The 144,179-nt window shown below is 47.2% G+C and overlaps 1 protein-coding gene, 1 long non-coding RNA gene and 1 pseudogene across 4 annotated transcripts; 2 read left to right on the forward strand and 1 right to left on the reverse strand.

The window, feature by feature from the left end:
• Positions 1–41,186: 41,186 nt before the first annotated feature.
• Positions 41,187–55,048, reverse strand: LOC138274038 (nucleoside diphosphate kinase B-like; annotated as a pseudogene).
• Positions 55,049–55,339: 291 nt separating this feature from the next.
• On the forward strand, positions 55,340–106,951 carry LOC138274039 (uncharacterized). 2 transcript variants are annotated; one of them, XR_011200365.1, is made up of 3 exons: positions 55,390–55,582; positions 73,536–73,612; positions 106,741–106,951. It is a non-coding gene; the product is annotated as an uncharacterized lncRNA (long non-coding RNA). The 2 variants fall into 2 exon arrangements; XR_011200364.1 differs by lacking the exon at positions 73,536–73,612 and having other exon boundaries at positions 55,340–55,582.
• Positions 106,952–127,668: 20,717 nt separating this feature from the next.
• LOC138274037 (nucleoside diphosphate kinase B-like) lies at positions 127,669–141,493 on the forward strand. 2 transcript variants are annotated; one of them, XM_069218929.1, is made up of 5 exons: positions 127,669–127,807; positions 131,802–131,940; positions 132,118–132,219; positions 139,250–139,362; positions 141,246–141,493. In XM_069218929.1, exons 3-5 carry the CDS (start codon positions 132,193–132,195, stop codon positions 141,367–141,369), a joined length of 264 nt encoding a protein of 87 aa, XP_069075030.1. In that variant the 5' UTR covers positions 127,669–127,807; positions 131,802–131,940; positions 132,118–132,192; the 3' UTR covers positions 141,370–141,493. The 2 variants fall into 2 exon arrangements, with proteins under 2 accessions (XP_069075030.1, XP_069075031.1); XM_069218930.1 differs by lacking the exon at positions 132,118–132,219.
• Positions 141,494–144,179: the final 2,686 nt, after the last annotated feature.

A 144,179-nucleotide genomic window follows, 5' to 3' on the forward strand; every position in this document is an offset into this window, starting at 1 on the left:
CACCTACTTCACACACTACACCCGGCCGCTCCTGTGCCACTGAGGGTGTATTTTGTGTGCCTGTTTGTGATCCCCCAGTGCTCTACAAAACTCTCCTGGTCTGCTCCCTGAGGACACAGGTACGTACCTGCTAGTAGACTGGAACCGGAGCACCTCTAATCTCTATAGGTGCCTATGTTATTTGGGTCCTAATTTGACCACTGCACCTGACCGGCCCTGTGTTGCTGGTGCTGGGTGTTTGAGGTCAACTTGAACCCCCAACGGCGGTCTGCCTATGCCCCAGAGACTGAACTTGTAAGTGGTTTACTTACCTGAAAAACTAACCATTACTTACCTCCCACAGGAACTGTTGATTTTTGCAGTGTCCACTTTTAAAATAGCTTAATGCGATTTTTGACAAAACTGTGTACATTACCATTTTAATTCAGAGTTCCATATTTACCTATGCCAAGTACCTTACAATTTATGTACTTAATTGAATTCTGAATCTTGTGGTTCTAAAATAAATTAAGAAAATAAAAACCTATTGGACTGGAGTTAAGTTTTTCAGTGTGTGTTCTCATTTATTGCCTGTGTGTGTACAACAAATGCTTAACACTACCCTCTGATAAGCCTACTGCCTGACCACACTACCACAAAACAGAGCATTAGTATTATCTATTTTTGCCACTATCAACCTCTAAGGGGAATCCTTGGACTCTGTGCACACTATCTCGCACTTTGAGATAGTATATACAGAGCCAGCTTCCTGCAATGGTGGATCAGCAGTAGGGTCTAAGACTTTGCATTTGCTGGACTACTCAGCCAATACCTGATCACACGACATAATTCCATAAATTGTCATTAGAAACTGATTTTGAATTTTTTACTATTTTGCTAAATTTGTAAAGGTTCTGCTTGGGCCAATTGTAAGTCCTTGTTAGCATTTCTTTTTGCGTTTAAAAGTTTGTAAAAGTTAGGATTAAGTACTAGAAGTAGTTTTTAGTTTCTTAAAAAGTAATCACAACTTTTAGAGTCATAACGAGTCAAACAGATGAGATGGTGATGGAACTCAAACTCCTCCCTTCCCTGCATCTAGGGATGTCAGAGTTGAGGTCTCTCTGTAAAATAAAACAGATAAAAACTGGGTCCAACCCTACCAAGGCAAAGCTCCAGGATCTCTTGGCAGAGTTTACAAGGGACCACCCTTCTGATGTGGAGGATCCTCCCTCAGATGGGCAAATTAGTGAACAGGAGGATTAACTTACCCCTCCTGCCCTAATTAGGGAGAACAGGGCTCCTAGAACCCTGTCTCTTCAAATCATAGTCAGATAACCTGTTTTTTCCACAGGGGAGAACAGTACCTCTGTAAGCTTTGAGGGCAGCCTCAATGAAGAGGACATCCTTTTAGCAAGGATGGCAAAGAGATTGGCTTTGAAGAAGCAGCTCCTAGCCATAGAAGGGAAAGAAAAGAAATGGGTTTAACTCCCATAAATGGTGGCAGCAATTTAAATAGGGTCAGGGAGAATGCTGACATCCTAAAAATCCCCAAAGGGATTTAACTAAATATGAAGAAGGTGATGACATCACCAAATGGTTCACAGCTTTGGAGAGGGCTTGTGCAACCAGAAAAGTAAGCAGATTTCACTTGGGAGCTCTCTTCTGGGAAATGTTCACTGGAAAGTGTAGGGATAGACTCCTCACACTCCCTGGTAAGGATGCAGAATCCTATGACCTCATGAAGGCTACCCTGATTGAGGGCTTTGGATTCTCAACTGAGGAGTACAGGATTAGGTTGAGGGGGGCTCACAAATCCTTGAGCCAGACCTGGGTTGATTTTGTTGACTACTCAATCAAAACACTAGATGGTTGGATAACTTGCAGTGGTGTAAGTGATTATGATGGACTTTATAATATATTTATGAAAGAACATCTGTTAAGTAATTGCTTCAATGACAAACTGCATCAACATCTGGTAGAGCTAGGCCCAATGTCTCCCCAAGAATTGGGAAAGAAGGCAGACCACTGGATCAAGACAACAGTGACCAAGACTTCCACAGGGGGGTGACCAAAAGAAAGGGGTCACAAAGCCTCCCCAGGGGAAGGGTGATGAGACCTCCAAGGACAGAAACAAAGATTCTTCTACAGCACCCCAAAAACCTGATCAGGAGTGTGGGCCCCTAGACTCTTCACAGTCCACAAATGGGTATAAGGGTACAAACGTTGATCCCAAGAAGGCCTGGTGTCACAACTGTAGACAGCATGGGCACCAAACTGGAGACAAGGCCTGTCCCAAGAACAGTCCCACAACTACTATTCAGTTAGTACTGGAATAGCCAGTCTCCAGGTGGGATCAACAGTGTGCCCAGAGCAAATCAGGGTCCACACTGAAGCTAATTTAGTCTCAGAGGGTGGGGTGGATTTAGCCACACTTGCTGCCTGGCCACCTAACATGCAAAATTACAGGAAGCAACTCTTGATAATTGGAAATAAGGTAGAAGACCTGAGGGATAGAGGTGTCAGTGTCACCATGGTGACAGACAACCTGGTTTCCCGAAGACAGTACCTGGCTGGACAGACATAACCAGTCACAAATGCTGACAATGAAACTAAAGCCCATCCCGTGGCAATGGTAACTTTAGAATGGGGAGGGGTCACTAGCCTGAAACAGGTGGTAGTCTCCTCTGTAATTCCAGTAGAGTGTCTGCTAGGGAATGATCTGGAGTCCTCAGCATGGGCTGAGGTAGAGCTCAAGACCCATGCAGCCATGCTGGGTATCCCTGAACTGGTGTGTGTCAAGACATGAGCACAATGCAGAGCACAGGGTGATAAAGAAGTGTTGGAGTCTCGAAAAATGGCCTAACCTTACAAGAGGAAAGGAAAGAAGACTGGGGGACCAGCTTCTTCACAGCACAAGAAACAGAACCTCTCTTCTCAGGAAGATGTTCTATCCCCTGAGGGAACTGAGTCCATGGAGCTGGCGCCTTATCAGGTAGAGCTCGTGGGCCCAGGGGGACCCTCAAGGGAACAGCTGTGTCAGGGACAAAAGACTTGTCCCACTCTTGAAGGCCTAAGACAGCAAGCGGCTGAGCATGAAAAAGGTAATGTCAGAGAAATCCACAGGGTCTATTGGGAAGATGGACTCCTTTACACTGAGGCAAGAGATCCCAAACCTGGTGCCACTAGGAGAGTGGCAGTGCCTCAGGAGTTTAGGAAGTTAATTCTGACCTTAGCTCATGATATTCCACTTGCTGGGCATTTGGGACAAACCAAGACTTGGGAAAGGTTAGTTAACCATTTCTATTGGCCCAACATGTCCCAGAAGGTAAAGGAGTTTTGTGTCTCCTGTGCCACCTGTCAAGCCAGTGGTAAGACAGGTGGGCAGCCAAAGGCCCCTCTCATTCCACTTCCAGTGGTGGGGGTCCCCTTTGAAAGATTGGGTGTGGACATAGTGGGTCCACTTGAACCTCCCACAGCCTCAGGGAAGCAATACATACTAGTAGTAGTGGATCATGCTACTAGATATCTTGAAGCAATTCCCCTTAGGTCCACTACTGCCCCTGCAGTTGCTAAAGCACTCATTGGTATCTTTACAAGAGTGGGATTTCCTAAGGAGGTGGTGTCTGACAGGGGTACCAACTTCATGTCAGCATACCTGAAGCACATGTGGAATGAGTGTGGGGTGACTTACAAATTCACCACACCCTACCATCCACAAACCAATGGTCTTGTAGAAAGATTTAACAAGACATTGAAAGGCATGATCATGGGGCTCCCTGAAAAGCTCAAAAGAAGATGGGATGTCCTCTTGCCATGTCTGCTTTTCGCCTACTGAGAGGTGCCACAGAAGGGAGTAGGGTTTTCCCCCTTTGAGCTTATGTTTGGCCATCCTGTAAGGGGACCACTGGCACTTGTAAAAGAAGGCTGGAAGAGACCTCTCCATGAGGCTATGCAAGATGTAGTGGACTATGTACTAGGCCTCCGCTCCAGGATGGCAGAGTACATGGAAAAGGCAAGCAAAAACCTTGAAGCCAGCCAACAACTCCAGAAGCTGTGATATGAGCAAAAGTCTGCAATGGTTCAGTTTCAGCCAGGGCAGAAAGTCTGGCTTCTGGAGCAAGTGGGTCCCAGGGCACTTTAAGACAGATGGAGTGGCCCTTACCCAGTGCTAAAAAAGAAGAGTCAGGTCACTTACTTGGCGGACCCGGGCACTAGCAGGACACCCAAGAGGGCGATCCATGTTAACCGCCTTAAACTCTATAATGATAGGGCAGACTTAGCCATGCTGATGGTTACTGATGAGGATCAGGAAGCAGAGAGTGAACCTCTCCCTGGCCTCCTCTCAACCTACCCTAAAGATGGCTCAGTAGATGGAGTTGCCTACTCAGACACCATCTCTGGCCAACAGCAAGCTGACTGCAGGCACGTCCTCCAGCAGTTTGCTGAGCTCTTTTCTTTGACCCCTGGTCAGATACACCTGTGTACCCATGATGTGGACATAGGAGAAAGTTTACCTGTCAACAATAAAATATTCAGATAGTCTGACCAAGTCAAGGAAAGCATCAAAGTGGAAGTCCACAAGATGTTGGAATTGGGAGTGATAGAGCAGTCTGGCAGTCCCTGGGCTAGCCCAGTGGTCTTGGTCCCCAAACCTCACACCAAGGATGGAAAGAGAGAGATGAGGTTTTGTGTGGACTACAGAGGGCTCAACTCTGTCACCAAGACAGATGCTCACCCCATACCAATGGCAGATGAGTTGAATGATAAATTAGGTGCTGCCAAATTCTGAAGTACCTTTGACTTGACAGTAGGGTACTGGCAAATAAAAATAGCACCTGGAGCAAAAGAAAAGACAGCATTCTCTACACCTGATGGGCATTATCAGTTTACTGTTATGCCCTTTGGCTTGAAGAATGCCCCTGCCACCTTCCAAATGTTGGCAAATCAAGTCCTTCATGGCTTGGAGTCCTTTAGTACAGCATATCTTGAGGATATTACTGTCTTTAGCTCCAACTGGCAGGATCACCTGGTCCACCTGAAGAAGGTTTTGCAGGCCCTGCAAGCAGCAGGCCTCTCTATCAAGGGATCCAAATGTCAGATAGGGCAGGGCAAAGTGGTATACTTGGGACAACTTGTAGGTGGAGGCCAGGTTCAGCCATTACAACCCAAGATCCAGACTATTCTGGACTGGGAAGCTCCAAACCCCTAGACTCAAGTCAGGGAATTCCTTGACTTGACTGGCTACTATAGGAGGATTGTGAAGGGACATCGCTCACATAACTTACCTCCAAGAAAATGGCCAGAAAGGTTAACTGGACCTTGGATTGTGAAAAGGACTTTGACACCCTGAAAGAAGCTATGTGCTCAGCACCAGTTTTGAAAGGTCCAGATTATTCTAAGCAGTTCATTGTGCAGACTGATGCCTCTGAGCATGGGATAGGAGCAGTTCTATCCCAAACCAATGATGATGGCCTTGATCAGCCTGTTGCTTTTATTAGCAGGAGGTTACTCCCCACAGGGAGCAATGTTGAAGTGCCATTGAGAGGGAAGCCTTTGCTGTGGTTTGGTCCCTGAAGAAGTTGAGACCATACCTGCTTGGTACTCATTTCACAGTTCAAACTGACCACAGACCTCTCAGATGGATTATGCAAATGAAAGGAGAGAACCCTAAACTGTTGAGGTGGTCCATATCCCTACAGGGAATTGACTTTTTAGTGGAACACAGACCTGAGACTGCCCATGCCAATGCAGTTGGCCTTTCCAGGTTCTTCCACTTAGAAATTGAAGACTCCCTTTGTCTCCACAATTGGCACAGCCCTGGCAAACAGATATATCCCTTGTAAATGGTACCCCTGGTACCAAGGGCCCTGTGGCCAGGGAAGGTCTCTAAGGGCTGAAGCATGTATTATGCCACCCTGGGGACCCCTCACTAAGCACATGCACACTGCCTCACATTTTGTGTGTGCTGGTGGGGAGAAAAAGACTAAGTCGGCATGGCACTCCTCTCAGAGTGCCATGCCGACAACCCACTGCCTGTGGCAAAAGTAAGTCACCTCTCTAGCAGGCCTTACAGCCCTAAGGCAGGGTGCACTATACCACAGGTGAGGACAGTGTCTAAGCCAATTCTTAGACATTGTAAGTACAGGGTAGCCATAAAGAGTATATGGTCTGGGAGTTTGTCAAACAGGAACTCCACAGTTCCATAATGGCTACACTGAATACTTGGAAGTTTGGTATCAAACTTCTCAGCACAATAAATCCACACTGATGCCAGTGTGGAATTTATTGAGAAATGCATACAGAGGGCATCTTAGATATACCCCCTGTATACTAGTCCAACTACTATTGCTAGGCTGACCAGTTTCTGCCAGCCTGCCACATCCAGACGGGTTTCTGGCCACATGGGGTGAGTGCCTTTGTCACTCTGTGGCCAGGAACAAAGCCTGTACTGGGTGGCAGTGCTTAACACCTCCACCTGCAGGAACTGTAACACCTGGCAGTGAGCCTCAAAGGCTCAAGCCTGGTGTTACAGCGCCCCAGGGCACTCCAGCTAGTGGAGGTGCCCGCCCCCAGACACAGCCCCCACTTTTGGCGGCAAGTCCGGAGGAGTTATGAGAAAAACAAGGAGTCACCCTCCAGCCAACACGGCCCCTAAGGTGTCCTGAGCTGAGGTGACCTCTGCCTTAGGAAATCCTTCATCTTGCTTTGGGGGATTCCCCCAATAGGATTAGGGATGTGCCCCCCTGCCGACAGGGAGGAGGCACAAAAGGGTGTTGCCACCCTCAAGGACAGTAGCCTTTAGCTGCTGTCCCCCAGATCTAAACACACCCCTAAATTGAGTATTTAGGGGCGACCCTGAACCCAGGAAATCAGATTCCTGACGACCTGCCACAAGAAGAAGGACTGCTGACCTGAAAGCCCCCAGAGACGAGGGACACGACAGCTGACTTGGCCCCAGCCCTACCGGCCTCTCTCCAGACTCAAAGAACCTGCACAGCCCCGCATGCAGTAGGACCAGCGACCTCTAAGGACTCAGAGAACTGCCCTGCAACCAAAGGACCAAGAAACTCCCATGGACAGCGGCTCTGTTCAAACAACTACAAAGAAACCATCTTTAAAGGGACTCCAGCCTCACTGCGGAAGCGTGAGTCGCAGACACTCTGCACCGACACTCCCAGCTCGTGTCCAGAAGAAACAACACTGCAGAGAGGACCCCCCAGGCAACTCCCACAACGTGGACACCCTGAGACGACCTCCCTGCATCACCACATCCAGAGGATTCCCCTGACCGCGACTGCCCGGTAACAAAGATCCCGACACCTGAAAGAAGCACTGCACCCGCAGCCCCCAGGCCCAAGAGAAACCAAATACCGGTGCAGGAGTGACCAACAGGCAGCCCTCATACTTGCCCAGTCGGTGGCTGGCCTGAGAAGCCCCCCTGTGCTCTGCCTGCATCGCCAGAATGACCCCCTGGTCTTCTCCATTGATTTCTACCTAAAACCCGACACCTACTTCACACACTGCACCCAGCCGCCCCTGTGCCATTGAGGATGTATTTTGTGTGCCTATTTGTGATACCCCAGTGCTCTACAAAACTTCCCTGGTCTGCTCCCTGAGGATGCAGGTACTTACCTGCTAGCAGACTGGAACCGGAGCACCCTTAATCTTTTGCCTCTGCACCTGATCACCTGATCGGCCATGTGTTGCAAGTGCTGGGTGTTTGGGGTTGACTTGAACCTCCAATGGTGGGCTGCCTAAGCTCTGGAGACTGAACTTGTAGGTGCTTTACTTACCTGAAAAACTAACCACTACATACCTCCCCCAGGAACTGTTGATTTTTGCAGTGTCCGCTTTAAAATAGCTTATTGACGTTTTTGCCAAAACTGTGTACATTACTGTTTTAATTCAGAGTTCCACATTTACCTATGCCAAGTACCTTACAATTTATGAATCTTGTATTTTTAAAATAAATTAAGAAAATCATATTTTTCTATATAAAAACCTATTGTCCTGGATTTAAGTGTGTGAGTGTGTGTTCTCATTTATTGCCTGTGTGTGTGTGTACAACAAATGCTTAACACTACTCTCTGATAAGCCTACTGCTCGACCACACTACCACAAAATAGAGCATTAGTATTATCTAATTTTCCCACGATCAACCTCTAAGGGGAACCCTTGGACTCTGTGCACACTATCTCAACTTCCTACAGTTACTTGATATAGTGCATCAATTCATTAAAACATTTAGTTGATGCTTTATTTTTCCTTTTTTATTTTAAATGTATTTACTGTTTCCAGATAGTAATAATATTTTTATTTCAATCGATTAATTGATTTATTTCTGCTATACATTTGAGATTGTTAATTTATAAATTATATATTTGGATTAGTTAAATGAATAGTATCATCGGTTTTTTCTAATTCTAAAGTTATTTTGGTGTTATTTAATGTAATTATCCATAGATTAAATATATTATGGTTATGGATGTGGGTGGTGTTAATATTATTTCAACTCTGCAATAAATTGTTTATTTTGTTGTTGTTTAATAATTGTGTTTAACATTTGTATCTAATTTAATTAATATGAAAATGTTGAATTGTTTCAAGTTATGAAATTGATTATTTTAACATTTTTATATACTTATTGTCTTATCTTTGTTATGGTTTGAATGGTAAAAGTTTACATGTCTTTAAAGTCCAACACTTGCCCAAATGTGGCTAGGTTTTGAGCAGAAATAACAAATGTGCCTCCACCGCCCTGCCCTTTTTGTTTTTTTATACATTGCGGAATTTAAACATCAATATTTTACTTTCAAATAGATGTTAACCTCTTAGCTGCTGGGCTGCTCCCCCCCCCCACCACCCACCCCACCCCAGTGCTGAGCCCTTTTTTTTTTCAGCTATTTGGGGTAGTTTGCGCTTAGGCCTTCATAACTTTTTGTCCACGTAAGCTATCCATGCCAGATTTGCATCCTTTTTTTCCAACATCCTAGGGATTCTAAAGGTACCCGGAGTTTGTGGTTTCCCCTGGAGGAGACCAAGAAATTAGCCAAAATAGAGCAAACATTTAGTTTTTTTTTTTTTTTTAAATGAAAAAAAGGGCTGCCGAAGAAGGCTTGTGGTTTGTCCCCTGAAAATGGCATCAAAAAAGGGTTTGCGGTGCTAAAATCATCATCTTCCCATCTTTCAGGAAAAGGCAGACTTGAATCAGAGAACCACATTTTTCACACAATTTTGGCATTTTTCTGAGACATACCCCATTTTTACTATTTTTTGTGCTTTCAGCCTCCTTCCATTTAGTGACAGAAATGGGTGTGAAACCAATGCTGGATCCCGGAAAGCTAACTATTTTTGAAAAATAAACAAAATTCTGAATTCAGCAAAGGTTCATTTGTGTAGATCCTACAAGGTTTTCCTACAGAAAATAACAGCTGAAATAAAAAAAATATTGAAATTGAGCTGAAAACAACAGCCATTTTTCTTTATGTTTTACTCTGTAACTTTTTCCTGCGATTTCAGATTTTTGAAAGCAATATACCGTTATGTCTGCTGGACTCTTCTGGTTGCGGGGATATATAGGGCTTGTAGGGTCATCAAGAACCCTAGGTACCCAGAGCCAATAAATGAGCTGCACCCTGCAGTGGGTTTTCAATCTATACTGGGTATACAGCAATTCATTTGCTGAAATATAAAGAGTGAAAAATAGGTATCAAGAAAACCTTTGTATTTCCAAAATGGGCTCAAGATAAGGTGTTGAGGAGCAGTGGTTATTTGCACATCTCTGAATTCTGGGGTGCCCATATTAGCATGTGAATTACAGGGCATTTCTCAAATAGATGTATTTTTTACACACTCTTTTATATTTGGAAGGAAAACATTTAGAGAAAGACAAGGGGCAATAACACTTGTTTTGCTATTCTATGTTCCCCCAAGTCTCCCGATAAAAATGGTACCTCACTTGTGGGGAAATGCCCCAAAACACAACGTGGACGCATCACATTTTCTCAAAGAAAACAGAGGTGTTTTTTGCAAAGTGCCTACCTGTGGATTTTGGCCTCTAGCTCAGCCGGCACCTAGGGAACCCTACCAAACCTGTGCATTTTTGAAAACTGGAGACCTAGGGGAACCCAATATGGGGTGACTTGTGGGGCTCTCACCAGGTTCTGTTACCCAGAATCCTTTGCAAACCTCAAAATTTGACTAAAACAACACTTTTTCATCACATTTAGGTGACAGAGAGTTCTGGAATCTGAGAGGAGCCACAATCTTCCTTCCACCAAGCGTTCCCCCAAGTGTCCCGATAAAAATGATACCTCACTTGTGTGGGTAGGCCTAGTGCCTGCGACAGAAAATGGCCCAAAACACAAAGTGGACATTTCACATTTTCTCAAAGAAAACAGAGGTATTTTTTGCAAACTGCCTACCTATGGATTTTGGCCTCTAGCTCAGCCGGCACCTAGGGAAACCAACCAAACCTGTGCATTTTTTTAAATTAGAGACCTAGGGGAATCCAATATGGGGTGGCTTGTGGGGCTATCACCGGGTTCTGTTTCCCCGAATCCTTTGCAAATCTCAAAATTTGGCTAAAAAAACATTTTTTCCTCACTTTTCGGTGACAAAGAGTTCTGGAACCTGAGAGGAGCCACAAACTTCCTTCCACCAAGCGTTCCCCAAAGTGTCCCGATAAAAATGATACCTCACTTGTGTGGGTAGGCCTAGCGCCTGTGACAGGAAATACCCCAAAACACAACGTGGACACATTCCATTTTTTGACAGAAAACAGAGGTGTTTTTTGCAAAGTGCCTACCTGTGGATTTTGGCCTCTAGCTCAGCCGGCACCTAGGGAAACCTACCAAACCTGTGCATTTTTTAAAACTGGAGACCTAGGGGAATCCAAGATGGGGTGATTTGTGGTGCTCTCACCAGGTTCTGTAATCCAGAATCCTTTGCAAACCTCAAAATTTGGCTAAAAAATCACTTTTTCCTCACATTTCAGTGACAGAGAGTTCTGGAATCTGAGAGGAGCCACAAATTTTCTTCCACCCAGCGTTCCCCCAAGTGTCCCGATAAAAATAGTACCTCACTTGTGTTGGTAGGCCTAGTGCCTGCGACAGGAAATGCCCCAAAACACAAGGTGGACATATCACATTTTCTCAAAGAAAACAGGTGTTTTTTGCAAACTGCCTACCTGTGGATTTTGGACTCTAGCTCAGCCGGCACCTAGGGAAACCTACCAAACCTGTGCATTTTTGGAAACTAGAGACCTAGGGGAATCCAAGATGAGCTAATTTGTGGGGCTCTCACCAGGTTCTGTTACCCAGAATCCTTTGCAAACCTCAAAATTTGGCTAAAAAAACATGTTTTCCTCACATTTTGGTGTCAGAAAGTTCTGGAATCTGAGAGGAGCCACAAATTTCCTTCCACCCAGCTTTCCCCCAAGTCTCCCGATAAAAATGATACCTCACTTGTGAAGGTAGGCCTAGCGCCCGCGACAGGAAATGCCCCAAAACACAACGTGGATACATCCCATTTTTTGACTGAAAACAGAGGTGTTTTTTGCAAAGTTCCTACCTGTGGATTTTGGACTCTAGCTCAGCCGGCACCTAGGGAAACCTACCAAACCTGTGCATTTTTTTAAACTAGAGACCAAGGGGACTCCAAGATGTTTTGACTTGCAGGGCTCTGAGAAGGTTCGGTTATCCAGAATCCTTTGCAAACCTCAAAATGTTGCTAAACAAACACGTTTTCCTCACATTTCGGTGACAGAGAGTTCTGGAACCTGATAGGAGCCACAAATTTCCTTCCACCCAGCGTTTCCCCAAGTGTCCCGATAAAAATGGTACCTCACTTGTGTGGGTAGTCCCTGTGCTCGCGACAGGAAATGCCCCAAAACACAAAGTGGACATATCACATTTTCTCAAAGAAAACAGAGGTGTTTTTTGCAAACTGCCTACCTGTGGATTTTGGCCTCTAGCTCAGCCGGCACTTAGGGAAACCTACCAAACCTGTGCATTTTTTAAAACTAGAGACCTAGGGGAATCCAAGATGGGGTGCTTGTGGGGCTTTCACCAGGTTCTGTTACCCAGAATCCTTTGCAAACCTCAAAATGTGGCTAAAACAACACTTTTTCCTCACATTTCGGTGTCAGAAAGTTCTGGAATCTGAGAGGAGCCACAAATTTCCTTCCACCCCAGCATTCCCCCAAGTGTCCCAATAAAAATAGTACCTCACTTGTGTTGGTAGGCCTAGTGCCTGCAACAGGAAATGCCCCAAAACACAAAGTGGACATATCACATCTTCTCAAAGAAAACAGAGGTGTTTTTTGCAAACTGCCTACCTGTGGATTTTGGCCTCTAGCTCAGCCGGCACTTAGGGAAACCTACCAAACCTGTGCATTTTTGGAAACTAAAGACCTAGGGGAATCTAAGATGAGGTGACTTGTGGGGCTCTCACCAGGTTCTGTTACCCAGAATCCTTTGCAAACCTCAGAATTGGGCTAAAAAAACACTTTTTCCTCACATTTCGGTGTCAGAAAGTTCTGGAATCTGAGAGGAGCCACAAATTCTCTTCTACCCAGCGTTCCCCGAAGTGTCCCGATAAAAATAGTACCTCACTTGTGTTGGTAGGCCTAGTGCCTGCGACAGGAAATGCCCCAAAACACAAAGTGGACATATCACATTTTCTCAAAGAAAACAGAGGTGTTTTTTGCAAACTGCCTACCTGTGGATTTTGGACTCTAGCTCAGCCGGCACCTAGGGAAACCTACCAAACCTGTGCATTTTTGGAAACTAGAGACCTAGGGGAATCCAAGATGAGCTAAGTTGTGGGGCTCTCCAGGTTCTGTTACCCAGAATCCTTTGCAAACCTCAAAATTTGGCTAAAAAAACATGTTTTCCTCACATTTCGGTGTCAGAAAGTTCTGGAATCTGAGAGGAGCCACAAATTTCCTTCCACCCAGCTTTCCCCCAAGTCTCCCGATAAAAATGATACCTCACTTGTGTAGGTAGGCCTAGCGCTCGCAACAGGAAATGCCCCAAAACACAATGTGGACAAATCCCATTTTTTGACAGAAAACAGAGGTGTTTTCTGCAAAGTGCCTACCTGTAGATTTTGGCCTCTAGCTCAGCCGGCACCTAGGGAAACCTACCAAACCTGTGCATTTTTTAAAACTAGAGACCTAGGGGACTCCAAGATGTTTCGACTTGCAGGGCTCTGAGAAGGTTCGGTTATCCAGAATCCTTTGCAAACCTCAAAATTTTGCTAAACAAACACGTTTTCCTCACATTTCGGTGACAGAGAGTTCTGGAACCTGATAGGAGCCACAAATTTCCTTCCACCCAGCGTTTCACCAAGTGTCCCGATAAAAATGGTACCTCACTTGTGTGGGTAGGCCCTGTGCTCGCAACAGGAAATGCCCCAAAACACAAAGTGGACATATCACATTTTCTCAAAGAAAACAGAGGTGTTTTTTGCAAACTGCCTACCTGTGGATTTTGGCCTCTAGCTCAGCCGGCACTTAGGGAAACCTACCAAACCTGTGCATTTTTTAAAACTAGAGACCTAGGGGAATCCAAGATGGGGTGCTTGTGGGGCTTTCACCAGGTTCTGTTACCCAGAATCCTTTGCAAACCTCAAAATTTGGCTAAAACAACACTTTTTCCTCACATTTCGGTGTCAGAAAGTTCTGGAATCTGAGAGGAGCCACAAATTTCCTTCCACCCAGCGTTCCCCCAAGTGTCCCAATAAAAATAGTACCTCACTTGTGTTGGTAGGCCTAGTGCCTGCAACAGGAAATGCCCCAAAACACAAAGTGGACATATCACACTTTCTCAAAGAAAACAGAGGTGTTTTTTGCAAACTGCCTACCTGTGGATTTTGGCCTCTAGCTCAGCCGGCACTTAGGGAAACCTACCAAACCTGTGCATTTTTGGAAACTAGAGACCTAGGGGAATCTAAGATGAGGTGACTTGTGGGGCTCTCACCAGGTTCTGTTACCCAGAATCCTTTGCAAACCTCAGAATTGGGCTAAAAAAAACACTTTTTCCTCACATTTCGGTGTCAGAAAGTTCTGGAATCTGAGAGGAGCCACAAATTTCCTTCCACCCAGCTTTCCCCCAAGTCTCCCGATAAAAATGATACCTCACTTGTGTAGGTAGGCCTAGCGCCCACGACAGGAAATGCCCGAAAACACAATGTGGACAAATCCCATTTTTTGACAGAAAACAGAGGTGTTTTTTGCAAAGTGCCTACCTGTAGATTTTGGCCTCTAGCTCAGCCGGCACCTAGGGAAACCTACCAAACCTGTGCATTTTTTAAAACTAGAGACCTAGGGGACTCCAAGATGTTTCGATTTGCAGAGCTCTGAGAAGGTTCGGTTATCCAGAATCCTTTGCAAACCTCAAAATTTTGCTAAACAAACACGTTTTCCTCACATTTCGGTGACAGAGAGTTCTGGAACCTGATAGGAGCCACAAATTTCCTTCCACCCAGCGTTTCCCCAAGTGTCCCGATAAAAATGGTACCTCACTTGTGTGGGTAGGCCCTGTGCTCGCGACAGGAAATGCCCCAAAACACAAATTGGACATATCACATTTTCTCAAAGAAAACAGAGGTGTTTTTTGCAAACTGCCTACCTGTGGATTTTGGCCTCTAGCTCAGCCGGCACTTAGGGAAACCTACCAAACCTGTGCATTTTTTAAAACTAGAGACCTAGGGGAATCCAAGATGGGGTGCTTGTGGGCTTTCACCAGGTTCTGTTACCCAGAATCCTTTGCAAACCTCAAAATGTGGCTAAAACAACACTTTTTCCTCACATTTCGGTGTCAGAAAGTTCTGGAATCTGAGAGGAGCCACAAATTTCCTTCCACCCAGCGTTCCCCCAAGTGTCCCAATAAAAATAGTACCTCACTTGTGTTGGTAGGCCTAGTGCCTGCAACAGGAAATGCCCCAAAACACAAAGTGGACATATCACATTTTCTCAAAGAAAACAGGTGTTTTTTGCAAACTGCCTACCTGTGGATTTTGGCCTCTAGCTCAGCCGGCACTTAGGGAAACCTACCAAACCTGTGCATTTTTGGAAACTAGAGACCTAGGGGAATCTAAGATGAGGTGACTTGTGGGGCTCTCACCAGGTTCTGTTACCCAGAATCCTTTGCAAACCTCAGAATTGGGCTAAAAAAACACTTTTTCCTCACATTTCGGTGTCAGAAAGTTCTGGAATCTGAAAGGAGCCACAAATTTCCTTCCACCCAGCGTTCCCTCAAGTCTCCTGATAGAAATGGTACCTCACTTGTGTGGGTAGGGCTAGTGCCCGTGACAGGAATGGATCACACAAGGGTCAGTGGTAGTCCTTGCATGAGGGCTACTGTTAACCCTGGAGTGATCCATACCTGAAGCAGGCACACAAGCGGGGTTGTGTTTTTATCAGGGGAAACACTGGGTGGTATTTTGAGGATCCCTGCACATTCCTGTAGTTTCTGTGATAAAAAAAGAAAGGAAAAATAGTGGTTTTAATCAACGCTTCACTTTTGCCGGGTATTCTGGGTAAGAAAACTTTGATAAATCCAAACACGCCACAATTACGTGGGCTGCCTTGGGTGTCTAGTTTTCAGAAATGTTTGTGTTTGGTAGGTTTCCCTATACGGCTGCCGAGCCCAGGACCAAATATTTATGTGATTGTCTTAAAAAACGAGGCTGTTTTGTGGTAGGTAATTTGAATGTCTCCACAATCCGTTTTGGGTACTTCCCTGTTGTGGTCACTTGCCCACTGACTAAAGTGAGGCAGTTTTTCGCTGGAGACTTAGTGGAACTTGTGGATCCCTGCAGATCCCTGGACTTCTGCTCATTGGAATGCAAGGCAAATGTGTTTTTTAAGCACATTTTGTGATTTCAAGGGGAATTTGGGTGAAGGAAAACTGGTGAAAGCCACGCAAGTCCTGCACCCTTGGACTCCCCTGGTACTGGTTTGTTAAAGTTAACCCACCACTCACACTGGTTGGTTTTAGCACCTCCAGAAATTAGGGTTTCAAAGCATGAATACTTATCAAAGTATCTGAATATTGAAACCAAACCTTCTGAAGGTGGGCCATAAAGCCGCGTCCAGGCACCAACCTCTTTATGGTCCATTCACACGCTATTCACGCACAACAAACAAACCCTTTCATATTGCCTGCCACGGGCCCAATCCAACCAATCACTGCACTCACATTAACTTACCGCTGCCAGACAAGGGCCCATCACATTCACACGCCACAGAACGGAATAAGTTTGAATACATTTTACCACCTGTCAAGTAACTGCCTCCTTCCTTAACATTACCAAATGCATGCGTAACAAACTTTTACTAATGACTCCTGTGACAGCCACCTGAGGCTCAGGAAGACATGTTTTTCATGCGCCTTTAACGCACTCTCTGTGCTAAATCCAACTCCTTCCAGTTTGTGGATGCAAGTTGGGGGTGTCTGAGTATGCCGTACAAAGCGATTCCTCGAACTGAGTGAGCATATCTACCTTTGAAACTAAGGGAGACATGCTGGGGATTTCTCATGATGTTCCCTAAAGAGAAGGTCATAGGCTATGAAAAAGGGTAGTGTTTGGGACACAAGGTAGTCCATGAGAACGTAGCATATGTCCCAGCCAACATTATGTGCAGTGATGTGACTGTAATGCACTTATACAGCAAACTGAACATCTACTAAGTTCTGATGGAGGATGAACATGAAAAGCAGGTCAAACACTGACCTATACAAGTCATTCTCCTTCAGTGCTTGGATGGCACCAATGGGTTTGAATCCATAGGTTTAGATGATGTACATCTGTACTACCTTTACTATCTGCCTTCTACCTGTGCAATAACCCTGTGAAGGCACACCTACCATAAGCTTTCCTTACCCAATCATGTCTCTGTTCTCATCAGAGTCCTGGCTAATCCTGTATAATTGCCAAGTGAACCTATACTAGTTTGTGGATGCAAGTTGGGGGTTTCCAAGTATGCCGTACAAAGTGATTCCTCGAACTGAGAGAGCATATCTACCATTGAAAGTAAGGTAGACATGCTGGTGAAGAAAGGTTACTCCGTGACAATGTGACATATGTTCTGTCCACTAGTATATGCAGTAGGGGGAATATAATGCATGTTAATTGAACAGAACACCGACCATGTTCTGACAGTGGATTTAGCTCTCAAGCAGTCCAAAAGGAAGTCCATGATGAAGTAAAATTCTGTGGCTCCTGGCCTAACGAAGCAGTGGCCCATGGACGTTCAGTATCCATGCACTGCCACTGAAAGGATTACCCAACGGCAGCTCAACCTCAGTCGATTTCCCAGAACTTTGCTTTAGTATGATACAACGTGAAGCAAGTAGGAATAAAGAGGCCTGGTTGTGATGGACACTGGGGACAGTAATACCCACTCTCCTGCCGCTTTCCATGCTTCGAGCACACTTTACAGCGACGACATAGACGGTCCTTTTTGGGTGTTTTAGGACTGCGATCAGCAAAGTGTCGCTTCTGCAGCCTTGCCACATTCTCCAGAATATGTGAGGTGGAGGCTGCTGCTGCTTCTGTAACAGCAGTGAGGCTTTCAATTACAGACAACTGGAAGTCAAGGAAAGTCATGAGTCTTCCTGTGGTTGTCTGACGGTAAACAACATACGCATTATATGTTGCCATCTGAATCAGGTGGGTAAACAGTTTCTTGTACCAAGTGCGAGTTTTACGGCACGCATTGTATGGTTGAAGAACCTGGTCGTTCTTGTCCACTCCGTCCATGTACTTATTGTAATCAAGTATACAGATGGGCTTGTGGACTTTGGCCATCTGACCCCAAACCGTGATAATAAAAGTGCTCTCATCATGAATTGTAGTGAGCACGTATACATCACGCCTATCTAAGAACTTGACTGCGAGCAGTTCGTTAGAACGCAATGCAGTACTCTCTGATTTCTGGAGCTTCTTGCAAACAAGCTCCTGCGGGAATCCTTTGCGGTTACAACGAACTGTACCGCAGGCCACAGTGCCAGCTTTGTAGAACTCACTGAACAGCTCTACTCCTGTATAGAAATTGTCCACATAAAGGTTATAACCTTTGTAAAGAAGTGGCTGGACAAGTTCCCATACAATCTTACCTGTGACCCCTAACGTGGGAGGGCAACCTACAAGGTTTAGGGTAGAATCCTTCCCTGTATACACTCTCAAGCTGTATACATAGCCAGAAGAGCTCTCACACAGCATGTACAGCTTTATGCCATAGCGAGCTCTTTTGCTAGCAATGTACTGTCTGAAAAGCAGCCGTCCTTTGTACAGGATCAAGGACTCATCGTCTGCTATATTCTTTCCAGGAGTATAGATCTCTGGAAACCAGGCAGACAAATGTTCCACAACAGGCCGAATTTTGAACAACCTGTCATGGTCCGGATGGTCCCAGGGCAATGCAGTAGAATTGTTATTGAAATGCAGCATGCGCTGCAGTAGCAAAAAATGATCTCTGCTCATGTATGGTGCGAAGATGGGAGTTACCCAAACCGTGCAAGTCGTCCAGTAGGACTGCAAGGTGGGTTTCTGCACTAACCCTATTTTGAGCGTAAGGCCCAAAAATATCTTCAACTCCGCCAGCGGAGTGGGAGTCCACTGGCGTGCCCTACAATGGGGCCCTAGAGTGCCTCCACGCTCCCTCAGAAATTGGTCTGCATGCAAATTTGTTTGCTGCACAATTTTCTGAAGGAAGTCAACATCCAAAAATAGATGGATGTAGTCGACTGGCAAAAAGTTAGCTGTATCAACTTTATATCCAGCGTCACCAGTAAAAGGTGGAATTTGGGGCTGAACTAAACAGGGGGGCTGCCAAGAGAGCACTCTCTCTGTGCTTGCGGCCGCAAGCATGTGCTCTCTGGGTTCGGCTAACCCAATGTTGTCCCGCTGCACAGAATGTGCTTGCAAAGGGACAGCACGGCTGTCGTCATTGTCTCCTTCAGACTCACTGGAAGAGGTGTCATCGGATGGGACTCCGCCGACTGAAAAATCACTCCCAGATTCTGCCCCATTGTCCTCTCCCTCAGATGCTGTCTCAGTATCTGCTGTCTCAGTCTCTGAGCCTACATCAGAACTGTCCTCCATAACCCGAGTTAGGGTTTGGTCAGCAGTCATCCAACGAGACGCCATCTCTGCTACTGGCTAAACCGTCCCTCTAAATTACTAGCCTGTGTAGAAGGCAGATAGTCACAAAATTGTTTGTGGGTATGTTTGTTGTGTATAGTAGGAAATGTCGTCACCTTACCTTCGCTTCTTCTCCAATTCTGCAGATTCTCTGAAAACACTGAAAAAAACAAAAAAGAATGCATTACTTCACCTTACCACATACCCATCATCACAGCCTTCAGCGCTGGTGGCACTCAGTGCGACAGTCATTTTTGGTGCTCTGCCTCCCATTACCTCCTCTTCTAATTCCCTCAGTACCACCCAGCAAAAGTGCCACTCATATCTCCATAGTCCCCCTGGTGTAACATTTGTTTTAAAGCGCAGGTAACGCTTGCCTTTACTAATCCACTCAGCTAAATACATATAAATGTATATCCTTTGCAGCAGGACAATAAACCATCTGCGCTACTTTATGGCAACTGACACTACAGATTAAGACATACATGCATGCATATATATATATATATATATATATATAGGTCAATTTGAACCTCGTGGTGTGCGGTGAGATTCTTGTTCACAAAATATTTTTGAGGTTGCTCTCCTCCTTCACCGAGCACCGGCAGTGGAGTGCGCCGTGCAACAATCTTTTAACCAATTTGTGTTGCATATATATCTATATATATATATGTTTAGAAACAAAGTGGTCGAAGGGTTGCTAGGCGGCGCACTCAACTGTCCGGTGCCCAGTGACAGAGAAGACCAATCTCGAAATTATGTAATGCCGAAAAATTTCACCGCACTCCACGAGGTACAAATAAACGTGTATTTTATTGCAGTGAACAACCAACAGCGCGTTTCGACTCACCAAGGAGTCTTGATCACAGTCCTCGTGGAGTGCGGTGAAATTGTTGGTATTATATTATTTATATATCTTTTATGTATATGTGTGGTTTCCCAGGGGGGCCAATTGTGGCTCCCAGAAAACAACACACACAAAAAAAATATATATTTATATATATATATATATATATATATATATATATATATATATAGAGAGAGAGAGAGAGAGGGAGAGAAAGAAAGGCACTAACTCTACATAACTTTGTTTCATACATGTGTGCTTTCCCTTGGCAAAGCACTCATGTATAAAAAAATAAAATGGCCCCATAGATGGTCACCCTAAGGGCTGACCACCAACAATTTCAATTTTTTTTTAATACAATCTAGTTTTGCACGTTTTTTTTAAATCTGGGGGATGTGATCGCCCTCAAAACAGTTACGTTTAAAAAATAATGCCCCCACAGGGGGCGGTCCTTTTACAAGGGGGCGGACCCCCCCAAAGAAGATCCATGGCCAGGAAACAGTGCCAGGGAGAGTCTCCCCTTTCCATAGATGCCTCCCTGGCATCGGGGGAGGCCGTTTTGGCCTTCTTTTCTCCCACCGGAGTAGAAGAGGACACTTACCTGATCCGCTTCTGCCCCGGTGGGGAAAAAATGTGACGTCAGTGCGCCTCACGGAGTGCTGACGTAACAAAGGGGCGGGAGGGAGACGCAGGAGTTGTTCCGCGTCTCCAACGGGGAAAAAATAAAAATTTAACCCCCTCCCTGTTGTCGGCCACTGGTCGTGACCCGCTCCAGGGAGGTAGTGCGGGCGTCGGCACTGTTGATGTTTAGAAATGTTAATTTCATGCATGATTCAGTAATACATTTTCTAGCTTTCTATGTTTATGATTTCTATTTTTATATTTAATTAAAGAGGAGACTGCATTATTTATTTTTTTCAATTATATATTCAGTATCATCTTTTTTTTTTTAAACAATAACATATCCGTATTCACTTGAATAATTGACACAGCAATTTATTTTTATTTTCATTTCAGTAGTATTTTTTTATAAACATTTCAATACATTCTTATTTATGTAGATTTGTTATTCATGTTATTCATACTGTAAAAAAGCTCAATTTGACCCATTATTTTTCATTTTATTTACATTTTGTATGTATGTGTACAATATAATACATTAATTGTTTCTAATGGAGATAATGTATTTTTCCTCATCTATTCTTTACAGGCTATTGTATTTTGTGGTCTGTCTCTGTTAATGTTTGCTAGCTGATTTTCAAAGATAACGGTTCTTCAGTGCAGTTTGCCAGTGAAGGTAAGAACGTTTTCAGTGTTATTAAAGGGTGTACATGATGGGGCTGTTAGTTCTGTTTGGTTAGGTTAACACAGTTTAACGTTGAAATGGGTTAAGACAAGGAAATATTGTGAGTTGGTATTTTGTAGGCAGTAAACTGGAAAATATATATATATATATATGTGTATAGTATTAGTTATGTATGTACAGTTAAGGGATCTGTCTAGTTGTACATATTTTTTGTGTATTCTTTGTTATGTTTCATGTTTTGGGAGGGTTTTATTTGTTTTGAGGGTGGGTTTGTGGTTTTTTTTTAGGATTTATTTTAATCTTAGACAGATTGTTTTGGGTGGTGCAGATTTTTTTTTATTTCAAGGCAAATAAATCTGGGATTTTTTATACCAACTGTTTCATATATATTCCTTGTTCTTTGCTGGTTGTCCTGTAGTGTTTATTCTATTTTTTAAATACTTTTCATGTTTTATTGGGGTATTGGTGGATTTGATATGGCTTTTCTTTTTTTCTATCAACTTTTTCTGGATTTTTTGGGACATTTTGCTTTTTTGTGGGTTTATGTTTTTGACTTTAGTTTTTGTACTGTGGCTCAAGGACTTCTGCTACTCAAGCATATTTTTTTAATTTATTGTGGAAATATTGGCTGGAATTGATTTAATACACATTTACATTTTGGGCTTGATTAGGAGTTTGGCACCGTCCGCCGAACTTCTGAAGGGCAGGTTGCCACCATACAGCTATGCTGCTGTTCAACATGGCTAAAAATTACTTTGTTGGTGACACGAATGCAGCACTGAGAATGCAAGCTAATGTTGCTTTCAAAACAGGGACGAGACAAAATACATTTTGATCTCATGAGCAATGGCAAAAATGTGTTTTCATCATGCCCTTTTATAGAAGAGGTTCAAATTGTGCAATTCATATTAACTAAATGTGCATGTAAATATATGCTTTACGATGTCATGTATAAGCCACACATTCTTGCCTAGCTGCTTGTCAACTGCAAATCAAGTAATCTCTGAAAGAACATATGCACCTGTTCTATATAGATGCATGCTTTATTGTTTAAACATTCAGTGCTTGATGCCATAAAATAAAGCATCATAGAGCTTTTCATCCCTGACGGGACAGGCGAAGCAATAAGGATGCCGGAAGGGATGGGGTAAGTATCAAAGGAAGAATGGAGGAAGCAACAAGAGAGGGAGCGGGTGTTGGGCAAAAAAAAAAGGACGCCGGAGGGGTTGGGAGAAACGGGGTAAACAGCAATGAAGCATGAGAGACAGGGGCAGGCAACAAGGACAATGGATGCAGTGGGAGGGGTAGAGAGGGCAGGAAACTGGTCGTAGAAATGATGCTGCACTGGGTCCATTTACACAAAACCCTACATACACAGGAAGAGAGCAGGGAAGCAGGAGCTGCTGACCAATGAGAAGCCAGGAAATGAGTTGTTGAAGCCAACCAATAGTAAGTAATGGGCCGGCTCTAAGCCCCAATAAAGTGTTTTCTTTTATTTACAGGAGATTCAGAAGCAAGAGTGCACCATCTCAGGAGAGAGCTAACAAAAAAGGTGGAATAAGCCCCTTGACAGATCCCTATTTTACTACTATCTCCAATCAACTCGGACATGCCATAGCCACACACCTCAAAGACAAAATAATCTTCAACCCATTAGAGGCTAAACTGACAATGGGCCCTCCCTGAGAAAGGAACATCTCTCAAATATACTGAAACCTGGTAAATTTCACAACACTTTCCATGAGTTACACAAGACTCGAAAGTACAATGAAGGACCTTTTGAAGAAAAGGACTGTTGAGAGCACTTATGCTCCAGAACAATGTCTACTTCCTAAATACCTACACAAAAAATAAAATTCCTGCAACAGGCTGTAGCATATGGACAGGGGCTCCCAATATCTGTCTTAGATGCAGAAATCCAGAGGGCACCTTCCACACAGTATAGGATTGATAAGCCATTCAAACATTCTGTAGGGTGGGGGGGCTTCACATCCCCATTGAAGGTATACAGATGGTCAGTCCAACACCAGAGCATTTAGAAGTCACTGCAGAAACTGACCTCCCCTTCATATAGCAGCATGTAAGAGAATTCCAGTTGCCATGTATTTTCTGTGTTGCCACCATACTTCCATGACTCCTAATATTTGGAGGCTCCCTTTCCCTTATTGAAGATTCCTCTACCTAGAAACCAGAGTATGCAACGTACCCAAGGATGGTTATTTAAAAGCAACTGTTCTACTATTTACATTTGTATGCTCTTGAAAACTAACAGATTTAAATCTATCAAGATAATGTGGACAACTGGTTATTGAAGAATACAGCTGGATGCTATTCTTCTAAATGCTGCCTTAACCTCTGTCAGTGAAGCTGCCAAAAACATTCCATTCAATTACTAAGGGCCTCATGATGGGTTTGGCAGTCTTGTGACTGCCAAACTCGATGTGGCGTCGTACTGCAACACTCCTGGCAGTCTGATTGCCAGATTACAACTCTGGAGGTTGGATCACCAGGGGACCGCCAACACCACAAGGTTTGGAGATCCCGACAGGGTGACGGCAGTCAGAGTTGTAATCGGTCATGGCATCACTGAGTTCAGCACCACTGTGCTAACAATGAGTCCATTTTCAGCCAGCCTTTTCATGGCAGGGTCCCGGCTTCATTTAAAGAGGGCTGGTTTTGGAGACTGTTTTTTGAACAATAACTGTTGATTACAGTGGTGGGTTAATCGTTTTAAGTGGCATGGTACACCGGGCAGCAGGTAAATGCAGCTGGCGTTGGTCTGGATACTGTGGTGTGTAATCAGCACAATCAACAAGTGAAGGGGTCTGTCTGGTTTGTACTGGCTCCTCATATGTTTATGCAAAGACAGAAGCACATTTCACCATCAACGGACCTGGTCGGTCCAACTGTGTCCAGTGGGTAGCAGGGAGGCTAGTTGGGGGTGTTGGTTCAGGGGCTGGAGGGAGACAGGGTTGGAAGGGGTGAGGTTTACTTGTGGGCAGAGCAGCAAACAATCAACAAAACAAGTAAAATTAATGGAATAATAAGGAAATACTTCCAGAACAGAAGCAGAGATACTTGGGTAGCTTTCTTTTATGGCACCTCGTCTGTATAATGCGGAGTGGTCTGAGAATAGGTAGCATTAGCAGGACACCACATGGCGGGTCGACTCATAAGCTACAAATTTGTACAATTAACGCCTGTGGTCTCAAAAATAGAGCTAAAAGAGGAAGGGTGGCACTGGGCTTGAGGGTCATGAATCCTGATTTAGTATGTATACAGGGGACCCACATCCCTTGGGACAAACTGGGATTGGTTAAGGATCATTACTTGTCACCCTGGGCTTGCACACGGCAAGGCTTGCCATTTGGAGGGGTGGCTATTCTTGAAAACAAATGTATGTGCTCTGTCGGCCGTAATGCCTTGGATAAGCTTAGCAGATGGGCAATTTTAGAATGTGGAGCTGGTAGAGAATGGCTTATGCAGTGCTCAGTTTATGGCTCCTATGTGGAGGAGCCAGATTTTTTTTTTTTTTTTTTTTTTAAATACAGAATTAGCTTCATGGCCACTGCCTCTCATTTTATGTGGGGATCTTAATATCCATGTAGACATGACAAATGAACAATCTAACAATGCAGGGAGGAAGCCTGTTGTTTATAGAGCACTGCAGCGGTTGATAAATGATCGTGGGCTTATATATGTGTAGCACAGATGCAGGACTCCGGACCTGGGCTTTACGTTCTTCTCCTTTACACATAGCAAGCTGGTACGGCTAGATTATTTTTTTTGTATCTGCAGCATTGGCTGGTCAGGCTATGATAGAGAGATATCCTAGGCCTCTCTCAGACTACAGCTCATTGGTATTGGAAATCTCAATGACTGCCATCACTAAAACCCAGGGGTGTTGGACCTTTGATTAAAAAAAACTCTTGTTGGATACAATGTATTTAGACCATATGTGTAAATTGCTAGCAAACTTCTTGGAAATCAATAGAGGGATGGTCCCGGATGGCTTGGTGTGGGAGGCTTTAAAGGCTGGGTTCAGGGCTTAAACCCTTAGCTTCAACCTGTTTCAACATAAGCAAAGACAAATCAAGTTTCACGGGCTATTTAAGGAATTATCCCCAGCAGAGGATAACTTGACGTGGTCACTGACTAAGAGTTTGGATACTCGGGAGGCCCAGCAAATGATAGCCATAATTAAAATCAAAAGTTGATCAATACTTTAGTAGAGAGGTGGCCACCAAATTTAACCACTATAGGTCAGAGTGCTACAAGCATGGGAAGAATACCGAAAGACTATTAGCAAAGCAGATTAGGCAAAAGGAGGTGGAACGGGGGATACTGGCTGTAATAAATAGGGAAGGGAAGATATTTGAATCCTTGTCTGATATTGTTAGGGTCTTTAGAGATTGGTATGAAACTTTATATGTAAGAACTGGAAACTCCGCTGGATGGGTACGAGGATTTATTTGCAGGCTTGGATAGGGTTAGGATAAATGAAGAGGAAAGGGTCACCCTGGATGCTCCAGTCTCCTTGGAATAAGAATGTAAGGCTATGAACTCCCTAGCTACTGGGAAAGCCACGAGCCCAAATTATCGACCCCTAGAGTTTCTCAAGGTTTTTCTTTGGTGAACTTCGACAAGATATGCTCCCTATCTTTTTACAGGCACAAGTGTGGGAAATTCCACCCCTGTGGCAAATAACAAATATAATAGTTTCTAAGAAGAAAGGTAAATCACCATTTCATCCCAGATCATACAGGGTGATTTCTTTAATAAACTGCAATGGTAACATCTTTTGCCAATGTTTTGGCAAATCAGCTTGGGAAGGTTGTCTCGGCATTGGTATTGCAACAACAACATGCCAGGCTGCAGTACAGTAGATCATGTAGAAGGGTGACTACTTTGATGTTGCAGAGGCCTCAGGATCATCAATGGACTTACCTTTACTAGATGCTGAGAAGGCCTTTGATCGCGTGTTAACTGTAAACAGATAGGCTCTAAAGGGAATTAAGGTTCTGCATGACTTGTTTCAGTAACGCCAACTCCACTCCTTCAGCAATTTTTGGTGCGATTAAGGGTGATTTTTTTTTATTTCTTCAGATCCCAAATTTTATCAACAAAATAATAGGGGAAGCATTTTCAGTAGCTAAAATCCCCTTAGTTGAGGCTGTAAGACAGAGGGACTGAATTGGCCCATTTTAAAACCTTTTGATACATGGCCTACCTGATTATCTGGAAGCGCAAAATACCAAATGGGAAGCTAGACTTAGTTTAGAGGGCCTTTATCTTCAGGAGTCACTAGATTTAGGGAACAAGATGCTGTTAATGGCTGTGTGTAAAGAAATGCCTCCTTGGCATGGTTACCCCCTGACTTTTTGCCTTTGCTGATGCTAAGTTTTGTTTTGAAAGTGTGCTGAGGCCTGCTAACCAGGCCCCAGCACCAGTGTTCTTTCCCTAACCTGTACTTTTGTTTCCACAATTGGCACACCCTGGCATCCAGTTAAGTCCCTTGTAACTGGTACCCCTGGTACCAAGGGCCCTGATGTCAGGGAAGGTCTCTAAGGGCTGCAACATATCTTATGCCACCCTGGGGACCCCTCACTCAGCACAGACACACTGCTTGCCAGCTTGTGTGTGCTAGTGGGGATAAAACGACTAAGTCGACATTTGCACTCCCCTCAGGGTGCCATGCCAACCTCACACTGCCTATAGACTATAGATAGGTCACCCCTCTAGCAGGCCTTACAGCCCTAAGGCAGGGTGCACTATACCATAGGTGAGGGCATAAGTGCATGAGCACTATGCCCCTACAGTGTCTAAGCAAAACCTTAGACATTGTAAGTACAGGGTAGCCATAAGAGTATATGGTCTGGGAGTCTGTCATGCACGAACTCCACAGCACCATAATGGCTACACTGAAAACTGTGAAGTTTGATACCAAACTTCTCAGCACAATAAATGCACAATGATGCCAGGGTACATTTTATTGTAACATACACCCCAGAGGGCACCTTTGAGGTGCCCCCTGAAACCTTAACCGACTATCCGTGTAGGCTGACTGGTTTTAGCAGCCTGCCACACTCCAGACATGTTGCTGGCCACATGGGGAGAGTGCCTTTGTCACTCCGTGGCTAGTAACAAAGCCTGTACTGGGTGGAGGTGCTTCACACCTCCCCCTGCAGGAACTGTAACACCTGGCGGTGAGCCTCAAAGGCTCACCCCCTTTGTTACAGCACCCCAGGGAACTCCAGCTAGTGGAGTTGCCCGCCCCCTCTGGCCACGGCCCCACTTTTGGCGGCAAGGCCGGAGGAGATGATGAGAAAAACAAGGAGGAGTCACTGTCCAGTCAGGACAGCCCCTAAGGTGTCCTGAGCTGAGGTGACGAACTTTTAGAAATCCTCCATCTTGCAGATGGAGGATTCCCCCAATAGGGATAGGGATGTGCCCCCTCCCCTCAGGGAGGAGGCACAAAGAGGGTGTAGCCACCCTCAGGGCTAGTAGCCATTGGCTACTAACCCCCCAGACCTAAACACACCCCTAAATTCAGTATTTAGGGGCTCCCCAGAACCTAGGAACTCAGATTCCTGCAACCTAAGAAGAAGAGGACTGCTGAGCTGAAAAACCCTGCAGAGAAGACGGAGACACCAACTGCTTTGGCCCCAGCTCTACTGGCCTGTCTCCCCACTTCTAAAGACACTGCTCCAGCAACGCTTTCCACAGGGACCAGCGACCTCTGAATCCTCAGAGGACTGCCCTGCATCTAGAAGGACCAAGAACTCCCAAGGACAGCGGCTCTGTTCACCAAAGACTGCAACTTTGCAACAAAGAAGCAACTTTGAAACAACTTGCGTTTCCCGCCGGAAGCTTGAGACTTGACACTCTGCACCCGACTCCCCCGGCTCGACTTGTGGAGAACAACCACTTCAGGGAGGACTCCCCAGCGACTACGAGACCGTGAGTAGCCAAAGTTGACCCCCCTGGCCCCCCACAGCGACACTTGCAGAGGGAATCCCGAGGCTCCCCACGACGCGACTGCCTGCTTCAAAAGACCCGACGCCTGGTAAAGACTCTGCACCCGCAGCCCCCAAGACCTAAAGGATCCGACCTCCAGCGCAAGAGCGACCCCCAGGTGGCCCTCTCCCTTGCCCAGGTGGTGGCTACCCTGAGGAGCCCCCCCCCCTTGCCTGCATCGCTGAAGAGATCCCTTGGTCTCCCATTGCTTTCTATTGAAAATACGGCGCTTGTTTGCACACTGCACCCGGCCGCCCCGTGCCGCTGAAGGTGTACTTTCTGTGTGGACTTGTGTCCCCCCCGGTGCCCTACAAAACCCCCCTGGTCTGCCCTCCCCTCCGAAGACGCGGGTACTTACCTGCTGGCAGACTGGAATCGGGGCACCCCCTTCTCCATTGAAGCCTATGCGTTTTGGGCACCACTTTGACCTCTGCACCTGACCGGCCCTGAGTGGCTGGTGTGGTAACTTTGGGGTTGCCCTGAACCCCCAACGGTGGGCTACCTTGGACCCAAACTTGAACCCTGTAGGTGGTTTACTTACCTGCAAAAACTAACAAACTCTTACTCCCCCCAGAAACTGCTGAAAATTACAGTGTCTAGTTTTAAAATAACTATATGTCATTTATGTGAAAACTGTATATGCTATTTTGCTAATTCAAAGTTCCTAAAGTATCTACCTGCAATACCTTTCATTTGAAGTATTACATGTAAATCTTGAACCTGTGGTTCTTAAAATAAACTAAGCAAATATATTTTTCTATACAAAAACCTTTTGGCCTGGAATTGTCTGAGTGTGTGTTCCTCATTTATTGCTTGTGTGTACAACAAATGCTTAACGCTACTCCTTTGATAAGCCTACTGCTCGACCACACTACCACAAAATAGAGCATTAGAATTATGTCTTTTTGCCACTATCTTACCTCTAAGGGGAACCCTTGGACTCTATGCATACTATTCCTTACTTTGAAATAGTGCATACAGAGCCAACTTCCTACATTGGTGGCAGCAGTGGGATACAAGACTTTGCATTTGCTGGACTACTCAGCCAATACCTGATCACACGACTAAATTCCGAAAATTGTCATTTAAACTGATTTTTACAATTTGAGCTATTTTTCTAAATTTTTAAAAGTCCTGCTAGGGCCTTGTGTTAGTCACTGTTAGCATTTCTTTTAGAGTTTAAAAGTTTTGTAAAAGATTTAATTAAGTTCTAGAGATAGATTTAGATTCTTAAAAAGTATTCCAACTTTTAGAAACAATGTCTAATGCAGAAGAGAATGTGATGAACTCAACATCACCCCTTACCTCCATCTTAGGATGAGAGAATTAAGGTCTCTCTGCAAATTAAAAAATATTAAAGCTGGTTTAAACCCTACCAAATTACAGCTCCAGGAGCTTTTGGCAGAGTTTGCCAAAGACAACCCCTCAGAGGATGACCTCCTAGAGGAAGAAACTAGTGATGTGGATGGAGTCCCACCTCCAGTCCTACTTAGGGAGAACAGGGTCCCTCAAACCCTGACTCCATCTGTGATAGTCAGAGATGCTGGTTCTCTCACAGGAGAGTCCAGCAGCTCTGGAAACATTGAGGACAGCCTCAATGAAGATGACTTCCTGCTAGCCAGGATGGACAAAAGATTGGCTTTAGAGAGACAGCTCCTAGCCATAGAAAGGGAAAGACAAGAGATGGGTTTTGGTCCCATCCATGGTGGCAGCAACATAAATAGGGTCAGAGATTCTCCTGACATGTTGAAAATCCCCAAAGGGATTGTAACTAAATATGAAGATGGTGATAACATCACCAAATGGTTCACAGCTTTTTAGAGGGCTTGTGCAACCAGAAAAGTCAACAGATCTCACTGGGGTGCTGTCCTTTGGGAAATGTTCACTGGAAAGTGTAGGGATAGAGTCCTCACACTCTCTGGAAAAGATGCAGAATCCTATGACCTCATGAAGGCTACCCTGAATGAGGGCTTTGGATTCTCCACTGAGGAGTATAGAATTACGTTCAGGGGGGCTAAAAAATCCTCGAGTCAGACCTGGGTTGATTTTGACGACTACTCAGTGAAAACACTGGATGGTTGGATTCAAGGCAGTGGTGTAAATGATTATGATTGGCTGTACAATTTATTTTTCAAAGAGCACCTGTTAATTATTCAAATGATAAACTGCATCAGCATCTGGTAGACCTAGGACCAATTTCTCCCCAAGAATTGGGAAAGAAGGCGGACCATTGGGTCAAGACTAGGGTGACCAAGACTTCCACAGGGGGTGACCAAAAGAAAGGGGTCACAAAGCCTCCCCAGGGGAAGAGTGTTGAGACATCCAAAGGGAAAAATAGTAGAGAGTCTTCTACAGGCCCCCAAAACCCTGCACAGGAGGGTGGGCCCAGAGCCTCTTCACAATCCAGTTTTGGGTACAAGGGTAAAAACTTTGATCACAAAAAGGCCTGGTGTCGTAGCTGTAATCAGCCTGGACACCAAATTGGAGACAAGGCCTGTCCGAAGAAAGGTTCCACTTCAAACTCTACTCCAGGTAACACTGGAATGGCCAATCTCCAAGTGGGATCAACAGTGGGCCCAGAGCAAATCAGGGGTCACACTGAAGCTACATTAGTCTCGGAGGGTGGGGTGGATTTAGCCACACTGGCTGCCTGGCCCCCTGACATGCAAAAAGACAGGCAGAAGCTCTTAATTAATGGGACAAGTGTAGAAGGCCTGAGGGATACAGGTGCCAGTGTCAACTTGGTGACAGCGAAACTGGTTTCCCCTGGTCAATACCTGGCTGGACAAACTTATCCAGTCACCAACGCTGACAATCAGACTAAAGTACATCCCATAGCTATGGTAACTTTAGAATGGGGAGGGGTCAATGGCCTGAAACAGGTGGTGGTCTCTTCAAATATCCCTGTAGACTGTTTGCTTGGAAATGACCTGGAGTCCTCAGCATGGGCTGAGGTAGAACTGAAAACCCATGCAGCCATGCTGGGTATCCCTGAACTGGTGTGTGTCAAGACAAGGGCACAGTGCAAGGCTCAGGGTGAAAAAGTGGTGTTGGAGCCTGGAAAAAGGACCCAACCCTCCAAGAGGAAAGGAAAGACAACAGGGGAACCAGTTGCAACACAACAAGAAAAAGAGAACCTCTCTTCTCAGGAAGAAATTCTGCCCTCTGAGGGAACTGAGCCTCTGGAGTTAGGACCTTTCAGGTTGAGCTCCTAGGCCCAGGGGGACCCTCAAGGGAGCAGTTGTGTAAGGGGCAAGAAACCTGTCCCTCTCTTGAAGGCCTTAGGCAGCAAGCTGCTGAAGAGTCCAATGGAAAGAAAACAGGAACACATAGGGTCTATTGGGAAGATGGACTCCTTTACACTGAGGCAAGAGATCCCAAACCTGGTGCCACTAGGAGAGTGGTAGTGCCTCAGGAGTTTAGGGAGTCAATTCTGACCTTAGCCCATGATATTGCTCTTGCTGGGCATTTGGGAAAGACCAAGACGTGGGAGAGACTAGTCAACCACTTCTATTGGCCCAACATGTCCCAGAAGGTCAAGGAGTTTTGTGTCTCCTGTACCACCTGTCAAGCCAGTGGTAAGAGAGGTGGGCACCCAAAGGCCCCCCTCATTCCACTTCCAGTGGTGGGGGTCCCCTTTGAAAGAGTGGGTGTGGACATAGTGGGTCCACTTGAACCTCCCACAGCCTCAGGGAACCTGTACATACTAGTAGTAGTGGATCATGCTACTAGATACCCTGAAGCAATTCCCCTTAGGTCGACTACTGCCCCTGCAGTAGCCAAGGCACTCATTGGTATTTTTACCAGAGTGGGTTTTCCGAAGGAGGTGGTGTCTGACAGACTTACTAACTTTATGTCAGCATACCTGAAACACATGTGGAATGAGTGTGGGGTGACTTACAAATTCACGACACCATACCATCCACAAACCAATGGTCTTGTTGAGAGATTCAACAAAACATTGGAAGGCATGATCATGGGGCTCCCTGAAAAACTCAAAAGGAGATGGGATGTCCTCTTGCCATGTCTGCTTTTTGCTTACAGAGAGGTGCCTCAGAAAGGAGTAGGGTTTCCCCCCTTTGAACTTCTGTTTGGCCATCCTGTAAGGGGACCACTAGCTCTTGTGAAAGAAGGCTGGGAGAGACCTCTTCATGAGCCTAAGCAAGATATAGTGGAATATGTACTAGGCCTACGTTCCAGGATGGCAGAGTACATGGAAAAGGCAAGCAAAAACCTTGAGGCCAGCCAACAGCTCCAGACGTTTTGGTATGACCAAAAGGCTGCAATGGTTGAATTTCAACCAGGGCAGAAAGTCTGGGTTTTGGAACCTGTGGCTCCCAGGGGACTTCCAGACAGATGGAGTGGCCCTTACCCAGTGTAGAAAAGAAGAGTCAGGTCACCTACCTGGTGGACCTAGGCACTAGCAGGACCCCCAAGAGGGTGATCCATGTGAACTGCCTCAAGCTCTTCCATGACAGGGCTGATGTGAATCTGTTAATGGTAACAGATGAGGACCAGGAAGCTGAGAGTGAACCTCTCCCTGATCTCCTCTCCACAGACCCTAAAGATGGCTCAGTTGATTGAGTGATCTATTCAGACACCCTCTCTGGCCAACAGCAATCTGACTGTAGGAAGGTCCTACAACAGTTTGCTGAGCTCTTTTCCCTAACCCCTGGTCAGACACACTTGTGTACCCAGGATGTGGACACGGGAGACAGCATGCCCGTCAAAAACAAAATATTCAGACAGTCTGACCAAGTTAAGGAAAGCATCAAGGTGGAAGTCCACAAGATGCTGGAATTGGGAGTCATTGGGCATTCGGACAGCCCCTGGGCTAGCCCAGTGGTCTTAGTCCCCAAACCTCACACCAAAGATGGAAAGAGAGAGATGAGGTTTTGTGTGGACTACAGAGGACTTAATTCTGTCACCAAGACAGATGCCCATCGCATTCAAAGAGCAGATGAACTCATTGACAAATTACGTGCTGCCAAATACTTAAGTACCATTGACTTGACAGCAGGGTACTGGCAAATCAAAATGGCACCAGGAGCAAAAGAAAAGACAGCATTCTCCACACCGGATGGGCATTATCAGTTTACTGTAATACCTTTTAGTTTAAAGAATGCCCCTGCCACCTTCCAAAGGTTGGTGAATCAAGTCCTTGCTGGCTTGGAGTCCTTTAGTGCAGCTTATCTTGACGATATTGCGGTCTTTAGCTCCAGCTGGCAGGATCACCTGGTCCACCTGAAGGTTTTGAAGGCTCTGCAATCAACAGGCCTCTCCATCAAGGCATCCAAATGCCAGATGGGGCAGGGAACTGTGGTTTACCTGGGACACCTTGGAGGTGGAGGCCAAGTTCAGCCACTCCAGCTTAAGATCGACTATTCTGGACTGGGCAGCTCCAAAAACCCAGACTCAAGTCAGGGCATTCCTTGGCCTGTCTGGGTATTACAGGAGGTTTGTGAAGGGATATGGATCCATAGTGACAGCCCTCACAGAACTTACCTCCAACAGAATGCCCAAGAAGGTCAACTGGACTGTAGAATGCCAACATGCCTTTGACACCCTGAAACAAACAATGTGTACAGCACCAGTTCTAAAACCTCCAGATTACTCCAAGCAGTTCATTGTGCAGACAGATGCCTCTGAACATGGGATAGGGGCAGTTTTGTCCCAAACAAATGATGATGGCCTTGACCAGCCTGTTGCTTTCAATAGCAGGAGGTTACTCCCCAGGGAGCAGCGTTGGAGTGCCATTGAGAGGGAGGCATTTGCTGTGGTTTGGTCCCTGAAGAAGCCGAGACCATACCTCTTTGGTACTCACTTTGTTGTTCAAACTGACCACAGACCTCTCAGATGGCTGATGCAAATGAAAGGTGAAAATCTAAAACTGTTGAGGTGGTCCATCTCCCTACAGGGAATGGACTTTATAGTTGAACACAGACCTGGGACTGCCATGCCAATGCAGATGGCCTTTCCAGGTTCTTCCACTTAGAAAATGAAGACTCTTGGTAAAGGTTAGTCTCATCCTCTTTCTTTTGGGGGGGTTTGGGGGGGTTGTGTAAGGAAATGCCTCTTTGGCATGGTTACCCCCTGACTTTTTGCCTTTGCTGATGTTAAGTTCTGTTTTGAAAGTGTGCTGAGGACTGCTAACCAGGCCCCAGCACCAGTGTTCTTTCCCTAACCTGTACTTTTGTTTCCACAATTGGCACACCCTGGCATCCAGGTAAGTCCCATGTAACTGGTACCAAGGGCCCTGATGCCAGGGAAGGTCTCTAAGGACTGCAACATATCTTATGCCACCTTGGGGACCCCTCACTCAGCACAGACACTGCTTGCCAGCTTGTGTGTTCTACTGAGGATAAAACAACTAAGTCGACATGGCACTCCCCTCAGGGTGCCATGCCAACCTCACACTGCCTATGAAGTATAGATAAGTCACCCCTCTAGCAGGCCTTACAGCCCTAAGGCAGGGTGCACTATACCATAGGTGAGGGCATAAGTGCATGAGCACTATGCCCCTACAGTGCCTAAGCAAAACCTTAGACATTGTAAGTGCAGGGTAACCATAAGAGTATATGGTCTGGGAGTCTGTCATGCACTAACTCCACAGCACCATAATGGCTACACTGAAAACTGAAGTTTGGTATCAAACTTCTCAGCACAATAAATGCACACTGATGCCAGTGTACATTTTATTGTAACATACACCCCAGAAGGCACCTTAGAGGTGCCCCCTGAAACCTTAACCGACTACCTGTGTAGGCTGACTGGTTTTAGAAGCCTGCCACACTCCAGAGATGTTGCTGGCCACATGGGGAGAGTGCCTTTGTCACTCTGTGGCTAGTAACAAAGCCTGTACTGGGTGGAGGTGCTTCACACCTCCCCCTGCAGGAACTGTAACACCTGGCGGGGAGCCTCAAAGGCTCACCCCCTTTGTTACAGCACCCCAGGGCACTCCAGCTAGTGGAGCTGCCTGCCCCCTACGGCCACGGCCCTACTTTTGGCGGCAAGGCAGGAGGAGATAAAGAGAAAAACAAGGAGTCGTCACTGGCCAGTCAGACCAGCCCCTAATGCATCCTGAGCTGAGTTGACTGACTTTTAGAAATCCTCCATCTTGCAGATGGAGGATTCCCCCAATAGGGATAGGAATGTGCCCCCGTCCTCTCAGGGAGGAGGCACAAAGAGGGTGTAGCCACCCTCAGGGCTAGTAGCCATTGGCTACTAACCCCCCAGACCTAAACACACCCCTAAATTCAGTATTTAGGAGTTTCCCAGAATCTAGGAACTCAGATTCCTGCAACCTAAGAAGAGGACTGCTAAGCTGAAAAACCCTGCAGAGAAGACGGAGACACCAACTGCTTTGGCCCCAGCTCTACCGGCCTGTCTCCCCACTTCTAAAGACACTGCTCCAGCAATGCTTTCCACAGGGACCAGAGACCTCTGAATTCTCAGAGGACTGCCCTGCATCTAGAAGGACCAAGAACTCCCGAGGACAGCGGCTCTGTTCACCAAAGACTGCAACTTTGCAACAAAGAAGCAACTTGCGTTTCCCGCCAGAAGCGTGAGATTTGCTACTCTGCACCAGACGCCCCCGGCTCGACTTGTGGAGAACAACCACTTCAGGGAGGACTCCCCGGCGACTACGAGACCGTGAGTAGCCAGAGTTGACCCCCCTGAGCCCCCACAGCGACACCTGCAGAGGGAATCCAGAGGCTCCCCCTGACCGCGACTGCCTGCTTCAAAAGACCCGACTCCTGGTAAAGACTCTGCACTCGCAGCCCCCAGGACCTGAAGGATCCGACCTCCAGTACAGGAGCGACCCCCAGGCGGCCCTCTCCCTTGCCCAGGTGGTGGCTACCCAGAGGAGCCCCCCCCCCCCCCCCCTTGCCTGCATCGCTGAAGAGACACCTTGGTCTCCCATTGCTTTCTATTGAAAACCCAACGCTTGTTTGCACACTGCACCTGGCCGCCCCGTGCCGCTGAGGGTGTACTTTTTGTGTGGACTTTTGTCCCCCCCCCCCGTGCCCTACAAAACCCCCTGGTCTGCCATCAGAAGACGCGGGTACTTACCAGCTGGCAGACTGGAACCGGGGCACCCCCATCTCCATTGAAGCCTATGCGTTTTGGGCACCACTTTGACCTCTGCACCTGACCAGCCCTGAGTGGCTGGTGTGGTAACTTTGGGGTTGCCCTGAACCCCCAACGGTGGGCTACCTTGGACCCAAACTTGAACCCCATAGGTGGTTTACCTACCTGCAAAAATTAACAAACTTACTCCCCCCAGGAACTGTTTAAAATTGCACTGTCTAGTTTTAAAATAGCTATATGTCATTTATGTGAAAACTGTATATGCTATTTTGCTAATTCAAAGTTCCTAAAGTACCTACCTGCAATACCTTTCATTTGAAGTATTACATGTAACTCTTGAACCTGTGGTTCTTAAAATAAACTAAGAAAATATATTTTTCTATACAAAAACCTATTGGCCTGGAATTGTCTCCGAGTGTGTGTTCCCCATTTACAGCTTGTGTGTACAAATGCTTAACACTACTCCTTTGATAAGCCTACTGCTCGACCACACTACCACAAAACAGAGCATTAGAATTATCTCTTTTTGCCACTATCTTACCTCTAAGGGGAACCCTTGGACTCTGTGCATACTATTCCTTACTTTGAAATAGTGCATACAGAGCCAACTTCCTACACTGGCTTAAAAAGTCAACACTAAGTCCATATTCCAACTTATACTACACCCTGCCTAAAATGACTAAATGGGGTGGTAGGTCTAGCGGTAACTGCAATCGATGTGGATGGGAGCAGGTCGAGATTGTATGTTCTTTTCATGTCCCAAATTAGATTCTTTGATGCGTGATATTGGGACCTTTATGGGATCTATCATTGGAGGGCAGGTCCAGATCACCCCAGTATTAATGAGTTTGGGGGTGATGGATGGCTCTGAGGACAATGATGCAGTAAAGAGGCATATTTATTATTTGTTGCTATGGTGGTGGCCCAACTCTGCACTTCATCAGAATGCTTAATCCAGAGCCCCAATCATTTTCAATGTGGAGGTCTAGAATTAAAGCAGTATACAAGGTGGAAAACAATTTGTATAATGCAAGGGGTGCAACAAGCAGCTGTGTGAGGTCATGATTTGGTCACCTGTTAATTGGTTGGAAGGTTTGACTAGGCAATGAGATAATCAAGGTGGAAGGCAATAGAGGTAGCTGTCTGGGTGACATACTAGGCAGTCTTAAGATCACATGGGCCCTTTTTGTTTCTTCAGTTAACGTTTATTGTTATACGATGATTTACAGTGATTATGGAGCTGCAATTTATAACACTGTTGAGATTAGCAGCTACTCTGACCATACTACTGTTATGCACCTGCAGTTCACAACTGATCGATGCTTTAGTTCATGTTCTTTGCTACTGATGATTTCCACAGGTCACCTGATGTATTATGGATATGTTATGGTGATTATGCATTTGCACTTTATAGCAATGTTTATAGATATGCTATAAGTAAAACAATGTTGTTATGCATCTGCACTGCAAAATGTATTGGTATTTATAGGCTGAACCTATTGATGGCTGGATATCACTAGGGTATGGCTTGCTCCGCACTTCACTGAAGTATTCACTTGAACTTTTTCCCACTGGCTACGAAACAGGGCTCCCGGTTCTAGTCTAACCCTATGCATTTTAAGAGCTAAAAGAAGACATTGTACTGTAACCTTTGTAATACTTCAACCGATAATTGCTGACCGCTTTTATCTGTTTATCTTGTGCTCATGCTCTATAGACTTGGTTCACAAATTTGTGGAGGGGCTTGTATTTTATTAGCTGCATACGATCTGCAGTGTGCTTTTTTTTCTTTGGGGGTTAAGTAGCATGGTAAAAATCAATAAAAGGAATATTACTTAATCTATGCTGCTTACATGCTGGCAGTTTAGCATAGCATAAAATGGGTTCAGTGGTGTGGTTTTTACTGCACAAATCAATCAACATCCATTCAGGCTGATTTTCGGTAATTATTTACACTTGTGAATTGTATTTTGTTCATTTTGGCCAATTCGCCATTGACCTCAGAGGAAGTAACAGTTGTTTGACCCAACTTTAAGACATGACAGTAAGCTAAAGAATTTAACAACTGTATGGCTTTTGTAAACTGATTAAAATGCTGGAAGACGTCTGGACAATTTAATCCGGTTTTGGAAACACTTAGTTCTGACCAAGGGCACACTGGTGGTATTGTAGTCAGTCACTAAAGCAGCCACCAGAACAAACCGCTGAAAACATAACTGTTCACCAGTTTGTGAGCTTACTTTCACTGGAGTTAAAGTCACAATTTTGGAATTAAGTTTGAGGCTTTAAGGCACAAGGACGTTCAAGTGGTCTTCCTTTTAGAAATACATAGTTGCCAACCCTGCAAAGTGTTGTGTTCAGAAACGGTATTTGCATTATTCCTACAGTTAAAAGCTTTTTGCTTTCCAGTAATTATATATATTTTTTTAAATGACAACGTAATCACTTTCAATAAAACAGTGAAACAAGCCTGTTGGACCTGGCCCTTTTTACGGGGTCCTCCCCCAACTTTTTGCCCGCCTCCTCCCCTTTTTCTGACTTTTTGTTCACTTTAGGGCTCTGGGCACTTTATCACTGCTGACCAGTGTTAAAGTGCATGTGCTTTCCCTTCCAAATTTGATATGACTGCTTACACCTGATTGGCTCATTTAATTTACCTGCAAGCCTCTTGTATACTGGTATACCTTATAGCCAGGACATGTACATTAAATGCTACTAGCTGGCCTGCAGCGCAACTTGCGCCACCCACAAAAGTAGCCTTTCAAACCTGTCTCATGCCTGCCACTGCAGAGCCTGTGTGCAGTTTACCGCCACAGTGGTTCAGAATCTATATTTGTTTGCCAGGAACTCCACTTTTACTACATTGAGGTCATCCCTAAGGAAGCCCCTTGGTAGCCTTATGGGCATGGCGCTGTGTAGGTAAGCGGTAGGACATGTGCCTTTTTGTGTGGTATGTCCTGGTATTTGGTTTCTCACTGCTGCCTCTCATAGGGTAGCATTAGGAATGCCACTGCATATGACTAAGTGGTATTTTCTAATCTTTGAGCATGGGCATATTCGGTCTGGTTGAAATGGCAGTGAGAAATGCTGCTTACTGCGGATTCCATATTAACAGTTTATAAATTCCAATCTTAGAAAGTGGGCATTTTTCTGTGCTTATGACCCTTGTGATTTTACAGCATGACTCCAATCAACAACTGGGGTAGAGTGACAGCTTCACTTGGTGCATACTTTCCAGACAGCCATCACACAGGAGGGGCTAGTTGTAACAGAGGATACATCTGCATACTAAGTGGTCTTCCTGGGTTGGTAGAGGCAGTGCTCACTCACATTTGTATAAGCCGTGTCCTGCCCTGACAAGCTGGTTTACCCCCCTACTGATGTCTGGAGCCAGTGTGGAGGAGAATAGGCATTTCTGGAACTGGTTAGAGCCGGTAGGAAACTTCTACCCACTTCTAGAAGCTGAGCATACTGAGTATAAGTATAGTGGGTTGTGCCCAATGTTTCAAGGCACTGTGTGGGATTTGTAACCAGACGCTGCTGGCTCTGCATACTACAGAGGACTAGTGTAGTGCCAAGAGGGATCCGCTGCCTACTGATTGTTGGGTGGCTAAAGGGACTGCCACTCTGTAAAGTGACACTGTGGTCTGGTATGCTGCTGTTTTCCCATCTCTGGGTGTCCCCAGTGCTCTCCCAGGGGCCAGCCATGATTCCAGAGAGGAGAAGCAGGGGGGAGTTGCGAAGGAGGAGGAGGGACCCCCCCCCCCCCCCCACCCCCCTGCAGAGCACTATCCTTTGCCTGGGGGGGGGGCGGCTCCACAACCCAAGGAAGATGCCACATTTCACTGTTCTTTCATCCTCAGTTTTTGCTACATTCCCCAAACTGATGTAATGTGTTGTTTTTGCCTCACTTGGGTAATGTGAATATTCTCATAATCTGCTTTGTGCGCACAGAGAGGATGTGTTTTATGACATGTGCAAGTGGGAAATTATTCTTTGTGTTTGCACTCATTATCTGACAACTGCTTGCTTAGCAGTTTATTACTGATTTGTCTTTTTGGTCTACTTATGTTTTATGCAATACAGTTTATTTTTTCTAATAACTGGTTGTGAAGTCTCCTTTTGTGGTCTCCTGAACAGATTAGGTCAAAAATTAGTCTCTAGGTCACTAAAGACCCTGGTGCGCATCACTGGCACTGCTACAAAGTAATAGAAGGTGTGGTGGTATCAGCATTTTTAAAATATATTGCAAGGGGGCAGGCAGGGGGGGGGGGAGAACAAGGGCTATTGCATCCAGAGGCTCCAGGACAGCTGCAGTGACATCGGGCTCCTGCCATAGTTCCTGTCAAGAAGGTCTGACCATTCACCCTCCCCCCCCCCCCCGGTAGCAGAGCATCTCATATTGCCAAGTTAGGCGGTCAGTCTCCAAGTCTTCTGCAGCCATGTGTTAAACCCTCCGCGGGGGAAAGACAGGAGTTGCCCTAGTTCAGTTGGAGACTTGTCTTGGTTCCAGAGATCCAAGAAACCAAAAAAATAGGCAGCTGTTGTGTGGTCTCTCGTACGCTAGGGCATCATCCACATAAAGCGAGACGGCACCAGTTGGGGGCCCCACACAGGACCTTCCCCGTAGCAAGGTTTGTAGCGCACATGCTGTTGTCAGTCTTACCATTGCTGACACATTGAAATACCAATAAAGAACTTTAAAAAATAACTGATCACCCTTTTAAACTTCTGTTTACATTGCACCCAACTAAACAAGAACATGCGAGGTCACAAAACACCCATAAAAGCAAAGACGCCCGGCAAAGTGTTTATTACAAATTGCTTCGAGCTGAGAAATACAAGGCAATAAAAAGCTTAAGGTGCTCCCCCAAGGGAATGATCTTTAAACGAAGAGGCAATGATGGGACCCTTTGCCTCAGTTCCCCTCGTTGATCCATTCGTTGGCGCAGCTAGTGTAAGAAATCAGCTCTTCTGGCTTGAACCACAAGTTGATGTCCTTTTTGGCACTTTCCACAGAGTCACTGCCATGGCATATGTTCCTATGGGAGGAAACAGACATTAGAGTGCAAAGAGCAGCACCTACATTTGATGCACACCATTACGACAGTTTGAAGGGTTCACAAAACCGAGGACAGTGCAGATATGAGAAACCTGAAGACTACACATACTGGAAAAAACAGCAAATTGATAGACATGTGGGCTTGGTAAAAACTGCTTTCGATACAAGTAGTTTTAACATCTTGGATGGTTTCGTTCAAGTAACCTGCCTGCATCAGAACAAGATAGGTCCGTGCCCACAATCAGCAATAAAGGGACTAGGAGGCAGAAGAGATTAATGAGCGTGTATTAATTTACCGTCATCCCACACAAAAAGCTTAAGGTTGGACTACTACGGAAAGAGTTGAAATAAGAATGGAAAAAACCACACCACAAATAGATAAGCTTTCATTGTTCACTTAACTGAGATGCGATTTGAACGAGCCGGTTTCAAATCAGCCTCACATGGCAGTCATTTCCATATCAGGCAGTGTTCTAGTTGGGCGGGGGGGGGGGGGGGAGGGGGAACATGGCTGCAAGGCCTCTGCCATGGGAACAGGGGTAATTTGCCTACGTTGTCCCGGAGTCCGTCCGCGCTGCTATGGTTCTGCAAACTGGGCCAAATACACCCTCAGCAAGTGACTGCAATACATACATAATCACAGCCCTCATGACTAATTGAAAAGCACGAGCTTAAAACCCAATCACCAGCTCTAGAACCGACTGTTCCAACTCAGTTTACAAAAAGGTACTTTAATCTATGCACAATACTACAAAGGAACTGATCATACAAACACTGGCAATTCTGTTACAACACCTTAAATCTGTCGTCCAATCTCTATGAAAATGGAGCTGTTGGCAGACTGATAACAGGTGTCTACCTCCCTTCTGGCACTCAGTGGTTAGATCTATCAAGAAGGACCACTGGGGGTGGAGGGGGCAACTTGCTCTCAGCGCACTGGATAGTGATAACAGAAGACCAGAGGCAGGCCTCAGCTCAAAATCTTTTTCACGTTGAAAAAAAAAGCTACTCTTAGCAAAAGAGCCAAGTGAATTTCTAACGGAGCCTCATCTACTTTGCCCCCGCTTTAAAGGCGGGGTCTCCTCCATCCAGCTTCGGGAATATGCTTATCTTAGAGGGAAAAGGCTTGTTAAACATTCAAGTCGACAAAGCCTAAACACTTTACATAAAGCAGGAGATAACAGATGCCCGTTCCCTGTACACATTGTTCCAATCTGCTTACGAGGAGTCTGAAAGGATGGCTGCCACTGAATTATCAAAGTAAATGCCTCTGCAACAAGGAAAACTGAAAAGGAAAAAAGCTGTGTGGGTGCCGGGGGCAGGCGGGTTGGGGTTTAAGGGAGGCCAACCAATCTGGAATCAGAACACACTAGCCAGCAACTGCCAGAAAAGCCCGCGAGTAAGCTGCCTTTAAACAGACTACAATCGACTAAAACCAACACTCCCATAAACGCAGCACTAGCGCAAATAATGCAAGTCTCCATTGCGTGGTCAGTCTCACCTGCAATTCTTTAAAACTACACACTTTGTATTAAGTCAATCGTGTTCTCGTTTGGAGTGTTTTTTTTACTGGCCGTGCACTCTGGGGCCAAGGAGACTTTTCCCAGAAGGGGGGGGGGGGGGGGGGGGGGGGGGGAGGGGGAAGGCGAGTAAATGCATTAATTAGTCCTCTGTACCAGAACTGCACATTTTCTTACAGCGGCAATTAATGACATGAGAGCAATGACAAAAATACAGAGGGAAGCCCTCTTCAGGGAAACCTTTTCATCATGTGTTCATATCCACAGGGAGTGAGTGACTCATTTGATGCCCGCAAAGACGTTCCTCCCTGGGCCACATGCACACCATTTCCATCACGTACCTGCCAACCTGGACGCAGAAGTCTCCCCGGATGGTCCCAGGCCTGGAATCAACAGGGTTGGTCTCTCCCAGCATTACCCTGCCAGTCTTCACCACATTAAATCCTTCCCAGACCTGAAAAAAGTAAGCAGTAACCTTCAAGCAAAAAATAATTGTCACATGGTCAATTAAACACGACCCATCGTGTTTGTCCACTGGAATTCCACTGCACAGAGCTCCTACTGTACATATTCTACCAGTAAATGTATGACATTCACGTGGAGTGAATTCTCAAGTTAAACTACCCAAGCAATCACATGGGAAACATTAAAGCTTGTAAGAACTGCAAAACATTATAAGGGTGATTCTAATACATGGTGCTGCTTTTACTCAACTGAATGCAAGACTGAAGAGATGTCCCCGTATGCGCAAGTATCAAGTACAACAGATCAGCTTGCATGGAGTCTCCATCTTACCTGTGCAGTCAATCCGAGCCCCAGTTCCCATGTTTGTCATGTGCTGAATAGTTGCGGAGCAGCATATGCCTACACAAAGGTAGGCAGAGCAGAAATATACAGGATTTTGATGCCTGTACTTGCTCTTTTGCTGTCCCTCCCAACTAGAGTACGGATAGCACTCCCCCACATACCCCCCTCCTCCCTCCCAAAAGGGAATTAAAACTTGCCAGGGCAAACTTGAAGGAGAAAGTTAGTGGTGATTCAAATAAAGGATCAATGATGCATCTTGCCAGAAAAATCCTTAAAAAATTAATTGTGGTGTAGACTGTGGCTGCTCTACAAGTCTCCAAGCATGATATGCATCTGGAAAGACACTGTTCTCTAGCGGAACGTGCACAGACTGCACTGTGCAAGATGGTAAACAGCCATGGAAGACCTAGTCTGTTCTTTGTGGCCAGATGGATGGCTGTTGACAAGTTAAGATTTGGTCATGTGAAAGGCCAGAGTCTGCTGGTAGTCAAGCCAAGTTACTTTGTCCGGCTTACCGAGGCTATAAAAAAGGTACATACATAAAAGCTTAACAGTTACATAGGCAAAATAGACATAAAAAATGAAATATAAAATGCATTACTATTTAATGAATTTAAAAAATTCAGTGACCCTATGAAAGTCAGCAGCAGCTCATCCTCATCAAAAGAACCCACATCACACCTCAAGAAGCCACACTGACTCCCGATCCAGAAGAGATAGCAGTTAAAGATGCTGACCCACGCACAAAGCCCTGCACAATGAAGAAACAGCATCCATCAGCAAACTCCTGACCTCTGCTTCCTCACCAATACACCCCCCCGATCCGCCAACCGACAGAGGAGGCACTTTCTCGCCTGGCTGCCAAGGCGTTGAGCAGCCTTTTACTGCACCTCAGGACCACCCACTCACCCCAGCAATTCTGGAAATAACTCAAGACCTGGATATTTGAGTGAACAAACCATGCAACAGCCAACATCTCCAGCACCTCAAGACGATTTGATGCACTTTAAATGTTGATTGATTAACTTCTAAGAAAAGATATACGGCTTAAACTCCCTTAAAGTTCCTGCATCTTACGGTTGCAGTTAGAAAGGAGCAAATGCCACAAAATGTCATTAAGAGACTGGAGATGCATCCCAAAGTTTGCTAAAAATCAAGGGTTTTAAAATAGTTTAATAGTGATACAAAAGTAGGGTTTATAGCTTTAAAGAAACAAAATGGCTAAAAGTCTTCTGAGAGCCCATCACAGGGATATGCTGATGTTTGGCACCCCCAGTAGACCAAAGTACTAAGGAAGCTCATTAACATCGACGCAGTATCCACCACCCTGAACCAAAATAGGGATGTGTTCAACTCTCCAGCTACTTTGAGACCAACCAGTTGCTTAATTCAACACAATCTGGATTTCACCCAGGCTACAGCACCAAATGCACACTGGAAGCGCGATACCATTAAAATGACGAGACGCCCATCTGCTGTTCCCAAAACCGGCATTGTTAACACCCAGGTAGTTAAGGTCATACACCGTGCCAAATGAGTGCCCCTTCACCATTAATCTGCAAAGTTTTCTGGTCTGGCCCACATGCCATAATGTGAGACTCCCCAAAGCTGGTGACCAGGTCAAGTAAGCCCCCCTTAAGAGTTAAATGATTCAACCAGCAGAGCTCGAAAAATCCACTTGACCGCTCATCTTTTTTGATCAGGTCGAGCTATTCTCATCCCTTTTGGCAACTTGCCACTGAACAGGTGTTGTGTTCAGTTGAAAAGTGGAGGGGCTATAAAAGATGCCTTTAAATAGTGTTATGTCAAATTTGCTCTGTGTTCACAGAGAGGTCAAAAGTCAGTTTTTCTTACAATTTATTTTCCTTCTGACTGCAGAGTTCCAGGACTTTGAGGTGAACTGTGGGACCGCCTGCTTAAAATGTAAAAATATAAGGATATGGGATGTCAGGTTTTTCCGAACACATTTAAATGTGTAAGTATATTTCAGTAGTTTGGAAGTCCTTTGTTTTGTGCGATTAAAAATATTTCAGTAGGATGAAAATGAACCAGAATACTTTACATGTTGAGGTGCAAAGGATGTTTTCTGAAACAGAATTTTCAGAGATTAATACACTATAGTTTTCAGTAATTAGCAGAGAGGTTATTGGATATTTCTTGGAATGAGCGTGTGTAGATGACAGTATGTTACCACATCATGGTTTAGTAATATATTTATTAAAAACAGAAACACTACTGCCCTGATGGGAATGTTGTTAGTAAACTAAAGTCCTAGGTTATGTGGGCTAGACCTCATGGGTATATGGGCTAGATTCTTGTGATACATGCAGAAAGCTTTAGTCTACTTAAAGACTAGATTGTTTTTGTACTGCAGAAATGCTGAGCTCACATAGGTGCTATCATATGAGATTAAGAACAAGGTGACTAAACTATTTGCCTAGGATCACAATAGGAGACCTGTTTACGGGTCAAGTACATTAATGTTAGGTCGAGTAACATGGTTTTTTGAGCCCTGACCAGTGTACGCAATTCCTTGGGGTCTATGCCCCAAGTACTGCATTGCCTGCATAAAGCAGTACCAGTATAGGGACCCCAAGACCATCACTGGATAGTTTGGTTATGGTGGGGCACAGGTTGTTAATATGACAGGTGGGGTCTGAAATAAACCCTTGGTGTACCCTTAGGGGTAAGAGGAGGGAAGGGGTTAACAGTCAAGACATTTTTCCTGTAGAACCAAACCCTCACTACTAAATTGTGTGATTAACACACAAAATTCACTAATGCGGCTTCAACCCACAAATCCAACTGCCACAGTTTAGGTCGATTGATAGTCAAACGCTATTGACAAATCCGTAACAGCAGCAGCACCTGGCGACAGTATACTTGCCAATAAAGGTTAAAGCACTGCTCCACTGTACCCAGACCCTGGCAGAACCCAAACCGAAAAGGACAAGATTTTGGAATAGTTTGCCCAAGTGTAAGCTATTAAACATCACCCAGGCGATTATTTTGAGAGAGTCACCAATAAGGCCGATATGGAAGGAGGGGAGCATAAACAGGTTATTTGCTAGGTGGTCTTTATCAATGAAACGCCCGCTTACTTAATCCTTCTGGACTTAAGTTATCAAACTTAAGAATCAGCTTAACAGAGTTTGGGTTCTTGAATGTAACCATTTAAGATGCCTGAAGACCTGAACCTCAGTGCCTACACAAACTAAGCATAATTCTACTTTCAACATGTAGACTATACAAACTACTGCAACAGATTGCTTCGACACCAATAGATGTGTGCCCACAGGTAATGTAACCAATGACTTTCAGCAATGCTTATGTGCGAGTAGGTGGCACCATATGGTTCTGCAGCAGTTTGAAAGAGCCACACAAGCACTATCCAATGTGCACCAACAACTATTTCTAGGTTCCTGTGCCCCTAGACTGATCCAGCACTCCACTTCCACCCACATCTTTGACAGACCCCAAGCAGGCTAAAAACGGTCGTCCAAGAAAGTAATTTCCCCAGAAAAAGTCAGGATTCAAGCTGAGCCCCAAACTGCTGGAGACAAATGTGTCATGGACCTAAACGACATGTGCCTCTGGTCCTTGCGCTACATAAACTCAGGCATTAAGTGCAACCTTACGCACCCAAAGACAATCTAGGACCAATAGGCAAAGCTTTAAGTCGCCAGGCTCAAGAGGCTGCATTTGATAGAGGTTCTGCTCTTGATTGCAGTCACGTCTTAGGCCCCGCACAAAGGTAGTCACACTCAAAATCTGCTGGTAGGTTGAAAACATACCATAAGCACAAGAAAGTCAAGCAGGCCTCTATACCTCCACTTAATCTGGCAAGAGACTGCAATATCACGTAAACAATCTGATGTTCTGTCAATCCTTGCAGGCCCCAAATTCCCCAAGCCATCACTGACACAGCAAAAGTTGCTACCTTCAAGTAGGCAGTGAGAACAAATACCTGATCACACCAGCCCTGCAGTATTAAATAACTAAAGCACACCCAGTGGTTATGCGGCCAGACTTTCAGCTTCTTCCTTCAAACCAGCTCTGTCAGACAACAGAAGTCAACTTTGGCTCAAACGTGTTCCAGGATCATAGCCAATGTCTTAACACTAACAAGGAGGGGGAAAACCTGGTCTACCCTTCTTTATAAAGGAGGGCTGTATTTTGACTTGCAAAATGCCAAAGGCCTAGATACCTCAGAGCTTGTCTCACTATCTGGTCTAACAGAAAAAAGTGCACAGAGCAGGATAACACCTAGATTTACAGTTGCCTACTCTGGAAGCCAAAGTCAACTGGACTTGCTAAAATACAAGGCAAACTAAATGTGAGCCACTGCTACTATTTAATGACGCCCTTACTGTCATGGCCACTTGGTTCAAGTCATGTTCAGCAGACCTTTACTTAGACTGTACAAACCAGCTGAGTTTTCTTCTCTTAAGACGCAGAGAAACACCAATCTGAGCAACAGGAAAACAGTTTGGCCTTGAAAGCCTTACTACCAACCACTAAGGGAAGGCTGGCACATATCTTAACAAGCAACATGACTAAAGTGGTACAGCAATATGTATGGTGGTGTAGTACATTGTGCCAGGAGGCTATACATCTGAAGTGGCAAGACAAGCATCTTTTTGGTATTCAGCCACCTATCAGTACCTTAATACCAAAGGGAGATGCCAGCTGTAGACAATGAGTGCAGTCTCCAACCAGAAGTCACACAGGGTATTGATTCTGCAAAGGGGGGTGTCACCTCATCTCTGGACACCTTTGGGGTGCTCCTGGATGGGATGGTCGGTTCTCTGCGTGTTCCCTAATTTTTCCCAGACTTGCTGCCAAAAGTGGGGCTTTGTCCAGGGGGTGGCAACTCCACCAGTTGGAGTTGCCCTGGGGCACTATAACCCATTTTGGAGCTGTGGAGTTCATAATGACAAACTCCCAGACCCTGTACTCAATATGGCCACACTGCACTTACAGTGTCCAAGAATTAACTTAGACACTGTAGGGGTATATGGTTCCTGCAGCTATGCCCTCACCTGTGGTATAGTGCACCCTGCCTTAGGGCTGTAGGGGTGTCTTACCTTTTGCCACAGGCAGTAGTTTGTGGGCATGGCACCCTGAAATGGTGGTCATGTCAACTGCCTTGCCTGTTTCTCCCCACCAGCATACACAAGCTGCAAAGGGAGTGTGCATGTGCTTGGTGAGGGAGCCCTTTTGTACCAGGTATACATTTTACAAAGGGAATACCTGTGTGCAAAGGGTGTGCCAATTCTGAACACAAAGGTACAGATTTTGGGAAAGAACACTGGTGCTGGGACCTGGTTAGCAGGATCCTAGCACACCGTCAATAAAAGTTGGCATCAACACCAGGCGAAAAGTGGGGAGTAGCCATGCCAACAGTGGCACTTTCCTACACATTCATGAAATTCACCTTGAGACCTATCTGACAGGAGGGACTTTAGCCTATTTGGTTCTCAACATGTAAGAGGACCCTCCACCATTGGGTGGTCCCATCCATTCCTAAGATGAGGAATCTTCAGTTTGAAATATCCAGACAATGGTGCTACTTGGTGAATAGTCTAAATGCAGATTCCTCACTGTCCACCCACCTCTACTGAGGTGTCTGCTGATCACCTTAAGGTCCCAAGTTAAGTAGTCGCACCATCACCTGTAAATATATTTTTTCCTTCAAATGTTATATGTGAGGGAATCGAAAAAGATCAAGAAATGATGTCAGCAAGCAGGGGTGGGGCTTATGTGAAGCTCCACAACACTGTATGAAGTCACCATGAAGCCATATAATGCCACCTACTTGTACTCCGGGAGCATTGCTTAAAAAAAAGTCTCTGGACCCAGTATGGTGCTATGGAATATTCTAGAGGAGAAATCTGGCTACAATATTGACTATGAACTAGAAAGAGGTTACCAATGTTAATTACCAATTTATAGAGAGCTAGGGAGGAAACAAAGGGCTAGGACAACATGATGTACAAGTAAAAAGGAGTTCATACTGGTTCAGCTGCAAGACTATTGTGCACTGAAAACCGAGGCAGGCTCATCCAAGAGGATTTACACCAGGTAGTTCCAAGAAACTAGGGCCTGGTTTACTTCAGGGTATAAAACACGGATCTTTTAGGACATACTTTGGTCTTTTCATTCCACATTCTAGGAAGCTGGCTGGAGCTAACTCAAGAATCTTTATTGGTATGAGGAAATTGGAATTCTAGGTCAGCACACAAATGCCATTTAAAAAAAAAAAAAAAAAAAAAAAAAAAAAAAACTTTAAATGGAAGAGTAACTCCATAATTTCAGAGTAGTAGGGATATACACATCATAGACCATTCTACACTCACCATAGGAACAACAGGGCCAGAGCCCATATATTAAACCAAACCGGAGTAGAAAGGGCAATCCTTCAGGTCAATGTAGTGTTCCTTCAGAAGTTCATCGGAAGCCTGCAAGTGGCAAAGAAAGTATTGTTACCTGGGTGATGAGAACTCAACCCTGGTCATGCCAGTGATCTGAGTACAGCAGTTCACACCCAATATCACAGTATATCATTACCCAATTACGGTGTATGCTTAGACCCTATCAATTGTGTACACAAAACGCAAACCAAAGACTCTCACCTGCATAAACTTCATTGCCACCATTCAGTATCCCTTCTGCTCAAAGCGCTTGATTATCTCTCCTACCAGGCCCCGTTGAACGCCATCTGGCTTGATGCAAATGAAGGTACGTTCTGTAATACCGTTACCAGACATGTTCCTAGAAGAAGGCAAGAGGGTGACAGAAAACTTAACATTGTTCATAATAAGGTGTACATCGAAGTAAACAAATTGGGCTCCCTACACAAGTCCGCTTCAAATCTAAACGTAAACTTCACACAAAAACTAAGGTTTAACAAAAATGCATCAGTCCATTTTTTATCGGACCGAGTTACAAAAAAAAAGCACTTAGCAGAAAAAGCAGAAGCTAGCCTATTCAAAATCACAATTTAAACCACAAAACTGGAGATTCTAGAATAAAGTTAGAGCTGCAGATTAAATAACTTCTAAGGTAGTCTGACTTCTCGATCACTGTAAGGCTATCCCATTATTCGGGCACAGCAAGGAGGCTTCTCTGGAGATCAGACTAGGCTCCCTGATTAAGCCAGGTCAGGAGAAAACAGGTCTGTTCTGAGTTGTGAAATACACAAATCCTAAAGAGTGACAAATATGTCTCGTACATTCCTCGAACTACTGTAGGGGATAAAGTACCCCCTTCCACACATGAGTATCGTCTGTCACTGCGGATTACAATGGACAGAGAAAGGAGGCTGAAGAATGAGGCGAATTGCAATATCCTTCTAATGTATTAGAAAGGTTGTTATTCCTTAAAATACATCTTCAAACCATCACCCCTCCCACAAACCACTTACATCACTGGTATCTTGCACTTGTGTATATTACAGACATGGATAAAGCATCACCTGCACTGCAAACGTGTTTGCAAAAATAAAATTCTAATTCAAATCAGATTAAGAATGTTATGACTCAGATTGTGTGGATACATGCAGAGACCTGATTGTTCTGGTCATTCTATACCATGGAAAAACACGGTGCCATAAATACCTTTCTACTGGTCACATTGTTATTCAAAAAAAGATCAGAAGACGGCCAGTTCCTGTTTTCCTTTTTTAAACTTCTGCTGAATGATGTTCCCGATGGCATGCCTTTCACCTTGGCTGCTCGCACCATATTGAGAGGTCAGAATTCAACTGCAATAACTTAGTTGAGCAGATACATTATTTCTTAATTACAGGTGAACGAAAGACTACTCCATTGTCGTACATTATATGGATATTTCAAGTCACCAAGGAGATCCTTGATCATGTAAAACAAGAAAGCAGATGCTGTTCCATTATAAGTTCACATAACTCAAGGTGACATGCAATAGCCTTCTAATGTATTAGAAGATACTTTATTCCTTGCAAGTACGGCCACACCATCACCCTTCCCACAAAATGCTTAAATCCTCAGCGTTGCTCTTCATATGAAAGAACGCCCGTACACGTAATTGCGCTATCTAGTGACAAATAAACACCAAAATGCAGTTATGATATGTTGCTTAAGGATGTTGGAATTCGTTTAATACAAGTCAGATTTTAAAAAAGTTGTAGCTCAGAATGTACAAGCCTGCAGAGATTTTTTCCCTATAATTACACAAAACATTAAAAAAACGTTTCCATAAGTATTCCCTTTCTGCTCATCGACCAGATATAAACAGCAGAAGGAAAAAAACTGTTTCGTATTTGAATCTGCATCTTTATACACCGTTTCCTGAAATTCCCCTGGGCTGCTGAATCTGGCCGGAGACCCTGACATCGGAACTAAAAAGGCCCTTAGTTATTGCACTTTAGGCAACTTCATGCCTTCCTTGCAAGGGACTGAGCTAGAACGTGCCTGCAAGAAACAAATCAGAGATTGGTTTTTATACATGGATTATGTACTCTTCCATGTATTCTAAAAATATCAAACCAACTGAGAACAGAAAACACTGCGGCTAAACGAGAATCAAGACTATGGCAAATAAGTTTCAGGATGAAAAAACCCTCAAAGGCATAACTTAATCCTTTAGGTTCTTCATCCTAGGTGCACTTCCTGAAGAGTAGATTTCCTCGAACCTAGCATTTCAGAAATGTTGCACCGGATCAGACATCCAAAACAAACGTTTCAAGGGCAAATACAAACATTAGTCACACATACATATTAAAATAATAATGGAGAGATGACGTTAGGCAGGACGAAGGCTAAGAAAAGCGTGAGGTTGCACAAGATTAGTAGCTCTGAACAGATGTGGGACTTAACGAGCAGGTACACAAGGAAACTGTTTACAAGCCCAACACAAAGAGCTGATACTCTTTACTCTGATTAATCTCGTTCTGCAGGAGCCATCTATAACCTTCTCATGGGAAATGCTGCCAAGTTACATTTCTAAGTCATCGTGAACCTTTAAGAACTGTTGACCAGCTGATATCTGGGTTCCAACCTCAAGTAGGGATTAAGCAGCCGCAGACAAATAAACCGTTGTGTAAAATGAATGTTTACTGGACCCGTGTTACATGTGCGCTTCTTTATAGTGGAGTCCCACTAAACACCCTACTTTCGGCAAAATGACGACCTTAGTCCATTTATAATAGATAATGTTTCTGGTTCTGGAGAAAATATGACTTCGGGTTAACATGCAGTCATCTTTACTACATCAGATTTTCTATATAAACTCGCCGCACTTGGCTTGTAGATGACATGCTACTGGCCTACTAAAACTGACTACAAAATTCCATCCATTTTGCTCCCAAGAAATGATTTTTTTTATCCAACACTTAACACGCTGCGCTTCCAGGGTATTATTTCACAACTGTGCAAATGGTCATTACCATAGAACTCCGCAAATACACATCAGCGTGCGGGCAGGCTTCCTGACACATCAATCCTTGACAGTAGGTGGCACACCCGTCTGGGAAACACGCCAGTCCGTCGTAATTATTTCCCTTCAAAACGTAGCTATACTTTCTCCGCATGCCACCGATGGCTTCTGCAGGCAGCGAGACTCAATGTTATCTCTGAAGACGAGGGGGTTGGGCGGCCTCGAAGGCAAGGATTACTTCAATGCACTAATCCTGGCTGCCCGATTTCACCCACACAAAACGCTTTATAAACCGTAAACTCTAGCTGAGATTTGATCCCCGGGGAGAGAAGGCACGAAAATCATGTCGCTTGTCCTGCCACCACTACTTCACTTGCAGTCACAGCGGGCCACCGTTACCACAACTTCATAGCCACAGAGCCGTGGAAGCGCAGGGTCGGGCCAGTACACGATACCAGTCTTCAGTGTAACTTAACAGTTTGTCCGCTAGTCAATTATAAGTCCATAGTACACATTTGTGTACTACACAAGCAGTTTATACAATATTCCTAGCTCGAACCTAGAGGCTGAAAATGGCATCAACAACGGTAAATCATTAAGCTGCAGCATGCAGGGCTTCCTAAGAAAGAAAAGTGCTAACGTGAGAAGACCCGATACGAGGATGTCACTCATTCAAACCGGAGCTACAGAAAGACTGGAAGGCACCCCTCCTATAAACCCAACATGTAATCTGTGGGTAGGGCCAGCCTTAAACTGCCATGTTTACTGAAATTATATTTTTACAGAAAAAAAAGTTGATGCAAGACCCTTCTTTCGGATTACTACATAGTAATGCATCTGGACGGCACAAGTAGATAAGATGCATTCAGAAGAAACCCCCATAAAACATTACAAAGTTCCTGAGACTATCCGTTCGTTGCTATGCATAGTGCCATATACATAACCCCTTGTCCCTGTCGGTTTATGCTAGCCTTTTATAAATCGGGAACTCTTACTCACCCCCACTATATACACTCAATAAAAGACGAGCAGTCGATATTTCACCCTTCCCCGCCAAAAAACAAAAAACTTTCTTACTGTAACAAACCTGTTCCAACTCCGATCCACACAAGCTTTCAAACTCTTATTAGGCACGTAAACGTGCCACCAGAACTTAAAAAATAATCCATTATTTTGAGAATAAATCTAGACCACCACCAAAAGAAAAAACTACGTAAACCTTCAACCCACTTCGATTTCTTCCTTAGACTTCTGTCCTTGCTCATTCGATATGACGTCGCATTTAAACCCAAACAGCTGATCATTTAAAATATAACGTAAACTGAAATAAAGTATTTAGACAAAAATCACTATACACACCAACAGGTGGCCAATCACTAATAGCAGTGCGATATATTCCGTAAAAAGCTAGCAGAACAGAGAACCGGTGAATCATCACGGAAATGCGTGCGTTAAACATCTACCACTACTAAAGGCAAAATAGGGCTCCTCAGAAGGAAGCGGGTGCAATGGATAGTGCGAAGCTACAAATCTCCATATATTACAAATACCAAAAATATGGGATAAAAAGTAAGCCTGCAAGTAGCACCGTAGGGCACTCCGCCTACCATTTCGGAACGCGGCAAAGCCCAACCACCTCCCTACCACCCAAGATTAGATAGCCGCAGCCAGCATCATGAAAGATAAGGACAAAAAAAATACATACATCAGGAAGCGGGCTCAGCTATCCGGAAACATGGAGCCAGGTTATGGCCATGCATCCATTTCAACGGGTCATGGTACACAAAGGGAGCGCGGGTTCACGTATAGAGAAGCGGCGACGCTCAGCCAAAGAAGAGTCACCGCCGCACCGTGAAAGTGTTTTACCTTAAAGGGTGGTAGGTACGTGTCCGGCAATTACAATGGAGACTAGGGTGTGCGTGGAGGGAGAGGAGTTGAGGAGGCTCCGAAGAACTGCGGAAAGGAAAGAAGTGTTGCTGGAAACTGGATTCTAAACTCTGTTGTACCTGCTGCAGGAGTGCTAGATTTCCTCCGTTGATGGAAGCAACGGTGGGCGAAGGAGAGCAAAAGTGAGTGTGAGAGGCAACCGGAAGTTATATACTGCCTGTGAGCTGCCGGTGTTCTGCATTTAGCCGCACCCCGTCCGAATCGGGTCGGCTGTGTTATGTGCGCATGCGCACCGGCGATTTTGACAATTTCGCCGTCTGGAACTGCTCCCCTCAACGGGCAGTTCTGTAGCGCATGCGCGCTTTGAATTTTTAACGAGGATGACGCGCATGCGCGTTTTGCATTTTAACGCTCGGCATTGCCAGGGGCACAACGGATTGCGGTCGGAGCAGCAGTACCGCGTTACAGACTCGTCGGAGCGGCGCTACCCCTTCTTTAAGGTCAGTACTCGTGCCGATTATATATTCTATATATATAATCTCGGCTTTCCTCTTTCAGTGACTTTCTTTTGTGTCACTGCCCTTCTACTAGTTACCTGTTCCCGAGCTGCGTCACAGCACCTCATTGGGCCGTTATTTGTGAGCACTAAATAAATGTCAGTTACCGCGATTAGCATTATGAAATGCGAGCCTCTGTTTATGTGGGGCCAGGCGCGCAGGCATGAATGTTACTATGAATAGGGTGACCACCTGTTGGTTATTTCCACGGACTGCCTGTAATTTGGCCTTGCCGCCCGTTGTCCGCAATGAAAGTGTTAAGGGACGGTATTTGTCCATAATTTTAGCCTTTCACCAAAAGGACAACGGAGGCAGGGCCAAATTACAGGCAGATTAGTTTCCCCAACTGGACTGAAAGGCAGGGGGTCTCTTGTGCTCCGAGGGAAGGGAGGGGCAGATAGATAAGACACTGCCTTCTTTGGGCACCTGGTAAATCTGCAAACATAAAGGGGCTTGAAAACCTGCATTGACTTTAACCAAAGGAGTCACTTGAAGTTTTCTAATAGCAAAGATATTTTCTTTCAGAGAGATACTGTAATGGTGTTCCAAGGTGAGCTGCGGAGTGGGTGGTTTTATTAGACTGTTATAAATAATGTTAGTACTAGGTATAAACTATATATTCATCAAATCTGTATTTGAAAAACACTTTTTTTTAAATTTAACTGGAATGTATTTGCACATTTTGTAGCAGCCTATATTATGATGTAATTGTATTTATATAACGTTTACTACCCCCGACGAGGCATCAGTTGCATGTTTAAAACAAGGACTTACACATTCACAGTTCTTTCAGGGACATCCGACCTCATAGTACTAACAGGCATTGGCAAAGCCAATAGGTCTTGTCTACGCAAGAGTTATTGGTTTTGCCAATGTGTTTTGACCAGAGTGGCTGCTGTTTAGCATGGCTATAAGTTAGTGGCATAGTGGCGTGAAGTTCATTTAGAGTACAGTGCAGTGGGGTACTGTGCAGTTGTTTATAGTGCATTTGCGTAGAGTGCAGTGGCATGGGACAAAGTAGAGTGGAGTAGAGTGGTATACAATAGAGTGGCAGAGTGCAGTAGTGTAGAGTGGTGCAGTGGCATAGAGTGCAGAGTAGACTTGTGTGGCAGAGAGTGCAGTGGTAGTGTTGAGTGGTGCAGAGTTGATTATAGTGCTGTAGAGTGCAGTTGCGTAGAGTGGATTGATGTAGAGTGGCATAGAGTGCAGTAGCGTAGAATGCAGTAGTACAGAGTAAATTGCTGTACAGTGGCGGAGAGTGCAATGTTGCAGGGTAGAAGGTAGTGGTGTACAGTGTAGTTTAGAGTGCAGTGGCCTTTGGTAGAGTGGCATACAATAGAGTGGCAGAGAGTGCAGTAATGCAGAGTGGTGCAGTGTCATAGAGTGCAGAGTAGACTCGTTGCAGAGTGCAGTGGCGTAGAGTGGTGCAGAGTATAGTGCCTAGAGTGCAGTGGCATAGGGTGCAGTGATGCAGTGTAGTGGCATAGAGTGCAGTAGTAAAGAATAGTGTGGTGTAGACCTCTGACCTGCTTTAGGTCTAGAGCTCACCCCCCACGTCCGCAGCACCACCCTGCTGTCTCGTGCCCCTGGCCCACGCTGCTGCTAGCGTGTTCGAGGCCCTCCTCCACCCGCAGGCATCCTCCTGCGCCTCATCCCTGGTGTCTAGTGGGCTCTGTTTAAGCTTCACTGGACCCGTGTGCCGCTTTTCGCCGCCCTGTAAGTGTTTTTTCCTTTTGTTTCAGCGCCTTGCCTCCTTGCGCTTCTGCCCCCGATGTGCCCCTTCTGATTGCTGTACCCTGATTGTAATTTTTGCCAGAATTGTATTTTGTGACTGTTTTTGAACTTTTCCTTACTGTTTGTGCCTTGCTTTTTTCCCTGTTTTTTTTGCCCCTTGGGTGCTCCCCCTTGCCGATCCACCCTTGCTGCTGCCTCCCTGCAGCCCCGCCCCCCTCGCGCCCCCATTCGCCGCTCCCTCCCGCCCCCCAGCTGCTCCTCCCTCCCGCCTCCCTTCTTAATGGCTGGCGCAGCACGTCGCGAGTGAGCGACCTCTGACCTGCTTTAGGTCTAGAGCTCGCCCCCCACGTCCGCAGCACCACCCTGCTGTCTCGTGCCCCTGACCCTCGCCCACGCTGCTGCTAGCGTGTTCGAGGCCCTCCTCCACCCGCAGGCATCCTCCTGCGCCTCATCCCTGGTGTCTAGTGGGCTCTGTTTAAGCTTCACTTGACCCGTGTGCCGCTTTTCGCCGTCCTGTAAGTGTTTTTTCCTTTTTTTCAGCGCCTTGCCTCCTTGTGCTTCTGCCCCCGTTGTGCCCCTTCTGATTGCTGTACCCCGATTGTAATTTGTGCCAGAATTGTATTTTGTGACTGTTTGAACTTTTCCTTACTGTTTGTGCCTTGCTTTTTTCCCTGGTTTTTTCGCCCCTTGGGCGCTCCCCCTTGCCGATCTACCCTTGCCGCTGCCTCCCTGCGGCCCCGCCCCCATTCGCCGCTCCCTCTTGCCTCCCAGCTGCTCCTCCCTCCCCCCTCCCTTCTTAATGGCTGGCGCTGCGCGTCGCGAGTGAGCGACCTCTGACCTGCTTTAGGTCTAGAGCTCGCCCCCCACGTCCGCAGCACCACCCTGCTGTCTCGTGCCCCTGACCCCCACCCACGCTGCTACTAGCGTGTTCGAGGCCCTCCTCCACCCGCAGGCATCCTCCTGCGTCTCATCCCTGGTGTCTAGTGGGCTCTGTTTAAGCTTCACTTGACCCGTGTGCCGCTTTTCGCCGTCCTGTAAGTGTTTTTTTCTTTTTTCAGCGCCTTGCCTCCTTGCGCTTCTGCCCCCGTTGTGCCCCTTCTGATTGCTGTACCCCGATTGTAATTTGTGCCAGAATTGTATTTTGTGACTGTTTTTGAACTTATCCTTGCTGTTTGTGCCTTGCTTTTTTCCCTGTTTTTTTCGCCCCTTGCCGATCTACCCTTGCTGCTGCCTCCCGCCCCCCAGCTGCTCCTCCCTTCCTTTCCCCCCTCCCTTCCTAATGGCTGGCGCTGCGCGTCCGCGCCTGGATTGCGCCCAGTGCCCCCCCGGTCCTCACGCCCCCGCATCCCCAGCCTTCGCTACTCGGCCAGCGAACTCCTCGCCCTCAACCCTGGCCCATCCACAGCCTGCTTCCAGGCCACCCCGAAGCACACCAAAGGACCCTTCTCCTGCCGCACCGGCAAGTTCACCTGCAACAGAACAACGGAGCCTACAACAACCAACACCAACCACCTGAACTGCATCCTCCTCAACACACGCTCCGCACGAAAGCACGCCATCCAGCTCTGGGACCTGCTCGACACCACCGCCCCGGACGTAGCCTTCCTAACCGAAACCTGGTGGAACGACTCCTCGGCCCCAGACATCGCCATCGCCATCCCTGACGGTTACAAGAGCACCAGAAGAGACCGCACCAACGGAATTGGTAGAGGGATAGCCATCGCCCACAAATCTACCCTCAAGATCCACACCCACATGGAAGACACCCTCAAGACAGCCAAACACCTTCATTTCCAGATCCACACGGACCCCAACACTACCCTCAGAGGAACCCTCATATACCGTCCTCCAGGACCAAGAGCCCCCTTCAGCGACACCATCTCCGACCTCGCAAGCACCCACGCCCTCGCCTCAACAGACTACATCCTCCTGGGAGACCTCAATTTCCACCTGGAGAACAACAATGACGCCAACACCGCATCTCTGACCACCAACCTCTCCAACCTCGGACTCAGACAACTGGTCAACACACCCACCCACATCGCCGGTCACACCCTTGACCCACTCTTCTCTGCAAGCAACCACATCTCTTTCAGCCACACCTCCGAACTCCACTGGACCGACCACCACTGCGTCCATTTCACCTTCAAGAAAAACACCGAACACCACCGCACCCCACTACCGCCTCACCGCCGCTGGGGAAAAGTCACCATAGAAGAACAACTAACCAGCACCCTCGCCAAAAACCCACCACCCGACCCCACCGACCCGGACTCCGCCGCCATCAACCTCCAACAATGGATCCTCAACTGCGCCAACATCCTAGCACCACTCAAGAGACCCACCGTCAACCAAGAAAAGAAAAAAACAGCCTGGTTCAGACGAACTGATCACCTCCAAACGCAACTGCCAGAAACTAAAGAAAAAATGGATCCTCGAGCGCACCCCCGACAGCCTTGCAACCCTCAAGGAAGCCAACCGCGAACACCACCAACTGATCCGACTCGCCAAACGCTCCCACTTCACAGAAAGCCTTAACAACAACGCACACGACTGCAAGGAACTTTTCTGCATCGTGAAGGAGCTCTCCAACCCCAACGTCAACGACGTCCCACCATCCCAGAAACTCTGCGACGATCTCTCCACCTTCTTCTATCAGAAAATCGCAGCCATCCACAACAGCTTCAACACCTCGCCTCCCCTGACCCCCACCCCCAACAACTCCTCCCACGCCGACCGCCTCACCACCTGGACCCACGTAGATGTCGCCAAAACCCTAAAGACTATGAAGTCCATCCACTCAGGATCTCCCTCTGACCCCTGCCCACATCACGTCTTCAACAAAGCCGACGTCACCATCGCCCCCAACTCCGCAAGATCATCAACCTTTCCTTCAACACCGCTACCTTCCCGGACAGCTGGAAGCACGCAGAAATCCAACCCCTCCTCAAGAAACCTAAGGCTGACCTCAACGATCTCAAAAACTTCCGCCCGATCTCCCTCCTCCCCTTCCCAGCGAAGGTCATCGAGAAGATCGTCAACGCCCAGCTTCACCCACTACCTCGAAGACAACTCCATCCTAGACACCTCCCAATCCGGCTTCAGACGCAACCACAGCACAGAGACTGCACTCCTCGCCGCCACAGATGACATCAGACAACAAATGGACAACGGCGAACTTCAGCCCTCATCCTCCTAGACCTCTCCGCTGCCTTCGACACGGTATGCCACCGCACCCTACTAAATCGTCTCCACGAAGCCGGTATCCAAGACAAAGCCCTCAACTGGATCTCCTTGTTTCTCTCCGGCAGAACACAGAGTCCGACTCTCACCCTTCCGCTCCGAAGCCACCAACCTCATCTGCGGCGTCCCCCAAGGCTCCTCGCTAAGCCCAACGCTGTTCAATGTCTACATGTCCCCCCTCGCACAACTGGCCTGTCAGCACAACCTCAGCATCCTCTCCTACGCCGACGACACCTAGCTCGTCCTCTCCCTGACCAAAGATCCTCACATCGCCAAAGCCAACCTCCACGAGGGACTGAAATCCATCGCCGAGTGGATGAGCAACTGAAACTAAACTCCGACAAGACAGAAGTCCTCATCCTCGGTCGCTCTCCCTCGGCCTGGAACGACTCTTGGTGGCCCACCGCCCTGGGCCCCCCACCCACCCCAGCCAGCCACGCACGAAACCTCGGCTTCATCCTCGACTCCGCTCTCACCATGTCCAAACAGGTCAACGCAGTCTCCTCCTCCTGTTTCAACACCCTCCGCATGCTCCGCAGAATCTTCAAGTGTATTCCAACAGAAACAAGAAAGACGGTGACCCAAGCCCTCGTCAGTAGCAGACTCTACTACGGCAACGCACTCTACACAGGCATCCCAACTAAAGACATCCAACGACTCAAACGCATCCAGAACGCATTCGCCCGCCTGATCCTCGACATACCCCGCCGATGTCACATCTCCCACCACCTGAAGGACCTCCACTGGCTCCCCTTGGACAAGAGGATCACCTTTAAACTCCTCACCCATGCACACAAGGCACTACACGACACTGGACCCACCTACCTGAACACCAGACTCCACTTCTACGTTCCCTCACGCCAACTCCGCTGTGTCAACCTTGCCCTCGCCATCGTCCCCCGAATCCAGCGCAAGACCTCTGGCGGCAGATCCTTCTCCTACCTCGCCGCCAAGACCTGGAACTCACTCCCGACCTCACTACGCCAGACCCAGGACCTCCTCACCTTCAGGAGACTCCTCAAGACATGGCTCTTCGAACGATAGCAGTCTCCCCCCCCCCCCTGCCCCCCCCCCACCCCCACCCCTCCAGCGCCTCGAAACCCTAACGGGTACATAGCGCACTTTATAAATCGAATGATTGATTGATTGATAGAGTGCAGTTTTGTAGTGTCAGTGGAGTGGCACAGAGAACAGTGGCATAGAGTACAGTGGTGCAGAGTAAAGGGCAGCGGCATACAGTGCAGTTGTTTAGAGCGCACTGGCGTAGAGTACAGTGGCATGGGACAGAGCAGTGTCATAGAATACAGTGGAATAGAGTGTATTGGTGCAGAATGTATTAGTACAGAGTAGAGTGGTGTAGAGTATGGTGGCGACCAGTGCAGTGTTTCTCAAAGATTCCAAAATTAAATGGCCATTTTTCAGAGGATCTATACAATCTTGTATTGTCTGACATCTGCCCCATTACTGTTTCTTTCATGGCAAGAAGAGTGACCTTCATTTGTATTCCAGACATTTGAGATAAGTAGGTGAGGTACTGGTTAGTTGAGGTACATCATCATACTTAGTATAACTCACATATAGTATAGCTTCCCTGTTAATATAGTTGATGTACAGTTAGCAGCTGAACTTAATTGTGTATGGGCAGTCAATTTCTTCTTTCAGTTAATTGGTTAGTCCAGTCTACTTGTATTTTGTACGAGCATCTATCCTATCTGCTCAGTTTATATTTTTTTCTGCAGGACATATTGTTACAGTGGTTCAAAAATGAGAATCAAATACAATATCTGTATGTATTTTGCGTTTTGCTTATTGTCAAATGTCCTTCTCTTAAGGTTCACCCCCAAATGTTGGCCTTCCTACTCTTTCTCAGACTTTTTCTTGTTGTCGGGCCTCTGAGCACTTTACCACTACTTACCAGTGCTGAAGTGCATGCGCTCTTGCCTTAAAATATGGTGATGTATGCTTAACACAGTTGGCATATTTCATTTACTTATGAGTCCCTAATAAATTGTACTTACCTATGCCCTTGATTTGTAAATTAAAGGCTACTAGTGCGCCCACAGTAATGATTGCGCATCCCAAGTAGTAGGTCAACATAACTTGCTTATCATTCCAGAGTCTGTGTGTGCAGTTCTAAACTTCCATTTTGATCTGTCAAGTTAAATCTTTCCAGGTTCAAACCTTTATTTTTAAAACATATGTAACCCCTTTAGTGGGCCTGGGACAGATCAAAGGGCAGGGGCAAGTTGGACGTGTATTTTTAATTTTAACCTGTTGTGGTAATACAAAAACTATTACACTTGTCTTTCACCACCGCAAGGCCTAACTTTCACTTAAGCTAACATCAGGGTTACCTTGAAGCAGCCTGTCTAATTTCGAATTGAAAAAAAAAAAATTTGGACTTTGGTGTCTATGGACTCGCAATTCAAAATCACAACTTATGGTCAAGTCTAACATTAATTTGTGTGGCTGAAAATGTCACATTAATAAATTTGCCGTTTTATTTTCTTAAATATTTACTGCCTACTGGCATGTCTACCTGTTTGGGTGGGTGACGCATCATCTCTTGTGCATTCCCTCCAGACAGGCACACGCCAAGGGAGCTCAGGTGTGACTGGATCATAAATATCCTGATGGCCCACCCTGGGCAGGATGAAATGGTGCAGCTGGCACATCTAAATGGGCTGGCTATTCTTTCCACACATGGATGCATAATCCCCCTTAGCGAGTCTGCAACTAGTCACTGCACTTCCTGTCCTATTTGCACTTTCTTCAAAGGCCTCCTTTTTTAAGTCTCCCCCATTTCAGAGGCACCACTGGGCATAATAATTGGACCTTTTTTTTTCCCTTTCACTTGCTGCTTTTCTGTCCTTTTTTCGTTTTTTCCCTCTTGTGTTTACCCGGCAATGCTGGTGTCCCAGCATCCCCACCCGCCCCATGCAAAGCGCTTCTCCCACCTCCTTATCGCTGGACCACCGCCTCCATACCTCTCTTCCTTACTGACGGCCGCCACGCTAGTGCGCCACAGGGAAGCATGTTTGTGCATGGAGGCCACACAGCACCAGGGACCCTGGTTCTCACCCCTTCTGCTGGTTTAACGCAAGCACTCTACGTGCCCTCAACCCCATAAGATCATCAGCATGCCACCAAGCTGACCACATGTACAAACATGGATCATTTTCTTGCTGCGCCTGCTCCAGCATACTCCCAAGTACCACCTCATGATTCCTCACTGCTTCTTAACACATGCTCCCTCGTCAAGCATGCACTACAAGTCTGAGACCTCGACTCAACAGCTCTGGACGTCACCATCTCGCTATGAGTTGGATCACCCCTGCAGCTACCACGGACATTGCCACGCCCATTACGCACAACTACAAAATCATACACAAGGACAGAGCCAACCTTCCTGGAGGTGTCTGCCATAATCTACTAGAACAACCTCCGCCTTTCATCATCTAGTCACATTCTGTCAACGCATGAGCATCTACATTTCCACATCCTGACCAACCGAAACACCTTCCTACGTGGCACCCTCATCTACAGGCCACCTGCACCTCAACCCCAGTCTTTACAGGACATTGTCAACCTCATTGCCTCTCCAAGCACTCACTTCCTCCTGTTACATCCCACTCTGTGATCTCGATTTACAGCTTGATACCCTCAATGACCCCCAATACATCAAACATCCTGTACGACCCCACAATTCTCGGCGTCAAACAACTAGTCATCGTCCCTACCCACAAACCCCTTCACATCCTCTACGCCATTCTCTCAGCAGGGGACAACCTCACCTTCATCCACACCTCCAAACACTGTTGGCTTGACCAAGTGCATCTACTTAACCTACTCACACTGCATGCCACCACATTCCCTAACCCCCTGGCAAACATTGGGGTATAGTCACGGAAGCACAGATCACCAAACGCTGTCAACCACTCCAATGAATCCGCAGGCAAACTAAAGTGCTGACTCTGAATGTGCAGCCAATGTAGCCCCCCTAAGGAAATTGGCATGGAATCTACATAGCAAAACTCCCAAGTGGTTTACGCAAGACCTACATCAATCCAAGCGCGCCTGCAGACGATTGTAATGCAAATGGAGCCTCCGCAAATCCACCAAACCGCACCGCCTGCAAAAATACTGACACAACGTACCACCAGAACATACGAGCCACCCAAAAAGCTGCATTTCAAGCATGCCTCAACACCAGCACTCGCAATATCAAAGAGCTCTTCATCCTTGTCAAAGAGTTCACGAATCGCAGGGCAGAAACCTCATCCATCCCTCCCTCCCAAGACCTCCGCAACGATCTTCCCCACCTTCTTTCACTGTAAGATCTGGGACATCTACAAAGGCTTCAGCATACAGAGCCCGCCTTCACCGCTCAGCACCATGGACCTTTCTCCCCCACCAGATACGAACTGCTGAACCACAATTACTGTAGAGGACTCCCAAAGAATAATGAACTCCATCCACTTGGGAGCACCCTCAGATCCATGCCCTCATCACATCCTCAAGCTTGTCATTCCCATCATTTCACCAGAGCTTTGCTGAACCATCAACCTATCGTTTAAGACTGCCACATTCCCCTCAGACTGTAAACACGCAGAAATCCGCCCGCTACTCAAGAAACCCAAAGCCGGCCCTAGGGAGCTGAAGAATTACTGACCCATGTCTCTGCTCACTTTCCCAGCCAAGGTAACGGAAAAAGCCATCAACTAGGAACTCGTAGAGTTCCTCGAGAGACACCGTATCCTAGAACTTTCCCATTTCTGATCTGGAAGCAATCACAGCACCGAAACTGTACTTTTGGCCACCACCAACAACATACGCATCATACTGCACAGCGTAGGCACTGCCGCACTCAACCTTCTAGACCTCTCTACTGCATTCTAGACAGTCTCCCACTTCAGCCTCTGTGACAGGCTGCTCGACGCTGGCATCTGAGACAAAGCCCTGAGCTGGATCTGGTCCTTCCTCACCAGAGGGTCAGACTACCACCATTCACATCAGAACTTATACACTTGCTGCAGAGTAGCCCAAGGATCCACACACTGCCTGAAGCTTTTTAACCTCTACATGGCTCGCTCGCTAAGATCATCAAACACGAGGTAAAGATAGTCTCCTACGACAATGACACCCAACTGATCCTCTCCATGTCGGACGACTCTGCTCAAGCCAAGATGCATTTTCCCAATGGGAGGAGAGCAGTCTGCCCTTGGATGGACGTCAGCTGCCTCAAGCTCAACTCAGACAAGAAATGCTTGTGATTGCCTACACCCCATTCTGCCTGGAAGGACTCCTGGTGGCCCCCCCCCACTCATGTTAATGCCCCCGCCCACATTAACCAATTGCGTAACCTGGCCTTTACCCTTGGCTTCTCTATCAATAACACAACAAATTAACGCTGTGTCCTCCACAAGCTTACACACCCTCTGTAGGAAAATGCCTCCTTTTTGCAGTCCACAACCCCCACCTACCCCAAACACTTTTATCCTGCTATTGATGCTGACTCTGAGTACTGAAGTGTGTTGAGATCCTGCTAACCAGGCCCCACCACCACCAGTGTTCTTTCAGTTAAAATGTACCATTATTTCCCCAAATTGGGACACCCCTCGCACACAGATAAGTCCCTGGTACCGACCTCCAGGACCAAGAGCCCCCTTCAGTGACACCATTTCCGACCTCGCAAGCGCCCTCGCCTCAATGGGCTACATCCTCCTGGGAGATCTCAGCTTCCACCTGGAAAACAACGACGACGCCAACACCGCATCACTGACCACCAACCTCAGACTCAGACAACTGGTCAACACACCCACCCACATCGCCGGTCACACCCTAGACCCACTCTTCACTGCAAGCAACCACATCTCATTCAGCCACACCTCTGAACTCCACTGGACCGACCACCACTGCGTCCACTTCACATTCAAGAAAAACACCGAACACCACCGCACCCCACTACCGGCACACCGCCGCTGGTGAAAAGTCACCGAAGACCAACTAACCAGCACCCTCGCCAAGAACCCACCGTCCGACGCCACCGACCCGGACTCCGCCGCCATCAACCTCCAACAGTGGATCCTCAACTGTGCCAACACCCTCGCACCACTCAAGAGGCCCACCGTCAACCAAGAAAAGAAAAAAGCAGCCCGGTTCACAGACTAACTGATCATCTCCAAACGCACCTGCCAGAAACTCAAGAAAAAATGGCTTCTCGGGCGCACACCCGACAGCCTCGCAACCCACAAGGAAGCCACCCGCAAGCACCACCAACTTATCCGACTCGCCAAACGCTCCCACTTCACAGAACGCCGAAACAACAACGCACACGACAGCAAGGAACTCTTCTGCATCGTGAAGGAGCTCTCCAAACCCAACGACGTCCCACCATCCCAGAAACTCTGCGACGCACTCTCCACCTTTTTCTACCAGAAAATCGCCGCCATCCACGACAGCCTCAACACCACACCTCCGCCAGACCCCACCTCCAACAACTCCTCCCACGCCGACCGCATCACCACCTGGACCCACGTAGATGACACCGAAACCCGAAAGACCATGACCTCCATCCACTCAGGATCCCCCTCAGACCCCTGCCCACACCACGTCTACAACAAAGCCGACTCCACCATCGCCCCCCAACTTCGTAAGATCATCAACCTATCCTTCAACACCGCAACCTTTCCGGACAGCTGGAAGCACGCCGATATCCAAGCCTTCCTCAAGAAACCCAAGGCCGACCTCAAAAACTTCCGCCCGATCTCCCTTCTCCCCTTCCCAGCGAAGGTCATCGAGAAGATCGTCAACGCACAGCTCACCCACTACCTCGAAGGCAACTCCACCCTAGACCCCTCTAAATCCGGATTCAGATGCAATCACAGCATCGAGACTGCACTCCTTGCCGCCGCAGACGACATCAGACAGCAAATGGACAACGGCGAAACTTCAGCCCTCATCCTCCTAGACCTATCCGCCGCCTTCGATACGGTCTGCCACCGCACCTTACTAACTCGTCTCCACGAAGCCGGAATTCAAGACAAAGCCCTCAACTGGATCTCCTCTTTTCTCTCCGGCAGAACCCAGAGAGTCCGACTCTCACCCTTCCGCTCCGAAGCCACCAACCTCATCTGCGGCGTCCCCCAAGGCTCCTCGCTAAGCCCAACGCTGTTCAACGTATACATGGCACCCCTCGCACAGCTGGCCCGTCAGCATAACCTCACCATCCTCTCCTACGCCGACGACACCCAGCTCATCCTTTCCCTTACTAAAGATCCACACACCGCCAAAGCCAACCTCCACGAGGGACTGAAATCCATTGCCGAATGGATGAGAAACAGCCGCCTGAAATTAAACTCCGATAAGACGGAAGTCCTCATCCTCGGACGCTCACCCTCGGCCTGGGACGACTCCTGGTGGCCCACCGTACTGGGTCCTCCACCTACTCCTGCCAACCACGCACGCAACCTCGGCTTCATCCTCTACTCCGCTCTCACCAAGTCCAAACAGGTCAACGCAGTCTCCTCCTCCTGCTTCAACACCCTCCGCATGCTCTGCAGAATCTACAAGTGGATCCCGACGGAAACCAGAAAAACAGTGACTCAGGCCCTTGTCAGTAGCAGACTTGACTACGGCAACACACTCTAAACAGGCATCCCAGCAAAAGACATCAAACGACTCCAACGCATCCGCCCGCTTGATCCTCGACATACCCCGCCGATGCCACATTTCCCACCACCTGAAGGACCTCCACTGGCTCCCCGTGGACAAGAGGATCACCTTTAGACTCCTCACCCACGCGCACAAAGCACTACACGACGCCGGACCCGCCTACCTGAACAACAGACTCAACTTCTACGTCCCCCTCCTGCCAACTCCGCTCTGCCAACCTCTCCCTCGCTCCCCGAATTCAACGCAAGACCTCTGGCGGCAGATCCTTCTCCTACCTCGCCGCCAAGACCTGGAACTCACTGCCGACCTCCCTGCGCCAGACCCAGGACCTCCTCACCTTCAGGAAACTCCTCAAGACATGGCTCTTCGACCGATAGCACTCAGGGCATCTTAGAAATGCCCCCTGTATTTTACCCAATCCTTCAATGCAAGACTGACTGGTCTGTGCCAGCCTGCCACAGAGGGACTAGTTTCTGACCTCCTGGCGTGAGAGCCTTTGTGCTCTGAGGCCAGAAACCAAGCCTGCACTGGGTGGAGGTGCTTCACACCTCCCCCTGCAGGAACAGTAACACCTAGCAGTGAGCCACAAAGGCTCAGGCTTCGTGTTACACTGCCACAGGGCACTCTGGCTAGTGGAGATGCCCGCCCCCTGGACACAGCCCCAACTTTGGGCGGAAAGTCCGGCGGAGATAATGAGAAAAACAAGGATGTGTCACCCCCTCAGCCAGTTCCACCCCTAAGTTGACCAGAGCTGTAGTGACCCCCTCCCCCTCCTTGGAAAATCCTCCATCTTGTTTTGGAGGATTTACCCAATAAGGATAGGGATGTGCCCCCCTCCCCAAAGAGAGGCACAAGGAGGGTGTAGCCATCCTCAAGGTCAGTAGCCATTGGCTACTGCCCTCCAGCCCTAACACCCTCCTACACTCAGTATTTATGGGCGACCTTGAACCCAGGATTTCAGATTTCCTGAAAACCTAAAGGACTGCTGACCTCAAAACACCAGTGCCAACTCGGGGTACTGCCCTTCAACCCAAAGGACCAAAAAACTCTAGTGGATATGGGCTCTGTCAAACAACAAGGAAGAAACCATCTTTAAAGTGACACCCACCTCACTCCTGAAGCATGAGTCCCCACCACTCTACACCAACGCCCCCAGCTTGTGTCCAGAGAAACCAACACTGCAGCGTGGACCCCCAGGTGACTCCAACGACGTGGCCACCCTGAGACAATCTCCCTGCATCCCCACGTCAAGCCTGCAGAGAGAATCCAGAGGCTCCCCCTCACCGCAACTTCCTGGTAACAGAGATCCCAACGCCTGGAAGAAGCACTGCCCCTGCAGCCCCCAGGCCCAAGAGGAACCAACTACCGCTCCAGAAGTGACCAGCAGGCGTCCCTCATCCTAGCCCAGTCGGTGGCTGGCCCAAGAAGAACCCCATGCCCTGCCTGCATCACCAGAGTGGCCCCTGGGTCCCTCCATTGATTTCTATTCAAAACCTGACACCTACTGTGCACACTGCACCTGGCTGGCCCTGTGCGCCTGTTTGGGACACCGCCCAACCCAGTGCTATACAAAACTCCCCGGGTCTGCTCCCAGAGGACGCAGGTTAGTTACCTGCTAGCAGAGTGGAACCGGAGCACCCCTTTTCTCCATAAGCGCCTATGCTACTTTGACCTCTGCACTTGTTGAGGCGTTAGTCACACAAGCGCAGAACATTTTGATAGCTGCCTGTGGATCTTCCATGGTGTGTACAAGCTTGAACTTTCTGGTGCAGAGCCTGTGGGTGTCTAAAACTGAAACTTTATAACAGAGGGCACAAAAACGCATAGACCTCAGCCAGATTATGTTGTGACTTTAAAGACTCATATTGACTAGCAGGCTGTATGTCACCACACTAGACTGAGGAATAATAGTGGGTAAGAGACAAAGAGCCCACACAAACAGTTGTAGACCACAGTTCTAAGAAAGACTATTATTTTGCCACACTATGTTCTATCTTGCGTGTGATGTTTAATTAAAAGACAAGTATTAAATGGAACATTTGTTGTACACACACGGGCAGTAAATATGAACACACACTCAATGACTTAACCCCAGACCAATAGGTTTTTTATATAGAAAAATATTCTTCTCTTAATTTACTTTAGAACCACAAGATTCTGAATTCAAGTAAGTACATAAATTGTAAGGTACTTGGCATAATATAGAACTTGGAATGAAAAAAGTAAGGTACACAGTTCTGGCAAATATGCAAATAACCTATTTTAAAAGAGGACACTGCAAAATTCAACAGTTCCTGTAGGAGGTAAGTAGAAGTTAATTTAGCAGGTAAGTAAAGCACTTACAAGTTCAGTCTCCAGGGCATAGACAGACGACTGTTGGGGGTTCAAGTCAACCACAAACATCCACTGTGTCCCCCTCCTCCTCATCTCCCTCATCCCTCCCTGTCACGTCTCCACTCACACCTGCATGCACTACATCTTCAGCCACTACGTCCATCACCACACACCGCTCATGTGCACTCACCACACCACTACCAGTCACACATCCCCAGTTTTCTCTCCCAGTGTGTCTGTGATCCCTCCTCCCAAAGTACACAAACGCAGGCACCCACCCACCCAACACCCATCCACCTCAACAGCCTCCAGCCCATGCACCTTCACCCAAATTCAGCAGATGTACACCTCCTACAACCACTACCTCTTCCTCCACTCCCAAACCCCCTCCATCTACCCTTCCCAGTGTGTCTAAAACTTTTCCTGTCAAACCTTGACCTCTTCCCCCTCACCTCCCCCACCCCTTCCGTCCCCTATGGCACGGCTTTCCAGGTCACAACCCAGCACCTCAGCCACCACATCAACGGGAAAAGTGGTGCCAGCAGTAACCGGCTTCTGGAGTGCACCAAGCAGCAGGGCAGCCAGTGTGCCAAGGAGCCAGACCACAGACAGTCCCCCACCTCAGAAACATAAGAAGTTGGCCACAGCCCGGAGGGAGAAGGGCAAAACACCTGCCACCAAGGGCTCTCCCAGGACTACAGTTGGGAGTGTGAAGACAGCTGCGCCACCATCCAAGGTGGGGAAGGGGCACAGAAAGAAAGGGAAGTCACCGCCAACCTGCACGGCGGACAAGACCGCTTCCCAGGACACCGCCACCACCAGCACTTCTTCCCAGGACACCGCCAGCACCGCTTCCCAGAACACCGGCGCTACCATCACCGCGTCCCAGGACACCGCCGCCACCAGCACGCTCACTGAGCCACCCACCAGCACTGCAGGCCAATGAGCGCCGCAAGCACCGCCGCTACTGAGGCTGCCACAATCACTGACAGTGGACACGCCACATATGCCAGTGGCACCACCGCAGATATGGCTGCCATCCTCCGTGGTCAGTCGTACGGAGCTGGTGGTCATTTTCAGGGGACAGCTTCCATGGCCCACCGTGAGTGGAGATTCACATCCACTACCTCTGTCCTTGGCAGGATGAAGCACTCTGGGCACCAAGCCCCCTCCAGAACCAGTGGAGATTCACATCCACTACCTCAGTCCTTGGCAGGATGAAGCACGCTGGGCACAAAGCACCCTCCAGAACCAGTGGAGAAAAGCATCCACTACCTCAGTCCTTGGCAGGATGAAGCACTCTGGGCACAAACCCCCCTCCAGAACCAGTGGAGACTGTTATTCACTTGTGAGACTGTGGCTTTGCACTCCCCAGGATGCAGCAGTGGGCATGGATCCCCCTCATAGATCTGGCTTTGTGCACTCATCCGGCTGAGGTGCCCCCCTTCCCTTCCCCCTGAGGTGCCTGTTGTATTTCGATCTAATGACCCTGCAGTGTTCGCTCCGTTTTGATTGGATATCTTGTGTGGGCCTCGCCCATGCATTTTGGGCCCAGTGGTCCACGGACTATCTATGTGCAGCACATGGACTTTAATTCTTGGTGTATATATTTGTTAATGGTGTGTATATATATTTATGAGTACTGGATTTTTATTGATCAGAATCGTTACAATCATTTCCATTGTCCTTGCATTCTTCCAGGGGCCTTGGGGGGGTGTAACTGTAATGTATCAACATGTATTTATGTGTGTGTGTGTGTGTGTATGTGTGCTGTAGTGGGTGGGGGTGTTGCGTGTGTGTGTCACTCTTTTCCCTCCCCCCTCCCCTGTGTCGTAGGTGCAATACTCACTGTGGTCTTCGCTGCTGGCGTTCGTGCTCCTGGTAGAGGAGCAGGAAGACAATGGCTGGTAGAATATGGAGTTCCGGCTCCATGGCATCCTGGTTCCTCGTATGGTGTGTAGAGGTGAGCATTTTTCCTTCCAAGTTCTTTTTCCGCCGTGTTTTTGTTCGCATTGAATCCGCCCCTGAAAAAGTGGCGGATTGGCCTCTCATGATTCTGTGGGCGATACATTGTCTTCCGCCTGTCTGTTGGTGGTGACCACCATGCTGTTTGTTTGTACCACTGTGGCAGTCAGAGTGTTAAAGTGGCTGTCTATGTTGGCGGTTTCCGCCACGGTTGTGATTACATTTTTTTTACCGCCGGCCTGTTGGCTGTTTTACCGCCGCTTTAACACCGACCCCCAGGGTTGTAATGAGGACCTATAGGTTTGTTGACGATACAATATTCTTTTTTTTCCCGTAATTACTTCTTACATAAGGGTTAACGAGCATCTAACCCTCTCTGTAGCCACACATTTAACTACCATCTATTGAGGCAAGCTGGTTCTCTTTTTCCAAAAGTGTTCACTCTTTCACGTTGGTCTAAATATTGTCCTGACGACTTTTTCTCTACCTCCTCATTCTTACATATATTTGACCCACAGCAGTCATTCATTGTACTAAACAATGCTAAATGGATGATCAGCTTTTTATCTGCTTAATTGCTGTGAAAATTAGGCAAGCTGATGAGAGAAGAGGACCATCTCCAACTATCTTTTTCTTCCTATTAAAAGGTGCAATGCCTTGGCGAAGAAGCAGACTTCTGATGGCTTATGTGCTCCTCCCACCAGAGCGGAGGCAGCTACTGTGGAGAGATATATTCTTATGGTATCCATTTTCAAAAAACGAATGTGTGGGTGCAAATTGTCAATCAGAGGAACACATTATTTACCTTTAACGTATATTCATCCATGTGATTTTATTTTTTTACTATTACGATGTTTAGATTTTCTTCAGTTTATATTTATTTTGTTATTGTAAAGAACAATGGATGCTACAAAGTACAACCAGATTCTGAATTTTATATACGCAGTAATGTGTACCCTGATGATTTCAGTAAAATAATGAAGCATGGATTACGGAGACTTTCCAAAAAAATCACCATTGATGGTAAGTTATTTTTCAAATTACTTTGGAATTAGAAAATTGTTATACATTCATACAATTTACTGTACTTGTTTGAATGAAGCTTCATGAATTGGTGATCCTTTCAATTATATTTATCTACCTACTTATGTGTTAACAAATATTGTTTAGACTGATTCATTTCATTATATTTTATTTTTTTAAATGATTGTGTGTGTGTGTGTGTGTGTGTGTATATATGTGTATATATATATATATATATATATATTACGTGCTTTTAATGTATCTCTCGTGCAACATCTGCAGTAAATAGAAATCGCCCTTTAAACGTTCTCATGTTTCTTTGGCTAATTAGGTGAAAAGGTGTTCTTTGTAGGAAAGGGGAAGAAGGCACAATTTATCGTTGGTGAAGAATTGGCAAAACACATTTTTAATAAGTTACATTCTTCACTAATTGGAGGTCACTCTGGAACTAACAAAACTAAAAAGAGTATTGGCAGCCATTTCTAGTAGCCAAACATGACTGATTGAACAGTGGGTGAGTTATGTGTTGCTAATCTTTCAAAATAAATTCTAGGTAAAACATTTCTTTTCTTTTATGTTTTTATTGAGACATACTTGTAAAGCTATTGTTAGGCAAGTTTTTCATTCCTAATAAAGGTATTTTTGCACACATCAGTCATTTGAGCAATCAGACGCTTTTAAAGGGCGGCTTATCACCCATGGAGGCTCAAATAGCTGTTGCGGACGTGCTGCACACTCTGCGATTTATGTCTTTAGATCCTTTGTGAGCTGGTTCAGTGAGTCTGCATGTCTGAGTTTGAGTGGAAGCGTGTTTGACTGGGCTACAAGGTAAGAAAAGCATCTGCCTTCAGATGTGCTCTTCCTGATTCTGTGGCTGGCAGCAAGGGTCGGTTTGGAGGATAAGATCTGCCTGGTGTTCTTTCCCTAACCGGTACCCACAATTGGCACGGCCCTGGCACACAGTTATGTCCATTGTAAATGGTACACCTGGTACCAAGGGCCTGTTGCCAAGGAAGGTCTCTAAGGGCTGCAGCATGCCATATGACACCCTGGATACCCCTCACTCAGCACAGACACACTGCTTGCCAGCTTGTGTGTGCTGGTTGGGAGAAAATGACTAAGTCGACATGGCACTCCCCTCAGGGTGCCATGCCAACCTCACACTGCCTATGGCATAGATAAGTCACCCCTCTAGCAGGCCTTATAGCCCTAAGGCAGGGTGTACTATGCCACAGGTGAGGGAATAGATGCATGAGCACTATGCCCCTACGGTGTCTTAGCAAAACCTTGGACATTGTAATTGCAGGTTAGCCATAAGAGTATAAGGTCTGGGGGTTTAACAAGCACAAACTCCACAGTTCCATAATGGCTAAACTGAAATATGAGAAGTTTGGTATCCAACTTCTCAGCACAATAAATGCACACTGATGCCAGTGTGGTATTTGTTTTAAAATACACCCAGAGGGCATCTTAGAGAGGGACCCGGAATACCAGTCCGACTACTAGTGCTAGGCTGACCAGTTTCTGCCAGTCTGACACAACCAGATGAGTTTCTGGCAACATGGGGAGAGTACCTTTGTCAATCTGTGGCCAGGAACAAAGACTGTACTGGGTGGATATGCTTCTCACCTCCCCCTGCAGGAACTGTAACACCTGGCGGGGAGCCTCAAAGGCTCATGCCTTTTGTTACAACACCCGGACCCCACGACACACTAACTACCGTCCCGGATGTGACCTACAAGTGTGCCAAGATTGGTGGCACTGTGCCCTCCAGTGGCCCCCCCCCCACTTTAGGCAGCAAGGCTGGAGGAGATGATGAGGGAAACAAGGAGGAGCCACCCACCAGTCAGGACAGCCCCTAAGGTGCCCTGAGGTGACTCTTAACTTTTATAATTCCTCCATCTTGAGATTGGAAGATGCCCCCATCACCTCAGGGTGGAGGCACCAAGAGGGTGTAGCCACCCGCAAGGGCAGTAGCCATTTGCTACTGCCCCAAGACCTAAACACACCCCTAAATTGAGTATTTAGGGGCGACCCTGAACCCAGGAAATCAGATTCCTGCAACCTGCACAAATAAGTTCTGCTGACCTGAAAGCCCCGCAGAGATGACGGAAACACCAACTGACTTGGCTCCAGCCCTACCGGCCTGTCCCCAGACTCAAACTGCACAGCGACGCATCTGTCTGGGAACAGCGACCTCTGAGGACACTGCAACATTTTTGCAAGTTTTAAAAGAACTCTCCCTTCCCGCCGGAAGCGTGAGACTTCTCACTCTGCATCCAATGCCCCCACCTCGAGCTCCAGAAAACAAATACCGCAGAGGGGACTCCCAGGCGACTGCGATAACGTGAGTAACCTGAGTTGAATCTTGTGGTTCTAAAATAAATTTAAATATATTTCTGATGGATACAACTACCTGTGGATTCCTCACCTTGTAAAGCCTGCTTGAGTGTGGACTTGCGTATACCATCGGCAGTGGTTTGTGGTGTGGCACACTGAGAGGTGCAATGTCAAATTTGCCTTTTTCTCAGCACCAGCGCACACAATCTGCAATGGCAATGTGCATGTGCTAGGTGAGTGGTCCCCAGGGTGGCATAAGTCATGCTGCAGCACTTGGGGACTTTCCAGTTAACAGGGCCCTTGGTACCGTGGGTACTTTTTACAAGGGACTTAACTGTGTACTAAGGGTGTGCTGTTGTGTGGACACAATGCTACAGTTTTGGGAAAGCACACTAGTGCTGGGGCCTGGTTAGCAGGATCCCATCACGCTCTGTCAAGTTATCACCAATATCAGACAAAAAGTGGGGGGCAACCATGCCAACAAGGGCACTTTCCTACACAGATTCTCTGACTTTCTTCCATGACACAAAAGGAGTGTGCAACAAGACTGCAAAACCATAGACCTAAGAAGCACGACTGACGTGGTGCCAAGCCTGCTGCGCCTGGCCCTTGAGGAGCATCTGACCTGTCCTTCCACTGCAGGTTCCAAAAATCAGGGAGCGCTGTCCGTGCTTCACAAATCACCAAGAAGAACTCTTTTGGATTACATGAGCTGCTGCCCTGCATCTGCAGGCACCCAAGGAAGAACCATGAGGACCTTGACTGCCAAAAACCCAACACTGGGCAACATCACTGCAGCTGAGCTGCCTAGCCCGAGTTGAAGTGGGCCAGTGGTGTCCCCATGGTCCCCAGGCGTTTCAGACACAGCCTACCCAGGGCTTGCCCTATGTGGACTTCCTGACAGCGTTTGCAGCCTGATTCTGCAGACCCCTAGCAACAGTGAGTGACAAAGACCCCATGTCTCAGGACACCTCTGCACCCGTCTGCCCTGGGCCTAGGAGAAGAGGACCAAGGCTGTCCCCACATCTCTCTGCCTCGTGAGACCTGAGGCCACTTGTTGGCTTGTTCGGACTAAACCCCAAGTCGATGCCTATATACTGTTTCTGCGTGGCTCCTTACAACCACAAGGAACTCCAGCACCAGACCTGATGCGATAAAACACCACTGCACCTGCACCCCACAGCCTGAGGTGAAGTGGATCGGTGGTGTCCCTACGTGCCTAAGGGTCTCAAGGTTCGAAACCCACGTGGGTTCCTCTGATGTGGACTCCCAATCCATCCCTCAAGCAACTTTGTGACCAAACCGGTCCCCATAGACTAACATGGGGCACTTGACGCTGAGCTGTACCCATTCACCCTGCTGCCTGAGGTGAATGGTCCATGTGGCCGAAGTCCAGGAGATTGATCACGTAAGTCGCTTTACTATACCTGTATGCAGTGCTAGTTCTTCCTTCATAGGATAACTTTACCACATCTGAAAAATGCACTGTATCAAGTTTTGCAAGCTGTAAAAATTTATAAATCAAAATATCAGACTTTATATAAAAGTACATGTTATTACTATAAATTGGTGTGATTTCTTTCAGTGTGTGTCTCACTTACTGTAGGAGTCGCTTGACCACACTACCGAAAAAGGAGCATTTTGGATGTAATTTGTTCCTCTGATTGCTTTGACTTTTTGCGCAGTGTACCTCGTTTTGGTTCACTATATATGCTGCTTCCTACAATACTCACATACTCATGCACCCAGTAATACACCCACAGAGGCACTTGTGAACTCACACAGACCTGCTCAGATAATCCCCAAGCACTCACACTCACTGAGGTACTCATGCGCACACTCACAGAGCCACTCCGACTCAGCGACTCGTGCACCAACTGAGTCTCTCAGACCCAAACAGAGACCGGTAACTCCGCTCTGCACAAGTTGCCCTTGCTGCCACCCCTAGAATTGGTAACAATGCAGCCAGAGGGAGATCCTTTTCCTACATCGCAGCACAGACCTGGAACATGCTACCTCGCCAACTCAGTCAGTCCCCCTCACTCTTTATATACTATATCAAAATGACATGCACAGACTCAAGGTGTTCCACAGAGGCTAAAGTAGATACTACAAATGCATTTGTTCTACACACAGACACCATAGAAGAAGCACACACTTAATGACTAAACTACAGACCAGTAGGTTTTTATATAGAAAAATAAATTTTGTTTATTTCTAGAATCACAAGATTCTCTTTGCATGTAATTACATCAATTGATATTATTTCACATATATATCAATAATAATACTTTGAATGGAATTCATATAGCATACAGTTTTTGAATAAATGCCAATAAAGCTATTTTAAATGTTGACACTGCACTTTTCAGGACACATCCTTGGGGAAGAAACTAAAGCACAGTTTTAGAGGTAAGTACTTGACTTAACAGTTTCAGTCTCTGGGGCTTAGGAAGTCCACAGCTGGGGGTTCAAGTGAACCCCAAGCTCCCAGCAACACTGGGCCGTTCGGGTGCAGAGGTCAAATTTGAGCCATTTTAAAGTGGGCTCCTACGGAGACAGGGTGCACTCTGAATCAGATCTCCCAGCAGAAAAGTACCTGTTCTTTGGTGGGCAGACCTGGGGGTAGGAGGGGGAGGGTTAGAGGGGCACTGTTGGGGCCACAAGGAGGCATCAAACGCACACCCTCAGTGGCACTATGGCAGCTGGGTGCAGGATGCAAACAAGGCATTGGGTTTCCAATGGATCTCTGTGAGGAGACCCTGGGGTCACTCAGATGCTGCATGTGAGGACCAGGGGGTCCCCTGGAGCAAACCCTAAGCTAGACAGGGAGGAATGTACCTGTGCTGGAGGTCGGGTTCTCTGGGGGCTGCGGGTGCAGTGGTCTTTTAGGCCTCTGTAGGAGGCTGGCCCCTCTATGCAGTGTGCAAAACTAGGCACACTATGCAGTGGGTCCAGGCGTGCACACTTTGGTTTCCAGGAGCAAAAATTAGACCACTTAATGCTACAATTGTTAAGGTAGCTGGTCGAGCAGTTAGGCTAATCCAGGAGATGTACTAAGCATTTGTTGTGCTCACAAAACCAATCATGCAGCACATGCACTCAATAAATAACTCGAGACCAGAGTTTATAAAAATACTTCAGTTTTATTTAATTTTTAAGACCAAGATCTTTCAAATACTTTTTTATATATTAGTTTTAAAAGTTGTAATAAAGTTAGTCTTTCTGCCCGTAATTACGCATCATTGGAATAAATGTAGAGTTACCATGCAAAATCGTACAGTTGAGTTACCAGTCTCTTTTGTGTTTTTTTTTTTTTTGCAGGGTGGTCGCAGCAGTCAGTAGGCACCTTGCACCAGCCGGAGAGCCTCTTGCGGCTCCCGTTTCCGGCGGGAGCAGTGTAGGAAACGCTTTTGGCACAGGGCCACCTGTAGGGGCCACTTGGAAAAGATGGTTTCTGGGGGTCCCCTTGGGCTGTCGAGGTCGCAAGGGTTTGGGGATCAGTGGAGCACAGCTGGTTCCTTGTTGCGGGTGCAGAGCGGCCGGATGCGGGGTGAGATCCAGAGCTGTGCGCAACTGAGTCCTTTTGGAGGTGAGTCTCTCTGGCTGCTTACAGGACACTGTGAGCATTCTGGTGGTAGGTCCCAGGGTGTTATTAAAGTCCCTCTACAGGAGCTTCCTCCTGATCCTTTCAGCTCCTGGGGAGCTGGTTTGAGGTTGTCCCAGGGAATTGGCGTAACTCGGCCACTGGAGGGCACAGTGCCACCAATCTTGGCACACTTGTAGGTCACATCCGGGACGGTAGTTAGTGTGTCGTGGGGTCCGGCTGCAAATTCCGGTTGTGGACATATCGGCCAGCCAGTGAAGCGACCTTCACTGGCTTATTGGATCTTGCTTGGTTTTTGAGTGGTGCCTCCACTCAAAAGGGATATCTGGGGTGATTCTTTAAGCCTGGATATTACCTGGGTTTCTTGGGCTCGGTCCAGTGTCCAGCTCCTCCACAGCAGCAATTTGCAGGTCCTGGGTGCAGCAGGCAGGGTTTGGCGCCTTTTCTTGTGCAACAGGTCTGTAGTTCTTTTGCTTTGGATTTTCTTTGGTGCAGGTCTTCTTTCTATTTTGAAATCTGATTTCTTGTTCTTGGGATGTCCAATAAATACAGAATTTAGTGGGCGTTCTAGGGGAAACCTGGTAATGTCCAATGGGACACTTACCTATGGGTGGCTCCACCCACTTTAGTGTCCACTTCCTTTGGGAAGGGTGACTTCCCTAAACTTGATTGGCTAGTTTCCTTCATTTGAAGATGGAGGAAACTGAATTTGAGGGTCCACTTCGCAGACAACACCTTAGAGGTGGTGCATGCTAGGCCGCCACTCCTAATCTTTGTGTGGTTTCCCACCTTTGCTCACTCAAAAAGTGGGTGTTTTGCAAAGTGGCAACCCCTCAGATGCTATCAGCAGGCCTGGAGGCTCGAGTTTCAGGGGCTGTAGCCCTTTGAAGCTTACTACCGGGGTTTTGCACGTTCCTGGGGGAGTGGGTGGTTAGCTCCTCCACCAAGGGAGGGCATTGATTTACGAACCAGGGAGACTGGGCTCCCCACCAAGGTTTGAATATAGACTGTGTGGGTGTGGCAGGCTGTATGAAACCAGTCAGAAAATATGCCAGGATAGTTGGCTTTTGCAGGGGACACCTCTAAGGTGATCCCTGGGTACGTTTTATTATAAATCCAGTACTGGTACCAGTTTGAATTTATCATTCGGAGTGGTTTGATACCAAACAACCCAGGGTTCAGAGTAGCCATTATTTTGCTGGGAATCTCGTGTTGGCCAGTGTCCAGCACATACATTAAAATGGCAGCTCTATTCACTCACTATATCCCAGGTTTGCCAGGGACACGGTGGGAACATACTGCTCATTCAGCTGTGCCCTCACATATAGTATGGAGTATCCTGCCTTAGATCTGTAAGGCCTGCTATAGGGGTGTCTTACCCATAGTTAATGCAGTGTACGGTGGACCGGGCACACAGGTAGTGTGCCAAGTAGAGTTTGTATTTTAGGTTTGCAGCAGGAGACTGTCTGCTATGGCAGTGCTGTGCACATCTTGATGCAAGTCCCTTGAGGTTGTCACAATCAGTGCCACTGCCACCAGGGGCTTATCCAAAGTACTGCATGCCCTGGGTACCTAAGTACCTTTTTACTAGGGACTTGTAGTGATAGCTAAACATGTATCCAATCACTTTTAAAATGTTTTATGTAAAGAACACTGGTACCGGGAACCTAGTTAGCAGGATCCCAGTGCACTCCAGTCCAAGTTGCATTCGGAAACCAGGCAAAAATGTGGAGGTGTACTGCAATAAGGTGCCAGTCTCTCACAGTGCGGGTATATTCATCCAGTGCTTTCGCGTTCAGGGGTCGGGGTCCTCTGTCTTCTCTCTGCAGGCATCTTTGTGGGGGGGTTGAAAGGTCAACCCAGGGTGGGCACTTGATCACAATCGCCTGATGATTCTTTAGCTGGTTGGGCCACGTGGTCACCGGCCGTAGGGTGTCTGGTGCAGGGTGGTCAGGACTCGCGTGTCTGGAGGTGTGCCAGAGTCCCTGGATGTTTCCTTCTTGGACAGCGCCACTGTCCACTGCAGTTCTTGGTCCTTTTGGGTGCAGGACAGACTTCTATAACTTGGTCGAGGTGGCTGGCCCCGCTGGATGCCTCACTGTTTTTGTGCAGGTTTTTTGAGGCAGTCAGTTGTCGTTGTCTTCTCTGCTGGGGGTTCAGCTCAGCAGTCCTTCTTCTTTCTTGTCAGGTCAGCCTGAATCTCATGAGCTGGGTTCAGGTAAGCCCTTAAATCCTGGATTTAGGGGGGTTACAGGGGTCAGAGGGCAGTAGCCAATGGCTACTGTCCCAGAGGGTGGCTACACCCCGTTCTTGTGTCCACTCCCTTTGGGGAGGGGGACGCAAACCTAACCCTATTGGTTTCTGTTCTCCAAACTAAGATGGATGATTCTGCAGGAAGGGGGGGGGGGCAACCTCCGCTCTGGACACCCTAGGGATGGCCATAGCTTTAGATGGCAGGGGGGAGGGGTGAGTTTTGGGGGGGGTCACTCCTCCCTGCTTTCCATAATTTTCCTGATCACCTTGCTGCCAAAAGTGGGGCTTTGTCCGTGTGCGGACAACTCCACTAGCTGGAGTGCCCCATGGCACTGTAACAAGAGGCTTCAGCCTTTGAGGCTCACCATCAGCTCCTGCAGGTGTGATATTGGAAATGGCCCTTTTTGCAGGGTTATCCCCAAACGTTTTGCTGCCTTCCTACAATATTTTTCTGGTCCGTTTTTGATGGTTTATTATCTGTGCACTTCACCACTTCTAATCAGTGCGCAAGTGCTCCCTATAGAGCTTGTACCGTTTGGTTTATCCATGAGTGTCATATTTGATTTACTGGTAAGTCCCTAGTAAAGTGCACTAGAGTTGCCCAGGGACTGTAAATCAAATGATACTAGTGGGCCTGCAGCACATTAGTAGCCCTGTAACCATGGCTCGGACCTGCCACTACAGTGTTAGTGTGTGCAGTTTTAAACTGCCAATTCGACTTGGCAAGCTTACCCACTTGCCAGGCCTAAACCTTCCCTTTTTACTACTTGTCAGGCACCCCGAAGGTAGGCCCTTGGTAGCCTCATGGGCAGGTTGCAGTGTATGTTTAAGGGAGTACATATATGTAGGACCTTGACTCTGTATATACCATTTCAAATTGAGAAGTAGTGTGCACAGAGTGCAAGGGTTCCCCTTAGAGGTAAGATAGTGGCAAAAAGAGATAATTCTAATGCTCTATTTTGTAGTAGTGTGGTTGAGCAGTAGGCTTATCAGAGGGTAGTGTTAAGCATTTGTTGTACACACACAGGCAATAAATGAGGAACACACACTCAGACTTACTCCAGGCCAATAGGTTTTTATATTGAAAAATAGCTTTTCTTTGTTTATTTTAAGAACCACAGGTTCAAGATTTACATCAAACACTTTAAATGCAAGGTACTTCACATAGATACTTTAGGAACTTTGAATAAACACAATATCATGTACAGTCTTTGTAGAAATGGCAATAAGCTATTTTAAGTGGACACAGTGCAAAAATCAACAGTTCCTGGGGGAGGTAAGTAAAGGTTAGTTTTGGAGATAAGACAGACACTTACAAGTCTCAAGTTTGGGGCATAGGCAGCCCACCATTGGGGTTTCAAGGCAACCCCAAAGTTACCACACCAGCAGCTCAGGGCTGGTCACGTGCACAGGAAATAGGTATCCAAAACACATAGGCGTCTATGGGGAACAGGGGTGCTCCGGTTCCAGTCTGCCAGCAGGTAAGTACCTGCGTCCTCTGGGGGGGCAGACCACAGGGGTTTTGTAGAGCACCGGGGGGGGGGGGGGGGGGGGACACGAGAAGGCACACAAGGTACACCCTCAGCGGCACAGGGGCGGCCAGGTGCAGTGAGTAAAGCAGGCATCGGGTTTTAGGTTGAAAACAATGGAGGAACTGGGGGGTGGGGGGGGGTCACTCTAGCGTTGCAGGCAGGCACAGCGGGGGCTTCTCGGGACAGCCACCACCTGGGTGGGCTCGGCAGAGGGTCACCTGGGAGGCGCTCCTGCATTGAGGTTCGATTCCTTCAGGTCCTGGGGGCTGCGCGTGCAGTGTTGGTGCCAGGCGTCTGGTCCCTTGTTACATGCAGTCTCGGTCAGAGGGAGCCTCTGTATTCTCTCTGCAGGGGTCACTGTGGGGGCCCAGGGGGGTCGTCTCTGGCTACTCACAGGCTTGCAGTCGCCGGGGAGTCCTCTCTGTGGTGTTGGTTCTCTGCATCTCGAGCAGGGGACGTCTGGTGCAGAGTGTAGTGTCTCACGCTTCCGGCAGGAAATGTGCAATCTTTGGAAGTTGTTTCTTTGTTGCAAATAAGTAGCTGGTTTTGAACAGGGCTCCTGTTCACAGGAGGTTCTTGGTCCTTAGGTTCAGGGCAGTCCTCTGAGGCTTCAGAGGTTGCTGGTCCCTGTCGGATGCGTCGCTGTTGCAGTTTTCTTTGAGTCAGGCGACAGGCCGGTAGGGCTGGGTCGAACGCAGTTGTCGTCTCCGTCTTGTCTGCAGGGCTTCAGGTCAGCAGTCTTTCTTGGTTTAGGTTGCCGGATTCTAGTTTCCTAGGTTCTGGGGAGCCCCTAAATACTGAATTTAGGGGTGTGTTTAGGTCTGGGAGGGCAGTAGCCAATGGCTACTGTCCTGGAGGGTGGCTACACCCTCTTTGTGCCTCCTCGCAGTGGGGAGGAGGGCACATCCCTAATCCTATTGAGGAATCCTCCAAACTCAAGATGGAGGATTTCTAAAGGCAGGGATCACCTCAGCTCAGGACACCTTAGGGGCTGTCCTGACTGGTGGGTGGCTCCTCCTTGTTTTCCTCATTATCTCCTCCAGCCTTGCCGCCAAAAGTAGGGGCAGTGGCCGGAGGGGCGGGCATCTCCACTAGTTGGGATGCCCTGTGGTGCTGTAACAAAAGGGGTGAGCCTTTGAGGCTCACCTCCAGGTGTTAACAGTTCCTGCAGGGGGAGGTGAGAAGCACTTCCACCCAGTACAGGCTTTGTTCCTGGCCAGCAACATGTCTGGTCTGTGGCAGGCTGGCAAAAACTAGTCCGCCTACACTAGAATTCTGGTTGGCATTCAGGGGGCATCTCTAAGATGCCCTCTGGGTATATGTTACAATAAATTGCACACTGGCATCAGTGTGCATTTATTGTGCTGATAAGTTTGATACCAAACTTCCCAGATTTCAGTGTAACCATTATGGAACTGTGGAGTTCGTTTGACCAACTCCCAGACCATATACTCTTATGGATACCCTGCACTTACAATGTCTAAGGTTTTGCTTGGCCACTGTATGGGCATAATACTTATGCCCTCACCTGTGGTAGAGTGCACCCTGCCTTAGGGCTGTAAGGCCTGCTAGAGGGGTGACTTACCTATGCCACAGGCAGTGGGATGTAGGCATGGCACTCTGAGGGGAGTGCCATGTCGACTTAGTCATTTTCTCCCCACCAGCACACAAGCTGTGAAGCAATGGGCATTAGGGGCAATAGGATTAGGGATGTGCCCTCCTCCCCACAGGGAGGAGGCACAAAGAGGGTGTAGCCACCCTCCAGGACAGTAGCCATCGGCTACTGCCCTCCCAGACCTAAACACACCCCTAAATTCAGTATTTAGGGGCACTCCAGATCCCAGGAATCAGATTCCTGCAACCTGAAGAAACGAGGAGGACTGCTGACCTACAGGCCTGCAGAGAAGACTGGCGACCACAACTGCTTTATCCCCAGCCCTACCGGCCTGTCTCCAACTTCGAAAACCTACAACCAGCGGCGCATCCATCAGGGACCAGCGACCTCTGAAGCCTCAAAGGACTGCCCTGGACTAAAGGACCAAGAAACTCCCTTGAACAACGGCCCTGTTCAAAACTAGCTACTTCTTTGCAACAAAGAAGCAACTTTCAAAGACTTCACATTTCCCGCCGGAAGTGTGAGACTTCACACTCTGCACCCGACACCCCCGGCTCAAGATCCAGAGAACAAACACTACAGGGAGGACTACCCGGTGTCTGAGAGCCAGTGAGTGACAAGAGACGACCCCTCCCTGAGCCCCCACAGCGATGCCTGCAGAGAATCCAGAAGGCCCCCCTGAACGCGACCTCCAACAAGGGTCCGGCGCCTGGAACCAACACTGCACCCTCAGCCCCCAGGACCTGAAGGAACCAAACTTCAGCGCAGGAGTGACCCCCAGGTGAGCCTCTGCCTTGTCCAGGTGGTGGCTGTCCCAAGAACCACCCCCTGTGCCTGCCTGCACCACTAGAGTGACCCCCAGGTCCCTCCATTGAAACCAGACGCCTGCTTTGCACACTGCACCCGGCTGGCCCTGTGCTGCAGAGAATGTATTTTGTATGCCTACTTGTGCGCCCAATCCTCCCTCCGTGCCCCCCCCTCCATTTCCCCCCCCCCCCCAAGTCTGCCCCTAAGGACGCAGGTACTAAATTGCTGGCAGACTGGAACCGGAGCACCCCTGTTCTCCATAGGCACCTATGTGTTTTGGGCACCACTTTGACCTCTGCACCTGACTGGCCCTGAGCTGCTGCTGTGGTAACTTTGGGGTTGCCTTGAACACCCAACGGTGGGCTGCCTATGCCCCAGAACTGAGACTTGAAAGTGTTTTACTTACCTCCTAATCTAACCTTTACTTACCTCCCCCAGGAACTGTTGATTTTTGCACTGTCCATTTTGAAAATAGCTTATTGCCATTTTTACAAACACTGTATATGATAGTGCTTTTATTCAAAGTTCCTAAAGTATCTAAGTGAAGTACCTTACATTTAAAGTGTTAACTGTAAATCTTGAACCTGTGGTTCTTAAAATAAAATAAGAAAATATTTTTCAATATAAAAACCTATTGTACTGGAGTAAGTCTTTGTTCCTCATTTATTGCCTGTGTGTGTACAACAAATGCTTAACACTACTCTCTGATAAGCCTACTGCTCCACCACACTACCACAAATAGTGCATTAGTATTATCAGATTTTGCCACCATCTTACCTGTAAGGGGAAACCTTGGAATTTGTGCAGACTATTTCATACTTTGAAATAGTATACACAGAGCCAACTTCCTACACATGGCCCCAGAGGTTCACACTCCTACTAAAGTCTTCTGCCCACCTCAAGGACCGATAGGTTTTGTGAATCCTAAGGACTTGCGGTTCTTACTCCCTATCAGTTGGTGGATACTGCTCAGAACTCCGAGGCAACAGCTCACTGTTAGGTGCCTTTGGATTCCAGCTCATCTTCTGATCACCTGATTTCATTGGGCTGACTGGATAAGAACCAGTTTTTTCATCCATACAATGTGAGTCATAAAACTTCTTGGTACTAGAAATTGTTTATCCTCCAAATCCAGAGAGTAAAGTACATTGCGTATTTTGTTTCATCAGACAACCACATGAAGTCTTGTGTTTTTCCTTCACTTTCTTCTGCCTGTCATTGAAAGTCTTACTGTTACAGAAGCGGCAGCCTCCACTTCATATGTTCTGGAGAACGTAGCAAGGGTGAAAAGGACACTGATTTCATACCTGAAATGCCCAAAAAAGGCTCAACCATGTTGGCATTCTAAAGTCTGACCTAAGCAGGGGAAAAGGCTGTAGTGTTGTTTGCTGCCCCCAGTTCCCATCTCAACCAGACCTGTATTTTCCTACTTGTATCTTGTTGTATCATACAAAAGTTAAGTACTTCGAAATTGACTGAGGTTTACCTTCCATTAGAGAAACCTTTCAAAAGTCTGTGTATGGATACCTACCTTCCATAAGCCACTACTTTGCCATGCAATCATCCACAACATTTTAGTTCCACTACTTGAGGAAATCGGCGTAGTGACGTCCGTTCTTTTCTGTGCCACACGCTGATGTGGAGAAGAGATACCCTGTTAATTTTTTAAGTGTATTGGACCCTTTTGTCTGTTTTTTGTGTTGACCCTTGGCGCATCATGATGTCCCCGAAGAACGGGTTCAAGCCTTGCGAGGCCTGTCACCAGATGATGTTGGGGACAGATCGGCATCCGGTCCGTTTGTGTTTGTAGTGCAACCCAAAGTTGTGCTTTGAGTGCCAGGCCATGCACCCGAAGGCTTTGAGGGAGCGGTCCCTAAAGCTCATGAAGGCCCGACGCTCGACTCTGCATCGTTCATGGTGTCACTCATGAGGAGTGTCTTGAGACTGTTCGAAGTCACCACCACTCATCATAATATTCGTGTCATTCAGGTCAGAGAAAGAAGTCGTCAAAGGCGGCCAGGCGTTTTCCAGCTTCACCGCATCGCTCAGCCGATGCGACGTGGGAGGAGTGTCCTTGCTGTGCTCCGCACCTCCCCAATTTTCCGTGAGCCAGGGCGACCCTTGCCAAACTCAAGGAGTTTTGAGGCCATGCGCCTCATATTTGGTCATTCTGACCCTTCTGTGGCACCTTCGAGGCCTAGGGGTTCATATGAGGGCCCTTTTGGTTCCACGCCAGCGTCTTTGGCCTCTGCCCCCAGTGGTCCCTCTGGATCCTTGCTGACCCTGGTTGTGCCATCGCGACCTTCCCCGACACCAGCTAGGTCATCCGTGCTTCTGACATTGGTGGTGCACACGATCGACGTTGACCCAATTCTTACCCACGATGACCCGGAGAAAGAACGGTGCCTGCCGACGCTGCTTCTGACTTCGATGTGGTTCTTACCCCAGATTGGGTTTGGACCCTTATTACTATGGGTACAAATACAAGGAAGGATAGGAGGGGACGCTGGACCCTTTAGAATACCAGCTAGATAACCCTGATTTGGACTGGGCACAGGAATAGGGTGAAGCTAATGGTCTAGATACTTCTCCAGATGCTGGCATGCATTCTCCTCCTACCGTGGCTACGGCGGAGGGAATCTCTTATTCTGTTGTGGTCAGTAGGGTGGCTGAGGTCATTGACATGGAGCTGTCCACTGTAGCGGTCAGGACGAATCTCCTGACGGAGGTGCTTCAAGCTGGGGCTTCTACCGCCGAGCCTCCCCTTCAATGAAGCCCTCATTGATGTCCTTCCGGGTACTTGAGGTTCACTATAAACATGCCAAAGTCTCACCTGACTTCCTATCAGATGCTCCGTTTAATCGGGGCTGTTCTGGACACAGTGCAGTTTCGGACCTATCCTCCCAAAAAGCGAATCAAGAATATTCATGCTATGATTCTGATGTTTCAGCCTCTATCCTGGCTTTCGGTGAAAACAACTCAGAGGCTGCAGGGCCTCATGGCGTCCTGCATCCTGCTAGTGACACATGCCAGATGGCATATGCGGGCTCTTCAATGGGACTTAAGTTCCAGTGGGCACAGCATCAGTGTAATCTCTCCGACATGGTCTAGATCTCGGAGGGGACTGTGAAAGATCTGCTGTGGTGGCTTTGGAATCTGGATCTCTTGCTTCCCCAACCAGATATCTCAGTAGTGACAGATGCCTCACTACTGGGATTGGGCGGCCACATAGGAGAGGCGTAGATCATAGGCCTCTGGTCTCATGCGGATTCTGGGCCCAACATCAACCTTCTGGAGCTCCAGGGAATCACGCTTGCATTGAAATCCTTCCCTCTCTCAAAGGGTAAGTAGTGCAAGTGTTCACAGACAGCACTACTGGCATGTGGTACTGCACCAAACAGGGTGGAGTAGGGTCCTGGACCCTTTATAAAGAGGCTCTGTGATTCTGGACATGGCTGGCACATCAGGGCATATCACTGGTGGTTCAACATCTGGTGTGATCCCCAAGCGTCAGAGCAGACAAATGCAGTAATTGAGTCAGTCGATCTAGAATGGCGTCTACATCTAGAAAAGGTGCAAGGTCTCTTTCACAAATGGGGAGAGCCTTGGTTATCTGTTCGGCTCTGTAGAGAGCACTCAATGTCAGCTGTTTTGCATGTTGAAGTTTTCATGATTGCACTCGCTCTGCAACGCTTTTAGCCTTGAGTGGATCTCTGGCTTCCTTTACGCCTTCCTGCCAATACCACTTCTGGCCCAAGTAATCTTTGTGGCTCCAGACTGGGCACGGAGAGTACGGTATCCAGAGCTATTGAGCATGGCCACCGATCTTCCAGTCAGACTGCAAATTAGGGAGGCACTTCTGGTGCAGCAGCAGGGGATGGTTCTCCATCTGAAGCTGTCCAATCTTCGCCTTCCATGTGGCGATAGAGCGGCGGCAGTTGCCGGCTTTTGACCTTCCACACGAAGTCTGTGAGTTTATCTTGTCAACCAGGAGTCCCTCCACCAAAATGGTATACGCTTGTCGGCATCAATTTGTGTCATGGTGTAGAAACAAGTCTCTTGATTTCCTCCACCGACCCCCTCCCACCCACCCCGCTTCTTTCTCTGCAGTTCTTTGGTTCATCATATCTTTCACCCAGTAGGGCTCTGCATTGGCACTGTTTAAAGGTTACTTGGCGGCTCTCAGCCTCCCTAATGTTGGCGGACAAACATTCTCTTTAAGTCTCCTCTTGTGGGTAGATTACTTAATGGTCTTACCCATTTGTAAACCCCCCCCCCCCCCACTTTATCACGCCTCAGTAAGACCTTAATGTTGTTCTTACTTAGCTGATATGTGCTTCCTTTGAGCCATTACACAGCTGTTCTGTGTGGCTCCTTTTTCTTAAAACTGCATTTCTGATGGATACAACTACCTGTGGATTCCTCACCTAATGAATTCTCCCCATGCGCAGCATTCAACGGAAACTTCTCTCTAGCTCTGCACGTCGGCGAGGACATCACAATTGCCCGGCTCTGCGTGATGTCATCGTGGCAATAAGAGGTCCTCGCCGCCGTGCTGACGTCAGTTCCCTTTTTTCCGTGCCTCCGATAACGGTTACTTTTCTGTTACCTGAAACATTAGCTCTTCGGAAGGTATACTTTGTGTATTTCCAGGATGTCGGCTCCGAAAAAGTCGGGGTTCAAGCCTTGCAGGTTGCATGTCTGTGACTGATCCGCACAACGATTGTCTTTGGTGCCTCAGTTCCGATCACAACTTCCAAGAATGCGGATCCTGCCAAAAGATGAATACGAAGGCATTGAAGGAACGCGAGGCAGCTTTTCTTGGCAAGGTCCAAGAAGGAGAGGAAGCGGCACCATCGGTCCTCTTCTGTAAAGTCATCCCATAAGAAGTGACGTCATCGTGACTCCCGACGTCAGTCCAGAAGTCGGTCGAGGTCTCCATCGTCCTGGCACCAAAGGTCTTGGGAAGTGAGTCCGACTGTGTCCCCCTCAACCTGCGATGCCGCAAACGTCCCCGGCCCCGTCAGTCTTTGAAGTTGTGGATCCTCAGTCATCTGGCTTCGCCGGTGCATCCTGAACCTGAAGAGTCCAGCCCGGCACCGGGTACGGATCTTGAGGCATTCCTTAATGCCATGTCCAGATTTTTCAAAATATGGCTCCGGGAGGTGGTGCGCCGGCTGGCCCCACTGGTCCCCTGGCTTTCAATCTCGTTCCAGCTCCATATAAACCGACGCTGTTTATACCATTTTGTTTGGCTGGAGATTCAAGTCAGGCCCCTCTGCCGACAGTGTAGCCCTCGACGTCGAGGGCGAGACCTTTGATGCTGGTGTTGGAGGTGATGGGGTCGGATGTTGGCATCGGATGCAGGTGCCTTCTCCATGGCGCTGATGGATCCATCTGCGGCGTCGGTGGATCCGGAGAACCTGTCATGACGCCTTCCCGGCGCCATTCACCGACGTTGCTCTGCTCCATGACTTAGACTTTTAGAGGAGAGGGAATATCAGCAGCAATTCCTCGAAGAAGGGGAGATCACTGACCCCCAGGGTGATTTCCCTGGGTTGGACACAGCAAGTGGTCTTGATACCTCTCAAATATGATCTGGCCTCCCCTGATGAATATACAGAGGAGGCAGCCTCTTACCAATCTTATTAGGAAGGCCGCAGCATTTCTGGATCTTCCTTTACCGACGGCGCAGGTGAAGACCAACCTTTCGACTGAGGATTTGCATTCTGCTACAGCCGTGGTGGATCCTCTTTTACCATTTAATGAAGCCCTGATGGATCCGATCGAAGAGGTTTCGAAGAAGCCTGTTTTTTTCTTTGGCTAATAGGTCGGTGGCCAGGCATTATAGATCTGCACCTGGGGAACCGGAGTTTTTATCCAAACACCCTTCACCAGAGAGCTTGGTGGTGCAAGCATCCTGCTCTTCGAGTGCGGCCCCTGGTTCGTTTCCGGGAGTACCCTCGGACCGGGAATCCAAATGGATGGACCAATCGGCCAGGAAGGTGTTTACTTTTTGCAGCATGGCTCTAAAATTGCCAATGCAACATGTATTCTGGGCAGGTATATCCATGCCATAATGGATGCGACGAAGACTGTACTTCCGGACATGTGCCAGGACTTGTGTAGTCTTCTTTCGGACGCTCGGGTGGCGGCTACACAGGTTATTCAGACAGGGCTGGATACCACGGACTCTATTGCAAGAGCCATGGGGACTTCCGTTGCCTCCAGACGGCATGTGTGGTTACGCACTTCCGGATTTTCGACAGACGTCCAGTCTATGTTGCTGGATCTGCCCTTTGATGGGGCAAAACTGTTTGGTTCAAAAGCGGACTCTTCGCTAGAGCGCTTTAAAGAATGTAGGGCCACAGCTAGATTTTTGGGTCTGCAGGCTGCTGCTACCCCATTTCGATCTCTTAGACAGCTGCATGTTTTTGGAAGAGGTTCTTCCTTTCGTGGGAGATCGCAGCAGTCCTCCAGCCTCCCTTATCGCTCATACAGGGGGCGGGGTAGAGTCGGCACAAGAGGTGCCACCCAGCAGCAGCACCCTTCCTCCTCCGCTGGAGGGTTACCTCAAGGAAAGAAGCCCTAGTCCTCTCACCATTGTTTCTTATACCTCTCCGGTAGGGGGGAGGCTTTCACTCTTTCTTCCCATATGGGAGTCCATAACAACAGACTTCATCAGTTTGGTGAGAAGAGGTTACGCCCTTCCCTTTCGGGAGATTCCGCCTCACTTCCCTCCCCGTCTTTCCTTTTTGTTCTGAAGATCATCTCTTGCTGTTACAACAGGAGGTTCTCTCCCTATTATTGAAAGGTGCAGTGGAGTTGGTTCCAGAGTAAGAAAGGGGTCAGGGGTGTTATTCCAGGTACTTCCTGATCCCCAAGAAGGATGGTCATCTGAGGCCTATTTTGGACCTGAGGATTTTGAATTGGTTCCTCAAACAGGAGAAATTAAAAATGCTGACTCTATCACAGGTGCTTTTGGTGTTGGACAAGGAGGATTGGATGGTGTTGGTCGGCTTGCAGGATGCTTATTTTCACATTCTCAAGTCGCACAGAAAGTATCTCCGGTGTTTGGTAGGATCGCAGCACTACCAGTTTGCGGTCCTTCCTTTTGGTCTTACTTCCGCACCACGGGTCTTCACGAAGGTGATTGCAGTTGTTGCAGCACACCTCAGGAGAAAGGGAGTAGCAGTATTCCCTTACCTGGACGATTGGTTGATCAAAGCTGAGTCTCCGGGGCTTGTGCTGCGTCATCTGCAGCTGACAACCCAGTTGTTGTTCAGTCTGGGTTTTTCAATAAATGTGCCCAAGTCTCACCTAGAGCCCTCTCAACGTCTCCTGTTCATAGGGGCAGTACTGGACACAACATTGAATCGAGCCTTTCCTCTGCCACAGCGGATACGGGACATTCAGGCACTGGTTCCAATGTTTCAAGAACGAGCAGTAGTTCCGGTCGTCAAGGTCCTTTGTTTGCTCGGTCTGTTCGCTTCTTGCATTCTGTTGGTCACGCATGCATACTGGCATATGAGGGCTCTTCAGTGGTGCTTCCGCAAGCAGTGGCTTCAGCACAGAGGAGATCTTGGGGAATCGATGAGGGTCTCCAGAGACACTGCAGCGGATCTCCGATGGTGGGCTGTGGAAGGCAACCTTTCTCAAGAGAAGCCGTTCTCGCAGCCAACTCTGGTGGCCACAGTGATAACGGATGCCTCCACCGTAGGGTGGGGAGCTCATCTGGAGGATCTGGAGATCAAGGATCGTTGGTCTCCAGTAGAGCAGAGGCTTCATATTAATCTGCTGGAACTGCGGGCGATTCGTTTGGCCCTCAAGGCCTTCCTCCCTTCGCGGTCAGTCAGTTCAGATTCTGATGGACAACACAACTGCGATTTGGTATATCAACAAAACGGGGGGTGTAGGGTCGTACCTTCTTTGCAGAGAAGCTCTGCGACTCTGGTCCCGGGTGCGGGACCATCGGCTTTGTGTAGTGGCAAACCATTTGGCCGGGGTCCTAAACGTACATGCGGACAAGCTCAGTCGCTTCTTCTCGGACAACCACGAGTGGTGTCTGCATCCGGATCTAGTTCTTTACATCTTTCGGATGGGTTTTTTTCCCTGAATAGACCTCTTTGCCACTCGAGAATGTGCATTGTCAGTCGTTATGCAGCCTCCAGTATCCGATGCAAGGAGCGTTGGGGGCGCGTTTCAGATGTCCTGGTGCGACCAGTTGCTTTACGCGTTTCCTCCCATACCCTTGATTCCTCGGGTTTTGAGGAAGATTCGGCAAGACCGGGCCCAAGTCATTCTGAAAGCTCTGGATTGGCCATGAAGGGTGTGGTATGCAGACCTTCTCCGACTCACTGTACCCGCCGCTCCGTCTCCCTCTCAGGGCAGACCTCCTTTCGCAGGGGCAGGTTCGACACACCACCTCCAAAGCCTGCAGCTTCATGCCTGGCGATCGAACGGGGCAACCGGAGTTCCTTTTCTCTCCCACCGAAGGTGGTGGACGTTCTTTTATCAGCCAGACGAAACTCCACCAAGTTGGTCTATGCAAGTAGGTGGGCTAATTTTGTTCGTTGGTGTGGGGAGAAGAAAATGTATCCCTTAAGTGCCCATCTTTCTGATGTTTTGTTGTTCGCGTTGTCATTGGCTCAGCGTGGTTGTGCTTTGCCCACGGTTAAGGGCTATCTTTCGGCCCTTTCGACTTTTTTTATATCTTCCAGATCAGCCCTCCCTATTCAGATCTCCTTTGGTTGTTCGATTTTTGAGGGGGCTTACTAATAAATTTCCTCCCAGGCCTTTTATTATGCCGCAGTGGGACTTGAATTTGGTGTTGACTTCCTTGCTGCCCATTAGGATATTTGTTTTTCAAAACGGTGGCCATCACTTCGGCTAGACGTGTTAGCAAACTGCAGGCTCTTTCTGCTCACCCGCCTTTCACCACTTTTTATAAGGATTAGGTGGTTTTGAGGACCAGGGTGGCTTTCCTCCCCAAGGTGGTGTCTCCATTTCACTTGGGACAATCAATAACTCTCTTGACGTTCTACCCTCCTCCGCATCCATCTAAGGAGGAGGAAAGACTCCATCGTCTGGACCCTAAGAGGGCTCTCAGTTTTTATGTCGACAGGACGAGAGTTCTGGTTGGATGAACAACTCTTTATTGGATATGTGAGGAAGGGGAAGGCCGTCCACAAGAGAGCGATCTCCAGGTGGGCCGTTCTTTGTATTAAAATATGTTACTCATTGGCAAAAAAGGATCCTCCTGAGGGGATCAGGGCTCATTCCACCAGGGCCAAGTCAACCTCATCGGCTTTGGCCTGAGGTGTTCTGATGGTGGACATCTGCAAGGCTGTGACTTGGTCTTCCCTCAACACCTTTGTGAAGCATTATTGTTTGGATGCAGAGGTGCGAATGGATGGCAATTTTGCGCGGTCAGTGATGCAGGATTTCCTGGTTTGACCAGACAGACACCCTCCGAGGTGGTACTGCTTTGGGACTCTATTCATTAGGTGAGGAATCCACAGGTAGTTGTATCCATCAGAAGAGCAAGTTACTTACCTTCGGTAACGCTTTTTCTGGTGGATATATTAGCTACCTGTGGATTCCTCACGGTCCCTCCCGCCTACCCGTTGTCTGTTTGGTCATACCAGGATTGGCATGGGTGTGAAGAGACGAAGAAAGGGAAGGCGGTTCAGAAGTGTAACATCTCACGATGGGTGCTTCTTTGCATCAAAAAGTGCTACGCTTTGGCTAAGAAGTTTAAAAAAAAAAAAAAAGTTTTTATTTATATTTTTGCCAACTTCATAGGGATTCGAGAGGTACCCATAGTTTGTGGGTTCCCCTGGAGGAGAACAAGAATTTATCCCAGACGACTCAGAGAGGCATCGGTCGACTGCACCATTGGCTTCAGTGGGGCCTATTCACCCAAGGTCTGATTCGGACCCTTTTTCCTATGGGGAGGAATTGGATGGATCCCTGGACCATTATGAATACCAGGATGACCATGCTGTGGACTGGGAACAGGATTTGGGTGAAGCCAGTGGTCTGGATACTTCTCCTGACGCTGGCATGCTGTCTCCTCCTAGTGTGGCTACGGCGGAGGAAGCAACTTACAGTATGGTGGTCAGTAGGGCAGCTGAGGTCCTCAGCCTTGAGCTACCTACTGTGGAAGTCAGGTCTAATCTCCTAACTGAGGTGCTTCAGCCTGGGGCTTCTACTTCAGAACCCCTTCTCTCATTCAATGAGGCCCTCACCGATGTCCTTTTGGGTACATGGTCCAAACCCAACACAGGGGCTCCTGTGAACTGGACTATTGCTAGCCGCCATTGGCCTGCACCGACCGACCCAAAATTCCTGTCCCAACACCCCACTCCTGAGAGTCGTGTTATCCAGGCTTCCACTTCTTCAGGCGCATTCCCTTCCGTACCCCAGGATAGTGAATCCAAAAGGCTGGAACAATTTGCCAAGAAGTTGTTTTCTTCCTGCAGCCTCGCACTGCGGTCTGTGAACACTGCATGTTTTTTGTGACGTTATACCCACTCCCTGTGGGTTACAGTTGCGCAAGTCCTGCCGCAGATACCGGTGGAGGCCCGTGCTATCGTCTCCAAAGCAGTGAAAGATGGGAGAGATGCAGAAAAGTTCACTAACCGTTGTGGGCGGGATACGAGAGACTTTCTGGGCAGATTGGTTGCAACAACAGTGGTCTTACGGCGCCATGCCTGGTTACGCACTTGTGGCTTCTCGGGGGATGTCAAACAGTCACTCATGGACATGCCCTTTGATGGCACCCGTCTCTTTGGAGACAAAGCGGACTCTGCCTTGGAGAGATTCAATGATTCCCAGTCTACGGCTCGGACCCTTGGTCTTTCCTCTGCCACTCGCCCACCGCATTCAGCTTTTCATCCATTTCGTGGAACACGGAAGGGGCACCCTGTCATGTCCTCAACCCAGCCATCGTGCCACGCACGCTGGGCAGCCTATGCATGGCCGAGGTCGCGGAATTCCACGTGGCTGTGAGACAGGGAACCATAGGTCTGTCCATTCCACCTCTGCCCCCCCCCCACCCCCCCCCCGCTGCAGTCTCCAAACCCTCCTAGTCCGTCCCATCACTCCTACCCAGTTAGGGGCAGGATCCGCCATCACCTGCCCCTCTGGGAACTTATCACCACTGATGGGTGGGTTTTGCAGATCATTCGGAAGGGCTACTCCTCCCCACCCTCCTTTGGAATCTGTAGCACCACACATGCCACCATCCTTCCATCATCTTCCGGAGGATCATTTTGTGCTTCTCCACCAGGAAGTCATGGCTTTCTTGGCCAAGGGAGCTATAGAAAGAGTCCCTGTGCCAGAAGTGGGTCGTGGTTGTTATTCCTGCTACTTTCTTATACCAACGAAGGACAAGGGCTTACATCCAATCCTAGACTTTCGGGTCCTGAACTACTTCCTCAAGAAGGAGAAATTAAAAATGGTCACCCTGGCTCAGGTTCTTTCTGCCTTAGACCCATGAGACTGGATGGTAGCGTTGGACTTGCAGGACGCTTATTTTCACTTCCCCATCCTGCCTGCCCACAGACGTTACCTACGATTCATGGTAGGTCACGAGCACTTTCAGTTTACCATGCTACTTTTCGGCCTTACCACCGCCCCTCTGGTGTTCACAAAAATGATGGTGGTGGTTGCAGCTCATCTGTGCAGGTTAGGGGTCTCAGTTTTCCCCTACCTCAATGACTGGCTGTTGAAGGCGCCTTCTCCCCAGACAGTCGTCTCTCACCTTCAGACTATGGCGAACCTCCTGCACAAGCTGGGGTTCACTATAAACGTGCCGAAGTCACATCTGACTCCCTCTCAGACGCTCACTTTCATTGGAGCTGTTCTGGATACAGTGCAATTTCTCGCTTATTCTCCATACAAGCGAGTCCAAGACCTTCAGGCTATGATTCAGATCTTTCTTTCAGCCTCGGTCTTGGGTTTCGGTGAGTGTGAGCCTGCTGGGCCTCATGGCCTCCTGTCTCCTGCTAGTACACATGCCAGATGGCATATGCGCACTCTGCAGTGGGACCTAAAGTTCCAGTGGGCGCAGCATCCGGGAAATCGCTCAGACATGGTCCATATCTCGGAGGGGACTGCGAAAGACCTGCAGTGGTGGCTTTGGAATCCAAATTGTGTCAACAGCAGATCCCTCTCCCTTCCCCAACCAGATCTCTCTACAGTGACAGATGCGTCACTTGTGGGTTGGTGTGGCCACATGGGAGAAGCAGAGATCAGAGGCCTCTGGTTTCCAGCGGAGTCGGGCTCCACATAAAAATGCTGGAGCTCCGGGCTCCGGGCAATCAGGCTTAGGTCAAAAACATTCCTTCCCTCTCTCAAAGGGAAAGTGGTGCAGGTGTTCACAGACAACACTACCGCCATGTGGTACTCCAACAGACAACGCGGGGTAGGGTCCTGGACCCTTTGTCAGGAAGCACTACGCCTCTGGACATGGCTGGAATATCAGGGCATTATGCTGATGGTTGAACATCTGGCAGGCTCTCAACGCCAGAGCAGACAAACTCAGCCGCCGACGCACAGTCGATCACGAATGGCGTCTCTATCTGGAGGTGACGCAAGGTCTCAAGTGGGGAGAGCCTTGGTTAGATCCGTTTGCCTCCGCAGAGAACACGCAATGTCAGCTGTTTTGCACGTTGGAATTTTCGAAGACGGCACTCGCTCTGAGACGCTTTTCATCTCGAGTGGAGCTCCAGCCTCCTGTACGCCTTCCCATCTAGCCCTCTTCTACCCAGAGTTCTCAAGAAAATCAAGTACGACCGGGCCCAAGTTATCTTGGTGGCTCCGGACTGGGCTTGAAGAGTGTGGTATCCAGAGCTATTGAGCATGTCCATCCATCCTCCACTCAGACTACCTCTTTGGGCGGATCTTCTGTCACAGCAGCAGGAGACGGTTCTCCACCGGCACCTGTCCAACCTCCACCTTCATGTGTGGAGATTGAGCTGCAACAGTTGAATGCATTTGCCCTTCCACCCAAAGTCTGCAATGTTTCTTGGCAGCCAGGCATCCATCGACTAAAACTGTATATGCCTGTCGTTGGAATATATCTTGTGGCATGGTGTACCAACAAATCTGTTGATCACATTTGTGCCTTCTATCAAAGGTTCTTCTGTTCATTATTTAGCCCAGCAGGGCTCTGCTTTGGGCACCCTTAAAGGTTACCTGATCAGCCCTCACTCTTTAAATCTCCTATTGTCAGTAGGTTCTTAAAAGGGCTCACCCACTTATTATCTCCCACTCCATTTATTATGCCTCAGTGGGATCTTAATCTTGTACTTACTTATTTAATGTGTACCCCCTTTGAGCCAATGCATAATTGTCCCTTGCGGATCCTCGCATTCAAACTGTCTTTCTTTGTCGCTATCACCTCTGCTTGCAGGGTGAGTGAGCTCCAGGTGCTTTCTTCAATGCCTCCAAATTTGTCTGTACACCCTGACAAAGTGGTGTTACGCATTAGAGCTTCATTCCTTCCTAAGGTATTTACACCATTTTATGTAGGCCAGTCCATCACTTTGCCTACCTTCTACACACTCCCACACCCTTCCCATGAGAAGGGGAGAGACTCCACTGTCTGGACCCAAAAAGAGTGTTGGTGTTCTACCTCCATTGTATTAAAGATTTCCAGGTGGACAATCAACTCTTTGGCTATGTGGGTGCTAAGAAAGGGAAGGCGGTGCAAAAGCATATCATCTCTCGATGGGTGCTTCTTTGCATCAAAATGTGCTACACTTTGGCTAAAAAGCAACCTCCTGAAGGCTTGCGTGCTCATTCCAACAGAGAAATTGCGGCTTCCACTGCGTTAGCACGCGGAGTTCCTGTCCTGGATATCTGTCGGGCAGCTACATGGGCATCCCTGCACACGTTTGATAAGCATTACTGCCTGGATAGTCAGGTCCGTCGAGTCGGCTACTTTGGTCGTTCAGTCCTGCAAGACTTTCTAGTATGATCTTTGTTCGCAGCCCACCACATAGGATGGCATTGCTTGGGTATCAATTCTAAGGTAAGGAATCTGCAACTAGAAGTCTCTATCAGATGTACAGGTTAGTTGCCTTCGGTATTTGAAATATCTGGTGGGAGACACATTCTAGTTGCAGCTTCCTTACCGCCCACCCATCCTCCCCGCTTTGCGAAATTATTTCTGGGGACAGGTGTTCCACCCTTTCAGGTCCTTAGCTCTGTCACACCAATCTCAGTGTTCTTAGCGGCTCTGCGCTCTGGCGTGGAAAGTCGTTAAAAGAAACTGACATCACTGCGGGAGGGCGGCGTCAGTGTACTACTCCAGACGTCATCAAGGCATCAGTCGATGCCTGCGGAGTCGAACAACGCAACCTACAGACGCCCAAGGGTATTGCTCGAAGAAAAATCTCCAGATACAGTCTAACGCCTGGGGGGAAATTCTAAGGTAAGGAATCTGCAACTAGAATATGTCTCTACCAGATATTTAATTACCGAAGGTAAGTAATTTGTACTTTAGGCCATTTGGGAGCTTGCATAAGGGGTCGCACCCCTTATCAGTATAAAGGTTTAAAAAAATAAATAAAAAAAAACCCTGGTTTCTAGTGGCTTCTGCACCCCACCCCCTGCCAAAAGGGGCAGATCAGCCTAATTAATAAAGGCCAATCTGCCCCCTGGGGGGGGGGGGGGGGGCAGAAATGATCTTTTAAAAAAATTGCTTTATGGGGGAACAACCCTTGCCTAAGGGGTCACTCCTGTTCTCAATATAAATAAAAGCATCCCTGGTGCCTAATGGCTTCTGCCCTCCCTGGGGGCAGATCAGCCTATTTCTGATGGATACAACTACCTGTGGATTCCTCACCTAATGAATACTCCCATTGCACCAGCGTTCGACGGAAATCTTCTTCCTAGCTTCTGCATGTCGACGAGGACGTCACAGTTGCCCACGCGACGCTGTCTGACGTCATACAGGCAATAAGAGGTCCTCGCCGACGTCAGTTCACTTTTTTCCGTGCCATTCGAAACGGTTATCTTAGAGGGAGCTACTGTTGCTGTTCAACAGTTAGTGTGTTTTTTGGATCTATTTTTTTCTTTGAGATTACAATGTCGCAAAGAAAGTCAGGATTCAAGCCCTGCCGTGAGTGTGGGGGCAAAATGTTGGTAACTAACTAAGACTGTTTGTGGTGTCTTAGTTCCAATCATGATGTTGACAAGTGCGATTCGTGTCAACATATGAATCCTAAGGCCCTGAAAGAGCGCGAGGCTAAGCTTTTTCTGGCGAAGTCGAAAAGGAAGGAAAAGAGACCTCATCGAAAATCCTCGTCACCGAAGTCTCATCGGCGTCATCGGGACTCCCGGCGTCATCGAGAATCACGGCGCCGGTCGAGTAAAGAGAGGTCGAGGTCACTATCAACTCGACGTCGGAAGACTTGGGAGGTCAGTCCCACTGTCACTCCCCATCCGTCTACGCCGTTGCCTTCTCCAGCCTCACCGACTTCGCCCGGGTCATCGGGCCAACCACCTTCAGTGTTTGAGGTTCCGCAGCCTCAAATATTTTCTCCGTCGTTGCAGACGTCGAGGTCGGTTTCGCCTACGAACCAGGCACCCCAGTACCCGGCTTTCCCGGCCCCTGGAGCTGATAGTACCGCATTTTTAAATGCAATGTTTTCCATCTTCCAGCAGATGGCTCCAGGTGGTGGACCGGCTGGTCCTTCGGGCCCTTTGGCCTTCTACATGGGTGCTCCGACTCCGCTTCGACCGGCACCCTTTATGCCCTTTCTCCCCCTGGGGAACGTGGGCTCGGCGCCGGTATCCGCTCCGGTGGCTCCTGAGACTTCGGCTCCGGCGGCTTCGATGTTTCAACCAGTGGCGCCGTCTAGACCTCCTGCAACTCCGAAGCAGTCTTCTCTCCATGCGACTCCTCGATCGGCGTCGTTCTTCAACATCAGCTGATGCCATGTAGACACCGAGGATAGAGGAGAGGCTGCACTCGAGGGGGCTTGCTCTCCGCCTCCTTGAAGAGCAGGAGTACCAGAGACAAAACATGGAGGAAGGAGAGATTGAGGACTCTCGTGAGGGTCTCCATGGGCTGGACACTGCTAGTGGCCTAGATACTTCCCCCGAGTGGGACTTGTCATCTCCTGGGGAGTATACAGAAGAGGCGGCCACTTTTTATTCTGTTATCAGGAAGGCAGCTAGCTTCTTGGATCTTGCTTTGCCGGTAACTGAAGCCAAGCCGAATTTGTTGACAGAGGTGTTGCACCCGGCCTCTACATTGGCAGAACCACTTTTGCCGTTCAATGAGGCTTTGCTGGACCCTGTTTTGGAAGTCTGGAAGAAGCCGGGGTCTTCTTCAGCTGTCAATAGATCTGTGGCTAGGAGGTATCGGGCTGCACCGGCTGACCCTGGTTTTCTTACCAGACATCCAACACCTGAAAGCTTGGTGGTCCAGGCTTCCTGCTCGGCAAGGTCTGCTCCTGGCTCTTTTCCATCTGTGCCCTCGGATAGAGACTCCAAGAAGATGGACATGGCATCCAAAAAGTTGTTCTCTTCATGTAGCATGGCATTGAAGTCCACCAATGCTACATGTATTTTAGGAAGATACATTTATGCCCTGATGGACGAGATTGCATCAACGCATACGGAGGTCCCTCAGGGGCTGTTAAATCTAGTATTGGACGCTCAGGCAGCTGCAACTCTGGTTATCCAATCTGGGTTGGATACAACTGACTCCATTGCTAGGGCAATGGGCACTGCTGTAGTTACGAGGAGGCAGGCTTGGCTTCGTAACTCATGATTTTCCTCTGATGTGCAGTCGACCCTACTGGACCTTCCTTTTGTTGGGAACAAGCTCTTTGGTGCCAAGGCGGATTCGGCCTTAGAGAGGTTCAAGGAGAGCAGGGCCACGGCCAAGTTGCCAGGCTTGCAAGCCACTTCTTCTGCCTCCTCCAGATTTTTTAGGAGGTTTCGAGGATTTGATTGTGGCTCCTCCTACTCCTCCTCCTTTCGAGGGAAATTCCAGAAGCCTACCTCTGCTCTCTCCTATAGATGTTTTAGAGGGAGGGGTAGGGTCCGTACCAGGGGAGCCTCTCAGCAGCACTCTGCCTTTTCCTCTTCATCTGGAGGGGTGCAGCAGGGGAAGCAGCCTTAGGCTTCCACCAATTCCCACTCACTCCACTCCTGTAGGGGGGAGGTTACTGAATTTTCTCCACAAGTGGGAGGTCATAACTTCAGACTGCTGGGTTACCAGCATTGTGAGAAAAGGCTACACCCTTCCCTTTTGGGAGTTTCCGCCCCCCATCCCGCCCTGCCCATCTTCTTGTTCAGAAGAACACCTCCTGTTGTTGGAACAGGAGGCTCAAGTCCTCCTTTCAAAGGGCGCGGTGGAGTTGGTTCCAGAGCAGGAAAGGGTTCAAGGTTGTTATTCAAGGTACTTCCTGATTCCCAAGAAGGATGGTCGTTTGAGACCAATCCTGGACCTAAGGATCTTGAATTGGTTCCTCAAACAGGAAAAGTTCAAGATGCTGACCCTAGCTCAGGTGCTTTTGGCGCTGAACAATGGAGATTGGATGGTATCTGTCGACTTGCAGGATGCTTACTTTCATATCCCGATACTCAGGTCGCACAGGAAGTGTCTCCGTTTTGTGGTGGGGTCGCAGCACTATCAGTTTGTGGTCCTCCCGTTTGGTCTTACTTCAGCACCTCGAGTCTTCACGAAGGTGATGTCGGTGGTTGCGGCAGAGCTCAGAAGGAATGGGATAGCAGTATTTCCTTATCTAGACGACTGGTTGATCAAAGCCATGTCTACGGAGCTCGTGTTGCATCACCTGCAGTCGACAACCCAGTTGTTGTTCGACCTGGGCTTTTGGGTGAACATGCCCAAATCTCACCTAGAGCCCTCTCAGCGCCCCCTGTTCATAGGGGCAGTACTGGATACAACATTGAACCGAGCCTTTCCTCCGCCTCAGCGGATTCAGGACATTCAGGCGTTGGTTCCAATGTTTCAAAGTGGAGCAGTCATTCCAGTCCTCAAGGTCCTACGTCTGCTCGGTCTGTTTGCTTCTTGCATACTGTTGGTCATGCATGCTCGCTGGCACATGAGGGCTCTTCAGTGGTGCCTCCGATGGCAGTGATCTCAACACAAAGGGGATCTCGAAGGCTTGGTAAGAATCTCCAGAGATGCTGCCATGGATTTGAAATGGTGGATTGCGGACGGCAATCTTTCCAGAGGAAGGCCGTTCTCGCAAGCTACGCCTGTGGCCACAGTAATAACGGATGCTTCCACTCTAGGGTGGGGAGCTCATCTGTGGGACCTGGAGATCAAGGGACTTTGGCCTCCAGTAGAACAGGTGTTTCATATCAATCTTTTGGAGTTACGGGCTGTACGTCTGGCTCTCAAGGCCTTCCTCCCGTCCCTTCTTGGTCAGTCGGTTCAGGTCCTGACGGACAACACTACTGCGATGTGGTATATAAACAAACAGGGAGGGGTAGGGTTGTACCTTCTCTGCAGAGAAGCTCTACGGCTATGGTCCTGGGCAAAGGACCATCAGATTTGCTTGGTAGCAAATCATCTGGCCGGAGTCTTGAACGTACGTGCGGACAATCTCAGTCGCCATTTCTCGGACGATCACGAGTGGCGTCTCCATCCAGATCAAGTCCGGTTAATCTTCCAGATGTGGGGGCTTCCTCGGATAGATCTGTTTGCCACCCGGGAGAACTCGCACTGCCCGTTATTCTGCAGCCTCCAGTATCCGGTACAAGGAGCTTTGGGGGATGCGTTTCAGATGACCTGGTGCGACCAGTTGCTTTACGCGTTTCCCCCCATACCCTTGATTCCTTGTGTGTTGAGTAAAATTCGCCAAGACCGGGCTCAAGTCATCTTAATTGCTCCGGATTGGCCAAGGAGGGTGTGGTACTCGGACCTTCTCCAACTCTCACTGTGCCCTCCGCTCCGTCTCCCTCTCAGGGCAGACCTCCTCTCGCAGTCGCAGGGGCAGGTTTTACACCCCCACCTCCAGAGCCTGCACCTTCATGCCTGGAGATTGAACGGGGCAACCTGAGTTCTTTCTCTCTCCGGCCTGATGTAGTGGATGTTATCTTATCGGCCAGGCGACACTCCACTGAATCTATCTACTCTAATAGGTGGTCTAAATTTGTGGTTTGGTGTGGAGAGAGGCAGATTGATCCCTTACGTGCTCATTTGTCAGATGTTTTATCTTTTGCTTTGTCTTTAGCACAGAGGGGTTGTGCAGTGGCTACTGTTAAGGGTTACTTGTCTGCCTTGTCAGCCTTTCTTTCTCTTCCAGACCAGCCTTCTTTATTCAAATCACCAATAGTACTTAGATTCTTGAAGGGCCTTATGAATAAAATCCCTCCAACTCCTTTCGTTATGGCTCAATGGGATTTGACTGTGGTTCTAACTTTCCTTATGGGGTCCCCTTTTGAGCCTATGCATTCTTGCCCCATAAGATTATTGGTTCTTAAAACGGTTTTCCTGGTTGCAATTACCTCTGCAAGGAGAGTGAGTGAGTTGCAAGCTCTATCGGTAAAACCCCCTTATACATCTTTTTATGGGGATAAGGTGGTGTTGAGGACAAAGGCTGCTTTCCTTCCGAAGGTTGTTTCACCCTTTCATTTGGCCCAGACAATTACTCTATCCACGTTTTATCCTCCGCCTCATCCGTCAAAGGAAGAAGAGAGACTACATCGCTTGGACCCAAAGAGGGCGCTAAGCTTTTATATAGACAGGACAAAGGATTTCAGGCTGGAGGATCAGCTTTTCATCGGATACGTGGGAAAGAGGAGAGGAAAGGCAGTCCACAAGAGAACACTCTCCAGGTGGGTTGCTCTTTGCATTAAAATGTGTTGCTCTTTAGCAAAGAAGGATCCTCCTGATGGTATAAGAGCTCATTCCACCAGAGCTAAGTCGGCCTCTTCGACCTTGGCTAGGGGTGTTCCTGTGGTCGACATCTGCAAGGCCGCAACTTGGTCATCCCTTCATACTTTTGCGAAGCATTACTGCTTGGACTCTGAGGTCAGAAGGGATGGCCATTTTGCACGGTCAGTGCTGCAGGATATCTTGGTTTGACCATTCAGGCACACACCACCGAGTGCGGTACTGCTTTGGGACTCTATTCATTAGTTGAGGAATCCACAGGTAGTTGTATCCATCAGAAGAATGCGTTACTTACCTTCGGTAGCGACTTTTGTGGTGGATACATTAGCTACCTGTGGATTCCTCGCGGTCCCACTCGCCTCCCCGTTGCCTGTTTGGTCTAACCAAGTAATTCTTGAGTGTGCTCCTCTTGGTTTTGAGGATTTGTATATATTATGTATATATGTTTATATCTATATATATAGTTAATATATTTATTTACTTGTTTAAAAAAATAAAATGGTAGGTTGAATTCTCAGAATGATGTGTTTGTTTGGAATATCATTAAATATTACTATTGTTCTTTCATCTCAATGGCCTATTATTCTCAGGCACGTAAAAAATGTTGGTACTGACGTCGGCACGTCGGCGAGGACCTCTTATTGCCTGTATGACGTCAGACGGCATTGCGTGGGCAACTGCTCGTCGACGTGCAGAAGCTAGGAAGAAGATTTCCGTTGAATGCTGGCGCAATGGGAGTATTCATTAGGTGAGGAATCCACAGGAAGCTAATGTATCCACCAGAAAAGTCGCTACCGAAGGTAAGTAACTCGTTCTTTAATAGCATTATGTCCATGGCAGTGAAGGGGTTAAGGACATGAAGACAACACCCGCTTTAGCAAGAGGTTTCTGTTGACCCTGTGACAGAGTTGATGCAGGATACATTTGGGACTTTCCTATGGTAGTAGTATGACTATTTTGCCATTATTATGCTTTTGAATACTGTATTTGAGATTTAAGGTGACATTGCTATTTGCGTGCCCTCCACTTGAACGTCATATTGGTTCTGCATGGAATAGTTACAAGGTGTATTTTCTCTTCTAGGGATTGACGGCTCCAAACGGGAATGAACAAGAAGGAACTGACCATTTTTATCTCACGAAGAAAGAGGGGACATAAACATGGACTATGTTATGAATTTAGAGTTTGATAGGTTATGTGGAATACCCCTTCCCTAAGATTTCTGTGAAATAAAGTTGTTTTTTTCTAATTGTAAAGGCTGCTGATTAATAAAATGGACAAAGGAAATGCATAATCCATGGCTCCGGTCTTGAGATTGAATCATAGTTCATAATTTCAATAATTATCAAAAGTATATGTGCTTTGCTAATGTGTCCCTCATTAGTGCTGACCTACCATTAGTATTTTTTTGTGAAAGCTAACTACCCAACTGCATCTCCAATAAAAAAAATTTAACCAGTTTTAAATTGCATTTTCAATATCACAATCTTGAATAAATTACATCTATGAAAGTTACATTATCATTAGTAAAATCTGCAATCCAGCTACATCGTCATTAATAAAATAGTTTCACATCAGTATCAGCAGGAGTCCTTGGTTCAGTCCTTAAACAGCAACATTGGAAAAAACAAGTCATGTGTTGATGTTAACTCACATTCTGCCATTACCATAAGTGCTATTCAATCTTCCTATCTCAAGCAGGTACTGCAAACATTGAAAATCAACAGTGACATCCATGAAGCTATAATGGCCACTAGGAAGCTATTCAGGGACATCAAAGGGTGTAACAGAAGGGTGTTGTCACTCACCCATGGACAGGCTGGAAGGGGTTATGATGGAGGTGTGGGAATGTGGATAAAAGGGGATGGGGGACGAGGGGGTTTATGTCCCCGCCAGGGTAGGTTTAAGTACGGGCCACCAACTCTTGAATGTGTGCAAGTCAAGTAATAGTGCTTCCCATTCCACATTTCTGGGGTATTTGCGTAGTCCTCATACTTCTTGCCTCCTGAGCTCCTCTCCCTGTCCCCACTTCAGTATTGCCGCACACCAGTGGGCTATATCTAACAATACCTGGGCTTTCCAGTGCATGGCAATTAGTCTGCATGCTATCAGCAATGCTTGGTTTATAAACCGGTTCGCAACTTTATCTGTTTTTGAGCACCTGAACAATCCCAACAGTGCAACTTCCATTGTGAACACATCCAGTCACCTCTCAGCAAGTTGGACACTGACACCCATAAGGTTACAGACTGAGCAACTCCAGAATACGTGCATCGTGTCAGCACCTGCATGTTGGCATCTCGGGCAAACGGAGGAGGACCCAAACATTTAGGACAGAGTTGCAGGAGTGAGGTAAGCTATATGAAATATATTATGCAGGATCAACTGAACTTGGTATTCTGCATCATCCTGGGGTATGTAAGTACTGTTTCCAGTATTTCCTTGTCGACTCGCCACCTAAGCCCCACTCCCTAAGGACTACATTTAACAGGTTGTGTGCAGTGTATGCTAGTGCACAAACAAACCAGGTGACAAGTCTACAGCCTCAACCCATTATATACAGTGTGTGTATGAGAGGGTGTTTATGGGGTTGCCATGGAGCCAAAGATGGCAGCCGTGGAGTAACTTTGCTCCAGGACCTGAATGCTGCAATCAACATTAATCCTGTCATTACACACACACACACACACACACACACACACGACACACACACGACACACACACGACACACACAGCGACAGACACAGTGCTGCATCAGACTGTCGACTGGCCAGAACCAACCTTGCATACCATACCGGGGCATGCCTGGGGGAGGGGGAGGGGGAGGGTGTAGGGAGCTGGCTACTACAAAGACCACAGCTGACACTAGCAGACTTTTACCCCACGGAACATGATTTTAGTCATCCTGCATACAGTGATCCAGCAACGTATTGGCGCGGTAGACTGGGAACACACCATGGGTAAACCGAAATCACCAAAACCTCACCCCCGTCCAACCTATCCCACACTCCATCATGGGGAGGAGCCTTGACACGGGGCAAAGACCGCCAGCTCTCCACAGGACTTGGGTGAAAAACAGGCCACCATCCTACTTACCAATAAATCCTCTTCCTCATCAGTAGAAGCGCACATAAAGGAGATATGTGTGGAATTTGGTCTCCTTCAGAAGGACCTGCGAAAATTGGCTTCCCGGTTCACCAACACAGAACGTAATATCACAGAGATGGTACCACAGCTGAAGACCCAAAAACAGACCACCCAAGACCTTCTGGACAAAGTGCACTTGTTAGGTACATGCTGAGTCATGCCAGGCTAACGCCAAGTGAAGCATGCCAATGAAACTCATGACCAGGTTGTGACCCTGCCATTAGCAGACTACCTGTAAAAACTAAAGACCACAGGCCAGCCCATCCACTTCTTTCTTCAACACTGTAGGCGGCTTTTTAATCAGTCTGCTCCACACTATTAACGAGGGCTTCCTGAGGCACCGTACTGCAGTATCTCTCGGATTGCCAGCCTAACTCTAGCAAATACACAGCTCGAATCCACTCGTAAGGGGACAAAACTTGATAACTGCTGGTGTAGTGGTCCCCTACAAGAACAGAAATGACCCTGCCTACAGGCTGGATATTACAATTGCAATCTGCCATTCTTCAGTATGTATCACTCTGACCTACACAGCTAACTGGCCACCCCTATAATATCCGTCACCTATTCAGTGTAATAGACCAGGCATCCCCACTATATACTAGATCAGCCTAATAGTCTGTATTGATTGACTCTTATGGAGCACCTGTTTGCGACCCTATCATCCTTCGTTCTAGGTCCATGCCTCCTAGCTTACAACAAACTACTAAACATAAACCTCTCTTCAAGGGTCCAAGAGGGCTGCCTAATATTGCCCCCCTTTCCTGTTGGTCGTGGTTAAACAGGGTTGTCCCATCTCCCCAATCCTGTTCTCCATATCCATGTAGCCAATGGCGCACTGCCTCAGTTGGAAGAGCCCCGTTTGTGGGGGGAGGGGGAGAATACAGCTGCACGGAGGAACTTAGTGTTCCTTTACGCAAATTATGTTCTACTTTACATCTGAGACATGAAAATCGACACCTCCTGTTCGACATCTGCCTTTCAGGACTTCGAAGCGTTGACTGGGCTCCAAGTTAACTAGGGAAAATTCTATACTTGTTCCGAGGTGAAACCCCACACCGCCAACATTGCCCCTACACTCTTAGCTTGGAAGTCCACAGCCTTCCGTTACCTGGGGTTCCACTTCACCACTTGCAGGAAGACAAATTTGAGGGCAACTCTGTCAGCAGCTCCCCAGAGCCCTCACCGGCAAGATTGCATTCTCAAAGATGATAATCCTTCCCCAATTGCAGTATTTTGTCAACGTACCAGCCTTTCCACCATACCACTTCTGTGATCTAGATCATTTGATGGGGGATACAATTTGGAATGATGGGTTGATAGTGGTTCAGGGAGGTTTGAAGGGACCCATGTTTCGAGTTTTACTACCTGGTGGCACAGCTTGATTGGGTGGCTCGATGGCTGGTGGGCAAAAACACATTCAAGATCACCACTGATGATGCCCTGCTCCTTTCCTGGATGGTTGTCGTGGAAATGTCTAACCAGAAACTTTCGCCTAACGAACAAACCAGATTGTTCCATATGCCCCTAACATTGCAATACAGGGCCTCACCAGCGTGTAGGGCTCATTGACAAGAGAGCAGCTACCAGACTGGCAGGCACACTCATTTGACACAGTGGAAGACCTCTTCCGGGACGGCCAGCTTTTGACCAGGACTATGCCATCTCCCAGGACAATTCATCACATACTGATGCCTGCTGCCTCAATGGACTCCCTATGGTAAATCCTTACAGAAAAAAACTAGACACAAAGTTGTTTGTATAATATATCAAATGGTCCACGGGTGACATCTTATCATTTGGCTTTGTAAAGCCATTGGAACACTTCGACATACCCCTGATGCAACTTAGGCAGTTCTGTACGGAGAACCACAGGAGGCATTTTCATGATCATCAATATGCCAGGGTCCTGGAATCACATAAGATGGTAAGACATAAAGCATGCTACAAGAATAACCAATAAGTGCTTCTACATAAGGGCTACCTCAACCCCTCCCCCCCCCCCTTAACAGAATATTCCTAGTGGCACACCTCATCTGCCTGAGATGCTCTTTCCCAGTGGTGCACCTTCAACCCATGCTCTAGTCCTGCTCCACATTGGCACACTTTTGGGACAAGCTGCCTAGCACTTTGGCCACAGTCCCATAAATGAATGCCACCGCACTAGGATTATTCCCATTGATGGAACCAACACAAAGTAAAAGCCAAATTTGCTAAGCTCGCCTCTTTTTGGTCAAATGCCTCCTCTCTTTGTATTGAAAGGCCCCGCAACCGCGTCGCAGGCCCATGGCAATTGGCAGTGTCCTGCTAGGATGAGGCAGATAGGCTTGCACTACACTGGTTGTAGGCCGGCTGTATCAGACAGTGCCCCATCGCAGCAGCATGGGATGTGATGTTGCTACAATATAAGGCCCTTACAGCAGGTGCTTCCCCTTGAAAAACCCATAACTCACTAAACCGCAGCCTTACCCAATGAGAAAGTGGAACTTTACCCATGCCAACGGGAGGCCCCATATTGATGAAGGCATCACGATTTCATCAGTTTACCCACACAACACCTCTCAATTCCCCAGTCAGATGAGAACTTCTCTTGCAATGCCCCTATGCAGGTGTACACATCACAAAGGAGAACCGCCACCTTTCTCCTCAATCCACCCATCCCCTCCTGTTAAAGCAACCTCTCATGTAACTACCCTTTATGTTCTCACTGTCACCAGGAACTTCATACAATTAAGAGGCCTGAAGGACAACCGACACATGGCCAAAGTTTGCCTTTCTGCTCCCAATTAGAGAGTTCAGCTCTTTTCCAAATAATTACTTCTGTTTATTTCCCAACACAGCACTTATTACATACAGCGTAACTCTGAGTGCTCCTGAATTCCTTGACCAGCAGCCTTCCACCATAGTTAGCCGCCCTCAAATTGCAAATCGTACCAGGCAATTTCCACTGCCCCAACCAGACAGCCCTCACAATGCAGTGCACATGATCCCCAAGCTGGAGTACGGCCACCCTCGAGTGACGTTCCCATGCACACGAGATTGCAAGGTACCTACACAGCTGATAGCTATGTATTGCATGATGTAATTCACTGCCAAATTTCCTTTTCCACTGTATAAACTATGTGTAATGTGTTGTTTGTCGCTCTACTGGCATATTGTCTGTGATGGCCCAGAGTATTTCTACGGTGGCCCAGCAAGCGCCCGTATGCCAAGAAATGACCTGCTGGAAGGGCATGTTCCTCCTGTAAGCATTTATAAGAAAATAATGTACCCTCCTGATACAAAGCAACTAGTGTACTTATGCCTGCCTCTACCCAGGCCCTCGTGGCCACGCTACCAAACATTTTGCTGAATGAAGTTATGTAGCTCAGTGGTATCTCAAGCAAAGAATCTGCGTGATGTATCGCAAGCTCTGATTAAAACTCTCATGTGATCAGCAATAATCCATTAGCATCATGTGAAAGCCTGTCCTGGGGGAGGAAGATCCGCTAGACCACAAAGTGTGCTCGGGCTGCTGTGGGAGATTCAAGTTCTTCTGTGTGATGGCCTGACAACCAACTTGCCGACCAATGCACCTGGGCTGCCAACTAGTAATGTTCAAAATCTGGAGCCCCAAATACCCCTTAGTCTAGGGACAACTGTAGTTTACGGAGTGCAATGTGGCAACTCCCCTTGTTTTGAATGAAACTCCTTATGGCCAAGTGTAATGGATGGGATGTGCCTCTGGGTGACACAGACTAGGAGGTTATAGGAAAAGTAAAGTAGCAGCGGGAGCATTACCATCTTAGATAGGGACACTCTACCTTGCAATGTGCTCCAAAAAGCCATGTGGGGATGCGGGTTGCTATGCTTCTTATAAGGTTGCCATCTATTAGATACTTTGTCTCGTGATAGATGTTTATGCCAAGGTATGAAAACGTGCGGTGCCCCTAACACAAAGGATTGGAATCCACAATGAAATGCTGCTGGGGACAGTTCGGGTGCAGCATAAACAGGCATGATTTGGCACAGGTCACCCCCAGGCCAGAAGCAACATGAAACTCCAGGGGTATGTCTTGGATATCAGCTATGCCCTCCTGTATGTTTCGGATGTAGAATAATGCATCATCTGCAAATAACACGACTACATGGATCTCCCCAGACAATGGGATACTCCAGGAACGCCCCTGCTGTTGGAGCCTCAGGGATAAGGGCTCCATAGCGAGGCCAAAGAGCAGAGGGGACAGCGGACAGATTTGCCACATTTCTCTGCTCACTCAGAAACAGGGGAAGATACACTGGCCAATATTCACCCGCACTGTGCGTTCAATGTATATGAGTAAAATTAACGCATCTAGTCATCCCTTGATGCCAAAAGTAGTCATGGTCAAAAACGGGCAATTTCAATCCACTATATCAAATGCTTCATGCAAGTCTAGCACCAAGCATGCAGCAATTGGCCACTGGACCAGAGGAAGCTTCATTACCCTGTGCAGAAGGTGTATATTTAAAGTGGTGGTGGACCTACCTGTGTGCACCAGACGTGGCATGTGTTCACATAGCCTGCCCGCTATAACCTTGCTCAGGATTTTATAATCAGACCTCAACATAGAATGCAGGTATTAAGAGGCAAGCTCCATGGGGTCTTTCACAGGCTTGGAAAAGGATACTAAGATTTGCGGAGGGTGGGTAGAAGTCAACCGTCCGTTTGGAACTCTTGTTAAGGTTTGAGGAGTTTCAGGGCTTAAAGGATGCTTGTAGGCTTTGTAGAATTAGATTTGGAATCCATACCCAGTGTCTTATAAGTTGCTGTGCCCCGCATGACACCGTCTCTTTCTCTCATGAAAGGGGTGCGTTAAGATCTTCCCTATCTAGTGGACGACGGACTACTAAGTTGACAGACGCAAGAAAGTGACATATTGCGAACTGCCTGAAAGTTTGGAATGTGTGGGTTTAAAGAGGTGTAGAGTGTTGAATGGTCCGGTATGTATTGGAGATTAGTCCTTTAGACCCGTCATATGCGCTCACTAATTTTTCAAGGCAGTATAGGATATGGTAGCCCCAGAATAATTGGAGGGGTGCAATGCCCAATGATGCAGCTGGCAGTACTGTAGCCTTGTTGTTTCATGGAGAGAGTAATAAGCCTTACACTGTTCAAATGACTTAATGGAGGCTCCCGCAAAGAGGTCTGTTAATTTCCTACACTCTGCCTCCAAGCTAGTAAATAATAGAGGCAGTAGCACAAGAGTGAAATACGGGTTGCGTGCAATTGGAGTGTTGGAGGAGGAGAAGGTAGTAAGCCCTCACCTGATTCCCAACCTGTCTCATATGTCAAGTACCGTCCTAATGGGGGGTAGCTATGTAGGTGCTGAACAATGAAATGTGCTTGGGTAGCCAAGCTAGAACCCAGAGGGGCCAGCAGTCCACTGACAGATCCATGTGGAACCAGTGTTGCGGCCAACTGGCCTGCGTCCAAGGTGGCAGTGTGGGAGTTAGGTTAATATCCCAATCTTATTGTGTTAAGAGCCCATTGGATCTACTAGGGCTTGCATATCAGGGAGGTCCTTCTTGGGTATAGTTAAATTGAGCAGTATTCCATGTAGGGGCATGTGCATGGATCCAGCCCCCTTCCATATACGCAAGACTCCATGTTCTCATAATTTACTCGATGGGTTGGCCACTAATTAAACCGGGCCCTTAGTTGAGTGAAACAAGTCCAGTGCAGAGTTTCTTAGCAACATAAAAAACTCCAGTTGTCTGCACATAGGATTCATTCTGCAATCTCATTTTGCACTTATCAGATACCATCTGTGACAGATGATTAGCCCTATAATAAAAACACATTTTAGGAGACGCAGGCCTTCAGCCTCTGTGTGAGCCTACAGTTTAGTCCTCCGGGTCCTAGGTTTAGTCGACCCCCAATACGAATTGTTTTATCATTCTTTCAACACTCGTCAATAAAGATTTAGCAATTGTAAGCCACAGCATACCATGGACATAACTAAACCTTGATGAAAAGGTAATTTTTATAATCCTTCCATGACTTATTCTTTCCGGGGGGGCGGTCTTGATTTCTCTTTGCCATGTTCTAGCAACAGGGCATCAAAAACTCTACCTAGACCTTTTCTGCCAGAGCGTCCATGTAATGTTAGGTAATAGGACGTTTGAGTATTGCAGATTTAGAATTTCAGAGGGTTTACACAATAAGGCTCTGTAATGTACCCTGGCAGTCAGACTCACCGAAGAACAAAATAGCCATCTGACATGACATCATCATGTCGGAAATATTTAACAGATTGACCAAAAAAGTGAGGCCTATTAATATAGGATGGACATAATATGTATATCTCCACGGACTTTCAAATTGGTTAGCTTCGACTGTAACCTGGCAATATCTGTACCCCAATCAGGCGGTTGACCATAGACATGATATATTTAATCTATACTTTTATTAGTGTTATCTACATGTTGATGAATAAAAATCAGTTCTAATATGAAATATTTTACATTGGGTGCCACGTCTAGTAGAGTAGTGTTAAAGGTTGAGATCTTCATATATAATTAACTTCCTTAAGAATCGTGGCAAGTGTGTCTTTTTCTGCCCTTGAAAACAGTGGACCACCTTCAGCCATATCGCCAACACCTGTATTGACGTATGAAAGTTTACGGTTAGCCTCTAATCTGACATGTATATTTTGCTCCACAACAAGTTAAAATCTGATTTAACTTAAAAAGAGAACAAATAAAAACATTTAAAATGATATGACGCAAACACATGTTCACCAATAAATGAAAATTAACACACAGTCTCAGCATCAGTTGCTGCGAATACAGTTATCAATGATATTGGAGGATTACCCACAGTCCAACCGTCATGATCTCTGGAGGTGGGAGCGTGAGGGGTGGTTAAAAACCCATTGCACTCAAAGATGTATCTAAAAATATGAAAGGAAAATATGTTTGGAGCCCGCCCGCCTCAGACCAGAATTCCAGCCCCTTGGACTCTAATGGTCCTTCTCACTCACCCGAGGGAAAGACTGGAAGATCTGCCCTCATTATACCTCCAGGGAACACAAAGATTACGGGACGCCAAAGGTGTTGCAAAACAAGCATTGGCAAAATCAATAGATCTCATATATGCAGGGGTGGGTCCTCCGTTAGGTCAGAGGAGCATCGCCCGCCAGCAGCAGCAGCTGCCAAACCTCTACAATACAGCAATAATGAACTATGTTTATTATTGTTGTATTGTAGAAGGGGTGGGGCCACGGGCCCTGACGAGCACAGAGGGGGAATACTCAGTACTCCCCCTCAGTACGCATGTATGTTTAGCCGGCCGTCTCAGGCTGGGCAAACATACATGCGCACTAAGCTCTGTCCAATCCAGCAATGCAGTGCTGGGTTGGAGAGAACAGGCAGACTCTCGCAGTCTGCCTAGGAGCACCCTGGCTTGGCACTCCCCCAAATATGAACACTTGTGTCATGATGGTAACGTTTAGATTGGCCGCAGGGCAGGCTGGGAGCCTGTGCCTGTTGTCAAGGAAAGAGGTGATGCTTGGTGGTGGTGATGGCGGCAGCGCATTCAGGTACATTTTTTTTCTTCAATTATTAATTTTTCTTCACCCCCGCACCAGCCGCCCCCGCCACGCACTGCTCCTGCACATATGTCAACTATATTGATTTAGAAGGAGTGGAGTGGCATTGCGTTGCATAGCACTGTGTGGAGAGGAGTGTAGAGGAGTGAAATTTTATTAAGTGGAGTTATGTTATGTTGGATGAAGTAGAGTGCACTGACTGAAGTGGAGTGCCTTGGCTTGAGGGAAGTGTCATTTTGTGGCCTGGAGTGTAGTGTATTGTAATTTAGTGGACTGGCTTGGTTTGAAGTAGTATTGTGCAACATGTAAAAGAGTAGCATTGTGTGGATTAGAGTAGTGTGGTACATTGTGGGATGGAGTGGCACTGTGTGGCTTGGAGTGTACTGGAGTGGCATTAAGTGGTGTGGAGTTGCACTTAGAGGAGTGGAGTACAGTGCCATTGTGTAGAACACGGGGCCTTTAAACTGGGAGGTGGGTTCCCCTGGGGGACCTCAAATGATCCCAGGGCGGTGAGGCACCAGGCTATGGCCAAGAGAAGCATTATGCTGAGAACCGTGCTGTGTCTTAAGCTGAAGAAAATGAGCAGTACATGCCTGACCAGAATAGTATGGTTGGCATCATGTATTTGATTGCATTTTTTATAACAGTAACACAAGTTATCTGCAATATTTTAAAAAGTTTAAACATTGCACATTTAATAGAATAATTGTGAAAAAATCGGTGTGGGTGTGTGTGTCTGTGTGGGTGTATGTGTCTGTGTGGGCCTGGGGTTAAAAGGTTTGAAGATCGATGGTGTAGGGTGGAGTGGCTTAGTGCTGGTGGAGTGGAGTTGGTATTGTGTGGTGTGGTATTAAGAGCGGTGTAATTGTGTGGTGTAGGGTGGCATTGTGTGGCTTGGAGTATAGTGGCATGGAGTGTAGTCATATTATGTGGTGTGAGGTGTGAAGTGGTGAGGCACTGAGTATAGTGAAGTGGCACTGTGTGGCTTGCAGTTGCATTTAGTGGAGTGGAGCCATACTGGAACCCACAGATATACATGGACTTATGAGAAAAAGAGGAATAGCAATATTCCGGCCATAGACACAGAGGAGTACACCAAGTACAAAAGAGGACTACATGTTGGAATTTGAATAAGACACTATTAAGTCAATGCAGTAGCAGCAGGACAACAATAATAGGGCAAAATAAAATGCAAAGAGTGCAAAAGAAACACACATACCCACCAGCCAATACATAACCGACAACAAGCATTGAGTGACAGTGCCTAGGGGCCGAGCTGAGCAATGAAAAGGGCAACTGCAGACCAAAAACGGTGGTAGGAGATGGTGGGGCAGAGAAGGAGCCCTGCTAAACAACAAATAACAAGGCATCAACTGGACTAGCAAGAACAGCTAAGGTCACACAACCAAGGGCAAAAAGAGGCCTACCTCTCTATGTGAAGAAAGTTACATAAACACAAACCAGGCTTGGCTACTATTGAGTCTCCAACAAGGTAAGTGCAAGAAATGCATCCATGCAAGAGTGAGCTACACACTAATTAAATATACTATCATGAGTTGTGAATAAACTGTCATACAGCATGAGCATTGATACATTAAGACAACAGCTCAGCTATATAAGTAAAGATAGATGCAAATGAAGCACCTTGCAGCTGATGCACGTCTCAAAGGAGTAAGTCTGTGTTGATTGCGGTAGATAGGATTGAGGTATATCAGGGTAGACTGCAGTAGAGTGGACTGAGATACACTGGAATGGGGTAAATTGGGGAATAGTGGATTGGGGTATACTGGAGTAGATTGGGGTGGAGTAGTTTGAAGTGGGTTAGATTATAGTGGAATAGTGGAGTTTGGAGTGGAGAAGAATGGGGTATAGTGGAGTAGATTGAGGTGAAGTAGATTGTAGTGGAGTATACTGCACTAGACTGTAATGCCATAGATTGGGGTGGAGTGGGTTAGATTGCAGTGGTGTGTGGTAAATTTTTAGTGGGATTGATTAGAGTGAAGTGGGGTAGATTGTTGTTAAATACAGAGTGGTAAAGGGGATTAGAGTGGAGTGGGCTAAATTGTAGTGGAGTACAGTGGGGTGGATTGGACTGAAGTAGAGTGGGGGTAGGTTAACATGGAGTGTGATACACTGGAGCAGAGTAGATTGGGTAATTTAGAGTATGGTAGATTGAAATGGAAGGTTTGAGTGGAGTGGCATAGATTGTAGTGCAGTGGAGTGGGGTAGATTGGGTTGTATTGAATTGGAGTGTAGCGGTGTGGAGTGGAGTGGCGAGCCGTGTCATAGAAAGTCTTACAGTGGAGTGTCTTGGAGTGGAGTAGCACGGTATGAAGTGAGGCTTGCATGGAGTAGAAGGGCATAGAGTGGAGCAGAGTGAAGTGATGTAGAGTGTTGTAGGGAGGAGTAGTGTAAAGTGGAGTGGTGTGGTGTTGCCCTACGTAGGAAGCTTATGCCCAGATGTTTATCCTGTGGTCACTGTGCCACTGAATTCAAGCTAGCCTGGCTCATAGGTTGTGATACCCTAAAAACGGTCCCAGAATGCTTGTTTATGGTCCAGGGAGGATCTGGCCTGGCATTTCAGGCTGGACTGTTCCTTGAGCATTAGGGTAAAAACTGCTTTGCATATGGCAGGTTCCAAACTGGGGTGATATGGTGGCATGGTGGGCAAAAGAAATGTTGTAATGGGATGCTGCCCGAGCAATTTCCATGGGCCGGGATTAATTCAAGCATTCCATCCATCACCTTGTCGTTTTTGCGTCCGGTCCAACAGCAAGCAATGAATAGGCTACAAACCCCAAAAGGTAAGCTGTATATATTGCAGAGGCAGTAAATGCACTGTGGGCAGTGCAGACCTAAAAATGGAGAGGAGGTGACCCCTAAGACATCAGACGTACGTACACTCCTAAATCCCATACATTCTTTCAGGCACCTGTGTAATTCAGCTTCCCAGAGTCCCAATAAAAACATAAAAAGAAAATGTAACAGGATATGTATAGTCTAACACACTAGCTTTGGTCCAGGGGTCACCCTGGGACCCCACCAGGGCTTAAAGGTATTTTGTTTTTAAATCTCTGCAAAATCTGCGGCTGGATCTGTAGATTTTGCAGAGGTTTAAAAAAATGGTCTCCCAAGTTTCAGAGTTATTTTGCCCCCAGGGTTGGCCTGGTCCTCAGGGCATTATGGCTTAAAAATAGGATGGGGGCACACAGGATCCCCCTTACTAGTTCTTTTAGAAGCCCCAGGGACCACCACCTCCCCAGGGCTAAGCTTAGTAACTATGCAAGGGCTGCACCTAGCCCCCACACCCTGGAGACCACCACTTCCACAGGGCTACAAGTAAAATAATATGATAGAGGTTAAATATAACTTGTGCACTCGCCGTGCACTGATAATTAACCCATATATTACAGCACTCATTACATCTGTTATAACAAAATTGATGTGTGGCCAGAACATTTGTAGGAAAATGTTCGATGACATAACTGCATGGCGGGGCGGAGGTTCTAGTTACTGTGGCATGGCTGGGTGCGTCGCGCTGACTGTGGACTGTACGGCCTAATGGGGGAACAAAACCTCGATGCAGCAAGCTGTACAGTTAACTAGTGCGCCAATACCGCGCAGGAAGGGCACCTCTTTATTTAATAACCTCCGCCCTGGACAACGTATGGTGTCACAGAGCAGGCAACAATGTAGGGGAGAGCCCGGGTGATTGTCTACTCCCCCCCCATGTTTTAGTGAACTACTACAAAAACATTCACCCTCGAATAAGGCATATGAATAACAATAACAACCAGGGATACAAAAGAAAAGAGAGAGAAAGGAAAAGAAGATAACAGCAGGTGTTATTGGCTGTACACGCACACCAGTCACTTTTCTTTTAAACACATGAAGTCTCTTAAGACTTTGGCTGGGTTCAGGGTTGGGCAGCAGGTGGTACCTTTCACTTCTCCCGCTCTGCTTCAGCCCTCGTGCGGGTCCCCGATATGGGGAACAGGACCCTTCGAGATCTCTGCTGGGACCTCTGTCACTTCCTGGTCAGCATTCATCTGGAGAACTTGGCTGTGAAACGTAGCCTCCTTCAAGCTCTTCGCCACTCTCCTCCAGCAGGTCAGCTCCTGAATCGCCATCCCGAGGCTCCACCCTCCAGAACCGCGACACATTCCGGGTAACCTGACGCCCCACTTTTGTGGCATCAGCGATGGTCCCAGCGATCTTCTCGACTATCTAGATGTCAGGTTCAAAAGGGGTACGGAACTTCCAACCTGGGTGGCGATCCTTCTGAATGACGGATTACCCCACTTTTAGGTCAGAATGTTTCGCCCTTCTCCTCTTGCTGGCCTAGACATTGGTCTGTTTTCGCTTCTCCTGCGTCTTGAGTATATCCAATTCAGTAGGTTGCCACTGCTCATCAGCGTATCTGCAGTCCTGTGGTGGCGAACAAAACATCAACGCTGCCGGGGCACACCCTGTCGTGCTATGGGGTGTCTGCCGGTATGCCCTCAGGAACGCATGCAGGCATATCTTGGCGTTCTCTTGTTGACTTACTCCAGTTCGTAAAGCGGGGTTCAAGGTCCACATGAAGTGCTCAACATCCCCGTTTGCCTGGGGATATTGAGGGGTAATTCACCAGTGTGATATGGCGAGCGAAACCTGAAACTCCTGGCCGTGAAATGGAGGACCATTGTCCATTCTTATGTCCTCCAGCAGACCCAGGAGAGCGAAAACCTTCTCCAAGACAGGATGGACATGCTCAAATGCCGTGGACGTCACCAGTTCCACCATCGGGAACCGGGCGCACAAGTCAGTCATGACAGCCGTCAGCCAGCCATCAGGAAAACTACCAAAATCCAGGCTTACCCGGGGCCATGGTCGAGTGCTGGGTGGTTTGGTCATCACTGGAGCAAGGACGGGATCTCGAGCGGTGATCGCACAGGGATCACCTGTTGGTATCAGGTCATCTACCATGGCGTTCATCCTGGGGAACCACACCTTCTCACGCAAACAGGCCTTAGTCTTCGCTGTCTCCTGAGGACCCTGGTAAGCTAATTCTACAACTCTAAGGTGTAGACTGTGGGGTATTACTAAGCGCTGGCCCTGGAGAGGAAGACCTTCTGGACTCACAGAGAGCTCCAGACCTCACATTCCAAATCCACTGCATCGTCTTGCGCTCCTCAGAGTCAAAATCGTGCTTCTTGTCAAGGAAACATTTCCATGACCGATTGGCTCAGCCGATGACTGCATCTCGGATTGAGGCATCAGTGATCTCCGTCACCATCAGCGCTGTGGGACATGCTAGGTTCACAATCATGTTTACGAAACTCTCTGACCGTCCATCCTCCTCCTCTTCTTCTACCTGCGAGCGTGGCCGCAACGGATGGCGTGATAAGTAATCTGCAGGATTGTTGACTACAGGCCAGTAGACAATGTAAAACCGGTAGGGCTGGAGGAGCACCGCCCACCTTTCAATTCTTGGCGGGGCAATTCGGGCCGTGCCCGCAAAGAGGGATACCAGTGGTTTGTGGTTGGTAACCATCATAAATTTGTGCCCTCAAAAATACAAGTTGAAATGCTGACAGGCCCGTCGTATGGCCAGCGCTTCCAGCTCAATTTGCGCATACCGGGCATCTGTTGCCGAGAGGGCCATGTTGGCATAGGCCACTGGCGTCCACTGCTGGTGGCTCTGTCCTGCAGCAATACGGCTCCGAGACCAATGGGGCTGTAGTTCACCATGACTTCCGTTTTCTTGTGCGGGTGGAAGTATGCTATGACCACAGAGTCCAACAGTGAACTTTTGACTGCTTGGAACGCCTTGTCCACTTCTATGCCCCACTCCCACGGGGTGTTGGACTTCGTGAGCTGTCGAAGAGGTTCGGCAAGTGTGGCCAGATTGGGGATGAACCTCCCATAGTACGTTGCCATACCGAGGAAGCTCCTGACTTCAGTGGCGTTGTGAGGTAAGGCTGCTCTTTGGATGGCCTCTACTTTCTTGGGGTCAACCTTCAGAACTTCCTTTGAAAAGATGTAACCAAAAAAGTCAATGGAGTTGTGGTACAAGGCGCATTTCTTCCGGTGCAACGTTAGTCCTGCTCCTGCTAACCTCTGGAGAGTGGCTCTCAGCTGTTTTTAATGTTCCTCTAACGTGTTGGAGAAAATTAAGATGTCGATTAATGACGCCGGTCAAACCGGACAGTGTCTCCCGTATGGCATTGTGGAAGATCTGCACGGCCGAAGAGCCGCCAAAGCTAAGGCACTTGTAACGTCGCAGCACCACCTGGGTTGAGAATGTGGTGACGTTACGGCTTTCTGGGGTTAGCTCCCGCTGATGGTATCCCGAGTATAGGTCCAACTTAGAGAACCACTGGGCCCTGTTAAGATCCACAAAAATATCGTCCATGGTGGGTGTGATGTGGCGTTCTCAATTTATGGCAATGTTGGGAAGGCGCATGTCCACACACAGACGAATGGTGTCAGGCTGCTTAGGCTTTGGGGGGATGACGAGTGGCGACACCCAGGGCGTCGGGCCGGTCACCTTCTCTATGACCCCCACTCCTCAATTGTCTGTAGTTCACTCTCCACCTGGGGTCGTAAGTGGAAAGTCACCCGCCGGTGCCTTAGGGCAATGGGTCGTACTGCAGGATCAACATGTAACTGGAACTACTTTCCTTTCAGTTTTCCTAGCCCCTGAAACAACTCCGGGAAATGGGCCAGCACCGCCTCAGCCAGGGAGTCGTGGACTTCCCGGGCGAAAAACACTACCTCCAGGTCTTCCACCATGTGGCATCGGAGAAGGGTTCCTTTCTTGCCTTCCAACACATGGCATTTGCCATGTGTCGAACGGTGCTCACTACCAACAGTAACCTCTATCTCCCCTCGCCGGGGTAACGGGTCCACGCCCCTATAGGCATATATCTTGGTCCAGCATGGTGTGAGCGCTGGTGGGGGAGATATCTTGCTGTATTGTTCCACATCCATAACGTTTACCGACGCCCCAGTGTCTATGAGCACTGTCGTGCCATTTACCGTTATGGTACACATGGGTGGTGGCCTCCACCTCTGGTCCAACCTGTCAGCAAACGAAACAACAAATATCTCCTTATCTTCATCATCCTCGTAGGGTTTGTTGCCTGGGTATGCGTCCACCATCCCAGTGCCATCGTCTGGCGTAACTTGCTTTATTGCCGCCTTCCGGGCCAACGTGGTCACGGATCTGGGCCACCTCCCTCGGAAAACTTTGGCAAAATCGTTGGGCTTTTCACATTTGGAGAAGTTCTTTCCCTTGGCAGGGCATATTCCTGGTATCCTGTGCTCTAGACCACAGCTACTGTATCACTTTTCCTCCAGTCTCGGTGGTCGAGCCACATGCGGCTGATTGTAGCATCCTTGGACGGCGTCAATCCGTTCTTCCTTTACTGGGCCCAATTTGGCCTGGCCTGGTGCCGGAGCAGATCGCGCTAGGGCAGCATCCATGTCCTCTGCGACTATTGGACAGATTGTGTGACCTTGCAAGGATAAGTATTTCATCCAGCGATATGCCTGTATAACATCACGTTTGGGGAGGCACCGACAGACGTACAAGCTCAAACATACAGGCAGCAGCGGTATTCCTGAGCACCCTCTGACATCAGGGGGAGCGAAGACAGACGGGGATGCACAGACAGACGGGAATGCGCAGACAGCTAGAACACCGGAAGAGAAATGCTTTTGCATTTCTCTTCCGACCGGGAGGTGGGGCGGGAGGGACAAGAAAGGAAAGGAAAGACCTTACCTTTCTTGTCTCTCACAGCATTTCTGCTGTTCGATCGCAATGCGATTGGGCAGCCGAAATGACCACTAGACACCAGGGAATTTTTTTTAGGTACTGTCAATAAGGTGAGCAGCCCCTTGGGCAAGGATCGCTCCCTAGGGGGTCCATATTATTTTTAGGACATTTCTGCCGCCCCTGGTGGCAGATCGATCTAATATAATTAGGCCGATCTGCCCCCGGGGGGCAGAAAGCCCCTAGACACCAGGGATCATTTTTTTGTTTATTTATTTTTTTTATGTGTGGGGAGCAACCCCTTAGGCAAGGGTCACTCCCCGGGGAGCCAAATTATTTTTAGGCCAATTCTGCCCCACCTGGGGGCAGAAACCACTAGACACCAGGGAATTTTATTTTGTTATCATGCTGACACATAAGGGGAGCGGCCCCTTGGGCAAGGGTCGCTCCCTAGGGGACCATAATATTTTTAGGCCATTTCTGCCCTGTCCCACCAACCCCATGGGGGCAGATCGGCCTAATATAAGCCCCTAGACACCAGGGATATATATATATTTTTTATTTTATTTTTATTTTTTATATGTGGGGAGTGACTCCTTAGGCAAGGGTCACCCCCTGGGGGGCCAAATTATTTTTAGGCCATTACTGCCCACAGGGAGGCAGAAACCACTAGACACCAGGGAATTTGTATTGTTTTTAAAGTTACTCAGAAGGGGAGTGGCCCCTTGGGCAAGAGCCGCTCCCAAGGAGGGGCAAAACATTTGTAGGCCATTTCTGCCCCCACGGTGGCAGATCGGCCTAATATAATTACGACGATCTGCCCCCAGGGTGGGCAGAAAACCCCTAGACACCAGGGATAACTTATTTTTTTGTTTATTTTTTATTTTTTATATGTGGGGAGCCAGCCCTTAGGCAAGGGTCACTCCCGGTGGGGCCTAATTACTTTTAGGCCATTCCTTCCCCCCCACCCCCCCACCCCAATTATTTTGGGTCTTGGTTTTACGTTTGGGCCTTGAGAGCTTGGTAACTCTCAAAAGTGTGCCACTTGGAATGTTGAGGGCTGCGCTTTTTGGACTTTGGGACGCTGCCATTTAGAAACATCCACAACACCTAGACACATCTGAAAACTAAACATCTAGTTGATTCCAGGATAGTGTGCTTCACATACACCCCACACCATTTTCTTTCCCACAATGCCTTGCAAACCTCCAACTTTGCTGGGAATCACACATTTCTACTACATTTTTGTGATGGAACCTTCCGGAATCTGCAGGAATACACAAACCTCCTACCTCTCAACATTGTCTCATCTATACCGATCAAATTTATGCTGCATTTGTCAGACCAATTTTTTTTTATTTCAAACTGTCTTTTTGGACCCGCTTTGGTTCTCCCTCGATTTCCACATGTTATGGCTCTTCCCTATCACAGGCACTTGGCCCACCTACACAAGTGAGGTATCATTTTTACCGAGAGACTGAGGGGAACATTGGGTGGTAGGAAATTTGTCCCAGTGGGGTGATCCCAAACAGAAATGGTGGAAAATTTAGATTTTTTAGCTAAATGTGAGGTTTGCTGAGGATTCTGGATAAGAAAACATTGGAGGATCCACGCAAGTCAAACCTCACTGCACTCACTCTAGTGTCTATTTTTCAGAAATGTCTGGGTTTGGTAGGTTTTCCTAGATGGCTGCTAAATCCAGGAACAAAAACGCAGGTGCCCCCCTCCCCACCAAAACAGGTAGTTTTGTATTTGATCATTTTGATGTGTCCAGATAGTGTTTTGGGGCATTTTCTGTTGTGAGACCTAGGAGTACCCACACAAGTGAGGTACCATTTTTATTGGGAGACTTGGGGGAAATGCACAGGTTTGGTAGGTTTCCCTAGGTGCCGGCTGAGCTTGAAGCCAAAATCCACAGCTAGGCACTTTGCTAAAAACAGCTCTGTTTGCTTTAGGAAAATGTGAAGTGTCCACGTTGTGTTTTGGGGCATTTCCTGTTGCGGGCGCTAGGCCTACCCACACAAGTGAGGTACCATTTTTATCAGGACACTTGGGGGAATGCTGGGTGGAAGGAAAGTTGTGTCTCCTCTCAGATTACAGAACTTTCTGTCACTGAAATGAGAGGAAAATGTTTTTTTTTGGACAAATTGTGAGGTTTGCAAAGGATTCTGGGTAAAGGAACTTGGTGAGTGCCCCACAAGCCAACCCATTCTGTAATCCCATAGGTGTCTAGTTTTCAGAAATGTCCTGGTTTGCTAGGTTTTCTTAGGTGCTGAATGAGCTAGGGGCCCAAATCCACAAGTAGGCACTTTGCAAAAAACACGTCAAATTTCAATGTAAAAATGTGATGTGTCCATGTTACGTTTCCTGTCGCAGGCACTTGGCCTACCCACGCAAGCGAGGTACCATTTTTATCAGGAGACTTGTGGGAAAACAGAATAGAAGAACAAGTGTTATTGGCCTTTGTCTTATTCAACATTTTTTCTTTCTAAATGTAAGACAGTGTGTAAAAAAAGACAACTATTTGAGAAATGACCTGTAATTCACATGCTAGTATGGGACCCTGGAATTCAGAGATGTGCAAATAACCACTGCTTCTCTACACCTTGTCATGGCTCATTTTGGAAATACAAAGGTTTTCTTGAATCCTATCTTTCAATCTTTATATTTCAGCAAATGAATTGATGTACGCCCGGTATAGAATGAAAACCAATTGCAAGGTGCAGCTCATTTATTGGCTCTGGGTAACTAGGGTTATTGATGAACCGACAAGCCCTATATATCCCCGCAACCAGAAGAGTGCAGCAGACGTAACAGTGTATTGCTTTCAAAAATCTAACTTTGCAGAAAAAAGTTACAGAGTAAAACGTGGAGAAAAACAGTTGGTTTTTTTGGACGTCAATTTTATTATTTTTTATTTATGTTGTTATTTCTGTAGGAAAACACTGTAGGATCTACACAAATGACCCCTTGGTGAATTATAAATTTTGTCTACATTAAAATGGGGTATGTCCCAGTAAAATGCAAAAATTGGGTTGAAAAACTGCGTTTTTTGATTCAAGTCTGCCCGTTCCTGAAAGCTGGGAAGATGGTGATTTTAGCACTGCAAACCCTTTGTTGATGCCATTTCCAAAGAAAAAACACGAGACCTCTTCTTCAGCCCTTTTTTCCCTTATTTGAAAAAACGAAATTTTTGCTGCATTTTGGCTAATTTCTTTGTCTCCTTCAGGGGAACCCACAAAGTCTGGGTACCTGTAGAATCCCTGGGATGTGGGGAAAAAAGAACTCCAATTTGGCTTGCGTAGCTAATGTGGACAAAAAGTTATGAGGGCCTAAAAGCGAAGAGCCCCAAATAGACCAAAAAATCCCTGGCACCTGAGAAGGAAAAGGCCTGGCAGCGAAGGGGTTAAACATTTGCAGCGACGGGGTTAAACATTGGCAGCGAACGGGTTAAACACCTCGTTTGAATCTGTGTTGCTGTGAGCGCTCGCGCACGCGCAAAATAGCGTTGGGGGGAGCTGAGACGGGCACACGAGCTGATACATTCAGGAAGGAGCTGACTGAACAAGCACCCTCTGACGTAGGGGGTGCAGATTCGGACGGGGGAGCGTCTTGCTCTCCTTCGCCCACCGCTGCTTCCATCGACGGAGGAAATCTAGCACTCCTGCAGCAGGTACAGCAGAGTTTAGAATCCAGATTACAGCAACACTTCTTTCCTTTCCGCAGTTCTTCGGAGCCTCCTCAACTCCTCTCCCTCCACGCACACCCTACTCTCCATTGTAATTGCCGTACACGTACCTACCACCCTTTAAGGTAAAACACTTTCACGGTGCGGCGGTGACTCTTCTTTGGCTGAGCGTCGCCGCTTCTCTATACGTGAACCTGCGCTCCCTTTGTGTACCATGACCCGTTGAAATGGATGCATGGCCATAACCTGGCTCCATGTTTCCGGATAGCTGAGCCCGCTTCCTGATATATGTATTTTTGTTGTCCTTATCTTTCATGATGCTGGCTGCGGCTATCTAATCTTGGGTGGTAGGGAGGTGGTTGGGCTTTGCCGCGTTCCGAAATGGTAGGCGGAGTGCCCTACGGTGCTACTTGCAGGCTTACTTTTTATCCCATATTTTTTGTATTTGTAATATATGGAGATTTGTAGCTTCGCACTATCCATTGCACCCGCTTCCTTCTGAGGAGCCCTATTTTGCCTTTAGTAGTGGTAGATGTTTAACGCACGCATTTCCGTGATGATTCACCGGTTCTCTGTTCTGCTAGCTTTTTACGGAATATATCGCACTGCTATTAGTGATTGGCCACCTGTTGGTGTGTATATAGTGATTTTTGTCTAAATACTTTATTTCAGTTTACGTTATATTTTAAATGATCAGCTGTTTGGGTTTAAATGCGACGTCATATCGAATGAGCAAGGACAGAAGTCTAAGGAAGAAATCGAAGTGGGTTGGAGGTTTACGTAGTTTTTTCTTTTGGTGGTGGTCTAGATTTATTCTCAAAATAATGGATTATTTTTTAAGTTCTGGTGGCACGTTTAAGTGCCTAATAAGAGTTTGAAAGCTTGTGTGGATCGGAGTTGGAACAGGTTTGTTACAGTAAGAAAGTTTTTTGTTTTTTGGCGGGGAAGGGTGAAATATCGACTGCTCGTCTTTTATTGAGTGTATATAGTGGGGGTGAGTAAGAGTTCCCGATTTATAAAAGGCTAGCATAAACCGACAGGGACAAGGGGTTATGTATATGGCACTATGCATAGCAACGAACGGATAGTCTCAGGAACTTTGTAATGTTTTATGGGGGTTTCTTCTGAATGCATCTTATCTACTTGTGCCGTCCAGATGCATTACTATGTAGTAATCCGAAAGAAGGGTCTTGCATCAACTTTTTTTCTGTAAAAATATAATTTCAGTAAACATGGCAGTTTAAGGCTGGCCCTACCCACAGATTACATGTTGGGTTTATAGGAGAGGGCCTTCCAGTCTTTCTGTAGCTCCGGTTTGAATGAGTGACATCCTCGTATCGGGTCTTCTCACGTTAGCACTTTTCTTTCTTAGGAAGCCCTGCATGCTGCAGCTTAATGATTTACCGTTGTTGATGCCATTTTCAGCCTCTAGGTTCGAGCTAGGAATATTGTATAAACTGCTTGTGTAGTACACAAATGTGTACTATGGACTTATAATTGACTAGCGGACAAACTGTTAAGTTACACTGAAGACTGATATCGTGTACTGGCCCGACCCTGCGCTTCCACGGCTCTGTGGCTATGAAGTTGTGGTAACGGTGGCCCGCTGTGACTGCAAGTGAAGTAGTGGTGGCAGGACAAGCGACATGATTTTCGTGCCTTCTCTCCCCGGGGATCAAATCTCAGCTAGAGTTTACGGTTTATAAAGCGTTTTGTGTGGGTGAAATCGGGCAGCCAGGATTAGTGCATTGAAGTAATCCTTGCCTTCGAGGCCGCCCAACCCCCTCGTCTTCAGAGATAACATTGAGTCTCGCTGCCTGCAGAAGCCATCGGTGGCATGCGGAGAAAGTATAGCTACGTTTTGAAGGGAAATAATTACGACGGACTGGCGTGTTTCCCAGACGGGTGTGCCACCTACTGTCAAGGATTGATGTGTCAGGAAGCCTGCCCGCACGCTGATGTGTATTTGCGGAGTTCTATGGTAATGACCATTTGCACAGTTGTGAAATGATACCCTGCAAGCGCAGCGTGTTAAGTGTTGGATAAAAAAAATCATTTCTTGGGAGCAAAATGGATGGAATTTTGTAGTCAGTTTTAGTAGGCCAGTAGCATGTCATCTACAAGCCAAGTGCGGCGAGTTTATATAGAAAATCTGATGTAGTAAAGATGACTGCATGTTAACCCGAAGTCATATTTTCTCCAGAACCAGAAACATTATCTATTATAAATGGACTAAGCTCGTCATTTTGCCGAAAGTAGGGTGTTTAGTGGGACTCCACTATAAAGAAGCGCACATGCAACACGGGTCCAGTAAACATTCATTTTACACAACGATTTATTTGTCTGCGGCTGCTTAATCCCTACTTGAGGTTGGAACCCAGATATCAGCTGGTCAACAGTTCTTAAAGGTTCACGATGACTTAGAAATGTAACTTGGCAGCATTTCCCATGAGAAGGTTATAGATGGCTCCTGCAGAACGAGATTAATCAGAGTAAAGAGTATCAGCTCTTTGTGTTGGGCTTGTAAACAGTTTCCTTGTGTACCTGCTCGTTAAGTCCCACATCTGTTCAGAGCTACTAATCTTGTGCAACCTCACGCTTTTCTTAGCCTTCGTCCTGCCTAACGTCATCTCTCCATTATTATTTTAATATGTATGTGTGACTAATGTTTGTATTTGCCCTTGAAACGTTTGTTTTGGATGTCTGATCCGGTGCAACATTTCTGAAATGCTAGGTTCGAGGAAATCTACTCTTCAGGAAGTGCACCTAGGATGTAGAACCTAAAGGATTAAGTTATGCCTTTGAGGGTTTTTTCTTCCTGAAACTTATTTGCCATAGTCTTGATTCTCGTTTAGCCGCAGTGTTTTCTGTTCTCAGTTGGTTTGATATTTTTAGAATACATGGAAGAGTACATAATCCATGTATAAAAGCCAATCTCCGATTTGTTTCTTGCAGGCACGTTCTAGCTCAGTCCCTTGCAAGGAAGGCATGAAGTTGCCTAAAGTGCAATAACTAAGGGCCTTTTTAGTTCCGATGTCAGGGTCTCCGGCCAGATTCAGCAGCCCAGGGGAATTTCAGGAAACGGTGTATAAAGATGCAGATTCAAATACGAAACAGTTTTTTTTCCTTCTGCTGTTTATATCTGCTCGATGAGCAGAAAGGGAATACTTATGGAAACGTTTTTTTAATGTTTTGTGTAATTATAGGGAAAAAATCTCTGCAGGCTTGTACATTCTGAGCTACAACTTTTTTAAAATCTGACTTGTATTAAACGAATTCCAGCATCCTTAAGCAACATATCTTAACTGCATTTTGGTGTTTATTTGTCACTAGATAGCGCAATTACGTGTACGGGCGTTCTTTCATATGAAGAGTAACGCTGAGGATTTAAGCATTTTGTGGGAAGGGTGATAGTGTGGCCGTACTTACAAGGAATAAAGTATCTTCTAATACATTAGAAGGCTATTGCATGTCACCTTGAGTTATGTGAACTTATAATGGAACAGCATCTGCTTTCTTGTTTTACATGATCAAGGATCTCCTTGGTGACTTGAAATATCCATATAATGTACGACAATGGAGTAGTCTTTCGTTCACCTGTAATTAAGAAATAATGTATCTGCTCAACTAAGTTATTGCAGTTGAATTCTGACCTCTCAATATGGTGCGAGCAGCCAAGGTGAAAGGCATGCCATCGGGAACATCATTCAGCTCTAACTTTATTCTAGAATCTCCAGTTTTGTGGTTTAAATTGTGATTTTGAATAGGCTAGCTTCTGCTTTTTCTGCAAAGTGCTTTTTTTTTGTAACTCGGTCCGATAAAAAATGGACTGATGCATTTTTGTTAAACCTTAGTTTTTGTGTGAAGTTTACGTTTAGATTTGAAGCTGACTTGTGTAGGGAGCCCAATTTGTTTACTTCGATGTACACCTTATTATGAACAATGTTAAGTTTTCTGTCACCCTCTTGCCTTCTTCTAGGAACATGTCTGGTAATGGTATTACAGAACGTACCTTCATTTGCATCAAGCCAGATGGCGTTCAACGGGGCCTGGTAGGAGAGATAATCAAGCGCTTTGAGCAGAAGGGATACTGAATGGTGGCAATGAAGTTTATGCAGGTGAGAGTAGTCTTTGGTTTGCGTTTTGTGTACACAATTGATAGGGTCTAAGCATACACCGTAATTGAGTAATGATATACTGTGATATTGGGTGTGAACTGCTGTACTCCGATCACTGGCATGACCAGGGTTGAGTTCTCATCACCCAGGTAACAATACTTTCTTTGCCACTTGCAGGCTTCCGATGAACTTCTGAAGGAACACTACATTGACCTGAAGGATCGCCCTTTCTACTCCGGTTTGGTTTAATATATGGGCTCTGGCCCTGTTGTTCCTATGGTGAGTGTAGAATGGTCTATGATGTGTATATCCCTACTACTCTGAAATTATGGAGTTACTCTTCCATTTAAAGTTGTTTTTTTTTTTTTTTTTTTTTTTTTTAAATGGCATTTGTGTGCTGACCTAGAATTCCAATTTCCTCATACCAATAAAGATTCTTGAGTTAGCTCCAGCCAGCTTCCTAGATTGTGGAATGAAAAGACCAAAGTATGTCCTAAAAGATCCGTGTTTTATACCCTGAGGTAAACCAGGCCCTAGTTTCTGGGAACTACCTGGTGTAAATCCTCTTGGATGAGCCTGCCTCGGTTTTCAGTGCACAATAGTCTTGCAGCTGAACCAGTATGAACTCCTTTTTACTTGTACATCATGTTGTCCTAGCCCTTTGTTTCCTCCCTAGCTCTCTATAAATTGGTAATTAACATTGGTAACCTCTTTCTAGTTCATAGTCAATATTGTAGCCAGATTTCTCCTCTAGAATATTCCATAGCACCATACTGGGTCCGGAGACTTTTTTTTAAGCAATGCTCCCGGAGTACAAGTAGGTGGCATTATATGGCTTCATGGTGACTTCATACAGTGTTGTGGAGCTTCACATAAGCCCCACCCCTGCTTGCTGACATCATTTCTTGATCTTTTTCGTTTCCCTCACATATAACATTTGAAGGAAAAAATATATTTACAGGTGATGGTGCGACTACTTAACTTGGGACCTTAAGGTGATCAGCAGACACCTCAGTAGAGGTGGGTGGACAGTGAGGAATCTGCATTTAGACTATTCACCAAGTAGCACCATTGTCTGGATATTTCAAACTGAAGATTCCTCATCTTAGGAATGGATGGGACCACCCAATGGTGGAGGGTCCTCTTACATGTTGAGAACCAAATAGGCTAAAGTCCCTCCTGTCAGATAGGTCTCAAGGTGAATTTCATGAATGTGTAGGAAAGTGCCACTGTTGGCATGGCTACTCCCCACTTTTCGCCTGGTGTTGATGCCAACTTTTATTGACGGTGTGCTAGGATCCTGCTAACCAGGTCCCAGCACCAGTGTTCTTTCCCAAAATCTGTACCTTTGTTTTCAGAATTGGCACACCCTTTGCACACAGGTATTCCCTTTGTAAAATGTATACCTGGTACAAAAGGGCTCCCTCACCAAGCACATGCACACTCCCTTTGCAGCTTGTGTATGCTGGTGGGGAGAAACAGGCAAGGCAGTTGACATGACCACCATTTCAGGGTGCCATGCCCACAAACTACTGCCTGTGGCAAAAGGTAAGACACCCCTACAGCCCTAAGGCAGGGTGCACTATACCACAGGTGAGGGCATAGCTGCAGGAACCATATGCCCCTACAGTGTCTAAGTTAATTCTTGGACACTGTAAGTGCAGTGTGGCCATATTGAGTACAGCGTCTGGGAGTTTGTCATTATGAACTCCACAGCTCCAAAATGGTTTCACTGAATGCTGAGCAGTTTGGTATCCAACTTAGCACAGTGAACTCCCACTGATGACAGTGTGGAGTTTATTGAAAAAATGCACCAGGTGCATTTTAGAGATGCCCCCTGTATGTAAGCCAAACTACTAAAGCTGGACTGACTGGTCTTTGCCAGCCTGTCGCTTTCAGACATGTTTCTGACCACATGGGGTGGGAGCCTTTGTGCTCTCAGTGGTCAGAAACAAAGCCTGTCCTCAATGGAGGTGCTTTACACTTTCCCCTGCAGGAGCCGTACCAGCTGTTGGTGAGCCTCAAAGGCTCAAGCCTTGGGTTATAGTGCCCCAGGGCAACTCCAACTGGTGGAGTTGCCACCCCCTGGACAAAGCCCCACTTTTGGCAGCAAGTCTGGGAAAATTAGGGAACACGCAGAGAACCGACCATCCCATCCAGGAGCACCCCAAAGGTGTCCAGAGATGAGGTGACACCCCCCTTTGCAGAATCAATACCCTGTGTGACTTCTGGTTGGAGACTGCACTCATTGTCTACAGCTGGCATCTCCCTTTGGTATTAAGGTACTGATAGGTGGCTGAATACCAAAAAGATGCTTGTCTTGCCACTTCAGATGTATAGCCTCCTGGCACAATGTACTACACCACCATACATATTGCTGTACCACTTTAGTCATGTTACTTGTTAAGATATGTGCCAGCCTTCCCTTAGTGGTTGGTAGTAAGGCTTTCAAGGCCAAACTGTTTTCCTGTCGCTCAGATTGGTGTTTCTCTGCGTCTTAAGAGAAGAAAACTCAGCTGGTTTGTACAGTCTAAGCAAAGGTCTGCTGAACATGACTTGAACCAAGTGGCCATGACAGTAAGGGCGTCATTAAATAGTAGCAGTGGCTCACATTTAGTTTGCCTTGTATTTTATCAAGTCCAGTTGACTTTGGCTTCCAGAGTAGGCAACTGTAAATCTAGGTGTTATCCTGCTCTGTGCACTTTTTTCTGTTAGACCAGATAGTGAGACAAGCTCTGAGGTATCTAGGCCTTTGGCATTTTGCAAGTCAAAATACAGCCCTCCTTTATAAAGAAGGGTAGACCAGGTTTTCCCCCTCCTTGTTAGTGTTAAGACATTGGCTATGATCCTGGAACACGTTTGAGCCAAAGTTGACTTCTGTTGTCTGACAGAGCTGGTTTGAAGGAAGAGGCTGAAAGTCTGGCCGCATAACCACTGGGTGTGCTTTAGTTATTTAATACTGCAGGGCTGGTGTGATCAGGTATTTGTTCTCACTGCCTACTTGAAGGTAGCAACTTTTGCCGTGTCAGTGATGGCTTGGGGAATTTGGGGCCTGCAAGGATTGACAGAACATCAGATTGTTTACGTGATATTGCAGTCTCTTGCCAGATTAAGTGGAGGTATAGAGGCCTGCTTGACTTTCTTGTGCTTATGGTATGTTTTCAACCTACCAGCAGATTTTGAGTGTGACTACGTTTGTGCGGGGCCTAAGACGTGACTGCAATCAAGAGCAGAACCTCTATCAAATGCAGCCTCTTGAGCCTGGCGACTTAAAGCTTTGCCTATTGATCCTAGATTGTCTTTGGGTGCGTAAGGTTGCACTTAATGCCTGAGTTTATGTAGCGCAAGGACCAGAGGCACATGTCGTTTAGGTCCATGACACATTTGTCTCCAGCAGTTTGGGGCTCAGCTTGAATCCTGACTTTTTCTGGGGAAATTACTTTCTTGGACGACCGTTTTTAGCCTGCTTGGGGTCTGTCAAAGATGTGGGTGGAAGTGGAGCTCTGGATCAGTCTAGGGGCACAGGAACCTAGAAATAGTTGTTGGTGCACATTGGATAGTGCTTGTGTGGCTCTTTCAAACTGCTGCAGAACCATATGGTGCCACCTACTCGCACATAAGCATTGCTGAAAGTCATTGGTTACATTACCTGTGGGCACACATCTATTGGTGTCGAAGCAATCTGTTGCAGTAGTTTGTATAGTCTACATGTTGAAAGTAGAATTATGCTTAGTTTGTGTAGGCACTGATGTTCAGGGCTTCAGGCATCTTAAATGGTTACATTCAAGAACCCAAACTCTGTTAAGCTGATTCTTAAGTTTGATAACTTAAGTCCAGAAGGATTAAGTAAGCGGGCGTTTCATTGATAAAGACCACCTAGCAAATAACCTGTTTATGCTCCCCTCCTTCCATATCGGCCTTATTGGTGGCTCTCTCAAAATAATCGCCTGGGTGATGTTTAATAGCTTACACTTGGGCAAACTATTCCAAAATCTTGTCCTTTTCGGTTTGGGTTCTGCCAGGGTCTGGGTACAGTGGAGCAGTGCTTTAACCTTTATTGGCAAGTATACTGTCGCCAGGTGCTGCTGCTGTTATGGATTTGTCAATAGCGTTTGACTATCAATCGACCTAAACTGTGGCAGTTGGATTTGTGGGTTGAAGCCGCATTAGTGAATTTTGTGTGTTAATCACACATAATTTAGTAGTGAGGGTTTGGTTCTACAGGAAAAATGTCTTGACTGTTAACCCCTTCCCTCCTCTTACCCCTAAGGGTACACGAAGGGTTTATTTCAGACCCCACCTGTCATATTAACAACCTGTGCCCCACCATAACCAAACTATCCAGTGATGGTCTTGGTGTCCCTATAGTGGTACTGCTTTATGCAGGCAATGCAGTACTTGGGGCATAGACCCCAAGGAATTGCCTACACTGGTCAGGGCTCAAAAAATCATGTTACTCGACCTAACAGTAATGTACTTGACCCGTAAACAGGTCTCCAATTGTGATCCTAGGCAAATAGTTTAGTCACCTTGTTCTTAATCTCATATGATAGCACCTATGTGAGCTCAGCATTTCTGCAGTACAAAAACAATCTAGTCTTTAAGTAGACTAAAGCTTTCTGCATGTATCACAAGAATCTAGCCCATATACCCATGAGGTCTAGCCCACATAACCTAGGACTTTAGTTTACTAACAACATTCCCATCAGGGCAGTAGTGTTTCTGTTTTTAATAAATATATTACTAAACCATGATGTGGTAACATACTGTCATCTACACACGCTCATTCCAAGAAATATCCAATAACCTCTCTGCTAATTACTGAAAACTATAGTGTATTAATCTCTGAAAATTGTGTTTCAGAAAACATCCTTTGCACCTCAACATGTAAAGTATTCTGATTCATTTTCATCCTACTGAAATATTTTTAATCGCACAAAACAAAGGACTTCCAAACTACTGAAATATACTTACACATTTAAATGTGTTCGGAAAAACCTGACATCCTATATCCTTATATTTTTACATTTTAAGCAGGCGGTCCCACAGTTCACCTCAAAGTCCTGGAACTCTGCAGTCAGAATGAAAATAAATTGTAAGAAAAACTGACTTTTGACCTCTCTGTGAACACAGAGCAAACTTGACATAACACTATTTAAAGGCATCTTTTATAGCCCCTCCACTTTTCAACTGAACACAACACCTGTTCAGTGGCAAGTTGCCAAAAGGGATGAGAATAGCTCGACCTGATCAAAAAAGATGAGCGGTCAAGTGGATTTTTCGAGCTCTGCTGGTTGAATCATTTAACTCTTAAGGGGGGCTTACTTGACCTGGTCACCAGCTTTGGGGAGTCTCACATTATGGCATGTGGGCCAGACCAGAAAACTTTGCAGATTAATGGTGAAGGGGCACTCATTTGGCACGGTGTATGACCTTAACTACCTGGGTGTTAACAATGCCGGTTTTGGGAACAGCAGATGGGCGTCTCGTCATTTTAATGGTATCGCGCTTCCAGTGTGCATTTGGTGCTGTAGCCTGGGTGAAATCCAGATTGTGTTGAATTAAGCAACTGGTTGGTCTCAAAGTAGCTGGAGAGTTGAACACATCCCTATTTTGGTTCAGGGTGGTGGATACTGCGTCGATGTTAATGAGCTTCCTTAGTACTTTGGTCTACTGGGGGTGCCAAACATCAGCATATCCCTGTGATGGGCTCTCAGAAGACTTTTAGCCATTTTGTTTCTTTAAAGCTATAAACCCTACTTTTGTATCACTATTAAACTATTTTAAAACCCTTGATTTTTAGCAAACTTTGGGATGCATCTCCAGTCTCTTAATGACATTTTGTGGCATTTGCTCCTTTCTAACTGCAACCGTAAGATGCAGGAACTTTAAGGGAGTTTAAGCCGTATATCTTTTCTTAGAAGTTAATCAATCAACATTTAAAGTGCATCAAATCGTCTTGAGGTGCTGGAGATGTTGGCTGTTGCATGGTTTGTTCACTCAAATATCCAGGTCTTGAGTTATTTCCAGAATTGCTGGGGTGAGTGGGTGGTCCTGAGGTGCAGTAAAAGGCTGCTCAACGCCTTGGCAGCCAGGCGAGAAAGTGCCTCCTCTGTCGGTTGGCGGATCGGGGGGGTGTATTGGTGAGGAAGCAGAGGTCAGGAGTTTGCTGATGGATGCTGTTTCTTCATTGTGCAGGGCTTTGTGCGTGGGTCAGCATCTTTAACTGGTATCTCTTCTGGATCGGGAGTCAGTGTGGCTTCTTGAGGTGGGGTGTGATGTGGGTTCTTTTGATGAGGATGAGCTGCTGCTGACTTTCATAGGGTCACTGAATTTTTTTAATTCATTAAATAGTAATGCATTTTATATTTCATTTTTAATGTCTATTTTGCCTATGTAACTGTTAAGCTTTTATGTATGTACCTTTTTTATAGCCTCGGTAAGCCGGACAAAGTAACTTGGCTTGACTACCAGCAGACTCTGGCCTTTCACATGACCAAATCTTAACTTGTCAACAGCCATCCATCTGGCCACAAAGAACAGACTAGGTCTTCCATGGCTGTTTACCATCTTGCACAGTGCAGTCTGTGCACGTTCCGCTAGAGAACAGTGTCTTTCCAGATGCATATCATGCTTGGAGTCTTGTAGAGCAGCCACAGTCTACACCACAATTAATTTTTTAAGGATTTTTCTGGCAAGATGCATCATTGATCCTTTATTTGAATCACCACTAACTTTCTCCTTCAAGTTTGCCCTGGCAAGTTTTAATTCCCTTTTGGGAGGGAGGAGGGGGGTATGTGGGGGAGTGCTATCCGTACTCTAGTTGGGAGGGACAGCAAAAGAGCAAGTACAGGCATCAAAATCCTGTATTTATTTCTGCTCTGCCTACATTTGTGTAGGCATATGCTGCTCCGCAACTATTCAGCACATGACAAACATGGGAACTGGGGCTCGGATTGACTGCACAGGTAAGATGGAGCCTCCATGCAAGCTGATCTGTTGTACTTGATACTTGCGCATACGGGGACATCTCTTCAGTCTTGCATTCAGTTGAGTAAAAGCAGCACCATGTATTAGAATCACCCTTATAATGTTTTGCAGTTCTTACAAGCTTTAATGTTTCCCATGTGATTGCTTGGGTAGTTTAACTTGAGAATTCACTCCACGTGAATGCCATACATTTACTGGTAGAATATGTACAGTAGGAGCTCTGTGCAGTGGAATTCCAGTGGACAAACACAATGGGTCGTGTTTAATTGACCATGTGACAATTATTTTTTGCTTGAAGGTTACTGCTTACTTTTTTCAGGTCTGGGAAGGATTTAATGTGGTGAAGACTGGCAGGGTAATGCTGGGAGAGACCAACCCTGTTGATTCCAGGCCTGGGACCATCCGGGAAGACTTCTGCGTCCAGGTTGGCAGGTACGTGATGGAAATGGTGTGCATGTGGCCCAGGGAGGAACGTCTTTGCGGGCATCAAATGAGTCACTCACTCCCTGTGGATATGAACACATGATGAAAAGGTTTCCCTGAAGAGGGCTTCCCTCTGTATTTTTGTCATTGCTCTCATGTGATTAATTGCCACTGTAAGAAAATGTGCAGTTCTGGTACAGAGGACTAATTAATGCATTTACTCCCCTCCCCTCCCCCCCCCCCCCCCCCCCCCCCTTCTGGGAAAAGTCTCCTTGGCCCCAGAGTGCACGGGCAGTAAAAAAAACACTCCAAACGAGAACACGATTGACTTAATACAAAGTGTGTAGCTTTAAAGAATTGCAGGTGAGACTGACCACGCAATGGAGACTTGCATTATTTGCGCTAGTGCTGCGTTTATGGGAGTGTTGGTTTTAGTCGATTGTAGTCTGTTAAAGGCAGCTTACTCGCGGGCTTTTCTGGCAGTTGCTGGCTAGTGTGTTCTGATTCCAGATTGGTTGGCCTCCCTTAAACCCCAACCCGCCTGCCCCCAGCCCTCACACAGCTTTTTTCCTTTTCAGTTTTCCTTGTTGCAGAGGCATTTACTTTGATAATTCAGTGGCAGCCATCCTTTCAGACTCCTCGTAAGCAGATTGGAACAATGTGTACAGGGAACGGGCATCTGTTTTTATCTCCTGCTTTATGTAAAGTGTTTAGGCTTTGTCGACTTGAATGTTTAACAAGCCTTTTCCCTCTAAGATAAGCATATTCCCGAAGCTGGATGGAGGAGACCCCGCCTTTAAAGCCGGGGCAAAGTAGATGAGGCTCCGTTAGAAATTCACTTGGCTCTTTTGCTAAGAGTAGCTTTTTTTTCAACGTGAAAAAGATTTTGAGCTGAGGCCTGCCTCTGGTCTTCTGTTATCACTATCCAGTGCGCTGAGAGCAAGTTGCCCCCTCCACCCCCAGTGGTCCTTCTTGATAGATCTAACCACTGAGTGCCAGAAGGGAGGTAGACACCTGTTATCAGTCTGCCAACAGCTCCATTTTCATAGAGATTGGACGACAGATTTAAGGTGTTGTAACAGAATTGCCAGTGTTTGTATGATCAGTTCCTTTGTAGTATTGGGTTGTGCATAGATTAAAGTACCTTTTTGTAAACTGAGTTGGAACAGTCGGTTCTAGAGCTGGTGATTGGGTTTTAAGCTTGTGCTTTTCAATTAGTCATGAGGGCTGTGATTATGTATCGCAGTCACTTGCTGAGGGCGTATTTGGCCCAGTTTGCAGAACCATAGCAGCGCGGACGGACTCCGGGACAACGTAGGCAAATTACCCCTGTTCCCATGGCAGAGGCCTTGCAGCCATGTTTGCCCCCCCCCCCCCCCCCCCCCCCCTGCCCTACTAGAACACTGCCTGATATGGAAATGACTGCCATGCGAGGCTGATTTGAAACCGGCTCGTTCAAATCGCATCTCAGTTAAGTGAACAATGAAAGCTTATCTATTTGTGGTGTGGTTTTTTCCATTCTTATTGCAACTCTTTCCCTAGTAGTCCAACCTTAAGCTTTTTGTGTGGGATGACAGTAAATTAATACACGCTCATTAATCTCTTCTGCCTCCTAGTCCCTTTATTGCTGACTGTGGGCACGGACCTATCTTGTTCTGATGCAGGCAGGTTACTTGAACGAAACCATCCAAGATGTTAAAACTACTTGTATCGAAAGCAGTTTTTACCAAGCCCACATGTCTATCAATTTGCTGTTTTTTCCAGTATGTGTAGTCTTCAGGTTTCTCATATCTGCACTGTCCTCGGTTTTGTGAACCCTTCAAACTGTCGTAATGGTGTGCATCAAATGTAGGTGCTGCTCTTTGCACTCTAATGTCTGTTTGTTCCCATAGGAACATATGCCATGGCAGTAACTCTGTGGAAAGTGCCAAAAAGGAGATCAACTTGTGGTTCAAGCCAGAAGAGCTGATTTCTTACACTAGCTGCGCCAACAAATGGATCAACGAGGGGAACTGAGGCAAAGGGTCCCATCATTGCCTCTTCGTTTAAAGATCATTCCCTTGGGGGAGCACCTTAAGCTTTTTATTGCCTTGTATTTCTCAGCTCGAAGCAATTTGTAATAAACACTTTGCCGGGCGTCTTTGCTTTTATGGGTGTTTTGTGACCTCGCATGTTCTTGTTTAGTTGGGTGCAATGTAAACAGAAGTTTAAAAGGGTGATCAGTTATTTTTTAAAGTTCTTTATTGGTATTTCAATGTGTCAGCAATGGTAAGACTGACAACAGCATGTGCGCTACAAACCTTGCTACGGGGAAGGTCCTGTGTGGGGCCCCAACTGGTGCCGTCTCGCTTTATGTGGATGACGCCCTAGCGTACGAGAGACCACACAACAGCTGCCTATTTTTTTGGTTTCTTGGATCTCTGGAGCCAAGACAAGTCTCCAACTGAACTAGGGCAACTCCTGTCTTTCCCCCGCAGAGGGTTTAACACATGGCTGCAGAAGACTTGGAGACTGACCGCCTAACTTGGCAATATGAGATGCTCTGCTACCGTGGGGAGGGGTGAATGGTCAGACCTTCTTGACAGGAACTATGGCAGGAGCCCGATGTCACTGCAGCTGTCCTGGAGCCTCTGGATGCAATAGCCCTTGTTCTTCCCCCCCTGCCTGCCCCTGCAATATATTTTAAAAATGCTGATACCACCACACCTTCTATTACTTTGTAGCAGTGCCAGTGATGCGCACCAGGGTCTTTAGTGACCTAGAGACAAATTTTTGACCTAATCTGTTCAGGAGACCACAAAAGGAGACTTCACAACCAGTTATTAGAAAAAATAAACTGTATTGCATAAAACATAAGTAGACCAAAAAGACAAATCAGTAATACACTGCTAAGCAAGCAGTTGTCAGATCATCATGAGTGCAAACACAAAGAATAATTTCCCACTTGCACATGTCATAAAACACATCCTCTCTGTGCGCACAAAGCAGATTATGAGAATATTCACATTACCCAAGTGAGGCAAAAACAACACATGACATCAGTTTGGGAAATATAGCAAAAACTGAGGATGAAAGAACAGTGAAATGTGGCATCTTCCTTGGGTTGTGGAGCCGCCCCCCCCCCAGGCAAAGGATAGTGCTCTGCAGGGGGGGGGGGGCTTTTTTTTTTCCCCCGCCTCCTTCGCAACTCCCCCCTGCTTCTCCTCTCTGGAATCATGGCTGGCCCCTGGGAGAGCACTGGGGACACCCAGAGATGGGAAAACAGCAGCATACCAGACCACAGTGTCACTTTACAGAGTGGCAGTCCCTTTAGCCACCCAACAATCAGTAGGCAGCGGATCCCTCTTGGCACTACACTAGTCCTCTGTAGTATGCAGAGCCAGCAGCGTCTGGTTACAAATCCCACACAGTGCCTTGAAACATTGGGCACAACCCACTATACTTCTACTCAGTATGCTCAGCTTCTAGAAGTGGGTAGAAGTTTCCTACCGGCTCTAACCAGTTCCAGAAATGCCTATTCTCCTCCACACTGGCTCCAGACATCAGTAGGGGGGTAAACCAGCTTGTCAGGGCAGGACACAGCTTATACAAATGTGAGTGAGCACTGCCTCTACCAACCCAGGAAGACCACTTAGTATGCAGATGTATCCTCTGTTACAACTAGCACCTCCTGTGTGATGGCTGTCTGGAAAGTATGCACCAAGTGAAGCTGTCACTCTACCCCAGTTGTTGATTAGAGTCATGCTGTAAAATCACAAGGGTCATAAGCACAGAAAAATGCCCACTTTCTAAGATTGGAATTTATAAACTGTTAATATGGAATCCGCAGTAAGCAGCATTTCTCACTGCCATTTCAACCAGACCGAATATGCCCACGCTCAAAGATTAGAAAATACCACTTAGTCATATGCAGGGGCATTCCTAATGCTACCCTATGAGAGGCAGCAGTGAGAAACCAAATACCAGGACATACCACACAAAAAGGCACATGTCCTACCGCTTACCTACACAGCGCCATGCCCATAAGGCTACCAAGGGGCTTCCTTAGGGATGACCTCAATGTAGTAAAAGTGGAGTTCCTGGCAAATATAGATTCCGAACCACTGTGGCGGTAAACTGCACACAGGCTCTGCAGTGGCAGGCATGAGACAGGTTTGAAAGGCTACTTTTGTGGGTGGCGCAAGTTGCGCTGCAGGCCAGCTAGTAGCATTTAATGTACATGTCCTGGCTATAAGGGATACCACTATACAAGAGGCTTGCAGGTAAATTAAATGAGCCAATCAGGTGTAAGCAGTCATATCAAATTTGGAAGGGAAAGCACATGCACTTTAACACTGGTCAGCAGTGATAAAGTGCCCAGAGCCCTAAAGTGAACAAAAAGTCAGAAAAAGGGGAGGAGGCGGGCAAAAAGTTGGGGGAGGACCCCGTAAAAAGGGCCAGGTCCAACATGCTTGTTTCACTGTTTTATTGAAAGTGATTACGTTGTCATTTAAAAAAATATATATAATTACTGGAAAGCAAAAAGCTTTTAACTGTAGGAATAATGCAAATACCGTTTCTGAACACAACACTTTGCAGGGTTGGCAACTATGTATTTCTAAAAGGAAGACCACTTGAACGTCCTTGTGCCTTAAAGCCTCAAACTTAATTCCAAAATTGTGACTTTAACTCCAGTGAAAGTAAGCTCACAAACTGGTGAACAGTTATGTTTTCAGCGGTTTGTTCTGGTGGCTGCTTTAGTGACTGACTGCAATACCACCAGTGTGCCCTTGGTCAGAATTAAGTGTTTCCAAAACCGGATTAAATTGTCCAGACGTCTTCCAGCA

Source organism: Pleurodeles waltl, unplaced genomic scaffold (assembly GCF_031143425.1).
Source record: "Pleurodeles waltl isolate 20211129_DDA unplaced genomic scaffold, aPleWal1.hap1.20221129 scaffold_140, whole genome shotgun sequence".
In the NCBI taxonomy this organism is placed as follows: domain Eukaryota; kingdom Metazoa; phylum Chordata; class Amphibia; order Caudata; family Salamandridae; genus Pleurodeles; species Pleurodeles waltl.

What these genes read in the sequence shown, in the direction of transcription:
- LOC138274037 (XM_069218929.1), top strand. Translation starts at nt 132,193, where the DNA reads ATGGGCTCTGGCCCTGTTGTTCCTATG. An exon ending in CTGGCCCTGTTGTTCCTATG is followed by an intron (nt 132,220 to 139,249) that starts GTGAGTGTAGAA and finishes TACTTTTTTCAG; the next exon opens with GTCTGGGAAGGATTTAATGT. An exon ending in TTCTGCGTCCAGGTTGGCAG is followed by an intron (nt 139,363 to 141,245) that starts GTACGTGATGGA and finishes TTGTTCCCATAG; the next exon opens with GAACATATGCCATGGCAGTA.